This window comes from Pseudophryne corroboree, chromosome 1, assembly GCF_028390025.1.
Source record: "Pseudophryne corroboree isolate aPseCor3 chromosome 1, aPseCor3.hap2, whole genome shotgun sequence".
Classification (NCBI taxonomy): Eukaryota; Metazoa; Chordata; class Amphibia; order Anura; family Myobatrachidae; genus Pseudophryne; species Pseudophryne corroboree.
Window position 1 is genome coordinate 1,156,732,873 of NC_086444.1, and position 144,179 is coordinate 1,156,877,051.

The 144,179-nt window shown below is 48.2% G+C and overlaps 2 protein-coding genes across 7 annotated transcripts; one reads left to right on the forward strand and one right to left on the reverse strand.

Moving 5' to 3' along the window:
* Positions 1 to 19,524: 19,524 nt before the first annotated feature.
* TACC3 (transforming acidic coiled-coil containing protein 3) lies at positions 19,525 to 94,986 on the reverse strand. Of its 5 annotated transcripts, none has more exons than XM_063924840.1 (16): positions 94,962 to 94,986; positions 91,736 to 91,895; positions 91,424 to 91,569; positions 80,569 to 81,900; positions 60,790 to 60,865; positions 46,182 to 46,365; positions 35,223 to 35,281; positions 34,913 to 35,037; positions 34,731 to 34,839; positions 34,285 to 34,431; positions 32,513 to 32,589; positions 31,725 to 31,768; positions 29,525 to 29,685; positions 20,885 to 20,991; positions 19,967 to 20,087; positions 19,525 to 19,704 (listed from the first exon to the last, which is right to left on the reverse strand). In XM_063924840.1, exons 2-16 carry the CDS (start codon positions 91,892 to 91,894, stop codon positions 19,639 to 19,641), a joined length of 2,913 nt encoding a protein of 970 aa, XP_063780910.1. In that variant the 5' UTR covers position 91,895; positions 94,962 to 94,986; the 3' UTR covers positions 19,525 to 19,638. The 5 variants fall into 5 exon arrangements, with proteins under 5 accessions (XP_063780910.1, XP_063780895.1, XP_063780906.1 ...); XM_063924825.1 differs by lacking the exon at positions 94,962 to 94,986 and adding an exon at positions 92,976 to 93,121; XM_063924836.1 differs by lacking the exon at positions 94,962 to 94,986 and adding an exon at positions 92,755 to 92,867.
* A 9,149-nt stretch (positions 94,987 to 104,135) lies between these two features.
* TMEM129 (transmembrane protein 129, E3 ubiquitin ligase) lies at positions 104,136 to 111,598 on the forward strand. Of its 2 annotated transcripts, none has more exons than XM_063924852.1 (4): positions 104,136 to 104,160; positions 107,631 to 108,105; positions 110,359 to 110,518; positions 111,236 to 111,598. In XM_063924852.1, exons 1-4 carry the CDS (start codon positions 104,151 to 104,153, stop codon positions 111,482 to 111,484), a joined length of 894 nt encoding a protein of 297 aa, XP_063780922.1. In that variant the 5' UTR covers positions 104,136 to 104,150; the 3' UTR covers positions 111,485 to 111,598. The 2 variants fall into 2 exon arrangements, with proteins under 2 accessions (XP_063780922.1, XP_063780918.1); XM_063924848.1 differs by lacking the exon at positions 104,136 to 104,160 and adding an exon at positions 105,003 to 105,309.
* Positions 111,599 to 144,179: the final 32,581 nt, after the last annotated feature.

A 144,179-nucleotide genomic window follows, 5' to 3' on the forward strand; every position in this document is an offset into this window, starting at 1 on the left:
AGCAAGCCTGCGCGGGGACTGGCTACAAATGCCACCGGGATTCCGGCAACAGGCTCCTGATCGCTGGTATTACATAAAAGGACCCCCATATACTGTAGTTTGAATACAAGTTTCAATTCCATGCAGAACAATTGATGCTATATTCCTTCTCCTAGAGAAACTTTAATGACCCCTTGTGGAGTGAAGCCAATAAAGAAACCAGTATGCGTTTTGTTTGTTTCTCCGACTACACAGTTACCCATCATTGATCTTCATCCTTGTTAGGAAAGACACAAGTGATCCACAAACTGGTCACCATCAGCATAAGCTACCTGGAGCTAGCATATTCTGATACTTCTTATATTTGGGCCATTGCTCCCTGTTCAGGGATCTGCATTGGCACAGCACCATAGGAAGCTCCAAAATTCTCCTCACACTGAACAGTGAAGGCGAGGGACTATACATTACAGACACAGGCATCTCCACAGGATTCTCACACTTGATGGGGCCACTGTTCCTACCATGTTCATAAAACCAGTGTCAAACTGCAGGTCAGCGTGAAATAAAGCAAATACGGCATAGACTAACGCAGATTATACTTAAAGAAAAAAGTAAAATGATTCTTTTTTTTTTTTTAGTGTAAGACGACTTAAACATAGCTTATTGCTCAATGTGACTTCTCTATACTCTGTACTTTGTCTTGTGTGGCCCTCTAGTGGTGAAAGACTATTTGACATTAAAAAGCAGTTTATTACGTGTGACCTTACAGATTTATTATGGCAACAGAGGAAATCGTAATGACAATGAAATACAAATCATCCCTGGAATATTGTCAGCACCTGTGCCATAGCATGTTCCAGAGCATCAATAACAGCTGGTTATAAATCTTACTGTATGTCCAATGAATGGAAGAAATAGGTTTGGTATGTTGTCAGTACACTTTATAATCCAAAACTGAATGGGAAGGTCTACCATTTATCACCTTTCACCAAAGCTCTAAATACACAGATAACATACATACACCTAAGCGTCTCACCCCCTAAACCTCTAACCGTAGAATGCCCATTGCACATGTTTGACATATACAGCAATGGCATATTGACAACCATAATAAATGAATCAAGTGACACAAACTGATGTATCAGAAAGAAGATTAGGCTACTGGTGCACAAGGTAACATCCAGTGCACTATGGATGAGGTAGCTGTGTGGCTAAGCGACCCAAGTAGCCGACGCAAACACCTGGCCCATCTAGGAGTGGCTAAGGCCAACAAAGTGACCGCCTTCCACGTGAGAAATTTGATTTCAGCCTCCTATAGAGGTTCAAACCAATTCGATTGCAGGAACTGTAACACCACATCAAGATCCCAGGATGCCGTTGGCGCAACAAAGGAAGGCTAGATGTACAGAACCACTTTAAAAAAGGTCTGAACCTCAGGGAGGACAGCCAATTGGTTTTGGAAAAAAATGGATACAGCCGAGATCTGGACCTTGATGGAGCCAAATCTCAGACCTGTATCCACACCTGCTTGCAGGAAAGGGAGAAAACGTCCAAGTTGAAACTCCACCGTAGGAAATTTCTTGGATTCACACTAGGACACATTTTTTCTAAATTCGATGGTAATGTTTAGATGTTACCCCCTTCCTAGCCTGTATCAGGGTAGGAATAAGCACTGCTCAGAAAACCCATCTGAGCCAAGATCTGGTGCTCAACCGCCATGCCATCAAACGTAGCCGTGGTAAGTCTTGATAAGCAAACTGTCCCTGCAGAAGAAGATACTCTCAAAGAGGCAGAGGCCTTGGATCTTCCAACAGAAGATCCAGCAGATCCGTGTACCAAGCCCTCCTTGGCCAGTCCAGTGCAATGAGGATTGCCAGAACCTGTGTTCTTTTTATAAGGTGTAGAACTTTTGGAATTAGAGGAAGTGGAGGGAACATACACTGACGTGAACACCCACGGTGTTACTAGTGCATCCACCACCACTACCTGTGGGTCTCTCGACCTGGAACAGTACCTCCGCAGCTTCTTGTTGAGGCGGGAGGCCATCATGTCTATGTGAGGAACCCCCCACTAACCAGTTACCTCCTCGAACACCTCCGGGTGGAGGCCCCACTCTCCTGGATGGAGATAGTGTCTGCTGAGGAAGTCCACTTTCCTGTTGTCTACTCCCGGAATGAAGATTGCCGACATCGCTACCGCGTGCCTTTTTTTCGGCCCAGAGGAGGAATCTTTTCACCTCCGACATTGCAGCTCTGCTCTTTGTTCCACCTTGTCGGTTTAATGTAGGCCACGTCAACCAACTGCACCTGAACAGCCCGATCCTGCAGAAGGTGTGCTGCTTGAAGAAGGCCGTTGTATAAGGCTCTTCGCTCTAGGATGTTTATCGGGAGAAGGGATTCTTGACTTGACCACCTTCCTTGGAATGTTTACTCCTGAGCGACTGCTCCCCAACCTCTTAGACTTGCATCCGTGGTTAGAAGGATCCAGTACTGAATTCCGAACCTTCGGCCCTCCAGAAGGTGTGGGGTAGTTGAAGCCACCAGAGGAGCGAAATACTGGCTTTCGGGGACAGACATATCCTCTGGTGCATATGTAGGTGAGATCCTGACCACTGGTCCAAAAGATCCAGCATGAAATCTTCCGAACTGTAGAGCCTCGTAGGAGGCAACCATCTTCCCCAGAAGGCAGATGCACTGATGAACAGATACCCAGGCAGGTTTCAAGACATCCCGGACCATTGTTTGAATCCCCAACGCTTTCTCCACCGGTAGAAACACACTCTGCACCTCCGTGTCGAGGATCATCCTCACACAAAGCCTCCTTGTCGGCTCCAGATGAGACTTCCCAGGACCAGAAGCCTGCTTCTGGTCCTGGGAACCAGCGGGAGCAGGCTTTTTGGAATTGGCATGACCACCCCTAAAGGTGTGAGAACGCTATTTCTTTCTAAGCCTCGCAGGTCGAAAGGACTGACGTGTTGGGGGTAAAAAGCTTCTTCGTAGCCGGTGCAGCTGAGGGGAGAAAAGGAGACTTACCTGCGGTAGCCGTGGCAAACCATGTATCCAGTACCTCCCCATACAGAGCCTGACCTGTATAGGGTAGGCTCTCTACACTTTTCCTGGATTCCGCGTCCGCAGACCATTGGCACAACCAGAGACCCCTGCGAGCCGAGACGGACATGGAAGAGATCCCCGCAGCCATGGAACCCAAGTTATTCATGGATTCTACCAGGAACAGTCATTCATGGATTCTACCAGGAACCCTGCAGAATCCTGTATGTTACGTAAAAATAAGAATTTACTCACCAGTAATTCTATTTCTCGTAGTCCGTAGTGGATGCTGGGAACTCCGTAAGGACCATGGGGAATAGACAGGCTCTGCAGGAGACAGGGCACTCTAAAGAAAAGATTAGGTACTATCTGGTGTGCACTGGCTCCTCCCTCTATGCCCCTCCTCCAGACCTCAGTTAGGGAAACTGTGCCCGGAAGAGCTGACATTACAAGGAAAGGATTTTTGGAATCCAGGGTAACACTCATACCAGCCACACTGTACAACTTGTGATAACCTTACCCAGTTAACAGTATGAACAACCACCGAGCCTCACTCAACGGATGGCTCATAACCATAACCCTTATTAAGCAATAACTATATACACGTATTGCTGAAAGTCCGCACTTGGAACGGGCGCCCAGCATCCACTACGGACTACGAGAAATAGAATTACCGGTGAATAAATTCTTATTTTCTCTGACGTCCTAGTGGATGCTGGGAACTCCGTAAAGACCATGGGGATTATACCAAAGCTCCCAAACGGGCGGGGGAGTGCGGATGACTCTGCAGCACCGAATGAGCAAACATAAGGTCCTCCTCAGCAAGGGTATCAAACTTGTAGAACTTTGCAAAGGTGTTTGAACCCGACCAAGTAGCCGCTCGGCAAAGCTGTAAAGCCGAGACCCCTCGGGCAGCCACCCAAGAAGAGCCCACCTTCCTTGTGGAATGGGCTTTTACTGATTTTGGATGCGGCAATCCAGCCGCAGAATGAACCAGCTGAATCGTGCTACAGATCCAGCGAGCAATAGTTTGCTTTGAAGCAGGAGCACCCAGCTTGTTGGGTGCATGCAGGATAAACAGCGAGTCAGTTTTCCCGAGTCTAGCCGTCCTGGCTACATAGATTTTCAAAGCACTGACTACATCAAGTAACTTGGAGTCCTCCAAGTCCCGAGTAGCCGCAGGCACCACAATAGGTTGGTTCAAATGAAACGATGATACCACCTTTGGTAGAAATTGGGGACGAGTCCTCAATTCTGCCCTGTCCATATGGAAGATCAGATATGGGCTTTTACATGACCAAGCCGCCAATTCTGACACGCGCCTAGCTGATGCTAAGGCCAACAGCATGACCACCTTCCACGCGAGATACTTTAGCTCCACGGTCTTAAGTGGCCCAAACCAGTGGGATTTCAGGAAATTCAACACAACGTTAAGATCCCAAGGTGCCACTGGTGGCACAAAAGGGGGCTAATATGCAGCACTCCCTTAAACATCTGGAACTCAGGCAGTGAAGCCAGTTCTTTTTGAAAGAAAATGGATAGGGCCGAAATCTGGACCTTTATGGACCCCAATTTTAGGCCCATAGTCACCACTGACTGTGGGAAGTGCAGAAATCGACCCAGCTGGAATTTCTCTGTAGGGGCCTTCCTGGCTTCACACCAAGCAACATATTTTCGCCATATACGGTGATAAGAGCTAGGAAGGATGTGACGTCAAAGCATTATCAGCGTAGTAACTACTTCATCCGGAATACCCTTTTCCGTTAGGATCCAGCGTTCAACCGCCATGCCGTCAAACGCAGCCGCGGTAAGTCTTGGAACAGACAGGGCCCCTGTTGCAACAGGTCCTGTCTGAGAGGCAGAGGCCATGGGTCCTCTGTGATCATCTCTTGTAGTTCTGGGTACCAAGTCCTTCTTGGCCAATCCGGAACGATGAGTATTGTTCTTACTCCTCTCTTTCTTACTATTCTCAGTACCTTGGGTACGAGAGGAAGAGGAGGAAAAACACATACCGACTGGTACACCCACGGTGTCACTAGGGTGTCCACAGCTATCACCTGAGGGTCCCTTGACCTGGCGCAAAATCTTTTTAGCTTTTTGTTGAGTCGGGCCGCCATCATGTCCACCTGTGGCCGTTCCTATCGCTTTGTAATCTGTGTGAAGACTTCTTGATGAAGTCCCCACTCCCCCGGGTGGAGGTAGTGTCTGCTGAGGAAGTCTGCTTCCCAGTTGTCCACTCCCGGAATGAACACTGCTGACAGTGCTTGCACGTGATTCTCCGTCCAACAAAGAATCTTTGTGGCTTCCGCCATTGCCATCCTGCTTCTTGTGCCGCCCTGGCGGTTTACATGGGCGACCACCGTGATGTTGTCTGACTGAATCAGCACTGGTTGGTTTCGAAGCAGGGGCTCTGCTCGACTCAGGGTGTTGTAAATGGCCCGCAGTTCCAGTATATTTATGTGCAGAGAAGTCTCCTGACTTGACCACAGCCCTTGGAAGTTTCTTCCCTGAGTGACTGCTCCCCATCCTCAGAGGCTTGCATCCGTGGTCACCAGGACCCAGTCCTGTATGCCGAACCTGCTGCCCTCGAGAAGGTGAGCACTCTGCAGCCACCACAGAAGAGACAGCCTGGCCCTCGGGGACAGGGTGATCAGCCGATGCATCTGAAGATGCGATCCGGACCACTTGTCCAACAGATCCCACTGAAAGATCCTCGCATGGAACCAGCCGAAGGGAATGGCTTCATACGAAGCCACCATCTTTCCCAGGACTCGCGTGCATTGATGCACCGATACCTGTTTTGGTTTCAGGAGGTCCCTGACCAGAGATGCCAATTCCTGGGCCTTCTCCATTGGGAGAAACACCTTCTGTTCTGTGTCCAGAATCATGCCCAGGAAGAGCAGACACGTTGTAGGAATCAGCTGCGACTTTGGAATATTCAGAATCCAGCCGTGCTGTTGCAACACTCCCTGAGAGAGTGCTACGCTGATCAACAACTGCTCTCTGGACCTCGCCTTTATGAGGAGATCATCCAAGTACGGGATAACTATAACCCCTTTCTTCCGAAGGAGTATCATCATTTCGGCCATTACCTTGGTAAAAATTCTCGGCGCCGTGGACAGGCCAAACGGCAACGTCTGGAATTGGTAATGACAGTCCTGTACCACAAACCTGAGGTACTCCTGGTGAGGTGGGTAAATAGGGACATGCAACTAAGCATCCTTGATGTCCAGAGACACCATAAAATCCCCCTCTTCCAGGCTTGCAATAACCGCTCTGAGCAATTCCATTTTGAACTTGAATTTCTTTATAAGTGTTCAAGGATTTTAAATTCAGAATGGGTCTCACCGAACCGTCCGGTTTCGGTACCACAAACATTGTGGAATAGTAACCCCTTCCCTGTTGAAGGAGGGGGACCCTGGTTATCACTTGCTGGAGGTACAGCTTGTGAATTGCTGCCAGTACTACCTCCCTTTCCATCGGGGAAGCTGGCAAGGCAGATTTGAGGTAACGGCAGGGGGGAGTCGCTTTTAATTCCAGCTTGTATCCCTGAGATACAATTTGTACAGCCCAAAGATCCACCTGTGAGCGAACCCACTGGTTGCTGAAGTTTCGGAGCCGTGCCCCCACCGCACCTGGCTCCGCCTGTGGAGCCCCGTCATGTGGTGGACTTCGTGGAAGCAGGGGAGGACTTTTGTTCCTGGGAACTGGCTGCATGGTGCAGCTTCTTTCTTGCCAGAGGCAGGGGTAGAGGAAAGGATGCGCCTCTGACCCTCTTGCCTTTGAGAACGAAAGGACTGCATTTGATAATACGGTGCTTTCTTAGGTTGTGGGGAAACCTGATGCAAGAAAGTCGACTTTCCAGCTGTCGCTGTGGACACGAGGTCTGAGAGACCGTCCCCAAAAAACTCCTCACCCTTATAAAGGCAAAACCTCCATGTGTTTTTTTAGAATCAGCATCTCCTGTCCATTGCCGAGTCCATAAGACCCTCCTGGCAGAAATGGACATTGCATTAATTCTAGAGCCCAGCAGGCAAATGTCCCTCTGGGCATCCCGCATATATAAGACGACATCTTTTATATGGCCCAGGGTTAGCAAAACAGTATCCCTGTCGAGGGAAACTATGTCGTCTGACAGAGTATCTGTCCATGCTGCTACAGCACTACACATCCAGCCTGAAGCAATAGCAGGTCTCAGTAGAGTACCAGAGTGTGTATACACAGACTTCAGGATAGCTTCCTGCTTTCTATCCGCAGGCTCCTTTAGGGCAGCCGTATCCCGAGACGGCAGGGCCACCTTTTTAGATAAGCGTGTCAGCGCATTGTCCACCCTAGGGGATGTTTCCAAACGTAACCTGTCCGTTGGCGGGAAAGGGTACGCCTTCAGTAACCTCTTAGAAATCACTACTTTCCTATCAGGGGAACTCCACGCTTCTTCACATAATTCATCAGATGGGGGAAAAGTCACTGGCTGCTTTTTCTCCCCAAACATATAAACCCTCTTTGTAGTAACAGGGTTAACCTCAGAAATGTGTAATACATCTCTCATTGCAATAATCATGTATCGGATTTTAGACTGTAAATGTGCCTCATCGTCAACACTGGAGTCGGACTCCGTGTCGACATCTGTGTCAACCATCTGAGATAGAGGGCGTTTATGAGCCCCTGACAGTTTGAGTCGCCTGGGCAGGCGCGGGGTGAGACCCCGGCTGTCCCAAGGCTGCAGCGTCAAACCTTTTATGTAAGGAGCTTACATTGTCGTTTAAGACCTTCCACATATCCACCCAATGGCGACACCACACATCTGCCCTTGCTCCGCCTCCACGTAACCCTCATCAAAAATGTCGACAGCCGTACCGACACACCGCACACACACAGGGAATGCTCAGACTGAGGACAGGACCCCACAAAGTCCTTTGGGGGGACAGAGTATGCCAGCACACACCACAGTGCTATATAAACAGGTATTTTCACTTTTAATAAGTGATTACCCAATAGCTGCCTTATATGTCTTATTTGTGCCCCCCCCTCTTTTTTACCCTTCTTGTACCTGGATAATGCAGGGGAGAGCCTGGGGAGCCGCTTCCAGCGGAGCTGTGAAGAGAAAACGGCGCTGGTGTGCTTAGGAAGAAGGCCCCGCCCCCTCAGTGGCTGGCTTCTGTCCCGCTTTCTGTGTAAAAAAAATGGCGTGTTTTTTTTTACATATATACAGTGCCAGACTGTATATAATAAGATTTTACTTACCGATAAATCTATTTCTCGTAGTCCGTAGTGGATGCTGGGGACTCCGTCAGGACCATGGGGATTAGCGGCTCCGCAGGAGACAGGGCACAAAAATAAAGCTTTAGGATCAGGTGGTGTGCACTGGCTCCTCCCCCTATGACCCTCCTCCAAGCCTCAGTTAGGATACTGTGCCCGGACGAGCGTACACAATAAGGAAGGATTTTGAATCCCGGGTAAGACTCATACCAGCCACACCAATCACACCGTACAACTTGTGATCTGAACCCAGTTAACAGTATGACAACGTAGGAGCCTCTGAACAGACGGCTCACAACAATAACAACCCGATTTCTTTGTAACAATAACTATGTACAAGTATTGCAGACAATCCGCACTTGGGATGGGCGCCCAGCATCCACTACGGACTACGAGAAATAGATTTATCGGTAAGTAAAATCTTATTTTCTCTAACGTCCTAGTGGATGCTGGGGACTCCGTCAGGACCATGGGGATTATACCAAAGCTCCCAAACGGGCGGGAGAGTGCGGATGACTCTGCAGCACCGAATGAGAGAACTCCAGGTCCTCTTTAGCCAGGGTATCAAATTTGTAGAATTTTACAAACGTGTTCTCCCCCGACCACGTAGCTGCTCGGCAGAGTTGTAATGCCGAGACCCCTCGGGCAGCCGCCCAGGATGAGCCCACCTTCCTTGTGGAATGGGCCTTGACAGATTTAGGCTGTGGCAGGCCTGCCACAGAATGTGCAAGTTGAATTGTGCTACAAATCCAACGAGCAATCGTCTGCTTAGAAGCAGGAGCACCCAGCTTGTTGGGTGCACACAGTATAAACAGCGAGTCAGATTTTCTGACTCCAGCCGTCCTTGAAATATATATTTTCAATGCCCTGACAACGTCCAGCAACTTGGAATCCTCCAAATCGCCAGCAGCCGCAGGCACCACAATAGGCTGGTTCAGGTGAAACGCTGACACCACCTTAGGCAGAAAATGAGGACGCGTCCGCAGTTCTGCCCTGTCCGAATGGAAAATCAGATATGGGCTTTTATACGATAAAGCCGCCAATTCTGACACTCTCCTGGCTGAAGCCAGAGCCAGTAGCATGGTTACTTTCCATGTAAGATATTTCAAATCCGCCGATTTGAGTGGCTCAAACCAATGGGATTTGAGAAAATCCAAAACTACATTAAGGTCCCACGGAGCCACTGGGGGCACAACCGGGGGCTGTATATGTAGTACTCCTTTTACAAAAGTCTGGACTTCAGGAACTGAAGCCAATTCTTTCTGGAAGAAAATCGACAGGGCCGAAATTTGAACCTTAATGGACCCCAACTTGAGGCCCATAGACAATCCTGTTTGTAGGAAATGTAGGAATCGACCCAATTGAAATTCCTCCGTGGGGGCCTTCCTGGCCTCACACCACGCAACATATTTTCTCCAAATGCGGTGATAATGTTGTGCAGTCACCTCCTTCCTGGCTTTTACCAGCTTTAGGAATGACCTCTTCCGGAATGCCTTTTTCCCTTAGAATTCGGCGTTCAACCGCCATGCCGTCAAACGCAGCCGCGGTAAGTCTTGGAATAGACACGGTCCCTGCTGAAGCAGGTCCCGTCTTAGAGGTAGAGGCCACGGATCTTCCGTGAGCATCTCCTGAAGTTCCGGGTACCAAGTTCTTCTTGGCCAATCCGGAGCCACGAGTATCGTTCTTACTCCCCTTTGCCGTATAATTCTCAGTACTTTTGGTATGAGAGGCAGAGGAGGAAACACATACACTGACTGGAACACCCACGGCGTTACCAGAGCGTCCACAGCTATTGCCTGAGGGTCTCTTGACCTGGTGCAATACCTGTCCAGTTTTTTGTTGAGGCGAGACGCCATCATGTCCACCTTTGGTTTTTCCCAACGGTTCACAATCATGTGGAAGACTTCTGGATGAAGTCCCCACTCTCCCGGGTGTAGATCGTGTCTGCTGAGGAAGTCTGCTTCCCAGTTGTCCACTCCCGGAATGAACACTGCTGACAGTGCTATCACATGACCTTCCGCCCAGCGAAGAATCCTTGCAGCTTCTGCCATTGCTCTCCTGCTTCTTGTGCCGCCCTGTCTGTTTACGTGGGCGACTGCCGTGATGTTGTCCGACTGGATTAACACCGGCTGACCCTGAAGCAGGGGTTTTGCCAGGCTTAGAGCATTGTAAATCGCTCTTAGCTCCAGTATATTTATGTGAAGAGACAACTCCAGGTTTGACCATACTCCCTGGAAGTTTCTTCCCTGTGTGACCGCTCCCCAGCCTCTCAGACTGGCATCCGTGGTCACCAGGACCCAGTCCTGTATGCCGAATCTGCGGCCCTTTAACAGATGAACACTCTGCAACCACCACAGAAGAGACACCCTTGTCCGTGGCGACAAGGTTATCCGCTGATGCATCTGCAGATGCGATCCGGACCATTTGTCCAGCAGATCCCACTGAAAAGTTCGTGCGTGGAATCTGCCGAATGGAATCGCTTCGTAAGAAGCCACCATTTTTCCCAGGACCCTTGTGCATTGATGCACTGACACTTGGCCTGGTTTTAGGAGGTTCCTGACTAGCTCGGATAACTCCCTGGCATTCTCCTCTGGGAGAAACACTTTTTTCTGGACTGTGTCCAGAATCATCCCTAGGAACAGCAGACGTGTCGTCGGACTCAGCTGCGATTTTGGAATATTTAGAATCCACCCGTGCTGTCGTAGTACTACTTGAGATAGTGCTACTCCGACCTCTAACTATTCTCTGGACCTTGCCCTTATCAGGAGATCGTCCAAGTAAGGGATAATTAAGACGCCTTTTCTTCGAAGAAGAATCATCATTTCGGCCATTACCTTGGTAAAGACCCGGGGTGCCGTGGACAATCCAAACGGCAGCGTTTGAAACTGATAGTGACAGTTCTGTACCACGAACCTGAGGTACCCTTGGTGAGAAGGGCAAATTGGGACATGGAGGTAAGCATCCTTGATGTCCAGAGACACCATATAGTCCCCTTCTTCCAGGTTCGCTATCACTGCTCTGAGTGACTCCATCTTGAATTTGAACCTTTGTATGTAAGTGTTCAAGGACTTTAGATTTAGAATAGCTCTCACCGAGCCGTCCGGCTTCGGTACCACAAACAGTGTGGAATAATACCCCTTTCCCTGTTGTAGGAGGGGTACTTTGATTATCACCTGCTGGGAATACAGCTTGTGAATGGCTTCCAATACCGCCTCCCTGTCGGAGGGAGACGTTGGTAAAGCAGACTTCAGGAACCGGCGAGGGGGAGATGTCTCGAATTCCAATCTGTACCCCTGAGATACTACCTGCAGGATCCAGGGGTCCACTTGCGAGTGAGCCCACTGCGCGCTGAAACTCTTGAGACAACCCCCCACCGTACCCGAGTCCGCTTGTAAGGCCCCAGCGTCATGCTGAGGACTTGGCAGAAGCGGGGGAGGGCTTCTGTTCCTGGGAAGAGGCTGCCTGCTGCAGTCTTTTCCCCCTTCCTCTACCCCGGGGCAGATATGAGTGGCCTTTTGCCCGCTTGCCCTTATGGGGACGAAAGGACTGAGGTTGAAAAGACGGTGTCTTTTTCTGCTGAGGTGACCTGGGGTAAAAAGGTGGATTTCCCAACTGTTGCCGTGGCCACCAGGTCCGATAGACCGACCCCAAATAACTCCTCTCCTTTATACGGCAATACTTCCATGTGCCGTTTGGAATCCGCATCACCTGACCACTGTCGTGTCCATAAACTTCTTCTGGCAGAAATGGACAGCGCACTTACTCTTGATGCCAGAGTGCAAATATCCCTCTGTGCATCTCGCATATATAGAAATGCATCATTTAAATGCTCTATAGTCAATATATTGTCCCTGTCCAGGGTATCAATATTTTCAGTCAGGGACTCCGACCAAGCTACCCCCGCACTGCACATCCAGGCTGAGGCGATTGCTGGTCGCAGTATAACACCAGTATGTGTGTATATACTTTTCAGGATATTTTCCAGCTTCCTATCAGCTGGTTCCTTGAGGGCGGCCGTATCAGGAGACGGTAACGCCACTTGTTTTGATAAGCGTGTGAGCGCTTTATCTACCCTAGGGGGTGTTTCCCAGCGCGCCCTAACCTCTGGCGGGAAAGGGTATAATGCCAATAATTTTTTAGAAATTATCAGTTTTTTATCGGGGGAAACCCACGCGTCACACACCTCATTTAATTCATCTGATTCAGGAAAAACTACAGGTAGTTTTTTCACACCCCACATAATACCCCTTTTTGTGGTACTTGTAGTATCAGAAAATAAGAATTTACTTACCGATAATTCTATTTCTCGGAGTCCGTAGTGGATGCTGGGGTTCCTGAAAGGACCATGGGGAATAGCGGCTCCGCAGGAGACAGGGCACAAAAAGTAAAGCTTTCCGATCAGGTGGTGTGCACTGGCTCCTCCCCCTATGACCCTCCTCCAGACTCCAGTTAGGTACTGTGCCCGGACGAGCGTACACAATAAGGGAGGAATTTTGAATCCCGGGTAAGACTCATACCAGCCACACCAATCACACTGTACAACCTGTGATCTGAACCCAGTTAACAGTATGATAACAGCGGAGCCTCTGAAAAGATGGCTCACAACAACAATAACCCGATTTAGTTAGCAATAACTATGTACAAGTATTGCAGATAATCCGCACTTGGGATGGGCGCCCAGCATCCACTACGGACTCCGAGAAATAGAATTATCGGTAAGTAAATTCTTATTTTCTCTATCGTCCTTGTGGATGCTGGGGTTCCTGAAAGGACCATGGGGATTATACCAAAGCTCCCAAACGGGCGGGAGAGTGCGGATGACTCTGCAGCACCGAATGAGAGAACTCCAGGTCCTCCTCAGCCAGGGTATCAAATTTGTAGAATTTTACAAACGTGTTCTCCCCCGACCACGTAGCTGCTCGGCAAAGTTGTAATGCCGAGACCCCTCGGGCAGCCGCCCAAGATGAGCCCACCTTCCTTGTGGAATGGGCCTTAACAGATTTAGACTGTGGCAGGCCTGCCACAGAATGTGCAAGTTGAATTGTGCTACCAATCCCACGAGCAATCGACTGCTTAGAAGCAGAAGCACCCAGCATTGTTGGGTGCATACAGGATAAACAGCAAGTCAGATTTCCTGACTCCAGCCAACCAGGAAACTATATTTTCAGGGCCCTGATAACATCCAGCAACTTGGAGTCCTCCAAGTCCCTAGTAGCCGCAGGTACCACAATAAGCTGGTTCAGGTGAAACGCTGACACCACCTTAAGGAGAAACTGGGGACGAGTCCGCAGCTTTGCTCTGTCCGAATGGACAATCAGATATGGCTTTGTGAGATAAAGCCGCCAATTCTGACACTCGCCTGGCCGAGGCCAGGACCAACAGCATGGTCATTTTCCATGTGAGATATATCAAATCCACAGATTTGAGTTGTTTAAACCAATGTGATTTTTTAGGAATCCCAAAACTACGTTGAGATCGCCCAGTGCCACTGGAGACATCAAAGGGGCTGTATATGCAGTACTCCCTTAACTTCTGGACTTCAGGAACTGAAGCCAATTTCTTTCTGGAAGAAAATCAACAGGCCGAAATTTGAACCTTAATGGACCCAATTTGAGACCCATAGACACTCCTGTTTGCAGGAAATGTAGAAATTAACCTAGTTGAAATTCTTCCGTGGAGCCTTCCTGGACTCACACCCTGGCACATATTTTCACCTAAGTGGTGATAATGTTGTGCGGTCACCTCCTTCCTGGCTCTGACCAGGGTAGGGATGACCTCTTCCGGAATGCCTCTTTCCCTTAGGATCCGGCGTTCACCCGCCTTGGCGTCAACGCAGCTGCGGTAAGTCCCGGAACAGACACGGTTCTTGCCGAATCAAGACCCTTCTTAGTATCTCTTGAAGTTCCGGGAACCAAGTCCTTCTTGGCCAAACCGGAGCCACGAGTATAGTTCTTACTCCTCTCCTTCCTATCATTTTCAATACATTGGGTATGAAAAGCAGAGGATGGAACACATACACCGACTGGTACACCGACGGTGTTACCAGAGCGTCCCAGCTATTGCCTGAGTGTCTCTTGACCTGGCGCTTCAGGTGGGACGCCATCATAACCACCTTTGGTCTTTCCCAACGGTTTACAATCATGTGGAAACTTCCAGATTAAGTTTCCACTTTTCCGGGTGGAATTCATTTATGCTGAGGAAATCTTCCCAGTTGCCCACTCCCGGAATGAACACTGCTGACAGTGTTATCACATGATTTTCCGCCCAGCGAAGAATCCTTGCTGTCATTGCCCTCCTGCTTCTTGTGTCGCCCCGTCTGATAACGTGGGCGACCGCCATGATGATGTCCTACTGGATCAGCACCGGTTGACTTTGAAGCAGGAGTCTTCCTAGGCTCAGAGCATTGTAAATTTCCCTTAGCTCCAGTATATTCATGTGGAGAGAAGTCTCCAGACTTGACCACACTTCCTTGGAAATTTTTTCCCTGTGTGACTACTCCCCAGCCTCTCAGGCTGGTATCCGTGGTCCCCAGAACACAGTCCTGAATGCTGAGTGTGCTGCCCTCTAAAAGATGAGCACTCTGCAGCCCCCACAGAAGAGACACCCTTGTCCTTGGAGACAGGATTATCCGCTGATGCATCTGAAAATGCGATCCGGACCATTCGTCCAGCAAATCCCCTGAGATCTGCCGAATGGAATCGCTTCGTAAGAAGCCACCATTTTTCCCAGGACTCCTGTGCATTGATGCACTGATACTTGGCCTGGTTTTAGGAGGTTTCTGACTAGGTCGAATAACTCCTTGGCTTTTTCCTCCCGGAGGAACACCTTTTTCTGGACTATGCCCAGAATCATTCCTAGGAACAGCAGACGTATCGTCGGAAAACAGCTGCGATTCTTGGAATATTTAGAATCCAGTCGTGCTGTCGTAGAACTACTTTAGATAGTGCTCTTCCGACCTCCAACTGTTCTCTGGAACTTGCCCTTTTCAGGATATCGTCCAAGTAAGGGATAATTTAGATGCCTTTTTTCTTTGAAGAAACATCTTTTCGGCCATTACCTTGGTAAAAGGCCCGGGGTGCCGTGGATAATTCAAACGGCATCGTCTGAAACTGATATTGACAGTTCTGTACCACGAACCAGAGGTACCCTTGTTGAGAAGGGCAAATTTGGACATGGAGGTAATCCTTGATGTCCAGGGACACCATATAGTCCCCTTTTTTCCGGTTCGCTATCACTGCTCTGAGTGACTCCATCTCGATTTGAACCTTTTATGTAAGTGTTCAAAGATTTCAGTTTAGACTATGTCTCACCAAGCCGTCTGGCGTCAGTACCACAATATAGTGTGGAAAAATAATACCCTTTTCCTTGTTGTAGGAGGGGTATTTTGATTTATCACCTGCTGGATATACAGCTTGTGAATTGTTTCCAATGCTGCCTCCCTGTCGGAGGGAGCCATTGGTAAAGCAGACTTCAGAAACCTGCGAGGAGAAGATGTCTCGACTCTCCAATCTGTACCCCTGGGATAATACTTGTACTATCTAGGGGTCAACCTGCGAGTGATCCCACTGCGCGCTGAGACTCTTGAGACTACCCCCCCACCTTGAGTCCGCTTGCATGGCCCCAGCGTCATGCTGAGGACTTGGCAGACGCGGTGGAGGGCTTCTTTTCCTGGGAAGGGGCTGCCTGCTGCAGTCTACTTCCCTTACCTCTATGTCTGGGCAGATATGACTGGCCTTTTGCCTGCATGCCCTCATGGGAAAGGAAGGATTGAGGCTGAAAAGACGGTGTCTTTTTCAGCTGAGATGTAACTTGGGGTAAAAAGGTTGGATTTCCCAGCTGTTGCCGTGGTCCCCAGGTCCGATGGACCGACCCCAACTAACTCCTTCCCTTTATACGGCAATACTTCCATGTGCCGTATGGGATCTGTATCACCTGACCACTGTCGTGTCCATGACATCTTCTGGGTGATATGGACAACGTACTTATCTTGATGCCAGAGAGCAAATATCACTCTGTGCATCTCACGTACATATATATAGAATGCATCCTATTAAATGCTCTATATGAATAAAATATTTTCAGTCAGGGAATCCGACCAAGCCAACCCAGCACTGCATCTCCAGGCTGATGGCGATCGCTGGTCGCAGTATAACCACCGTATGTGTGTATATACTTTTTAGGATATCTTTCCAGCTTCCTATCAGCTGGCTCCTTGAGGGCGGCCGTATCTGGAGACGGTAACGCCACTTGATAAGCGTGTGAGCGCCTTATCACCCTAAGGGGTGTTTCCCAACGCGCCCTAATTTCTGGCGGGAAAGGGTATAACGCCAATATTTGCTATCGGGGTAACCCCACGCATCATCACACACTTCATTTTATTTTATCTGATTCAGGAAAAACTACAGGTAGTTTTTTCACTCCCACATAATACCCTTTTTTGTGGTACTTGTAGTATCAGAAATATGCAACACCTCCTTCATTGCCCTTAACGTGTGGCCCTAATGAGAAATACGTTTGTTTATTCACCGTCGACACTGGATTCAGTGTCCGTGTCTGTGTCGACCGACTGAGGTAAATGGGCGTTTTTAACGCCCCTGACGGTGTTTCTGAGACGCCTGGACCGGTACTAATAGTTTGTCGGCCGTCTCACGTCGTCAACCGACCTTGCAGCGTGTTGACATTCTCACGTAATTCCCTAAATAAGCCATCCATTCCGGTGTCGACTCCCTAGAGAGTGACATCACCATTACAGGCAATTTCTCCGCCTCCTCACCAACATCGTCCTCATACATGTCGACACACACGTACCGACACACAGCACACACACCGGGAATGCTCTGACAGAGGACAGGACCCACACTAGCCCTTTGGGGAGACAGAGGGAGAGTTTGCCAGCACACACCAAAACGCTATAATTATATAGGGACAACCTTATATAAGTGTTTTCCCTTATAGCATCTTTATATATATCTCAATATCGCCAAAATCAGTGCCCCCCCTCTCTGTTTTAACCCTGTTTCTGTAGTGCAGTGCAGGGGAGAGCCTGGGAGCCTTCTCTCCAGGCTTTCTGTGAGAGAAAATGGCGCTGTGTGCTGAGGAGATAGGCCCCGCCCCTTTTTCGGCGGGCTCGTCTCCCGCTATTTAGTGAATCTTGGCAGGGGTTAAATATCTCCATATAGCCTCTGGGGGCTATATGTGAGGTATTTTTCGCCAAAAAAGGTTTTCATTTGCCTCCCAGGGCGCCCCCCTCCCAGCGCCCTGCACCCTCAGTGACTGCCGTGTGAAGTGTGCTGAGAGGAAAATGGCGCACAGCTGCAGTGCTGTGCGCTACCTTTAGAAGACTGCAGGAGTCTTCAGCCGCCGATTCTGGACCTCTTCTTACTTCAGCATCTGCAAGGGGGCCGGCGGCGCGGCTCCGGTGACCATCCAGGCTGTACCTGTGATCGTCCCTCTGGAGCTGATGTCCAGTAGCCAAGAAGCCAATCCATCCTGCACGCAGGTGAGTTCACTCCTTCTCCCCTAAGTCCCTCGTTGCAGTGATCCTGTTGCCAGCAGGACTCACTGTAAAATAAAAAACCTAAGCTAAACTTTCTCTAAGCAGCTCTTTAGGAGAGCCACCTAGATTGCACCCTTCTCGGCCGGGCACAAAAATCTAACTGGAGTCTGGAGGAGGGTCATAGGGGGAGGAGCCAGTGCACACCACCTGATCGGAAAGCTTTACTTTTTGTGCCCTGTCTCCTGCGGAGCCGCTATTCCCCATGGTCCTTTCAGGAACCCCAGCATCCACAAGGACGATAGAGAAATATGCAAAACCTCCTTCATTGCCGTGATCATGTAACGTGTGGCCCTACTGGAAAATACGTTTGTTTCTTCACCGTCGACACTGGAGTCAGTGTCCGTGTCTGTGTCGACCGACTGAGGTAAAGGGCGCTTTAGAGCCCCTGACGGTGTTTGAGACGCCTGAACAGGCACTAATTGATTTGCCGGCTGTCTCATGTCGTCAACAGTCTTTTGCAAAGTGCTGACGCTATCACGTAATTCCTTAAATAAGACCATCCAGTCAGGTGTTGACTACCTAAGGGGTGACATCACTATTACCGGCAATTGCTCCGCCTCCACACCATTTTCCTCCTCATACATGTCGACACACACGTACCGACACAGCACACACACAGGGAATGCTCTGATAGAGGACAGGACCCCACTAGCCCTTTGGGGAGACAGAGGGAGAGTTTGCCAGCACACACCAGAGCGCTATAATATGTATAGGGACAACCTTATATAAGTGTTTCTCCCTTATAGCTGCTATGTAGTTTATATATGCCAAATTAGTGCCCCCCCTCTCTTTTTTACCCTGTTTCTGTAGTGCAGGACTGCAGGGGAGAGTCAGAGAGACGTCCTTCCAGCGGAGCTGTGAGGGAAAATGGCGCTTGTGTGCGGAGATAGGCTCCGCCCCCTTCTCGGCGGCCTTTTCTCCCGCTTTTTACAGAAAAACTGGCAGGAGTTAAATACATCCATATAGCCCAGGAGCTATATGTGATGTATATTTTGCCAAAAAAAGTGTTTATATTGCGTCTCAGGGCGCCCCCCCCCCCCCCCAGCACCCTCAGTGACCGGAGTGTGAAGTGTGCTGAGAGCAATGGCGCACAGCTGCAGTGCTGTGCGCTACCTTTACTGAAGACAGGACGTCTTCTGCCGCCGATTTCTGGACCTCTTCTGTCTTCTGGCTCTGTAAGGGGGCCGGCGGCGCGGCTCCGGGACCCATCCATGGCTGGGCCTGTGATCGATCCCTCTGGAGCTAATGTCCAGTAGCCCAAGAAGCCCAATCCACTCTGCACGCAGGTGAGTTCGCTTCTTCTCCCCTTAGTCCCTCGATGCAGTGAGCCTGTTGCCAGCAGGACTCACTGAAAATAAAAAAACCTAAGTCTAAACTTTTACTCTAAGCAGCTCAGGAGAGCCACCTAGATTGCACCCTTCTCGGCCGGGCACAAAAATCTAACTGAGGCTTGGAGGAGGGTCATAGGGGGAGGAGCCAGTGCACACCAGCTAGTCCTAAAGCTTTTACTTTTTGTGCCCTGTCTCCTGCGGAGCCGCTAATCCCCATGGTCCTTACGGAGTCCCAGCATCCACTTAGGACGTCAGAGAAACAGTACATTATCTTTGTCTGGTAGGGGAGTGATTACATCATTAATAGTTATAGGAACATCTCAGCAATGGATATTGAAAAGAACATCAGCAATAAATTAAAAAGGTTCTATTTATTAGTTCTTAACATATAAAAAACACAGACAAGACTTGGCAACATAAAGGAAGAGGAGACAACATGGATAAAGTGCTGTGCACAGAAGGGAGCTCAAATTTTCTCCATCTTTAAGATCAAGTCATCGCATATTTTTGTCAGTTCATCATTTTCTTTTGTCTGAAATGTAAAACAAGAAATATTCATATACCTGGCTGCGTGGTTTCCACTTATTACACCCTGTAACTAGAGCCGCCCAGCATGAAGGCCGCTGTATGGGTGACGGCTGCACATTTAGATGCCCATACATATGGTAGCTTACATTGTGCACTTTTTGGAACGTCAATGATTACTTGTCCCGCCCACTATAGAATATGCTTACAACTTAGAAACCCCATTTAGAGCAGTGGCTGTACATTATTTTACAATAGGGAGGACTTGCCTTTTGTTCTAGGGAGCGTTCTAGTGACTGAGTCTTCATCTGCTCCTTACGGAGGGAGGCCTGTAGCGCCATCACTTCTCCCTTGGCTTTGCCCCTTACTTGGGCAATTTCTTCATTTGCTCTGAGAAAAGATAGAAGTCAGATGTCACCGCAGAGAACAAACAGTAAAATTCCACTTATTTGTAGAGACTATCCACATTCCCACTAGCAGGCCTGCACCATACAGGAAGTAAGAGGGGCCAATTCAATTAGCCGTGAGTTCTGTCCGCAGAAACCTTGAGATACATTACAGCGTATTTTTATTAAGCGTGCTCCAGCTGGGTGCACAATCCAGTGTCAAAAGTCTTAGAGGCAAGTATGGCAATGTCACACAGTAATTCTACAGTCAATGGGGTCGATTCAATTCTCCGACAGTTGAATCGCGCTGGGAATTAGCTCCCGGTGCTATTCAATACAGCTCCAAGTGACACTCAACTGTCAGGAATTCTTCTCTCACCCACAGGGGATGCGAAGGGAAATCTGACAAAAAAAGTGCTGCTGCGCGGCTGACGCAAGGCCGATTCTGTCAGGAATAAGCATCGCGCCGGGAAGTTAAGTCGGAGAATGCCCGCTCTCCCGACAAATGAACCTGTTAAGTCTGGGAGAACGGGCATTCGCAGACTTAACATGAGCTGAATTGAAAAGAGACAGGAGCCAATTCACGGCACTATTCAACTGCCGGAGAATTGAATCAACCCAATGACCTGGGAGGGGGGAGGCTGCATGAAAGTGGGCAAAACATGGATAGAGATATATATAATCTTCCTACATTTCACCTATTCTGAACCTGCGACCTAAAATTTTTCTGATTTTTGGATACTTGTGCTAATGGGACCCACGGTTAATTTGATTGGGCCACAATCTTATCCCATGTGTTACCGATTGAGCTTCTCTTCCGCATGAGCTTTCAGTGCTTGATAGCGTTGTTCCTCCTTTTTAATCCGTGCAAGATAATCTTCCACGCACATCTTCAGGGCCTCTTCATTCTGAGAAGGTCACAATGACATTGAGCACTTGGAAGATTACTCTCCTATTGGTATGATCACTGATAAGTGAATTTACAATACATGGTGATAGTTATAATAAGAATTTACTCACCGGTAATTCTATTTCTCGTAGTCCGTAGTGGATGCTGGGGACTCCGTAAGGACCATGGGGAATAGACGGCTCCACAGGAGACTGGGCACATCTAAAGAAAGATTTAGGACTATCTGGTGTGCACTGGCTCCTCCCCTTATGACCCTCCTCCAAGCCTCAGTTAGGAACTGTGCCCGGAAGAGCTAACACAATAAGGAAGGATTTTGAATCCCGGGTAAGACTCATACCAGCCACAACAATCACACCGTATAACTCGTGATAGGAACCCCGGTTAACAGTATGATAACAATGGAGCCTCTGAACAGATGGCTCGCAACAACAACCCGATTTGTGTAACAATAACTATTTACAAGTATTGCAGACAATACGCACTTGGGATGGGCGCCCAGCATCCACTACGGACTACGAGAAATAGATATACCGGTGAGTAAAATCTTATTTTCTCCGACGTCCCAGTGGATGCTGGGGACTCCGTAAGGACCATGGGGATTATACCAAAGCTCCCAAACGGGCGGGAGAGTGCGGATGACTCTGCAGCACCGAATGAGAGAACTCCAGGTCCTCCTCAGCCAGGGTATCAAATTTGTAGAATTTTGCAAACGTGTTTGCCCCTGACCAAGTAGCAGCTCGGCAAAGTTGTAAAGCAGAGACCCCTCGGGCAGCCGCCCAAGATGAGCCCACCTTCCTTGTGGAATGGGCTTTTACAGATTTAGGCTGCAGTAATCCCACCGCAGAATGCGCCAGCTGAATAGTGCTACAAATCCAGCGTGCGATAGTCTTAGAAGCAGGAGCACCCAGCTTGTTGGGTGCATACAGGATAAACAGTGAGTCAGTTTTCCTGACTCCAGCCGTCCTGGAAACATAAAATTCTCAGGGCCCTGACTACGTCCAGTAACTTGGAATCCTCCAAGTCCCTAGTAGCCGCAGGCACCACAATAGGTTGGTTCAAGTGAAAAGCGGAGACCATCTTCGGGAGAAACGGAGGACGAGTCCTCAACTCTGCCCTATCCATATGGAAAATCAGATAAGGGCTTTTACAAGACAAAGCCGCCAATTCTGATACACGCCTGGCCGAAGCCAGGGCCAACAGCATGACCACTTTCCACGCGAGATATTTCAAATACACAGTCTTAAGTGGCTCAAACCAATGTGATTTCAGGAATTCCAAAACCACATTGAGATCCCAAGGTGCCACTGGGGGCACAAAAGGAGGCTGAATATGCAGAACTCCTTTGACAAAAGTCTGAACTTCAGGCAGTGCAGCCAGTTCTTGCTGGAAGAAAATAGACAGAGCCGAAATCTGGACCTTAATGGACCCCAATTTGAGGCCCAACGTCACCCCTGCTTGCAGGAAATGCAGGAATCGACCCAGTTGAAATTCCTCCGTGGGGGCCTTCCTAGCCTCACACCAAGCAACATATTTCTGCCAAATGCGGTGATAACGTTTTGCAGTGACATCCTTCCTGGCTTTGATCAGGGTAGGGATGACTTCCTCCGGAATGCCTTTTTCCTTCAGGATCCGGTGTTCAACCGCCATGCCGTCAAACGCAGCCGCGGTAAGTCTTGGAACAGGCAGGGCCCCTGCTGCAGCAGGTCCCGCCTTAGCGGTAGAGGCCATGGGTCCTCTGACAGCATCTCTTGAAGTTCCGGGTACCAAGCTCTACTTGGCCAATCCGGAACCACGAGAATAGTTTTCACTCCTCGCTTTCGTATTATTCTCAGTACCTTGGGAATGAGAGGCAGAGGAGGAAACACATAAACCGACTGGTACACCCACGGTGTTACTAGAGCGTCCACAGCGATCGCCTGAGGGTCCCTTTACCTGGCGCAATATCTTTTTAGCTTTTTGTTGAGGCGGGATGCCATCATGTCCACCTGTGGTCTTTCCCAACGGTTTACCAGCATTTGGAAGACTTCTGGATGAAGTCCCCACTCTCCCGGGTGGAGGTCGTGCCTGCTGAGGAAGTCTGCTTCCCAGTTGTCCACTCCTGGAATGAACACTGCCGACAGTGCTAATACGTGATTTTTCCACCCATCGGAGAATCCTTGTGGCTTCCGCCATTGCCCTCCTGCTTCTTGTGCCGCCCTGTGTTTACATGGGCAACCGCCGTGATGTTGTCTGATTGGATTAGTACCGGCTGGTTCTGAAGCAGGGGTCTTGCTTGGCTTAGGGCATTGTAAATGGCCCTTAGCTCCAGAATATTTATGTGAAGTGAAATCTCCTGAGTTGACCACAGTCCTTGGAAATTTCTTCCCTGTAACTGCACCCCAGCCTCAAAGGCTGGCATCCGTGGTCACCAGGACCCAGTCCTGTATTCCGAATCTGCGGCCCTCTAGTAGATGAGCCCTCTGCAGCCACCACAGCAGCGACACCCTGGTCCTTGCCGACAGGGTTATCCGCTGCTGCATCTGGAGATGGGACCCGGACCATTTGTCCAACAGGTCCCACTGGAAAATCCTTGCGTGGAACCTTCCGAATGGAATTGCTTCTTACGAAGCTACCATTTTCCCCAGGACTCGTGTGCATTGATGTACCGACACCTGTCCGGGTTTTAGGAGGTTTCTGACTAGAGATGACAACTCCTCGGCTTTTTCCACTGGAAGAAACTTTTCTGGTCTGTGTCCAGAATCATTCCCAGGAACAGAAGACGTGTTGTCGGGAACAGCTGTGACTTTGGAATATTGAGAATCCAGCCGTGCTGTTGCAGCACTTCCCGAGAAAGTGCTACCCCCACCACCAACTGTTCCTTGGACCTCGCCTTTATCAGGAGATCGTCCAAGTACGGGATAATTAAAACTCCCTTCTTGCGAAGGAGTATCATTTCGGCCATTACCTTGGTAAAGACCCTTGGTGCCGTGGATAGCCCAAACGGCAGTGTCTGGAACGGATAGTGACAGTCCTGTACCACAAATCTGAGGTACTCCTGGTGCGGAGGGTAAATGGGGACATGCAGGTACGCATCCTTGATGTCCAGGGAGACCATGTAATCCCCCTCGTCCAGGCTCGCAATAACCGCCCTGAGCGATTCCCTCTTGAACTTGAATCTTTTGATATAAGTGTTCAAGGCTTTTAAATTTAAGATGGGCCTCACCGAACCGTCCGGTTTCGGTACCACAAACATTGTGGAATAGTAACCCTTTCCTTGTTGAAGGAGGGGTACCTTGACAATCACTTGCTGTGAATATAGTTTTTGAATAGCCACCAACACTGCCTCCCTGGCAGAGGGAGTTGCCGATAAGGCAGATTTTAGGAAACGGCGGGGGACGGAGACGTCTCGAATTCCAGCCTGTACCCCTGAGATACTACTTGAAGGACCCAGGGATCCACCTGTGAGAGCCCACTGTGCGCTGAAATTCCTGAAACGGGCCCCCACCGTACCCGGGTCCGCCTGAGCAGCCCCAGCGTCATGCTGTGGACTTACTGGACGCAGGGGAGGACTTCTGCTCTTAGGAACTAGCTGTGTGCTGCAGCTTTTTCCCCCTACCTCTGCCCCTCGGCAGAAAGGATGAGCCTCTAGCCCTCTTACTTTTCTGGGGCCGAAAGGACTGCACCTGATAATACGGTGCTTTCTTTTGCTGTGGGGTAGCCTGTGGCAAAAAAAGTTGATTTCCCAGCAGTAGCTGTGGAAACGAGGTCTCCAAAAAGTTCCACCCCTTTATAGGGCAAAACTTCCATGTGCCGCTTCGAGTCGGCATCGCCTGACCATTGCCGAGTCCATAACCCCCTTCTGGCGGCAATGGACATAGCGCTTATTTTTGATGTCAATCGGCAAATATCCCTCTGTGCATCACGCATGTATAAGACTGCGTCTTTTATATGCTCTATCGTCAGCAAAATATTGTCCCTATCCATGGTATCAATGTTATCCGACAGGGAATCTGACCACACAGCTGCAGCACTGCACATCCAAGCCGATGCAATAGCGGGTCTCAATATAATGCCGGTGTGTGTGTAAATAGAAAGCAGGAACATACCCTTAAAGCTATCAGCAGGTTCCTTTAGGGCGGCCGTATCCGGAGACGGTAGTGCCACCTTTTTTGATAAGCGTGTCAGCGCTTTATCTACCCTAGGGGGTGTTTCCCAACGTGACCTATCCTCTGGCGGGAAAGGGTACGCTGCCAATAACAGTTTAGAAATTATTAATTTCTTATCTGGGGAAGTCCACGCTTCCTCACACACCTCATTTAATTCCTCAGATGCAGGAAAAACTACTGGTAGTTTCTCACCAAACATAATACCCTTTTTTGTGGTACCTGGGGTATTATCAGAAATGTGTAAAACATTTTTCATTGCCTCAATCATGTAACGGGTGGACCTATTGGAGGGTACACTAGTCTCATCACCGTCGACACTGGAGTCGGTATCCGTGTCGACGTCTGTATCTGTCACCTGAGGTAGCGGGCGTTTTAAAGCCCCTGATGACATTTGAGACGCTGGAACAGGCACAAGCTGTGTAGCCGGCTGTCCTATGTCGTCAAACCTTTTGTGTAAGGAGTTGACACTTTCACGCAATTCCTTCCATAAGTCCAGCCACACCGGTGTCGACCCCTCAGGGGGTGACAACACATTCACAGGCATTTGCTCCGCCTCCACATCATTATCCTCATCATACATGTCGACACAGCAGTACCGACACAGCACACACACAGGGAATGCTCTGACAGAGGACAGGACCCCACAAAGCCCTTTGGGGAGACAGAGGGAGAGTATGCCAGCACACACCAGAGCGCTATATATCACAAGGATATCACCTTATAAAAGTGTTTTCCCTTATAGCTGCATATGTATCTATACTGCGCCTAAATTGTGCCCCCCCCCCCCCCCCCTCTCTTTTTTACCCTTTCTGTAGTGCAGGACTGCAGGGGAGAGCCAGGGAGCGATCCTTCCAGCGGAGCTGTGAGGGAAAATGGCACCAGTGTGCTGAGGGAGATGGCTCCGCCCCTTTTTCGGCGGGCTTTCTCCCGCTATTTTAAAACGTCTGGCAGGGGTTAATTTACACCTATATAGCCCCTGGGGCTATATATGTGACAATGTCTATAATATTTGTCCTATTAAAAACACGTTAAAGGTTAAAGAACACAGTACGCAATTGGCACAAAAAGTACCGCAAGGGTACTCCCTTAACTATACCTTAAGGAATGTACTTATACTGTAAACATTTGTGCAGTGATAATGTGTAGATGTAATGCAGTGTAACCTTGTTAGCTTAAAAGCTGTATGAGCGACTATGACGCTCTGAGAACCTTTATGCATTTATAATAATCAATATAATACCGGTCTAAGGTTCTAACGCCTTTAGTGAGAGAATGAACGTTCAAAAATACAATACAAGCTATACACTACCAAAATAACATAGAATATCTAACCAAGTAACCAACATATAATACAATAAAGACACAAGTACGTTTAAGGGGGAGGGGAGAGAGAGGGGGAGAGAGAGGGCTAACAATAACAATAAGACAATATGGTTATATGGCTGCAGAGAATCTTACACATGTGAGGAACAATCGCTGCGCAGTTAGTCAATGCTGAGAATCTTTGTGGAGAAAATACTTGAGCTTACCCAGGCCCTATATACATATATATACAGCTTGCCTGTCCCTATATACACAACACCCAGCAACACAATTGTCCCTACAATGCCGCATGGGGCAGAAGCTAGACTCCATTTTGGGAAAAACCTCCCATGATTCCAAAGACTGCAACACATGGTTGAAAGGGGGAGGGGAAAACACCCAGCAGCAGCCATTTCTTACAAACCAACTAATCTTATTCCACATTCCAATCCAACATCCTAGAACCATCTTATTCAATTTCACATTCCAAACAAACTCAGTATCTCAATAACCAGAGCATATGGTATGATGGCTATGCTATATGAATTATCACAAGACCAGATCACAATGTAACCACACATATCAGCCTGCCATTGCTACAAAACCCATATTCACAAGTAACTGCATGGCGGTATTCATGATTGACAAGATATATTATAACAAACCAGCACAATTTTAAATCACCATAGGCAAACAAATACCACAAATGCTATGCTACAGGTTGTCTAATGTCCCAGCTACCATCACAGATTCCCAGATCTATCACACAAACAAGTTACAATATCCTATTTAAACCAGCACCATTGACCTTAAAGCCATCTGTCTATATTCCCTTATCTAGCCATGTGAATTCTATACTTAGCCTTCCGCTTGGAGGTCAGTCCTGGGGATGAAGCAGCCATGCTGCTGGGTGCCAGGTAGCTGTGTGAGTGAGTGAGCCATGTGATTTCCAGTGGATAATATCATACCTGCATTCCAGCTGTGGGGGTGTGTCAACCACAGGAAGTGTGTCTTTCACAGTATGTGGGCTGTCTTGTATCAGTGGCCTTGGTTATGCAAACCGATGGGTGATGACTAACACATTCCTGTCTTGTGGGAAGCTATTGTTTGGCGAATACAAAACAAAACCCTGTCTCTGGGTTTTGTTCGATATTCATGATGTCCACTTTCAGTTGAGACAATGACATCTCAGCAATCATTCTTCTGGAGACAAATCCAGCCCCATTTCGTAAACACAGGTGTTGGCCCTCCTCATTGAGTCTCAAAGCTCAGTGTAATTAAAGGCTATTGTACTCCGTCTGCAGGAAAGATACTGATTTGGAATACAATTAATCTTCAATTACTATTCCTGTGCTTAACTATGCATATGAACATGTGAAGCCCTCCCAACATGCAAGCTATTGTTTGGGGAATCTCTAAGGTCAAAGAGCCATCTTTAATATACCATACTTTGCTGAACTCAGGGGAATATTAACTTATAAAATACATTATTTTGATTTAAATATGCCGCGTGCACACACACATGAAGTGCATATATGGCAACGTGCAGCGTGATATTTTTCTGACTTTGACATATGGTGTCAGTTTGCCAGCCAAGGTGTTTATTATTATTGCTCCTCGGGGCGGCGCCCTCCCCCCCAGCGCCCTGCACCCATCAGTGATCGCAGTGTGTGGTGTGCATGAGGAGCAATGGCGCACAGCTGCAGTGCTGTGCGCTACCTTGGAGAAGAGAGAAGTCTTCAGCCACAGATTTTCCGGACCTTCTTGTTTCTGGCTCTGTAAGGGGGACGGCGGCACGGCTCCGGGAACGGACGACGAGGTCGGGTCCTGTGTTCGATCCCTCTGGAGCTAATGGTGTCCAGTAGCCTAAGAAGCCCAAGCTACCACCAGTTAGGTAGGTTCGCTTCTTCTCCCCTTAGTCCCTCGCTGCAGTGAGCCTGTTGCCAGCAGGTCTCACTGTAAAATAAAAAAACCTAAACTATACTTTCTTTCTAGGAGCTCAGGAGAGCCCCTAGTGTGCATCCAGCTCAGCCGGGCACAGAAATCTAACTGAGGCTTGGAGGAGGGTCATAGGGGGAGGAGCCAGTGCACACCAGATAGTGCAAAATCTTTTTTTAGATGTGCCCAGTCTCCTGCGGAGCCGTCTATTCCCCATGGTACTTACGGAGTCTTCAGCATCCACTAGGACGTCAGAGAAATATAACAAAATAGGAATGTGTTCATTCCTTTCAAAAACAGACATGTTCGCATGAGCCATATGCCTGCAGTGACCTGTGTGGCCCATGGCTGTTAATCTGACCCCAACACTGTCCTATGGCACCCTAACTCAGAGCCGACAATAGGTGGAACACACATTGCCAAGTGTCTGCAGTCTGCTGCACACTAAGGGGTCCAAAGCTGTGTGGGTGGACTTTGTTTTTAGATTCTGAAAAAGGTCTCAATCATAAAAGCTTATATCGATGGTTAAGGAATAGATGGGATCAGTATGATTTACCTACAACCAAAATCCCGACAATTGACAGATAGGCAATGTCTGTCTGTATTTTGACAAAGTACCGACCTTTTAAAATGTCAACACATTCACAATACAGACATTTAAAATGTCAACATTAGTTATCCATTATTTTTTTGTTGTGTATGTAAACATACTTCGACATGGACACCGTCTAAGTGTACAGTCTCCCCTCGCTGCGCTCGGCACACTATTATATGCCCCCTCCACTGGGATGGTAAAATATGAACAAGTCTGATTCAATGGGAAGAAAAAAAGAAATATATTTTTTTTAACCGTGTCGACATTTTTAATGTCGGTATTTTGACCGTCAGGATCTTGATTGTAGGTAAATAAAACTGTATCCTGAATAGATAAAATCAAAAAGCAAATAAAAAAATTTAAATTTTTTCTAACAACCCCATATTGTATAAATATATACGAGTGCTATGTTCAGGTAGAGCATGACACCTGTCCATTGAAAAAAAAAAAAAAAAAAGACGACAATTGTTCATGTCACTATTAGTTTATATTCTTTGGTTTATGCCACATCATATACACCATATAGGGGGATAAATAAAATGGCACTTTACCTTGCGGTACCCCTCCAGCACATCTCTCTGCTTCTCAAACCTTTTGAACAGGTCGGAGAAGGAGTTCTCCATGGAGTTTAGTTCCACCTGCACCTGCTGCTTCTCCTGTAGGACTTTCTGTATCTCTTGTTTGGCCGTTTCTTTGTGTTTTTGTGAATCCTCTTAAGAAAAAGAAAGAAAATCCAGGTGCGTATAATAAGCCACAGGACTCCTTACCACCACTATGGAAACTGGATCATGCTCATCACTGGGGTGTAAATGACTGGACAAATCAAGGAAGACAAATCCTGATTTAGGACCAGGCGATACAGTTAATGTTTCAGTATACGCACCATGCTTTCTTTTCAGCTCAGTACACAAGTGTCTGCTTCTGGCGGCTTCCCCCCAACCCCCTGCTTTATAAACCAGCCGAGACCCAAGATAAATCTCCCCCTATCGGCTGTCACTGCAGTCTATCCAACCAGCTAGGACCACAACCTCAAACTAAAGGGTATGTTCAATTGAACAAACATTCATATATTCAATTGAAGTCTAATCTATTCAGACATTCATTTGTCGGAATGGATCCGACCTGGGCTATTCAATGGACATCTCAATTCGACTTTTAAAAAAGTCGAATTGAGATGTGGGGAGGGGAGACGGTGGGAGAGCAGCGTTACAACAGCGGCTATATAGCCGCTGCTGTAGCGCTACTCTCTCCAGTCTGCCCACGGCTCTCCCCTGACCCCCCCTTCCCCCAGTCCCTCCCCTCAAAGCCGCCACTGCCTGTCCCCCCTCAGTCAGTTTTGGCCCCGTTTTTGACAAACACGTGGATAGGTAGCTATTCTGCCGATCCACGTGCTATGGACAAGTCAAATTCATCGGCTTGTCGAAAAATTTGGGGTTATATTGAATAGGTCGACTCACGATTTGACCCTAAAAAGTCAAAAACTGACGTCTTTTTGACAGACGGCAGCTTTCGACTTCATTTGAATATACCCCTAAGTGTTTACATGCTAATGCCAGACAATGCCCCCCATAGTAATAATGATGAGCCAACAGCTCCATGCTATAATCCAGTTAAACTGGGTACACACTATACAATCAGGCCCTTCATCCAGTAATTGGCTCAATAAGTGGACAATGTACGCAGGAGCACTGGAAGCCGATCAACTCCTGCAACCAGTCAGATCATTTAGGACAACATAGTGTGGGCCAAGTACAAGCAATTGCTCAGTGTGCACACCAATCAGATAATTTATCAGATCAGCTGCATTTATCTGGTAGCGTGTACCAAGCTTTAGGTTTTTGTAGATTTAATCAGATGATAAAATCTGTCGGCATGTGTTTTAGGAAGTCCTAGAACCCTATAAACTATTGGATCAAACCACAAAGGGTCTGAGTTAGCGTGACATTAACATGCCAGTAACTGCACCGCAATTAGCCTGAATACACACATTTTTGCTCGCAGACCAATGAGCTGTTTTGAGCCGGTTCAGGCCTCCATAAAGCACAGCTGTTGCCGCACTAACTCAGTCATAACATTGCCGTTAATTGGATTCACCCTATAAACATGTTTTTTTTCCCCCTTCAACTCTCACCTTGCAGATTTGGAGCGTATATATGTTTGGGGAACTTAGGTTGGAATGTGGCGTAATAGCACAAATCCATATCTGGAGAAAATTTCTCAAATTTTCTGGTCCAGTATCTGCACTTCGTAACCTGTAGAAGACCATGTGCCAGACTTCTGCACAAACTGAAACTTAATGGCATGCAGTATACCATCTGAGGGTAGCCTTAAACGCATTTGGAAGGCTAGACTTTTACATCCGTATTGTTAATCACTTTAATGAGGCAGACAATATAGGACTACAAGCAGCTCTCTATTTGTGAGATCTTGCACAAGGTGTTGGTGCACCAAAACGCTACGGTACCTGGGTCCCACAAATAAGACTTTTACCTTCGATATTTGGCAGTACTGTCAGACATGCCAATTTTCTTCAACAATCTGACCTGTGTGTTTCACTAGGGCCCAGATTTTACTTTAGTGGTAATTGTGCATGGATTATTCAGCCACATAAGAGAAACATACATAGAAACCGCATTCATAGCATGTAGAGACACACTATAGACTACTACCTTCCAATGAAAATGTCCTATAGCTCAGCCAAACATTATCTTGTCATACATTATAGGGAAAAACCTACAAATAAATATTTACCCAGAAGTTGTGTGATAGTGCTTTCAAATTCCACAACAATCTTCCTACATAAGAAAAAGACAGTTAGCCAACATGTCACAGAACAAACCCCATGATCAGAATTAAAGCTATAGGAAAATAATCTTTGAAACCGCCATCAAAGGCCAGAGTGTGAGCCGGTGTAACATAACCACCACCACAACTGCTGTGGGAGATCTTCTCTGGTCCTTACAAGACCCACAGCTGTGTGCCTGACGTACAAGTCTTTATTTCAGACTACCCGAGCATCGGACACCGCAGGCTCCAATTTTGGTCTTTCCCTCAGAAAATTACCCAACCTCCTCTATTACTCCTTTCAGACCGCAGAAATAACCCGGTATCGAGCCGGTATACTGCCAGGTCGACACGGGTCCCTGTGCGGTGTGATAGGGTCACCCCAGAAATCCCGGGTCGCCTGACCCAGTAATTCAACCCGGGAAGAGAGAAGGGTTATTCCTGGGTCAGGTGCAGTGTGAACGGGTTACCTGGTTCGATGCGACCCAGTATCCAGTCACAACATAGGGAGAGGCGGAGCGGATATAATCTCATCTCCGCCTCCGATGCCGCAGCGGTGCCCGCCCCCGATGGTAACCCGACCTGGCATACTGCCAGGTCAGGAAGCCAGTTCTCAGGGTCCAATGACGGGTCGCACCCGGGAAGGACCCATTTCCAATTCCCGGGTGTGACCCTGGCATTTGTGATCTGAAAGCGGATTATGTAAAGTCAGGTTCCTCCCTGCTCAAACATATATATACGTGTTTATAACTCACCCCATTTCAACATATTCTAAATAAAGCTTTTCGTGCTTTTTCCTCCATTCCAAAACCTCAAATTGTTTTTCTTGAACCTAAAAAAGAAAAAAAAAAAAACCAAACATTTTAAAACTCCATGCTCTGGACAAAAAAAAAAAAAAAAAAAAAAAAACAGCGTTCGAGAATGTCACATGATCATCTGAGGCTGGGACATGTAAGTAAGTGGGTTTGTTTACTCCCAGCAACAATCCATAAATGTTGACTTTTTTGCTATGGGTACACCTCCGCTTTCTGCAGAGATGATACATACTCAGGAGACCGCGCACATTATTATAAAGACACCAAATAGTTCAAGGTGTGCAAACACTGCTTCCAGCGTTAAGACAGTAGATTGTAGCTGGAGCTGTGTGTAAACAGACTTGTGCACAATCTACACAGGTCTTCCTGTCAATACCCTTGCGAACAGATCCACCGCACAAACCCATCGCCTGCGCATTGCGATGCATACGCCGTTTGTGTCTGATTGCCCGCTGTGCGAAAAACGCACAGCAGCGATCAGGTCTGAATCGGGCCCAATATCTGCATCAAACTGATGACCCAAAATGCTGTATGCAGGGGCCAGGCATTCCAGAGTGTCAAATTTAGACTGCCTCAGAGGGCAACAAAACACAGAACAGCTCCTCTCTGATCAAATACCAATCAGATCCTAACAGTCATGTCACAGGCGACTGCAAAAACAAAACAAAAAAAACACACAAGACCTAATTGGTTGTTACTTTAGCTCTCTCCAAGGCTTGATACATCCCACCCTTAGTGTATTGTGTGTAATTACCAGTACATACAGCAATTTGCTGTAACACTTGCAGACTACCCAATTTATCTATCAAGAAGTAAGCTTCAATAATGATTAATTAGTAGAAGATAGAGCAGTCAGAGGCCTGAGCCGGAGATGGACACGATACACAGCAGCTGTGTGCGGCGATGCGAATGATGACGTTGTGACCCACTGCTGCATCTGAGTAACCCTGAGAGTTTGCAGACACCGGTCAAGACATGCCTACAAAACGGGGGAGACACTGCAACAATAAGGTGATACATGGTACTGTATTCTCAGAGAAGCAGGACTGTGAATCCTAATGCTCTACCATTCATACCTGTGAGACTATTATCCCTTTATGCTTCCCTTGCACCCATTTCCATTAGTGTACATGGACTACATGGGGTAACTGGTAAGGGATGGGGGAAAGTTCTATCAATCTCCCAGACACTACCTGCACAATGTACAAGACCGACATCAGCCCCTGGCTACTGCGGATCTCATTGTTCACATTAGGGTGTGCGACATTCATCAGTGTAATACAACCCATTGGGACAGGAATATCAGGGTGTGCAATATATAACTTGGCTGCTACAGGAGATCTTTCGGTCATAGACCATGCTCATTAGTGGGACATAATGTGGAGAAATCCCCTATAAAAGACTTTCTATATTTTCTTTTAGACAACATTTTTATTTGTCACTACCTGTCCTCCGAGAACTCTGTATTTACGCTGTGCTCTGTACAGCTGGGGATAGTACATCCCTAGAGTAGTACAACACAAAAGCCACGATGCCAGTGATTTAACCAGCATATGACAGATTAAAGGAAGCATCCAGTCCTATATAAAAGGCACATAACCATGGAAGTCTCAAATAAAAAACATTGCGTATACGCCACTAGAGCAGAACACAGATCCCACAATAAGCACCACACTGTAGTACCATAGACAGAACAGACCACTGTCACTTACCTCTAACCTGACATTCTCTATAGCCGCATCCATATCTTTCTGGCTGTACTTAAGGACTTCAACAATTGCTCCCACATCAGATGGCAGGAGGAACGGATCGGCGGCCGGGACACTGGTTGTGATGTCTGGGATTAAGGGAGCAGTGTCCTATGGAATAAGGAAGTGGATACTTAGACAGGTCTGGTGTGTTAGTAACTGAACACCAGTGTCGAGAACCTGCTGCCTAAACACAAAGCTGCTATGGTAACAAAGAGTTAAAGGAAAGTCACTAGAGCCGGGAGGAAAATGACAGCCGCTACCTGGAGGGAGATCAGGTCACGAGTTTTAAAGGTTCGTCAAAGTGTTAACAAATCAACTGGGTAAACAAGGTGATTGTTAAGACAGTAGCAACATCATGACAATAGACGCTGGCACACCTGAGGGATATGCGAGAGTCACATACTTACAGAAACTGTGAAAGTTCCCAGGAGGTCGAGACCTTCCGGTTTCTCTTCATTTTCGAGACACGGACGTCTAGGGCAAGTCACTTCGGTTAAGGTTCCAAAGAGATCTGAACTGAAATGATAGAAGTCATTTAATTAAGCGTCTTGTATTGCTGGTCAACATGAGCACATGGCGTGACACCTACCAGCTCCGCAGCGGCACATGTTCCAACAGCACACTGCCGGCAGGAGCAGACTTCTTTGGAGACTCTCGCAGCAAAGGATCAAATTTCAGATACAGAGACTGCTTCCTGAGGGCCGACTCTTTGAACTGAGACAAAAAGGAGCTAGGTAAATTCCAAGGGCCATATGTCACAGCAGCCAGGCAAATATATGGGGCAGGATTGAAATTATGGAAAAAATAAAAAAATTAAAAAAAAACACACACCACCAACCACACAACCTTATTATGGACATTGAGAACCAAAGGCAAAAAATAAGATATATACTACTTACTAAAGATGTACCAAAATTCTCAAGATAGTCTATTTCTATCGGCTGGCCAAACCCTTCAACTGTAAAATAAAAGTTACATGGAAGCAGGATTAGTATTGTGTGCTGCACAACAAATTAAAATCCTATTTATTTAATTTTTTTAATTACCTACCAGTAAATCCTTTTATTATAGTCCGTCGAGGATACTGGGGTCCACATTAGTACCATGGGGGTATAGACAGGTCCACTAGGAACCATGGGCACTTTAAGAAATTTATCGTGTGGGCTGACTCCTCGCTCTATGCCCCTCCTAACAGACTCAGTCTAGGAAACTGTGCCCAAGGAGACGGACATACTTTGAGAGAAGGATATAAAATAGGATAGTGGTGAGATTCCAAACCAGCACACACAAACTAGAGGAAAGCCAAGCAAACCAAACTTTAAACCAGGAACAACAACCGCTGAACCAACAATATTTAACCAAGTAACAGTGCAGGAAGAAACTAAGCACTGGGCGGGCGGGCGCCCATTATCCTCTACGGACTACGAGTAAAAGGATTTACCGGTAGGTGATTAAAATCCTATTTTCTCTTACGTCCTAGACGATACTGGGGGTCCACATTAGTACCACGGGGATATACCAAAGCTCCCAAACCAGGTGGGAGAGTGCCGGGATTCCTGCAGAACTGTTTGACCAAACTGAAAGTCCTCAGAGGCCAAAGTATCGAACTTCGTAAACTTATTCGAACCTGACCAAGTAGCTGCTCGGCAGAGATGTAAAAGCAGACACACCCCGGGCAGCCGCCCAAGAAGAACCCACCGATCTAGTAGAGTGGGCCTGTACAGATTTTGGAAACGGCAAACCTGCCGTGGAATAAGCATGCTGGATAGTAAGCATGATCCAGAGTGCAATTGTCTGCTTTGAAGGAGGACACCCAATTTTATTGGGATCATAAAGAACAAACAGCAAGTCAGATTTTCTGTGACGAGCTGTCCGCTTCACATAGATCTTCAAAGCCCTCACAACATCCAAGGACTTTGACGTAGCAGAGGTGTCGGTAACCACAATAGGCTGGTTGATATGAAACGCAATCACCACCTTTGGAAAAACTTGCAGAGTTCAGCCCTATCTTCATGGAAAATCAAATAGGGGCTTTTGTGAGACAACGCCCCAAGCTCCAACACACGCCTCGCAGAAGCCAAGGCGAACAGCGTGACGGCCTTCCACGTAAGAAACTTGATGTCAACGTCCCGTAAAGGCTCAAACCATTCCGATTGCAGGAACTGCAACACCACGCTGAGATCCCAAGGTGCCGCAGGAGGCACAAAGGGCGGTTGGATGTGCAGAACCACTTCAAAAAAAGTGCCTGAACCTCAGGGAGAGAAGCCAATTGTTTCTGGAAGAAAATGGATAAGGCCGAAATCTGGACTTTTGTAAAGCGTAAACATAGGCCCACATCCACACCTGACTACAGAAAAAGAGATAACGTCCCAGTTGAAATTCCACCACAGAAAATTTCCTGTTCTAGCACCAAGAGACGTATTTTCCCCCCAAATATGGTGGTAATGTTTAGACGTTACCCGCTTTCTGGCTTGGATCAGGGTTGGAATAACCCTATCCGGGATCCCTTTCCAGGCTAGAATTTGACGCTCAACCTCCATGCCGTCAAATGTAGCCATGGTAAGTCTTGTTAGAGGAATAGCCCCTGTTGGAGAAGGTCCTCGAAGAGGTAGAGGCCACGGGTCCTCTAGGAGCATCTCCAGTAGATCCGCATACCAGGTCCTTCTTGGCCAGTCCGGAGCAATGAGAACTGCTTGAACCTTTTCCCTTTTTATTCTTGAGAATCTTTGGGATCAGTGGGAGTGGTAGAAACACGTACAGCGTCTGGTAGACCCATGGAGTCACCAGAGCGTCCACTGCTTGCGGGTCCCTTGACCTGGAACAATACCACTTGAGCTTCTTATTGAGATGAGAGGCCATCACGTCGATTTGTGGCGTTCCCCACCGATGTGTCAAGCACCCGAACACCTCTGGGTGAAGACCTCACTCTCCTGGGTGCAGGTCGTGTCTGTTGAGGAAGTCTCTACTCCCGGAATGAAGATTGCAGACAACGCCACAGCGTCTTTCTGCCCAGAGGAGAATCCTTGTTCCCTTTGACATTGCTGCCCTGCTCTTCGTTCCACCTTGTCAGTTTATGTACATTACTGCCGTCACATTGTCCGACTGAACCTGAATGGCTTGATCTTGAAGTAGATGCGATGCCTGTAGAAGGACGTTGTATATGGCCCTTAGTTCCAGAATGTTGATTGGAAGAATGGCTTCCTGACTTGACCATTTTCCTTGGAACTGTTCCCCCTGGGTGACTGCTCCCGAACCTCAGAGGCTTGCGTCTGGTTAGCAGAATACAATTTTTAATCCCGAACCTTCGGCCCTCGGTCAGGTGAGAAGTCTAAAAGCCACCACAAAAGAGAAATCCTGGCTTTTGGCAAGAGACGGATCCTCTGGTGCATGTGAAGATGCGATCCGGGCCATTTGTCCAACAGATACAGCTGTAAGGGCCTTGTGTGAAACCTTCCGTACTGCAGCGCCTCGTAAGCGGCTACCATCTTTCCCAGAAGGCGAATGCATAGATTAACAGATATCTGGGTTTGACTCAGAACATCCCACACCATTGACTGGATCACCAATGCCTTTTCCAACGGAAGGAATACCTTTTGTGCCTCCGTATCCAGTATCATCCCCAGGAACGGAAGCCCCCGTGTCAGTTCCAGATGAGATTTTGGTAGGTTCAGAATCCACCCGTGATCCTGGAGTAGTCGGGTTGAGAGAGCAAGGTTGACTAACGACCTTTCCCTGGATGGAGCTTTTATCAGCAGATCGTCCAGGTACGGTATTATGTTCACTCCCTGTTTGCGGAGGAGAAACATACATTTCTGCAATTACCTTGGTGAACACCCTCTGTGCCATAGAGGAGGCCAAATGGCAGGGCCTGGAACTGGTAATGACAGTCCTGTAGGCCAAACCTTAGATAAGCCTGATGAGGCGGCCAAATCGGAACATGAAAAGGTACACATCCTTGATATCCAGACACCAAGAATTCCCCCTCTTCCAGACCTGAGATCACCGCTCTCAGAGACTCCATCTTGAACCCGTACTTGCGGGTGTTCATGTACAACGACATGAGATTTAAAATGGGCCTTACTGAACCGTTCGGTTTCGGAACTACAAACAGGTTGGAATAACCCTGGTTTTGCAGGTGAAGTGGAAATGGAACAATGACCTGAGTCTGTACCAGTTTTTGAATTGCTTTCTGTAAAGTCATAATTACTTCTTGAGAAGCTGTTAAGCCTGATTTGAAGAATCTGTGAGGTGGGAGTTCCTGAAACTCCAGTCTGTAGCCCTGGGCTATAAGATCTTTGACCCAGGATCCTGGCATGACGTTGCCCATATGTGACTGAAGAATCTCAAACGGGCTCCCACCTGCCTGTCTTCCAGGCAGTGCAGACCACAGTCATGCTGAAGGCTTAGAGGAAGCGGAACCGGGGTTCTGTTCCTGTGAACCTGCAGCTGCTGGTTTTCTGGGTTTACCTTTATTGCCTTTGAAGGCTGTAGAACCACCTTTGGTTTTGTTTTTAAACTTCCCTGTCCAAAAGGACTGCAGAGTTGGAGCAGTGTAGGATTTTCTAGCCGGGGGGTGCTGCGGAAGGAAGGCTTCACCTGTGAAAGGTAGGCTTTCCATGCCTTTCCTGGAGTCCACAGCCCACTGGCGTAGCTACAAGCCCCTGCGTGCCGACAGTGACATGGCAGTGGTGCGTGCATTGAGTAAACAGATTACATTTATGGCCTCCACCATAAAGTTAGCAGAATCCTGTATATGTTGTAGGAGTAAAATTTTCTCCCCCCCCTGGATAAGGAATCTAACCCATCAATTAGATTACTTTGCAATGGCCCTAGAGATCCATGCACAAGCTATAGTCTGTCTCTGGGCCACCCCCGCAGCTGTGTACAGAGATTTGAGAGTGGTCCCGATCTTGCGGTCTGCAGCAACCTTCAAGGTAGCTGCCCCAGGAACAGGTAAAACTATCTTACGAGATAGCCTAGAAACCGATGCATGAACTATCAGTGGGTTTTCCCATTTTTTCCTATCATCCTGAGGAAACGGGAAGGATGTGGGTAACAGTTTTGGGACCTGAAACTTCTTGTCAGGATTTACCCAAGTTGCTTCAAATAGGGAATTTAATTCCTTAGATGCAGGGAGAGTAGCCGAGGATTTCATTTTCACATTAAAATAAGATTCGTCCTCTGACACCATCAGGAATGTGCAAGACCTCTCTAATAGCTTCTATCAGGGCCTGTATTCCCTGTGACAAAGCTACATCCCTCCCTCCCGAGTCCACCTCACCCTCCTCTGGGTCTGATAAATCATCATCAGTATCAGCCTACGTGATTTGGGCCAGAGTATGCTTCTGTGGACAACTGGCAGGGGTCCGAGACGTTGGAATGACCACCGAATCTCTATTCATCAGGTCATCAACAGATTGCCTTAAGTATTGCGTCTTCTCAGTGCAGTGATCCCCCAGACTCAGACACACTGCTGTGCATGATACACATAGGAAATGTGAAAGAACACACACCGGAAATAGGTTTAAAAAAAAAAAAAAAAAAAAAACATTAAATTTGATTTTAAACCTACCGGTAAATTTTTCTCCTAGTCTGTAGAGGATGCTGGGGACTCTGTAAGGACCATGGGAATAGACTGCTCCGCAGGAGACATGGGCACTGTAAAGCTTTAGAATGGGTGTGCACTGGCTTCTCCCTATATGCCCCTCCTCCAGACCTCCGTTATGACTGTGCCCAGAGGAGACTGACAGTACGAGGAAAGTATTTTTGTTAATCCAAGGGCAAGATTCATACCAGCCACACCAATCACACCGTATAACTTGTGATATACTACCCAGTTAACAGTATGAAAACATATCAGTCCAAGACCGATGAAAACTATAACATAACCCTTATGTAAGCAATAACTATATACAAGTCTTGCAGAAGTAGTCCACACTTGGGATGGGCGCCCAGCATCCTCTACGGATTACGAGAAAGATTTACCGGTAGGTTTAAAATCTTATTTTCTTACGTCCTAGAGGATGCTGGGGACTCCGTAAGGACCATGGGGGATTATACCAAAGCTCCCAAACGGACGGGAGAGTGCAGATGACTCTGCAGCACCGATTGAGCAAACAGGAGGTCCTCCTCAGCCAGGGTATCAAACTTATAGAACTTTGTAAAGGTGTTTGAACCCGACCAAGTAGCAGCTCGGCACAGCTGTAGTGCAGAGACCCCTCGGGCAGCCGCCCAAGAAGATCCCACCTTCCTAGTGGAATGGGCATTGACAGATTTAGGTAATGGCAATCCCGCCGTAGAATGCGCCTGCTGAACCATGTTACAGATCCAGCGAGCAATAGTTTGCTTTGAAGCAGGGGTGCCAATCTTATTGGCTGCATACAGGACAAACAGTGCCTCTGTTTTTCTGACTCTAGCCGTTCTGGCCACGTAAATTTTTAAAGCCCTGACCACATCAAGGGACTCGGAATCCTTGAAGTCACGTGTAGCCACAGGCACCACAATAGGTTGGTTCATATGAAAGGATAAGACCACTTTTGGCAGGAATTGAGGACCGGTCTGCAATTCCGCTCTATCCATATGGAAAACCAGATACGGGCTTTTATATGATAAAGCCGCTAATTCCGACACTAGCCTAGCCGAAGCCAAGGCTAATATCATGACCACCTTCCAAGTGAGATATCAACTCCACCGTTTTAAGTGGTTCAAACCAGTGTGACTTAAGGAAACTTACCACGTTAAAGGTCCCAAAGCGCCACCACAGCTACAAAAGGAGGCTGAATATGCAGTACTCCCTTCACAAAAGTTTGTACTTCAGGGAGAGAGAGAGAGGCCAATTCCTTTTGAAAGAAAATGGATAAGGCCGAAATCTGAACCTTAATAGAGCCTAATTTCAGGCCCAAATTCACTCCAGTTTGTAGGAAGTGAAGGAAGCGGCCCAGATGGAATTCTTCCGTAGGAGCATTCCTGACCTCACACAAAAAAACATTTTCGCCATATACGGTGATAATGTTTAGACGTCACGTCCTTCCTAGCCTTTATCAGTGTAGGAATGACCTCATCCTGAATACCTTTTTCCGCTAGGATCCGGCATTCAACCGCCATGCCGTCAAACGCAGCAAGTCTTGGAACAGACAGGGCCCCTGTTGCAACAGGTCCTGTCTTAGAGGAAGAGGCCACGGATCTTCTGTGAGCATTTCCTGCAGAGTCGGATACCAGGTCCTTCGTGGCCAATCTGGAACAATGAGGATTGTTCTCACTCCTCTTTTTCTTACTATTCACAACACCTTGGGTATGAGAGGAAGAGGAGGAAATACATAGACCGGCCGGAACACCCACGGTATCACTAGGGCGTCTACAGCTACTGCCTGAGGGTCTCTTGACGTGGCGCAATACCTCTGTAGCTTTTTGTTGAGGCGGGACGCCATCATGTCTATCTGGGGCAATCCCCACCGACTTGCAATCTGTGCGAAGACTTCCTGATGAAGTCCCCACTCTCCTGGATGCAGGTCGTGTCTGCTGAGGAAGTCTGCTTCCCAGTTGTCCACTCCCGGAATGAACACTGCTGACAGCGCGCTTACATGATTCTCCGCCCAGCGGCGAATTCTGGTGGCTTCCGCCATTGCCACTCTGCTCCTTGTGCCGCCTTGGCAGTTTACATGAGCTACTGCAGTGACGTTGTCTGGCTGGATCAGAACTGGTTGGTCGCGAAGTAAGGTCTCCGCTTGCCGTAGGGCGTTGTATATGGCCCTTAGTTCCAGGATGTTGATGTGAAGACAAGTCTCCTGACTTGACCAAAGACCTTGGAAATTTCTTCCCTGTGAGACTGCTCCCCAACCTCGGAGGCTCGCATCCGTGGTCACCAGGATCCAGTCCTGAATGCCGAACCGGCGGCCCTATAGAAGGTGAGCACTCTGCAGCCACCACAGGAGAGACACCCTGGCCCTGGGGGACAGGGTGATCAACTGATGAATCTGTAGATGTGACCCGGACCACTTGTCCAGTAGGTCCCACTGGAAGATCCTCGCATGGAACCTGCTGAAGGGAATGGCCTCGTATAATACCATCATCTTTCCCAGGACTCGAGTGCAGTGATGCACTGACACCTGTTTTGGTTTCAATAGGTTCCCGACCAGAGTCATGAGTTCCTGGGCCTTTTCTATCGGAAGATAAACCCTTTTCTGGTCCGTATCCAGAATCATGCCCAAGAAAGTCAGACGAGTCGTAGGAACCAACTGCGACTTGGGGATATTGAGAATCCAGCCGTGTTGCTGTAACACCTTCAGTGAAAGTGATACGCTGTTCAGCAACTGCTCTCTTCATCTCGCTTTTATGAGATCGGCCAAGTACGGGATAATTGTGACACCTTGCTTTTGCAGGAGCACCATCATTTCCGCCATTACCTTGGTGAAAATTCTCGGGGCCGTGGAGAGACCAAACGGCAACGTCTGAAATTGGTAAGGACAATCCTGTACCGCAAATCTTAGGTACGCCTGATGAGGTGGATAAATGGGAACATGAAGGTATGCATCTTTTATGTCCAGAGATAACATAAAATCCCCCCCTTCCAGGCTGGCGATGACCGCTCTTAGCGATTCCATCTTGAACTTTTTCTCTCTCCTTTTTTTTTTTTTTTTTTTTAAGTATAGGTTCAGGGATTTTAAATTTAATATGGGTCTGACCGAACCGTCCGGTTTCGGGACTACAAACAGGGTCGAGTAATATCCCCTTGTTGAAGCAGGGGAACCTTGACCACCACCTGTTGAAGATACAGTTTGTGAATTGCATTTAACACCATCTTCCTTTCCTGGGGAGAAGATGGTAGGGCCGATTTGAAAAACCGGCGAGGAGGCACCTCTTCGAATTCCAGCTTGTAACCCTGAGAAACAATTTCTATTGCCCAGGGATCCACCTGCGAGTGAACCCAGATGTGGCTGAAAACTCGAAGACTGGTTCTCTCCCCTCAGTCCCTCGATGCAGGGAGTCTGTTGCCAGCAGGCTCCCTGAAAATAAAAAAACCTAACAAATATACTTTGTCAGAAAGCTCAGGAGAGCTCCCTGAAAAGCACCCAGTCTCCTCGGGGCACAGTAGTAAACGGAGGTCTGGAGGAGGGGCATAGAGGGAGGGGCCAGTGCACACCCAGATCTAAGGTCTTTCTTGGAGTGCCCATGTCTCCTGCGGAGCCCATCTATCCCCATGGTCCTTACGGAGTCCCCAGCATCCTCTAGGACGCAAGAGAAAATAAAGAACCCTTTTACTGCAGCGTCCTATGTCCTACTGCCAGTCCGCCTGCCCCCTCCACCATCAACAAACCCCCTCCCTAGCCGCAGGTGGAACAAAAGCTGCTGTGCCACCGGCATAGACTTGCATGAAAGCAGCGCAGCGGAAAGCTTCCATAACCCTCCCTGCGCCGCATACGCTGAGCCCCCTCTGCGCGTGATGTCAGAGACGTGCCTAACCGCCACAGCTGCACCCAAAGCCCCCAACTCCACAACACAGCACCTGGGCTGCCGGCCTGGAAGTCCAGAGATGGCCAATGTAACGGATAGAGTGGGTAATATCGGAGGGTAATGACTGGACGCTGAATCAATGTAAAAGGTGACAGTGCTGTGCAGTGTCACTGACATTGCACAGCACTCACCTTTTACATTGATTCAGCGAGTCAGTCAGTTCTACCAGCCAGTCACTATTGTTCGCACTGGTGTCCCAATGCGCCAAGCTACAGGGAAGTAGACACTAAAACTACAGCTCCCAGCAGCCCTTCACGCCGAAGCATTCCAGCCCTTACGGCTGCTGGGAGCTGTAGTTTATAGAGTGCATCTTCTTCCCTGCAATGCGGCACCAGCGCCAACAATAGTGACTGGCTGCTTGGCGAGTCTCTGGGAGAGCCACTGCCAAAGAGAGGACAGCAGCTTAGCTGCCTCCAGGAGGAGAAGAAGCATTACCCGCCCCTGACCCACTCACAGTACCTCCGGGCCCCATCCGCGGCACCCCCACACTCCCCCATCCAGCACCCGCGGTGGCGCCAGACCCCCACTGCACCCTCCCCCACCCGCATCTCCCCCACACCTGCCACTCCCCCAACTACATCTCCTACTAGGTGATTCATCAAGTCCTGCAATATTTAACCACTCACACAATGATTGGAGGTAGTACTCCATATAGGGTGTGCAATTAAGGGGGCCTAGCCCCTTACGACGGTGTGAAGAGCGCCCGTAGGGTGCAATGCATCATCTAGTATATGAGACCCTGACGCACCTAGTTATCAAGGGAACAGAATATAGTGATAGCAAACGTGTGATACACGAGTGTGGAATCCACAGCAGCTACAGGCACACTCACAGGTACAATTCAGGAATTCCACATAACAAAACTGCACTGGACTAGTATTACATATAGGTATGTAAACAGATATACTTGTCCATATACATATATATATATCATATATATATCTAGATATCTACACACATACATATATACACACACACAAGAATATATACTTAAGATATACGTATACAAGAATACTTGTACTAAATATTAAATTGTTCTTAACTAACATTGTCTAAAATGACATGTAGAATACTTAAGTGCAGTAAATGAACAGGGGAGAGGGCGGGAGCACAGGTCAGCACCTTATGCCCTCTGCTGGACCTCACCACTGGGTACTGTGGAGCCTTTTGTAACTGGATTTTAAGAAATCAGACCTGTGCTCCTTGCCCTTGGTGGATATAGTGGGGTCCCTGTGCGACAGTGTCCACGGTGGTCCGTCTCCTGGGACCGTGACTGGATCGCGATTTGCCTTACCTCCACCCTTCAAGTTCAGTCACGCGATCCTGGAGATTAACAACTGTGGTGTGCCTGAAGAAAACCGGTGTCTCCCCGCTGCAAGTACCCGGGAACCAGGCTGTGGGAGTATGCAGCGTCGCTGAAGGAAATGATGGAGCGCAGCAGAGCATGTCATAAAGACATAGAAAGTGCTGTGGCCCTTGAAGTCTTCTAAAAAAAGCTCTTTTCAGGGCTGCCTAGTGCAGCCCCACCTGTTAGTGACCTGCACTGCAGGCACCAACTTACAAACTGAGCTCCAGTGCCTGGAGGCGGGGCTATAGAGGAGGCGTGCAGTGCATCCTGGGAACAGTCAAAGCTTTAGCCTGTTGGTGCCTCGGATCACGATCCAACTCTATACCCCAATGTTATTCCCTGTGGAATACCAGTGTACCCCGCTGCAGAAACCAGAGTGGTTTTTATTAATAATAAAAAACATTTGTTTTAAACCATAGAGAACTGCCAATCAGTGCTAACTACTTAAGTGGCTGCACCAAGTACCAAGCTGCTATATGTCAGCGTAAAATGTCCCCGGAGGGGGTGATGGAGAAAACGGAAAACATCTAAGACTCGCCTGAATATTTCTATTTGAAGAGTATATATTTTTTTCTTCCTAAAACTATGTCCATGGCTCTAAGCGCCAAAGAAACCTGACATTTCCAAAAACATTTACCACTAAATAAGTCCCACGATTGCCACTTTGAAACTAAGTATCTATTATTTAAAGTTTCCCTATACAGCACCACTCACCTATACAAGCTGCTATTGTGTATCCTAGACCAATATTAAAACGCAAGCCCAGATCTTACATTTGGTGAAAACATTCTACAGTACCTTGAAACATCAGGTTCTGCCTTAGTGGCACTTCCTCTACCACAGGCAAGCAGACATAAGCCAGTACCAATACATTTACTAGAGTTTCTGTATCATAGTAGCAAACCAAAAAGAGTATATCAATTAGAAGGCTTACATTAGAAAAATAAAAAATAAAAACACAATGTAAAAACCATGTCCTTTATTGGATAGATGTTCTTACAGTCAGAGGCAGGCTTGAAGTCAAACTCCTCTGCCGGTTTGAAGTCATCAAATTCCGGTACTCCAAAGTTATTACTGGACACTGCTTTAGGCGTTGGAAATTCTAAGTAGTTTTCAGGGGATTTGCAATTGGCATTTAAAGATGGCTTTTCCTCCGTGGCCAAGATCACAGTAGCATCTACAACCTGGCAACAGAATGGGCACGACATTAAGGGGCATGCATGAACATACATCAGCGCTACACCATACATAGTCAGATAGAGCAGGTGGGGCCTGAGAGAATGGGCCGTTCTCACTATGAGGGTAGACCCCAGCTCTCCTTCAATCAAGCTGGGACCAGTGTGAAAGTATTAGGGATCTGATTATGAATAATTTTGAAGCCACAAATCCAACAAAATTAGAAGTTTCCCAGGATTATATAAAAAATAAGATTTTACTTACCGATAAATCTATTTCTCGTAGTCCGTAGTGGATGCTGGGGACTCCGTCAGGACCATGGGGATTAGCGGCTCCGCTGGAGACAGGGCACAAAAATAAAGCTTTAGGATCAGGTGGTGTGCACTGGCTCCTCCCCCTATGACCCTCCTTTAAGCCTCAGTTAGGATACTGTGCCCGGACGAGCGTACACAATAAGGAAGGATTTTGAATCCCGGGTAAGACTCATACCAGCCACACCAATCACACCGTACAACTTGTGATCTGAACCCAGTTAACAGCATGATAACAGAGGAGCCTCTGAAAAGATGGCTCACAACAATAATAACCCGATTTTTGTAACAATAACTATGTACAAGTATTGCAGACAATCCGCACTTGGGATGGGCGCCCAGCATCCACTACGGACTACGAGAAATAGATTTATCGGTAAGTAAAATCTTATTTTCTCTAACGTCCTAGTGGATGCTGGGGACTCCGTCAGGACCATGGGGATTATACCAAAGCTCCCAAACGGGCGGGAGAGTGCGGATGACTCTGCAGCACCGAATGAGAGAACTCCAGGTCCTCTTTCAAATTTGTAGAATTTTACAAACGTGTTCTCCCCCGACCACGTAGCTGCTCGGCAGAGTTGTAATGCCGAGACCCCTCGGGCAGCCGCCCAGGATGAGCCCACCTTCCTTGTGGAATGGGCCTTGACAGATTTAGGCTGTGGCAGGCCTGCCACAGAATGTGCAAGTTGAATTGTGCAACAAATCCAACGAGCAATCGTCTGCTTAGAAGCAGGAGCACCCAGCTTGTTGGGTGCATACAGTATAAACAGCGAGTCAGATTTTCTGACTCCAGCCGTCCTTGAAATATATATTTTCAATGCCCTGACAACGTCCAGCAACTTGGAATCCTCCAAATCGCTAGTAGCCGCAGGCACCACAATAGGCTGGTTCAGGTGAAACGCTGACACCACCTTAGGCAGAAAATGAGGACGCGTCCGCAGTTCTGCCCTGTCCGAATGGAAAATCAGATATGGGCTTTTATACGATAAAGCCGCCAATTCTGACACTCTCCTGGCTGAAGCCAGGGCCAGTAGCATGGTTACTTTCCATGTAAGATATTTCAAATCCGCCGATTTGAGTGGCTCAAACCAATGGAATTTGAGAAAATCCAAAACTACATTAAGGTCCCACGGAGCCACTGGGGGGGGTGGTCTTCTGTTTGCCGGCGGTCGGGCTCCCGGCGCTCAGTATACCGGCGCCGGGAGCCCGACAGCCGGAATACCGACAATTATTTTCCCTCGTGGGGGTCCACGACCCCCATAGAGGGAGAATAAAATAGTGTGGCGCGCGTAGCGCGCCACCGTGCCCGTAGCGTGGCGAGCGCAGCGAGCCCGCAAGGGGTTCATTTGCGCTCGCCAAGCTGTCGGTAAGCCGGCGGTCGGGCTCCCGGCGCCGGGATGCTGGTCGCCGGGAGCCCGACCGCCGGCCAGCCGTAGTGAACCCACTGGGGGCACAACCGGGGGCTGTATATGTAGTACTCCTTTTACAAAAGTCTGGACTTCAGGAACTGAAGCCAATTCTTTCTGGAAGAAAATCGACAGGGCCGAAATTTGAACCTTAATGGACCCCAACTTGAGGCCCATAGACAGACAATCCTGTTTGCAGGAAATGTAGGAATCGACCCAATTGAAATTCCTCCGTGGGGGCCTTCCTGGCCTCACACCACGCAACATATTTTCTCCAAATGCGGTGATAATGTTGTGCAGTCACCTCCTTCCTGGCTTTTACCAGTGTAGGAATGACCTCTTCCGGAATGCCTTTTTCCCTTAGAATTCGGCGTTCAACCGCCATGCCGTCAAACGCAGCCGCGGTAAGTCTTGGAATAGACACGGTCCCTGTTGAAGCAGGTCCCGTCTTAGAGGTAGAGGCCACGGATCTTCCGTGAGCATCTCCTGAAGTTCCGGGTACCAAGTTCGTCTTGGCCAATCCGGAGCCACGAGTATCGTTCTTACTCCCCTTTGCCGTATAATTCTCAGTACTTTTGGTATGAGAGGCAGAGGAGGAAACACATACACTGACTGGAACACCCACGGCGTTACCAGAGCGTCCACAGCTATTGCCTGAGGGTCTCTTGACCTGGCGCAATACCTGTCCAGTTTTTTGTTGAGGCGAGACGCCATCATGTCCACCTTTGGTTTTTCCCAACGGTTCACAATCATGTGGAAGACTTCTGGATGAAGTCCCCACTCTCCCGGGTGTAGATCGTGTCTGCTGAGGAAGTCTGCTTCCCAGTTGTCCACTCCCGGAATGAACACTGCTGACAGTGCTATCACATGATCTTCCGCCCAGCGAAGAATCCTTGCAGCTTCTGCCATTGCTCTCCTGCTTCTTGTGCCGCCCTGTCTGTTTACGTGGGCGACTGCCGTGATGTTGTCCGACTGGATCAACACCGGCTGACCCTGAAGCAGGGGTTTTGCCAGGCTTAGAGCATTGTAAATCGCTCTTAGCTCCAGTATATTTATGTGAAGAGACATCTCCAGGTTTGACCATACTCCCTGGAAGTTTCTTCCCTGTGTGACCGCTCCCCAGCCTCTCAGACTGGCATCCGTGGTCACCAGGACCCAGTCCTGTATGCCGAATCTGCGGCCCTCTAACAGATGAGCACTCTGCAACCACCACAGCAGAGACACCCTTGTCCGTGGCGATAAGGTTATCCGCTGATGCATCTGCAGATGTGATCCGGACCATTTGTCCAGCAGATCCCACTGAAAAGTTCGTGCGTGGAATCTGCCGAATGGAATCGCTTCGTAAGAAGCCACCATCTTTCCCAGGACTCTTGTGCATTGATGCACAGACCCTTTCCCTGGTTTTAGGAGGTTCCTGACAAGTTCGGATAACTCCTTGGCTTTCTCCTCCGGAAGAAACACCTTTTTCTGAACCGTGTCCAGAATCATTCCCAGGAACAGCAGACGTGTCGTCGGGGTCAATTGAGATTTTGGAAAATTCAGAATCCACCCGTGCTGTTTCAGCACTATTTGGGTTAGTGCTACTACGTCCCCCAGCTGTTCCCTGGACCTTGCACTTATCAGGAGATCGTCCAAGTAAGGGATAATTAATACGCCTCTTCTTCGCAGAAGAATCATCATTTCGGCCATTACCTTGGTAAAGACCCGAGGTGCCGTGGACAATCCAAACGGCAGCGTCTGAAACTGATAATGACAGTTTTGCACCACGAACCTGAGGTACCCTTGATGTGAAGGGCAAATTGGGACATGCAGGTAAGCATCCTTGATGTCCAGGGACACCATAAAGTCCCCTTCTTCCAGATTCGCTATCACTGCTCTGAGTGACTCCATGTTGAACTTGAATTTTTGTATGTACAGGTTCAAAGATTTCAGATTTAGAATAGGTCTTACCGAGCCGTCCGGCTTCGGTACCACAAATAGTGTGGAATAATACCCCTTTCCCTGTTGTAGGAGGGGTACCTTGACTATCACCTGCTGAGAATACAGCTTGTGAATGGCTTCCAATACCGTCGCCCTGTCTGAGGGAGACGTTGGCAGAGCAGACTTTAGGAACCGGCGAGGGGGAGACTTCTCGAATTCCAACCTGTAACCCTGAGATATTATCTGCAGGATCCAGGGGTCCACCTGTGAGTGAGCCCACTGTGCGCTGAAATTCTTGAGTCGACCCCCCACCGCCCCTGAGTCCGCTTGTAATGCCCCAACGTCATGCTGAGGGCTTTGCAGAAGCCGGGGGGGGGGCTTCTGCTCCTGGGAAGAAGCTGCTTGGTGCACTCTTACCCTTTCCTTTGCCTCGGGGCAAATATGACTGTCCTTTCGCCCGCTTGTTCCTATAGGAACGAAAGGACTGCGGCTGAAAAGACGGTGTCTTTTTCTGTTGGGAGGGGACCCGAGGTAAAAAGGTGGATTTCCCGGCTGTTGCCGTGGCCACCAAATCCGATAGACCGACCCCAAATAATTCCTCCCCCTTATACGGCAATACTTCCATATGCCGTTTGGAATCCGCATCACCTGACCATTGTCGCGTCCATAAACTTCTTCTGGCAGATATGGACATCGCACTTACTCTCGATGCCAGAGTGCAAATATCCCTCTGTGCATCTCGCATATATAGAAATGCATCCTTTAAATGCTCTATAGTCAGTAAAATACTGTCCCTATCCAAGGTATCAATATTTTCAGTCAGGGAATCCAACCAAACCACCCCAGCACTGCACATCCATGCAGAGGCGATGGCTGGTCGCAGTATAACACCAGTATGAGTGTATATACTTTTCAGGGTAGTTTCCAGCCTCCTATCTGCTGGATCCTTGAGGGCGGCCGTTTCAGGAGACGGTAACGCCACTAGTTTTGATAAGCGTGTGAGCGCCTTATCCACCCTAGGGGGTGTTTCCCAGCGCGCCCTAACCTCTGGCGGGAAAGGATATAATGCCAATAACTTCTTTGAAATTAGCAGTTTTCTATCGGGGTTAACCCACGCTTCATCACACACTTCATTCAATTCGTCTGATTCAGGAAAAACTACAGGTAGTTTTTTCAGACCCCACATAATACCACTTTTTGTGGTACATGCAGTATCAGAGATATGTAAAGCCTCCTTCATTGCCGTGATCATATAACGTGTGGCCCTACTGGAAAATACGTTTGTTTCTTCACCGTCGACACTAGATTCGGTGTCCGTGTCCGGGTCTGGGTCTGTGTCGACCGATTGAGGTAAAGGGCGTTTTACAGCCCCTGACGGTGTCTGAGACGCCTGTACAGGTACTAACTAGTTTCCCGGCCGTCTCATGTCGTCAACTGATTTTTGTAATGTGCTGACATTATCACGTAATTCCATAAATAAAGCCATCCATTCCGGTGTCGACTCCCTAGGGGGTGACATCACCATTACTGGCAATTGCTCCGCCTCCACACCAACATCGTCCTCATACATGTCGACACACACGTACCGACACAGCAGACACACAGGGAATGCTCTTATCGAAGACAGGACCCCACTAGCCCTTTGGGGAGACAGAGGGAGAGTTTGCCAGCACACACCCAAGCGCTATAAATATATAGGAACAACCCTATAGAAGTGTTGTCTCCCTTATAGCAGCTTAATATATATCAAAAACGCCAAAAAAAGTGCCCCCCCCCCCCTCTCTTTTTTACCCTGTTTCTGTAGTGCAGTGCAGGGGAGAGTCCTGGGAGCCTTCCTCGCAGCGGAGCTGAGCAGGAAAATGGCGCTGTGTGCTGAGGAGATAGGCCCCGCCCCCTATTTCGGCGGGCTCTTCTCCGGAGTTTGTGAGACCTGGCAGGGGTTAAATACATCCATATAGCCCCAAGGGCTATATGTGATGTATTTTTTAGCCAGAACAAGGTATTCTCATTGCTGCCCAGGGCGCCCCCTGCAGCGCCCTGCACCCTCCGTGACCGCTGGTGTGAAGTGCGTGACAACAATGGCGCACAGCTGCAGTGCTGTGCGCTACCTCATGAAGACTGAAAAGTCTTCTGCCGCCGGTTTCTGGACCTCTTCGCTTTTCGGCATCTGCAAGGGGGTCGGCGGCGCGGCTCCGGGACCGGACTCCATGGCTGGGCCTGTGTTCGATCCCTCTGGAGCTAATGGTGTCCAGTAGCCTAAGAAGCCAATCCATCCTGCACGCAGGTGAGTTCACTTCTTCTCCCCTAAGTCCCTCGTTGCAGTGAGCCTGTTGCCAGCAGGACTCACTGAAAATAAAAAACCTAAAAATTTTTTCTAAGCAGCTCTTTAGGAGAGCCACCTAGATTGCACCCTGCTCGGACGGGCACAAAAACCTAACTGAGGCTTGGAGGAGGGTCATAGGGGGAGGAGCCAGTGCACACCACCTGATCCTAAAGCTTTATTTTTGTGCCCTGTCTCCTGCAGAGCCGCTAATCCCCATGGTCCTGACGGAGTCCCCAGCATCCACTAGGACGTTAGAGAAATTTGTAACTGGCCTATAGCATTAATAAATCTATGGATATAATAATCTCAGTTTAGCGCCCCTAACTTCCGGCCACTTTAGACAGGTCACTTGTACCTGTATGGAACTCTATGGAGTAGCTGGGAGTGAGTACCCTTGTACACATTACTTCAGGTAGAGCCCATTACACACATTACCCCAGGTAAAGCCCATTATACATATTATGCCAGGAAACCCCTTTTACACATCAGGCCAAGTAGAGCTCATTATACACATTATGCCAGGTAACCCCTTAAAGAGAGATAATGAGGGTAATTCAGACCTGATCGCTCGCTAGCGTTTTTTGCAGAGCTGCGATCAGGTCAGAACTGCGCATGCACCGCAATGCGCAGGTGCATCGCACGGATACAAAGCGGATCATTGATGTGCGATGGGTTTTACGAAGGATCCATTCGCACAGCTGATCGCAAAGATTGACAGGAAGAAGGCGTTTGTGGGTGGCAATTGACCATTTTCAGGGAGTGGTTGGAAAAATGCAGGTGTCCAAGCGTTTGCAGGGAGGGTGTCCGACGCCAACTCCAGCCCCGGACAGGCTGAAGCGATCGCAGCGGCTAAGTTCTGGGCAACTCAGAAACTCCACAAAGTTTCTTTGTACTGCTCGGGTGCACATGCGATATGCACACTTGCACAGTTAAAATACACTCCTTAGGCGGTGGCGACTATGCGAACGCAGTACTGCAAAAACGCACCTGCCTGCAAACTATAAATTTACGCCCTCTCTCCAATACTTAAAGGACAGCACACACCGAAGGAGTGTGCCACAAAAAGGTGTGGTCTCACAAGGAAGGGGTGTGTCCACACAACTGTACCCCCAATTCACATTACGCCACACAGTAGCACAATCTTATTTACATTAAACCACACGCAGTGCTCCCGATTCATATTACACCACCTAGTAGTGTCCCTTAGTCACTTAACACACAGTAGTGCCCCTTATTCAGGGCTTACTGTGGTCCTGGAGAGGTGGTGGAACTCATTTCACCCACCACCTAAACACCTCCCATTAGGCGAAGCCAGGGCCGATAGGGTGTTAGACACTCCCCTGCAAACTACAGATTTGTGCCCTAACCCCAATACTGTCCAAAGTAACTGCGTGCAAAAGGCGTGCACTGCAAAAAGGGGTGTGGTATCACAAGGAAGAGACATGGCCACGCAATAGTACCCCCAATTAAATTACACCATAGAGTACTGCCCAATATTCACATTATGCTAGTCGTGCCCCTTACACACAAAGCCCATAGTAGCAGTGCCACTCACACACACAGATGCCCACAGTAGCAGTGCCGCTTATACACATAATGGCTACAGTATCAGTGCCACTTATACACATAATGCCCACAGTAGCAGTGCTGCCTGCAGCAAGGTGTGACATTTGCTTGCATCCAGCCATAAGACTTGTATGTAATGTCTACGTATATATTGTAATGGAGTCTGACACAACATGGCTGCCAGCCTGTCCTCTAATACCCCTTTCACACAGCCCAAAATTTCCCGGGTTAAAACACATGAACGCGCATCAACCCGGGAAATTTCTCGGGTGTTAAAGGGTACAGAGACAAAAAATAAGAATTTACTTACCGATAATTCTATTTCTCGTAGTCCGTAGTGGATGCTGGGGACTCCGTCAGGACCATGGGAATAGCGGCTCCGCAGGAGACAGGGCACAAAAATAAAGCTTTAGGATCAGGTGGTGTGTACTGGCTCCTCCCCCTATGACCCTCCTCCAAGCCTCAGTTAGGATACTGTGCCCGGACGAGCGTACACAATAAGGAAGGATATTGAACCCCGGGTAAGACTCATACCAGCCACACCAATCACACCGTATAACTTGTGATCTGAACCCAGTTAACAGTATGACAAACGTAGGAGCCTCTGAACAGACGGCTCACAACAAATAACAACCCGATTTTTTTGTAACAATAACTATGTACAAGTATTGCAGACAATCCGCACTTGGGATGGGCGCCCAGCATCCACTACGGACTACGAGAAATAGAATTATCGGTAAGTAAATTCTTATTTTCTCTAACGTCCTAAGTGGATGCTGGGGACTCCGTCAGGACCATGGGGATTATACCAAAGCTCCCAAACGGGCGGGAGAGTGCGGATGACTCTGCAGCACCGAGTGAGAGAACTCCAGGTCCTCCTCAGCCAGGGTGTGCCCCTGACCAAGTAGCAGCTCGGCAAAGTTGTAAAGCCGAGACCCCTCGGGCAGTCGCCCAAGATGAGCCCACCTTCCTTGTGGAATGGGCATTTACAGATTTTTGGCTGTGGTAGGCCTGCCACAGAATGTGCAAGCTGAATTGTACTACACATTCAACTAGCAATCGTCTGCTTAGAAGCAAGAGCACCCAGTTTTTTGGGTGCATACAGGATAACAGCAAGTCAGTTTTCCTGACTCCAGCCGTCCTGGAAATCTATATTTTCAGGGCCCTGACAACATCTAGCAACTTGGAGTCCCCCAAGTCTCTAGTAGCCGCAGGTACCACAATAAGCTGGTTCAGATGAAACGCTGACACCACCTTAGGGAGAAACTGGGGACGAGTCCGCAGCTCTGCCCTGTCCGAATGGACAATCAGATATGGGCTTTTGTGAGACAAAGCCGCCAATTCTGACACTCGCCTGGCCGAGGCCAGGGCCAACATCATGGTCACTTTCCATGTGAGATATTTCAAATCCACAGATTTGAGCGGTTTAAACCAACGTGATTTGAGGAACCCCAGGACTACGTTGAGATCCCACAGTGCCACTGGAGGCACAAAAGGGGGTTGTATATGCAGTACTCCCTTGTCAAATTTCTGGACTTCAGGAACTGAAGCCAATTCTTTCTGGAAGAAAATCGACAGGGCCGAAATTTGAACCTTAATGGACCCCAATTTGAGGCCCATAGACACTCCTGTTTGCAGGAAATGCAGGAATCGACCGAGTTGAAATTTCTTCGTGGGGCCTTCCTGGCCTCACACCACGCAACATATTTTCGCCACATGTGGTGATAATGTTGTGCGGTCACCTCCTTCCTGGCTTTGACCAGGGTAGGAATGACCTCTTCCTGAATGCCTTTTTTCCCTTAGGATCCGACGTTCAACCGCCATGCCGTCAAACGCACCCGCGGTAAGTCTTGGAACAGACATGGTACTTGCTGAAGCAAGTCCCTTCTTATCGGCAGAGGCCCTGAGTCCTCTGTGAGCATCTCATGAAGTTCCGGGTACCAAGTCCTTCTTGGCCCATCCGGAGCCACGAGTATAGTTCTTACTCCTCTACGTCTTATAATTCTCAGTACCTTTGGTATGAGAAGCAGAGGAGGGAACACATACACCGACTGGTACACCCATGGTGTTACCAGAACGTCCACAGCTATTTCCTGAGGGTCTCTTGACCTGGCGGAATACCTGTCCAGTTTTTTGTTCAGGCGGGACGCCATCATGTCCACCTTTGGTCTTTCCCAACGGTGCACAATCATGTGGAAACAACTTCTCGATGAAGTCCCCACTCTCCCGGGTGGAGGTCGTGCTGAGGAAGTCTGCTTCCCAGTTGTCCATTCCCGGAATGAAAACTGCTGACAGTGCTATCACATGATTTTCCGCCCAGCGAAGAATCCTTGCAGTTTCTGCCATTGTCCTCCTGCTTCTTGTGCCGCCCTGTCTGTTTACGTGGGCGACTGCCGTTATGTTGTCCCACTGGATCAATACCGGCTGACCTTGAAGCAGAGGTCTTGCTAAGCTTAGAGCATTGTAAATTGCTCTTAGCTCCAGTATATTTATGCGGAGAGAAGTCCCCAGACTTGATCACACTCCCTGGAAATTTTTTCCCTGTGCGACAGCTCCCCAGCCTTTCAAGCTGGAATCCGTGGTCACCAGGACCCAGTCCTGAATGCATAACTGTGGCACTTTAGTAGATGAGCACTCTGCAGCCACCACAGAAGAGACACCCTTGTCCTTGGAGACAGGGTTATCAGCTGATGCATCTGAAGATGCGATCCGGACCATTTGTCCAGCAGATCCCACTGAAAAGTTCTTGCGTGAAATCTGCCGAATGGAATCGCTTCGTAAGAAGCCACCATTTTTCCCAGGACCCTTGTGCAATGATGCACTGACACTTTTCCTGGTTTTTGGAGGTTCCTGACTAGCTCGGATAACTCCCTGGCTTTCTCCTCCGGGAGAAACACCTTTTTCTGGACTGTGTCCAGAATCATCCCTAGGGACAGCAGACATGTCGTCGGAGACAGCTGCGATTTTGGAATATTTAGATTCCACCCGTGCTGTCGTAGAACTACTTGAGATAGTGCTACTCCGACCTCCAACTGTTCTCTGGACCTTGCCCTTATCAGGAGATCGTCCAAGTAAGGGATAATTAAGACGCCTTTTCTTTGAAGAAGAATCATCATTTCGGCCATTACCTTGGTAAAGACCCGGGGTGCCGTGGACAATCCAAATGGCAGCGTCTGAAACTGATAGTGACAGTTTTGTACCACGAACCTGAGGTACCCTTTGTGAGAAGGGCAAATTTGGACATGGAGGTAAGCATCCTTGATGTCCAGGGACACCATATAGTCCCCTTCTTCCTGGTTCGCTATCACTGCTCTGAGTGACTCCATTTAGAATAGGTCTCACCGAGCCGTCTGGCTTCAGTACCACAATATAGTGTGGAATAATACCCCTTTACTTGTTGTAGGAGGGGTACTTTGATTATCACCTGCTGGGAATACAGCTTGTGAATTGTTTCCAATACTGCCTCCCTGTCGGAGGTAGACGTTGGTAAAGCAAACTTCAGGAACCTGCGAGGGGGAGACGTCTCGAATTTCCAATCTGTACCCCTGGGATACTACTTGTAGGATCCAGGGGTCCACTTGCGAGTGAGCCCACTGCGTGCTGAAACTCTTGAGACGACCCCCCACCGCACCTGTTTGTACGGCCCCAGCGTCATGCTGAGGACTTGGCAGAAGCGGTGGAAGGCTTCTGTTCCTGGGAATGGGCTGCCTGCTGCAGTCTTCTTCCCTTACCTCTATCCCTGGGCAGATATTATGGGGACGAAAGGACTGAGGCTGAAAAGACTGTCTTTTTCTGCTGAGATGTGACTTGGGGTAAAAAAGGTGGATTTTCTAGCTGTTGCCGTGGCCACCAGGTCCGATGGACCGACCCCAAATAACTCCTCCCCTTTATACGGCAATACTTCCATGTGCCGTTTGGAATCTGCATCACCTGACCACTGTCGTGTCCAGAAACATCGTCTGGCAGATATGGACATCGCACTTACTCTTGATGCCAGAGTTTCGCATATATAGAAATGCATCTTTTAAATGCTCTATAGTCAATAAAATACTGTCCCTGTCAAGGGTATCAATATTTCCAGTCAGGGAATCCGACCAAGCCACCCCAGCGCTGCCCATCCAGGCTGAGGCGATCGCTGGTCGCAGTATAACCAGTATGTGTGTGTATATACTTTTTAGGATATTTTCCAACCTCCTATCAGTTGGCTCCTTGAGGGCGTCCGTATCTGGAGACGGTAACGCCTTTTTATAAGCGTGTGAGCGCCTTATCCACCCTAAGGTGTGTTTCCCAACGCGCCATAACTTCTGGCGGGAAAAGGTATACCGCCAATAATTTTCTATCGGGGGAAACCCACGCATCATCACACACTTCATTTAATTTATCTGATTCAGGAAAAACCACATTAAGTTTTTTCACACTCCACATAATACCCTTTTTTGTGGTACTTGTAGTATCAGAAATATGTAACATCTCCTTCATTGCCCTTAACAAGTAACGTGTGGCCCTAAAGGAAAATACGTTTGTTTCTTCACCGTCGACACTGGAGTCAGTGTCCGTGTCTGTGTCGACCGACTGAGGTAAAAGGACGTTTTAACGCCCCTGACGGTGTTTTAGACGCCTGGACAGGTACTAATTGGTTTGCCGGCCGTCTCATGTCGTCAACCGACCTTGCAGCGTGTTGACATTATCACGTAATTCCTTAAATAAGCCATCCATTCCGGTGTCGACTCCCTAGAGAGTGACATCACCATTACCGGCAATTGCTCCGCCTCCTCACCAACATCGTCCTCATACATGTCGACACACAAGTACCGACACACAGCACACACACAGGGAATGCTCTGATAGAGGACAGGACCCCACTAGCCCTTTGGGGAGACAGAGGGAGAGTTTGCCAGCACACACCAAAAACGCTATATTATACAGGGACAACCTTTATATAAGTGTTTTTCCCTTATAGCATTTATATTATATATATATATATATATATATATATATATATATATATATATATATATATATATACACACATATAGCCAAATAAGTGCCCCCCCTCTCTGTTTTAACCCTGTTTCTGTAGTGCAGTGCAGGGGAGAGCCTGGGAGCCTTCCCACCAGCCTTTCTGTGAGGGAAAATGGCGCTGTGTGCTGAGGAGAATAGGCCCCGCCCCCTTTTCGGCGGGCTTCTTCTCCCGTTTTTCTGAGACCTGGCAGGGGTTAAATACATCCATATAGCCTCCAGGGGCTATATGTGATGTATTTTTAGCCAGAATAAGGTATTATACATTGCTGCCCAGGGCGCCCCCAGCAACGCCCTGCACCCTCCGTGACCGTTGGTGTGAAGTGTGTGACAACAATGGCGCACAGCTGCAGTGCTGTGCGCTACCTTCATGAAGACTGAAAAGCCTTCTGCCGCCGGTTTCTAGACCTTCAATCTTCAGCATCTGCAAGGGGGGTCGGCGGCGCGGCTCCGGGACGAACCCCAGGGTGAGACCTGTGTTCCGACTCCCTCTGGAGCTAATGGTGTCCAGTAGCCTAAGAAGCCAATCCATCCTGCACGCAGGTGAGTTGAACTTCTCTCCCCTAAGTCCCTCGATGCAGTGAGCCTGTTGCCAGCAGGACTCACTGAAAATAAGAAACCTAAAAACTTTTTCTAAGCAGCTCCTTAAGAGAGCCACCTAGATTGCACCCTGCTCGGACGGGCACAAAAACCTAACTGAGGCTTGGAGGAGGGTCATAGGGGGAGGAGCCAGTACACACCACCTGATCCTAAAGCTTTATTTTTGTGCCCTGTCTCCTGCGGAGCCGCTATTCCCATGGTCCTGACGGAGTCCCCAGTATCCACTTAGGACGTTAGAGAAACCTGGGATTTCTGTCCCTGCAATCGACCAGGGTTGGTCCCGGGATGATCCCTGGACCCTGGACAGTGTGAATGGTGCAGGGACATGTCCCACCTTCCCGGGTTGCCTATACTGATGCTGATTGGCTATTCAGGGCACTTCCTGGTCTTGTGTCTTTTCCGAGATGCCCATTTTCAGAAAATGCCGGGTTCAGTATGAAAGGTGCAGACCTGGGATGTCTCGGCTCCAAATGCTGGTATGAAAGGTGCCAACCCAGGAATGTCCCTGCATGAGCCCGTGGCAGAATTCCCGGGTTTTGCCCCTGCATTTCTGGTGTGAAAGGGGTATAAGTGAACTCTTAGCTACACAGATACAGGACACTGATTTATAGTAAGGAGTCAGGTTAGTTTATGGCCCTTACCTTATCTAAGAAGCTATAACCTATAGTTAGGAGGAACATCACAGGTCAAGAAATCTGACCTCTTGAAACTTAAGACAGACAACTGTTGAAAGTGGAAAAAGGAAATCTGGTTTCTCACTGCCCAGGTACACAGCATTGAGAGAGTTAAGGGAAAGGTGGGGGCCGTAGCTGTGAGGGGGTTATATCTGCCCCTCTCACCCTCACTAGTTGTTCATTTCTGAGACTTTTTAGCCCAAGAAACTGAAGCATCAGCAACAGGGTTAAGCTGGGTACAAACTGGAGAGACTGGAATTTGTTCCAACATAACTAATGACCATCAGCCCAGATTGTATGTACACACAGGAGAGACTTTAATGAAGAATGGAACTATCATATTCTGTCCTTCATTGGCATACTACAGGACGCTAGCGTATCGCTTGGTTTGTTCTGCAGCACATCAAACCAAGTGTGTCACGCTATATTGTGCCAACATCGTTCCAGTGTGTACCCAGCTTTACAGGAGGCTTTAGCTGCCAGCCAATCTATAGCACATTTGTTAGAATTCTAGTAAACACAAGTGACCCTGATAAGGAGACGTTTCTGGGCATCAACATCTAAATTACTCTACATTTATACAGAGGGTCAGTGAGAGACTGCGGTTCCTCACCTTGTGCTCCTGTGCGATATCCACATTACTCCGATCTGCTGGCTTTTCCTCCATGGCATCAGCTTGTGGTTCTTTCCTTTAGCAAAGCACAAGTAGTCATATGACGTTTAACACTCATGGAGCACAGAAGACACTAAACAATACACCGGCATCACTTCCCAATACAAGACCACTATGGTCAATATTAATTGGGAAAGGGGTGAAGAGGTACTGCACTGTACCTCACATCTGGCTGAGGGGTATTGTCAGATCACAGGACGAATTCCACATAAGATGAAACTGAGCAGCTTCTAAAAGGGATCAAAAAAAAAGTGCCCTCTTGCAGAACTAGCTGCCCCTAAAATAACAAATATAAAAATAAAATAAAAATATATCTGTAGCCCTCCATAGTGCCCAGCTCAGAGGGCACTTTATCTAAAACTGGCAGTTGGGAGGGGCATGGAGGGGAGGAGCCATACACACACGCGTAAAACATTTGAAGTGCACCGGCTCAATGGACCTATCTATACCACACAGTAAACTGCACCCCAGTGTCCCCCATGGATGATTGAGAAACTTGGTTAAAGCCCAAGGGCAGTTCAACATAACATAGAAATAAGAAGTCAACAGATGCTGGACTATGCAAGTGTAGGAAAGAGACAAAGTACACTTTGAAAAAAATAAATAAATAAGAATTTACTTACCGATAATTCTATTTCTCGTAGTCCGTAGTGGATGCTGGGGACTCCGTAAGGACCATGGGGAATAGCGGCTCCGCAGGAGACCGGGCACATCTAAAGAAAGCTTTAGGACTATCTGGTGTGCACTGGCTCCTCCCCCTATGACCCTCTTCCAAGCCTCAGTTAGGATACTGTGCCCGGACGAGCGTACACAATAAGGAAGGATTTTGAATCCCGGGTAAGACTCATACCAGCCACACCAATCACACTGTACAACTTGTGATCTGAACCCAGTTAACAGCATGATAACAGAGGAGCCTCTAGAAAAGATGGCTCACTACAGCAATAACCCGATTTTTTGGTAACCATAACTATGTACCAGTATTGCAGACAATCCGCACTTGGGATGGGCGCCCAGCATCCACTACGGACTACGAGAAATAGAATTATCGGTAAGTAAATTCTTATTTTCTCTAACGTCCTAAGTGGATGCTGGGGACTCCGTAAGGACCATGGGGATTGTACCAAAGCTCCCAAACGGGCGGGAGAGTGCGGATGACTCTGCAGCACCAAATGAGAGAACTCCAGGTCCTCCTCAGCCAGGGTATCAATTTTGTAGAATTTTACAAACGTATTTGCTCCTGACCAAGTAGCTGCTCGGCAAAGTTGTAAAGCAGAGACCCCTCGGGCAGCCGCCCAAGATGAGCCCACCTTCCTTGTGGAGTGGGCATTTACAGATTTTTGGCTGTGGCAGGCCTGCCACAGAATGTGCAAGCAGAATTGTACTACAAATCCAACGAGCAATAGTCTGCTTAGAAGCAGGAGCACCCAGCTTGTTGGGTGCATACAGGATAAACAGCGAGTCAGATTTCCTGACTCCAGCCGTCCTGGAAACATATTTTCAGGGCCCTGACAACGTCTAGCAACTTGGAGTCCTCCAAGTCCCTAGTAGCCGCAGGCACCACAATAGGTTGGTTCAGGTGAAACGCTGAAACCACCTTAGGGAGAAACTGAGGACGAGTCCTCAATTCCGCCCTGTCCGAATGGAAAAATCAGATAAGGGCTTTAACAGGATAAAGCCGCCAATTCTGACACGCGCCTGGCCCAGGCCAGGGCCAACAGCATGACCACTTTCCATGTGAGATATTTTAACTCCACAGATTTAAGTGGTTCAAACCAATGTGACTTTTGGAACCCAAAAACTACATTGAGATCCCAAAGTGCCACTGGAGGCACAAAAGGAGGCTGTATATGCAGTACCCCTTTTACAAACGTCTGAACTTCAGGGACTGAAGCTAGTTCTTTTTGGAAGAAAATTGACAGGGCCGAAATTTGAACCTTAATGGACCCCAATTTCAGGCCCATAGACACTCCTGTTTTCAGGAAATGTAGGAATCGACCCAGTTGAATTTCCTCCGTCGGGCCTTACTGGCCTCGCACCACGCAACATATTTTCGCCAAATGCGGTGATAATGTTTTGCGGTTACATCCTTCCTGGCTTTGATCAGGATAGGGATGACTTCATCCGGAATGCCTTTTTTCCTTCAGGATCCGGCGTTCAACCGCCATGCCGTCAAACGCAGCCGCGGTAAGTCTTGGAACAGACAGGGTCCTTGCTGGAGCAGGTCCCTTCTTAGAGGTAGAGGCCACGGATCCTCCGTGAGCATCTCTTGAAGTTCCGGTTACCAAGTCCTTCTTGGCCAATCCGGAGCCACGAATATAGTGCTTACTCCTCTCCATCTTATCAATCTCAGTACCTTGGGTATGAGAGGCAGAGGAGGGAACACATACACTGACTGGTACACCCACGGTGTTACCAGAGAGTCTACAGCTATTGCCTGAGGGTCCCTTGACCTGGCGCAATACCTGTCGAGTTTTTCCCAACGGTTTATAATCATGTGGAAGACTTCTGGGTGAAGTCCCCACTCTCCCGGGTGGAGGTCGTGCTGAGGAAGTCTGCTTCCCAGTTGTCCACTCCCGGAATGAATACTGCTGACAGTGCTATCACATGATTTTCCGCCCAGCGAAGAATCCTTGCAGCTTCTGCCATTGCCCTCCTGCTTCTTGTGCCACCCTGTCTGTTTACGTGGGTGACTGCCGTGATGTTGTCCGACTGGATCAACACCGGCTGACCTTGAAGCAGAGGTCTTGCTAAGCTTAGAGCATTGTAAATGGCCCTTAGCTTCAGGATATTTATGTGAAGTGATGTCTCCAGGCTTGACCATAAGCCCTGGATATTCCTTCCCTGTGTGACTGCTCCCCAGCCTCTCAGGCTGGCATCCGTGGTCACCAGGACCCAATCCTGAATGCCGAATCTGCGGCCCTCTAGGAGATGAGCACTCTGTAACCACCACAGGAGAGACACCCTTGTCCTTGGAGACAGGGTTATCCGCTGATGCATTTGAAGATGCGATCCGGACCATTTGTCCAGCAGATCCCACTGAAAAGTTCTTGCGTGGAATCTGCCGAATGGAATCGCTTCGTAAGAAGCCACCATCTTTCCCAGGACCCTTGTGCATTGATGTACTGACACTTGGCCTGGTCTTAGGAGGTTCCTGACTAGGTCGGATAACTCCCTGGCTTTCTCTTCCGGGAGAAACACCTTTTTCTGTACTGTGTCCAGAATCATTCCTAGGAACAGCAGACGTGTCGTCGGAATCAGCTGCGATTTTTGAATATTTAGAATCCATCCGTGCTGTCGTAGTACTACTTGAGATAGTGCTACTCCGACCTCTAACTGTTCTCTGGACCTTGCCCTTATCAGGAAATCGTCCAAGTAAGGGATAATTAAGACGCCTTTTCTTCGAAGAAGAATCATCATTTCGGCCATTACCTTGGTAAAGACCCGGGGTGCCGTGGACAATCCAAACGGCAGCGTCTGAAACCGATAGTGACAGTTCTGTACCACAAACCTGAGGTACCCTTGGTGAGAAGGGCAAATTGGGACATGGAGGTAAGCATCCTTGATGTCCAGAGACACCATATAGTCCCCTTCTTCCAGGTTCGCTATCACTGCTCTGAGTGACTCCATCTTGAACTTGAACCTTTTTATGTAAGTGTTCAAGGATTTCAGATTTAAAATGGGTCTCACCGAGCCGTCCGGCTTCGGTACCACAAACAGCGTGGAATAATACCCCTTTCCCTGTTGTAGGAGGGGTACCTTGATTATCACTTGCTGGGAATACAGCTTGTGAATGGCTTCAAATACCACCTCCCTGTCGGGGGGAGACGTTGGTAAAGCAGACTTCAGGAACCGGCGAGGGGGAGACGTCTCGAATTCCAATTTGTACCCCTGAGATACTACCTGCAGGATCCAGGGGTCCACTTGCGAGTGAGCCCACTGCGCGCTGAAATTCTTGAGACGGGCCCCCACCGTGCCTGAGTCCGCTTGTAAGGCCCCAGCGTCATGCTGAGGACTTGGCAGAAGCGGGGGAGGGCTTCTGTTTGTGGGAAGAGGCTGTCTGCTGCAGTCTTTTTCCCCTTCCTCTGCCCCAGGGCAGATATGAGTGGCCTTTTGCCCGCTTGCCCTTATGGGGACGAAAGGACTGAGCCTGAAAAGACGGTATCTTTTTCTGCTGCGAGGTGACTTGGGGTAAAAAGGTGGATTTCCCAGCCGTTGCCGTGGCCACCAGGTCCGATAGACCGACCCCAAAGAACTCCTCCCCTTTATACGGCAATACTTCCATATGCCGTTTGGAATCCGCATCCCCTGACCACTGTCGCGTCCATAATCCTCTTCTGGCAGAAATGGACATCGCACTTACTCTTGATGCCAGAGTGCAAATATCCCTCTGTGCATCTCGCATATATAGAAATGCATCCTTTAAATGCTCTATAGTCAATAATATATTGTCCCTGTCCAGGGTATCAATATTTTTAGTCAGGGAATCCGACCAAGCCACCCCAGCACTGCACATCCAGGCTGAGGCGATTGCTGGTCGCAGTATAATACCAGTATGTGTGTATATACTTTTTAGGATTTTTTCCAGCTTCCTATCAGCTGGTTCCTTGAGGGCGGCCGTATCAGGAGACGGTAACGCCACTTGTTTTGATAAGCGTGTGAGCGCCTTATCTACCCTAGGGGGTGTTTCCCAACGTGCCCTAACCTCTGGCGGGAAAGGGTATAATGCCAATAATTTTTTAGAAATTAGCAGTTTTTTATCGGGGGAAACCCACGCTTCATCACACACCTCATTTAATTCATCTGATTCGGGAAAAACTACGGGTAGTTTTTTCACACCCCACATAATACCCTTTTTTGTGGTACTTGTAGTATCAGAAATGTTCAAAACCTCCTTCGTTGCCGTGATCATGTAACGTGTGGCCCTACTGGAAAATACGTTTGTTTCCTCACCGTCGACACTGGAGTCAGTGTCCGTGTCTGTATCGACCTGAGGTAACGGGCGCTTTAGAGCCCCTGATGGTGTTTGAGACACCTGTACAGGTATTAACTGATTTGCCGGCTGTCTCATGTCGTCAACAGTCTTTTGTAAAGTGCTGATACTATCACGTAATTCTTTCCATAAGACCATCCAGTCAGGTGTCGACTCCCTAGGGGGTGACATCACCAACACAGGCAATTGCTCCGCCTCCACACCATTTTCCTCCTCATACATGTCGACACAACGTACCGACACAGCACACACACAGGGAATGCTCTGATAGAGGACAGGACCCCACTAGCCCTTTGGGGAGACAGAGGGAGAGTTTGCCAGCACACACCAGAGCGCTATATATACATACAGGGATAACCTTATATAAGTGTTTTTCCCCAATATAGCTGCTGTATATATTTATATGCCAATTTAGTGCCCCCCCTCTCTTGTTTTACCCTGTTTCTGTAGTACAGGACTGCAGGGGAGAGTCAGGGAGCCTTCCTCCAACGGAGAGGTGAGGAAAAAATGGCGCCAGTGTGCTTAGGAGATAGGCCGCCGAGAAGGGGGCGGAGCCTTTCTCCCGCTTTTTTATGGAAAAATTGGCAGGGGTTAAATGCATCCATATAGCCCAGGAGCTATATGTGATGTATTTTTTGCCAAAAAAGGTGTTTTATTGCATCTCAGGGCGCCCCCCCCAGCGCCCTGCACCCTCAGTGACCGGAGTGTGAAGTGTGCTGAGAGCAATGGCGCACAGCTGCGGTGCTGTGCGCTACCTTATTGAAGACAGGACGTCTTCTGCCGTCGATTTTCCGGACCTCTTCAGTCTTCTGGCTCTGTAAGGGGGCTGGCGGCGCAGCTCTGGGACCCATCCATGGCTGGGCCTGTGATCGTCCCTCTGGAGCTAATGTCCAGTAGCCTAAGAAGCCCAATCCACTCTGCACGCAGGTGAGTTCGCTTCTTCTCCCCTTAGTCCCTCGGTGCAGTGAGCCTGTTGCCAGCAGGTCTCACTGAAAATAAAAAACCTACTTTAAACTTTTACACTAAGCAGCTCAGGAGAGCCCCTTAGCCTGCACCCGTCTCGTTCGGGCACAAAAATCTAACTGAGGCTTGGAGGAGGGTCATAGGGGGAGGAGCCAGTGCACACCAGGTAGTCCTAAAGCTTTTTACTTTTGTGCCCAGTCTCCTGCGGAGCCGCTATTCCCCATGGTCCTTTCGGAGTCCCCAGCATCCACTAGGACGTTAGAGAAAGTGGGAACCCGCGGCGACCGCAGGTCGCCAACAAGCCCCCAAGGAGCTTGCTGCACTCGCCCCTCCCCGCCTGGATCCCAGCGTCTGTATGCTGGTCAGCCATACCACACCCTATTGGAGCTGCCAACCAACAGTCTGATATATGTTCCCTACTGGACCAGATCTGCCACAGCAGTACAGCTGAGAGTTACCGGTAAGCAGCCTGCACAGGTTCATACAAGCACCAGTAACAAGTTGAGCTACTGGTAAGCAGCATCACCCATTACGTTCTATTGGTACTCCATGGGTGTCGTGGACACCCAGGAGTGGGAATAGCTGTGGCGGCGCTGCCAGGATCCCAGCGTCAGTATATGGACAGTCGGGATTCCAACTACATCCCTACTGTGTATACTGATTTTATGATTACTAGTTCATGACCACAAAGCTCTCCCAAAAAAATAAACACACACACACACACACACACACACACACACACACACACACACACTCTAAACCTTCCAGCTAGAGGGAAATGGATGTAAAAAGAAAATAAGTATATTTCATAAACTGGTGCCAAGTACAGAAGAGAGGAGCGATTGGGACAATGGCTGAGCCTTACTGCACAAGCCCACTACTGTGATACACACCCATCACCTGACACCGGCGGCGTTACATAGATTGTGATGGTTTACAACAGGGGTGGGGAACCTTTTTTTTTACCAAGGGCCATTTGGATATTTATAAAATCCTTCGGGGGCCATACAAAAATGATCAACTTAAAAATTAGCCTGCCCCCATTAGATATGCCCCCATTAGAAATGACCCCTAGTAACGCCGCTCACACACACACACATATATATATTAAAAGAAACAATAAGAATTTACTTACCGATAATTCTATTTCTCGTAGTCCGTAGTGGATGCTGGGAACTCCGTAAGGACCATGGGGAATAGCGGCTCCGCAGGAGACTGGGCACATCTAAAGAAAGCTTTAGGATCACCTGGTGTGCACTGGCTCCTCCCCCTATGACCCTCCTCCTCCAAGCCTCAGTTAGGATACTGTGCCCGGACGAGCGTACACAATAAGGAAGGATTTTGAATCCCGGGTAAGACTCATACCAGCCACACCAATCACACTGTACAACTTGTGATCTGAACCCAGTTAACAGCATGATAATAGAGGAGCCTCTAGAAAAGATGGCTCACTACAACAATAACCCGAATTTTTTTGGTAACAATAATTATGTACCAGTATTGCAGACAATCCGCACTTGGGATGGGCGCCCAGCATCCACTACGGACTACGAGAAATAGAATTATCGGTAAGTAAATTCTTATTTTCTCTGACGTCCTAGTGGATGCTGGGAACTCCGTAAGGACCATGGGGATTATACCAAAGCTCCCAAACGGGCGGGAGAGTGCGGATGACTCTGCAGCACCGAATGAGAGAACTCCAGGTCCTCCTCAGCCAAGATATCAAATTTGTAGAATTTTACAAACGTATTTGCTCCTGACCAAGTAACTGCTCGGCAAAGTTGTAAAGCCGAGAGCCCTCGGGCAGCTGCCCAAGATGAGCCCACCTTCCTTGTGGAGTGGGCATTTTAAGATTTTTGGCTGTGGCAGGCCTGCCACAGAATGTGCAAGCTGAATTGTACTACAAATCCAACGAGCAATCGTCTGCTTAGAAGCAGGAGCACCCAGTTTGTTGGGTGCATACAGGATAAACAGCGAGTCAGATTTTCTGACTCCAGCCGTCCTGGAAACATGTATTTTCAAGGTCCTGACCACGTCAAGCAACTTGGAATCCTCCAAGTCCTTAGTAGCCGCAGGTACCACAATAGGTTGGTTCATGTGAAATGCAGAAACCACCTTAGGTAGAAAATTTGAGGACGAGTCCTCAATTCTGCCCTTTCAGAATGAAATATTAAGTAAGGGCTTTTATATGATAAAGCCGCCAATTCTGACACCCGCCTGGCTGAAACCAGGGCTAACTCGTCACTTCCATGTGAGATATTTTAAGTCCACAGTGGTGAGTGGTTCAAACCAATGTGACTTTAGGAAACTCAACACAACATTGAGATCCCCAAGGTGCCACTGGAGGCACAAAAGGAGACTGTATATGCAGTACCCCTTTTACAAATGTCTGAACTTCAGGCACTGAAGCCAGTTCTTTTTGGAAGAAAATCGACAGGGCCGAAATTTGAACCTTAATGGACCCTAATTTTAGGCCCATAGACAGTCCTGTTTGCAGGAAATGGAGGAAACGACCCAGTTGAAATTCCTCTGTAGGGGCCTTCTTGGCCTCACCCCACGCAACATATTTTCGCCAAATGCGGTGATAATGTTTTGCGGTTACGTCTTTCCTGGCCTTGACCAGGGTAGGGATCTTCAGGATCCGGCGTTCAACCGCCATGCCGTCAAACGCAGCCGCGGTAAGTCTTGGAACAGACAAGGCCCTTGCTGGAGCAGGTCCTTTCTTAGAGGTAGAGGCCACGGTTCGTCCGTGAGCATCTCTTGAAGTTCCGGATACCAAGTCCTTCTTGGCCAATCCGGAACCACGAGTATAGTTCTTACTCCTCTCCTTCTTATGATTCTCAGTACTTTTGGTATGAGGGGCAGATGAGGGAACACATACACTGACTGGTACACCCACGGTGTTACCAGAGCGTCCACCGCTATTGCCTGAGGGTCCCTTGACCTGGCGCAATATCTGTCTAGTTTTTTGTTTAGACGGGACGCCATTATGTCCACCTTTTGTTTTTCCCAACGGTTTACAATCAGGTGGAAGACTTCTGGGTGAAGTCCCCACTCTCCCGGGTGAAGGTCGTGTCTGCTGAGGAAGTCTGCTTCCCAGTTGTCCACTCCCGGAATGAACACTGCTGACAGTGCTATCACATGATTTTCCGCCCAGCGAAAATCCTTGCAGCTTCTGCCATTGCCCTCCTGCTTCTCGTGCCGCCCTGTCTGTTTACGTGGGCGACTGACGTGATGTTGTCCGATTGGATCAATACCGCCTGACCCTGAAGCAGGGGTTTCGCTTGACTTAGGGCATTGTAAATGGCCCTTAGTTCCAGAATGTTTATATGAAGAGATGTCTCCAGGCTTGACCATAAGCCCTGGAAATTCCTTCCCTGTGTGACTGCTCCCCAGCCTCGCAGGCTGGCATCCGTGGCCACCAGGACCCAGTCCCGAATGCCGAATCTGCGGCCCTCTAGAAGATGAGCACTCTGCAACCACCACAGGAGGGATACCCTTGTCCCTGGTGACAGGGTTATCCGCTGAAGCACCTGAAGATGCGACCCGGACCATTTGTCCAGAAGGTTCCACTGTACGTGGAATCTGCCGAATGGGATTGCTTCGTAGGAAGCCACCATTTTTACCCAGAACCCTTGTGCATTGATGCACTGAGACTTGGTTCGGTTTTAGGAGGTTCCTGACTAGCTCGGATAACTCCCTGGCTTTCTCCTCCGGGAGAAGCACCTTCTTTCTGGACTATGTCCAGAATCATCCCTAGGAACAGAAGACAAGTCGTCGGAACCAGCTGCGATTTTGGAATATTGAAAATCCAATCGTGCTGCCGCAACACTACCTGATATAGTGCTACACCGATCTCCAACTGTTCCCTGGATCTTACCCTTATCAGGGAATCGTCCAAGTAAAGGATAACTAAAATTCCCTTCCTTCGAAGGAATATCATTTCGGTCATTACTTCAGTAAAGACCCGGGGTGCCGTGGACCATCCCTACGGCAGCGTCCGAACTGATACAGTTCTGTACCATAACCTGAAATACCCTTGGTGAGAAGGGTAAATTTTGACATGAAGGTAAGCCTCCTTGATGTCCCGAGACATCATGTAGTCCCCTTCTTCCAGGTTTGCAATCACTGCTCTGAGTGACTCAATTTTGAATTTGAACCACTGTATGCAAGTGTTCAAAGATTTTAGATTTTAAAATCGGTCTCACCGAGCCGTCTGGCTTCGGTACCACAATAGTGTGGAATAATACCCCGTTCCCTGTTGCAGGAGGGGTACCTTGATTATCACCTGCTGGGAATACAGCTTGTGAATGGCTTCCAAAACTGCCTCCCTGTCAGCGGGAGACGTCGGTAAAACAGACTTTTGGAAACGGCGAGGGGAATACGTCTCCAATTCCAATTTGTACCCCTGAAATATTATCTGAAGGATCCAGGGGTCTACTTGCGAGTGAGCCCACTGCGCACTGAAATTCATTGAGAACGGGACCCCACCGTGCCTGAATTTGTAAAGCCCTAGCGTCATACTGAGGGCTTGGCAGCGGCGGAAAAGGGTTTCTGTTCCTTGGAACTGGCTGATCTCTGCAGCCATTTTCCTCTCCCTCTGTCACGAGCAGAAAAGAGGAACCCTTTTGTCCGCTTGCCAACCAGGACTGCGCCTGATAATACGGCGTCTTATTTTGAGAGGCGACCTGGGGTACATCCCCTCTTTTAAGGCAATACTTCCAAATGCCGTTTGGAATCCGCATCACCTGACCACTTTACTGGAATAATTGGACAACGCACTTATACTTGATGCCAGTCGGCAAATATTCCGCTGTGCATCCTGCATATATAGAAAATAAGAATTTACTTACCGATAATTCTATTTCTCGGAGTCCGTAGTGGATGCTGGGGTTCCTGAAAGGACCATGGGGAATAGCGGCTCCGCAGGAGACAGGGCACAAAAAGTAAAGCTTTAGGATCAGGTGGTGTGCACTGGCTCCTCCCCCTATGACCCTCCTCCAAGCCTCAGTTAGGATACTGTGCCCGGACGAGCGTACACAATAAGGAAGGATTTTGAATCCCGGGTAAGACTCATACCAGCCACACCAATCACACTGTACAACCTGTGATCTGAACCCAGTTAACAGTATGATAACAGCGGAGCCTCTGAAAAGATGGCTCACAACAATAATAACCCGATTTTTGTAACTATGTACAAGTATTGCAGATAATCCGCACTTGGGATGGGCGCCCAGCATCCACTACGGACTCCGAGAAATAGAATTATCGGTAAGTAAATTCTTATTTTCTCTATCGTCCTAGTGGATGCTGGGGTTCCTGAAAGGACCATGGGGATTATACCAAAGCTCCCAAATGGGCGGGAGAGTGCGGATGACTCTGCAGCACCGAATGAGAGAACTCCAGGTCCTCCTCAGCCAGGGTATCAAATTTGTAGAATTTAGCAAACGTGTTTGCCCCTGACCAAGTAGCTGCTCGGCAAAGTTGTAAAGCCGAGACCCCTCGGGCAGCCGCCCAAGATGAGCCCACTTTCCTTGTGGAATGGGCTTTTACTGATTTTGGCTGTGGCAATCCTGCCACAGAATGTGCAAGCTGAATTGTACTACAAATCCAACGAGCAATCGTCTGCTTAGAAGCAGGAGCACCCAGCTTGTTGGGTGCATACAGGATAAACAGCGAGTCAGATTTTCTGACTCCAGCCGTCCTGGAAACATATTTTCAAGGCCCTGACAACGTCAAGCAACTTAGAGTCCTCTAAGTCCCTGGTAGCCGCAGGTACCACAATAGGTTGGTTCATGTGAAATGCAGAAACCACCTTAGGTAGAAATTGAGGACGAGTCCTCAATTCCGCCCTGTCAGAATGAAAAATTAAGTAAGGGCTTTTATATGATAAAGCCGCCAATTCTGACACACGCCTGGCTGAAGCCAAGGCTAACAGCATCGACACCTTCCATGTGAGATATTTTAAGTCCACAGTGGAAAGTGGTTCAAACCAATGTGACTTTAGAAAACTCAACACCACATTGAGATCCCAAGGTGCCACTGGAGGCACAAAAGGAGGCTGTATGTGCAGGACCCCTTTTACAAATGTCTGAACTTCAGGTACTGAAGCCAGTTCTTTCTGGAAGAAAATCGACAGGGCCGAAATTTGAACCTTAATGGACCCTAATTTTAGGCCCATAGACAGTCCTGTTTGCAGGAAATGAAGGAAACGACCCAGTTGAAATTCCTCTGTAGGGGCCTTCTTGGCCTCACACCACGCAACATATTTACGCCAAATGCGGTGATAATGTTTTGCGGTTACGTCCTTCCTGGCTTTGACCAGAGTAGGGATGACTTCTTCTGGAATGCCTTTTTCCCTCAGGATCCGGCGTTCAACCGCCATGCCGTCAAACGCAGCCGCGGTAAGTCTTGGAACAGACAAGGCTCCTGCAGTAGCAGGTCCTTTCTTAGAGGTAGAGGCCACGGTTCGTCCGTGAGCATCTCTTGAAGTTCCGGGTACCAAGTCCGTCTTGGTCAATCCGGAACCACGAGTATAGTTCTTACTCCTCTCCTTATGATTCTCAGTACTTTTGGTATGAGAGGCAGAGGAGGGAACACATACACTGACTGGTACACCCACGGCGTTACCAGAGCGTCCACTGCTATTGCCTGAGGGTCCCTTGACCTGGCGCAATATCTGTCCAGTTTTTTGTTGAGGCGGGACGCCATCATGTCCACCTTTGGTTTTTCCCAACGGTTTACAATCAGGTGGAAGACTTCTGGGTGAAGTCCCCACTCTCCCGGGTGAAGGTCGTGTCTGCTGAGGAAGTCTGCTTCCCAGTTGTCCACTCCCGGAATGAATACTGCTGACAGTGCTATCACATGATTTTCCACCCAGCGAAGAATCCTTGCAGCTTCTGCCATTGCCCTCCTGCTTCTCGTGCCGCCCTGTCTGTTTACGTGGGCGACTGACGTGATGTTGTCCGATTGGATCAACACCGCCTGACCCTGAAGCAGAGGTTTTGCTTGACTTAGGGCATTGTAAATGGCCCTTAGTTCCAGAATGTTTATATGAAGAGACGTTTCCAGGCTTGACCACAGGCCCTGGAAATTCCTTCCCTGTGTGACTGCTCCCCAGCCTCTCAGGCTGGCATCCGTGGTTACCAGGATCCAATCCTGAATGCCAAATCTGCGGCCCTCTAGTAGATGAGCACTCTGCAGCCACCACAGGAGAGACACCCTTGTCCTTGGCGACAGGGTTATCCGCCGATGCATCTGCAGATGCGATCCGGACCATTTGTCCAGTAGATCCCACTGAAATGTTCTTGCATGGAATCTTCCGAATGGAATCGCTTCGTAAGAAGCCACCATTTTCCCCAGGACCCTCGTGCACTGATGCACTGAGACCTGTCCTGGTTTTAGGAGGTTCCTGACTAGCTCGGATAACTCCCTGGCCTTCTCCTCCGGGAGAAACACCTTCTTCTGGACTGTGTCCAGAATCATTCCTAGGAACAGTAGACGTGTCGTTGAAATCAGCTGCGATTTTGGAATATTTAGAATCCACCCGTGCTGACGTAACACTACCTGAGATAGTGCTACTCCGACTTCTAACTGTTCCCTGGATCTTGCCCTTATCAGGAGATCGTCCAAGTAAGGGATAATTAAAATGTCTTTTCTTCTTAGAAGAATCATCATTTCGGCCATTACCTTGGTAAAGACCCGAGGTGCCGTGGACAATCCAAACGGCAGCGTCTGAAACTGATAGTGACAGTTTTGTACTACAAACCTGAGGTACCCTTGGTGAGAAGGGTATATCGGGACGTGGAGATAAGCATCCTTGATGTCCAGAGACACCATATAGTCCCCTTCTTCCAGGTTTGCCATCACTGCTCTGAGTGACTCCATCTTGAATTTGAACCTTTTTATGTAAGTGTTCAAGGATTTCAGATTTAAAATTGGTCTCACCGAGCCGTCCGGCTTCGGTACCACAAACAGCGTGGAATAATACCCCTTTCCTTGTTGCAGGAGGGGTACCTTGATTATCACCTGCTGGGAATACAGCTTGTGAATGGCTGCCAAAACTGCCTCCCTGTCGGAGGGAGACTTTGGTAAAGCAGACTTCAGGAAACGACGAGGGGGAAACGCCTCGAATTCCAGTTTGTACCCCTGCGATACTACCTGTAGAATCCAGGGATCCACTTGCGAGTGAGCCCACTGCGCGTTGAAATTCTTGAGACGGGCCCCCACCATATCTGAGTCTGCTTGTAAAGCCCCAGCGTCATGCTGAAGACTTGGCAGAAGCAGGGGAGGGCTTCTGCTCCTGTGAAGCGGCTGCATGGTGCAGTCTTTTTCCTCTTCCTCTGCCCCGGGGCAGAAAAGAGTGGCCTTTTGCTCGCTTGTACTTATGGGAACGAAAGGACTGAGTTTGAAAAGACGGTGTCTTTTTCTGCTGATGTGGAGTGACCTGGGGTAAAAAGGTGGATTTTCCAGCCGTTGCCGTGGCCACCAGGTCCGATAGACCAGCCCCAAATAACTCCTCCCCTTTATACGGCAATACTTCCATGTGCCGTTTGGAATCCGCATCCCCTGACCACTGTCGCGTCCATAACGCTCTTCTGGCAGAGATGGACATAGCACTTATTCTTGATGCCAGGGTGCAAATATCCCTCTGTGCATCACGCATATATAGTAGTGCATCCTTTAAATGTTCTATAGTTAACAAAATATTGTCCCTATCCAGGGTATCAATATTCTCGGTCAGGGAATCCGACCATGCAACTCCAGCACTGCACATCCAGGCTGAGGCGATTGCTGGTCGCAGTATAACACCAGTATGTGTGTATATACTTTTTAGGATATTTTCCAGCCTTCTATCAGCTGGTTCTTTGAGGGTAGCCGTATCAGGAGACGGTAACGCTACTTGTTTTGATAAACGTGTGAGCGCCTTATCTACCCTAGGGGGTGTTTCCCAACGCGCCCTAACCTCTGGCGGGAAAGGATATAATGCTAATAATTTTTTAGAAATTAGCTGTTTTTTATCGGGGGAAACCCACGCTTTTTCACACACCTCATTTATTTCCTCTGACTCAGGAAAAAATATTGGTAGTTTTTTCTCTCCCCACATAATACCCTTCTTTGTGGTACTTGTAGTGTCAGAAAGGTTCAATGCCTCTTTCATTGCCGTGATCATGTAACGTGTGGCCCTACTGGACATTACGTTTGTCTCGTCACCGTCGACACTAGACTCAGTATCTGTGTCAGGGTCTGTGTCGACCCACTGAGGTAACGGGCGTTTTAGCGCCCCTGACGGTGTCTGAGACGCCTGGACAGGCACTAATTGATTTGCCGGCTGTCTCATGTCGTCAGTTTTCTGCAAATTGCTGACATTATCACTTAATTGTTTAAATACAATCATCCAGTCAGGTGTCGACTCCCTAGGGGGTGACATCACCAACACAGGCAACTGCTCCGCCTCCACATCATTTTCCTCCTCATACATGTCGACACACGCGTACCGACACACAGCGCACACACACCGGGAATGCTCTGATAGAGGACAGGACCCCACTTAGCCCTTTGGAGAGACAGAGGGAGAGTCTGCCAGCACACACCCAGCGCTAGCTATATATATATATATATATATATATATATATATATATATATATATATATATATATATATATATATAGGGATAACCTTATATAAGTGTTATTCCCTTATAGCTGCTGTTATTATCGTTATTTGCTGCCAAAAATGCCCCCCCTTCTCTTTTTTACCCTGATTCTGAAGCAGGACTGCAGGGGAGAGTCAGGGAGCCGTCCTTCCAGCGGAGCCGTGAGGGAAAATGGCGCTTGTGTGCTGAGGAGATAAGCTCCGCCCCTTCACGACGTCCTTATCTCCCGCTTTTCTGTGTAAAATGGCAGGGGATTAAAATACATCCATATAGCCCAGGAGCTATATGTGATGTATTCTGTTTTGCCACCTAAGGTATTCCGTTATATTGCGTCTCAGGGCGCTCCCCCCCCAGCGCCCTGCACCCTCAGTGACCGGAGTGTGAAGTGTGCTGAGAGCAATGGCGCACAGCTGCGGTGCTGTGCGCTACCTTAGTCTGAAGACAGGATGTCTTCTGCCGCCGATTTCACCGACCTCTTCGTCTCTTCTGGCTCTGTAAGGGGGACGGCGGCGCGGCTCCGGTGACCCATCCAGGCTGAACCTGTGATCGTCCCTCTGGAGCTAGTGTCCAGTAGCCTAAGAAACCCGATCCACTCTGCACTCAGGTGAGTCCGTTTCTTCTCCCCTTAGTCCCACGATGCAGTGAGCCTGTTGCCAGCAGGACTCACTGAAAATAAAAAAACCTAACGAAACTTTTATTCTAAGCAGCTCAGGAGAGCCACCTAGATTGCACCCTTCTCGGCCAGGCACAAAAATCTAACTGAGGCTTGGAGGAGGGTCATAGGGGGAGGAGCCAGTGCACACCACCTGATCCTAAAGCTTTACTTTTTGTGCCCTGTCTCCTACGGAGCCGCTATTCCCCATGGTCCTTTCAGGAACCCCAGCATCCACTAGGACGATAGAGAAATGCATTTTTTAATTGCTCTATAGGCAATAATATACTGTCCTTATCTAGGATATCATATTTCCAGTCAGGGAATCCGACCACGCCAACCCAGCACTGCACATCCAGGCTGAGGCGATTGCTGGTCGCAGTATAACACCAGTATGTGTGTAAATACATTTTAGGATACGCTCCTGCTTTCTATCAGCAGGATCCTTAAGGGCGGCCATCTCAGGAGAGGGTAGAGCCCTTGTTTTTACAAGCGTGTGAGCGCTTTATCCACCCTAGGGGGTGTTTCCCAACGCACCCTAACCTCTGGCGGGAAAAGGTATACTGCCAATAACTTTTTAGAAAATATCAATTGTTATCGGGGGGAAACCCACGCATCATCACACACCTCATTTTATTTCTCAGATTCAGGAAAACTACAGGAAGTTTTTCCTCACCAAACATAATACCCCTTTTTTTGGTGGTATTCATATTATCAGAAAAGTGTAAACTTTTTCCATTGCCTCAATCATGCAATGTGTGGCCCTATTGGAAATCACGGTTGTCTCTTCACCGTCGACACAGGAGTCAGTACCCCTGTCGGCGTCTGTATCTGAGGTAACGGGCGCTTTAGGGCCCCTGTATGAGACGTCTGGACATGCACAAGCTGAGTAGCCGGCTGTCTCATGTCAACCACTGTCTTTTATACAAAGCTGACACTGTCACGCAATTTCAACAGTACATCCACTCAGGTGTCGACCCCCTAGGGGGTGACAACACAATTTCAGACACTCTACTCCGTCTCCTCATACATGTCGACACCAACGTACCGACACAGCACACACACAGGGAATGCTCTGATAGAGGACAGGACCCCACTAACCCTTTGGGGAGACAGAGGGAGAGTTTGCCAGCACACACCAGAGCGCTATATATATATATATATATATATATATATATATATATATATATATATATATATATATATATATATACACACAGGGATAATCTTATATAAGTGTTTTTCCCTTTATAGCTGCTGTATTGTTATATACTGCGCCTAATTTGTGCCCCCCTCTTTTTTAACCCCTTTCTGTAGTGTAGTGACTGCAGGGGAGAGCCAGGGAGCTTCCCTCCAACTGAGCTGTGAGGGAAAATGGCGCCAGTGTGCTGAGGAGATAAGGACGCCGAGAAAGGGGCGGAGCCTATCATCCTTTTTCTGTATGTTTTGGCAGGGGTTAAATGCATCCATATAGCCCAGGAGTTATATGTGATGCATTTATTTTAGCCATATAAGGTTTTTTTTATCGATTTATTGCGTCTCAGGGCGCTGCCCCCCCCAGCGCCCTGCACCCTCAGTGACCGGAGTGTGAAGTGTGCTGAGAGCAATGGCGCACAGCTGCGGTGCTGTGCGCTACCTTATCTGAAGACAGGATAGTCTTCTGCCGCCGATTTTTCCGGACCTCTTCGCTCTTCTGGCTCTGTAAGGGGGACGGCGGCGCGGCTCCGGTGACCCATCCAGGCTGAACCTGTGATCGTCCCTCTGGAGCTAATGTCCAGTAGCCTAAGAAGCCCAATCCACTCTGCACGCAGGTGAGTTCGCTTCTTCTCCCCTTAGTCCCTCGATGCAGTGAGCCTGTTGCCAGCAGGTCTCACTGAAAATAATAAACCTAAACTAAAACTTTCACAAAGAGCTCAGGAGAGCCCCTAGTGTGCACCCTTCTCGTTGGGCACAGAAATCTAACTGAGGCTTGGAGGAGGGTCATAGGGGGAGGAGCCAGTGCACACCAGGTGATCCTAAAGCTTTCTTTAGATGTGCCCAGTCTCCTGCGGAGCCGCTATTCCCCATGGTCCTTACGGAGTTCCCAGCATCCACTAGGACGTCAGAGAAAATAAACAATACTCACCAGCCCCGCTCCTGCTTCTGTACCCTTGCCCTCTGCCTGGCTGCCCACTCCTCAGAACTATGGGAGAAACGTCATGACATCTCTCCCATAGCACTGCATAGGCACATACGCAACACTACCAGAGCCGGAAGCCAGAGCTCAGGAGTGAGCTCCTGCCTCCGGCTGCTGCTGAGAGGAAGAAGCCGGCCGCCCACTAGTAACAAAATCGCAGTGGGCGCCCGGCATCTCCCTAGGTTAGGTGAGCCTGCGAGGGCCGGATCAAGTGGCTTTGCGGGCCTTATACGGCTTGCGGGCCTGAGGTTCCCCACCCCTGGTTTACAATGAGTCACATAAGCAGGAATGTCAGTCACAGGTCACTAATACAGCACTCAACTCTGACCCATTGACACTTCAAATGTTTGAAAAGTCTGTTGGGTGTCTGTTTTTTCCTATTAGGTAGGGGGGGGGGGGGGGGGGAATAGACACCCAGCAGACTTTTCAAATAATTGAATATACCCCTTAAAGAATTGGTCCTCATCCAGGTTTGTTCTCAAACCAAAAAAAGCTATCAATTGGGCAAAACCATGTGCATTGATGGGGGGGCAGATATAACATGTGCAGAGTTATATTTGGGTGGGGGGTGTTCAATCTGAAATTTAAATTGCAGTGTAGAAATTAAGCAGCCAGTATTTACCCTGCACAGAAACAAAATAACCAACCCAAATCTAACTCTGCACATTACATCTGCCCCACCTGCAGTGCACATGGTTTTGTCCAACTGCTAACTTTAGTTTGCCAACAGAGCTGAAATTAACCCCTTTATGCGTTATCCTTTTAAGGGCTTTCATTATTGCGGTATCCAACTAGAGACAGTTTTGACTGACCGAAAATGGACCCGCAATCGCACAAAAACACATAGATCCTCCAGTCACCCCTTATCACGAATCATCTTTCGTGTGCCTAAGGCACCCAAAACATAATCCCCAATAAATGCCAGTATCAACAGAAAACTATTTCAGCTAATAGGATCGCCCCTCGCGATCCTATTAGCAGCGAGAAAGTACGGCTGCTAATAGGATCCCACCCTTTGGGAGATGTTCTAGTCTCTAAATGTCTCTATACAAGTTGCCCATAATAACCAATAAGCTTTTAGCAGGCATCAAGTACATTCTATAAAATAATAAATAGAAGATTGGAAGCTACGGCAACTAGCCCACTTCTGTTTACTGCTCGATATATCTCCCCATTTGTTTGCTCCCACAGTATGTTATCTGAAGCGCAGCTTCAGCATGAACTACAAATCCCATCACCTGAACAAGCCTTAAAGTTATACAAGCAGGGTTAATACTCACTTTTCATGAAGCTCTGACTGAACCGATTTTTCACCATCCAGCTTTTCCCCTGACAAGTCTGTGGAAGTGGCATCTGGTTTAAGTGGATTGTCCTCTTTCTCCATACTTGGTACCTCACAGACAGGCTCAGAGACCGGAGCGCCACCAAGTTTCGATGCACCGCTACCAAAGGGATTGAAACTGGGATCATCAAATTTATCCCAGTCAAAGTTGTAGGACGCTTTGGGGACAATGATCTCATCTTCTGGGGCTTTTGGTGTATCTTGCTCCTTCGGTTTTCCTGCAGCAGGCTCCTGGGCCACAGGCTTCTTTTTTGGTGCTAGTTTGACACCAAGTTTCTTCCCCAGATTTCTAGGTGGCGGCTTTCGCACGGGAGCATCGCCACCAAAACCAAATTCCAGTTTCACTGGTTCAGCTTTAGCCACATTTTCCTCTTCTGAAATCAGTTTTACTGGAGAGTTTTGCAGCTTTGACCCACCAGTAGTAAATGGATTTATGGTATCACTTTGGCCAGAATCTGAGCCAAATTTTACTGGTTCAGCTTTAACCACATTTTCGACTTCTGAAACTGGTTTTATTGGAGAGTTTTGCAGCTTTGACCCACCAGTAGTAAATGGATCAATCGTATCAATCTGGCCTGGTTCAAATTCAAGAGTCTCTGGTTCAGGTCTAACCACCTCGGCAACTTCTGCACCAAGATTTTTTGGGGAGTTCTGAATCTTCGCACCTCCAGTATTAAATGGATCAATCATGTCAAATTGATCAGGATCAAATTTGTAAGATCCTATTTGAATTGGAGGAGAAAGCGGAACTTGGGAGTGTAAGACTTCATCCTCGCCATTGGTGGAATCCACGATCACATCTGTGGCTTTGCCATCTACGGCACAGACCTCCTTTTCAGCTGGAACAAGCTTCTCTTCTAGATTTGCTGGCAGATTTGATGCACTCTCTAGGACAGCACTGGATTCCACGGCCAAAGGAATGGTGTCATCTAAAGCAGATTTATTAGAAATATTGGAAGTATCACTTCCTGTGTAAAACTGTACGGTAACTGGAGAGTCTACAGTGGATGGGTTATCCTTCAGCAGAGCCACATCCTCACATACAGGTACCTTCTCCTCCAAGTCGGCCAGTGGCTCGGGGAAGTTTGTTGGGAGAGACTCCAGTTTTGCAGGAGAATTCTGCATTTTAGTAGTGCTTTTAAATGGATTGATCTCGTTCATTTTGTCAAAGTCTAACGTATATGCGCCCACGCTCTGCACTTTAGTTTCATCATCAGGGAGTGCTGTGGGTTCACCTATGACACAGTCTGTAATCTTTTCCGGATTTAGACTGATCAATAAAAGGAAAGGGGGAGCAGACAAAAGTTTTTTTAGTATGTCTTGAACAGGTTATATAATAAAGATACACCCACATGTTATTTATTATTCTACCATCATCAGTTTCAGACAGGGCTGACTACAGTCCGTTCATTAAATAAAAATTAAAATAAGATTTTACTCACCGGTAAATCTATTTCTCGTAGTCCGTAGTGGATGCTGGGAACTCCGTAAGGACCATGGGGAATAGCGGCTCCGCAGGAGACTGGGCACAATTAAGAAAGCTTTAGGACTACCTGGTGTGCACTGGCTCCTCCCACCATGACCCTCCTCCAGACCCCAGTTAGGATACTGTGCCCGGAAGAGCTGACACAATAAGGAAGGATTTTGAATCCCGGGTAAGACTCATACCAGCCACACCAATCACACCGTATAACTTGTGATACTATACCCAGTTAACAGTATGAACTATGACTGAGCCTCTGAACAGATGGCTCATAACAATAACCCGTTAGTGTAACAATAACTATATACAAGTATTGCAGACAATCCGCACTTGGGATGGGCGCCCAGCATCCACTACGAGAAATAGATTTACCGGTGAGTAAAATCTTATTTTCTGACGTCCTAGTGGATGCTGGGAACTCCGTAAGGACCATGGGGATTATACCAAAGCTCCCAAACGGGCAGAAGAGTGCGGATGACTCTGCAGCACCGAATGAGAGAACTCAAGGTCCTCCTCAGCCAGGGTATCAAATTTGTAGAATTTAGCAAACGTGTTTGCCCCCGACCAAGTAGCAGCTCTGCAAAGTTGTAAAGCAGAGACCACTCGGGCAGCCGCCCAAGAAGAGCCCACCTTCCTTGTGGAATGGGCTTTTACAGATTTAGGATGCGGCAGTCCAGCCGCAGAATGCGCCAGCTGAATTGTGCTACAAATCCAGCGAGCAATAGTCTGCTTAGAAGCAGGAGCACCCAGCTTGTTGGGTGCATACAGGATAAATAGCAAATCCGTTTTCCTGACTCTAGCCGTCCTGGAAACATAAATTTTCAGGGCCCTGACTACGTCCAGCAACTTGGAATCCTCCAAGTCCCTAGTAGCCGCAGGCACCACAATAGGTTGGTTCAAATGAAAAGCCGATACCACCTTAGGGAGAAACTGGGGACGAGTCTTCAATTCTGCCCTATTCATATGGAAAATCAGATAAGGGCTTCTACACGACAAAGCCGCCAATTCGGACACGCCTGGCCGAAGCCAAGGCCAATAGCATGACCACCTTCCACGTGAGATGTTAAATCCACGGTTTTAAGTGGTTCAAACCAATGTGATTTTAGAAAATCCAACACCACATTGAGATCCCAAGGTGCCACTGGAGGCACAAAAGGTGGCTGAATATGTAGCACTCCTGTTACAAAAGTATAAACTTCAGGTAGTGAAGCCAGTTCTTCTGGAAGAAAATAGACATCGCCGAAATCTGGACCTTTATAGAACCCAATTTTAGGCCCATAGTCACTCCTGACTGTAGGAAGTGCAGAAATCGACCCAGCTGAAATTCTTCCGTTGGGGCCTTCCTGGCCTCACACCACGCAACATATTTTCGCCATATGCGGTGATAATGGTTTGCGGTTACTTCTTTCCTAGCTTTAATCAGCGTAGGAATGACTTCCTCCGGAATGCCCTTTTCCTTTAGGATCCGGTGTTCAACCGCCATGCCGTCAAACGCAGCCGCGGTAAGTCTTGGAACAGACAGGGCCCTTGTTGTAGCAGATCCTGTCTGAGCGGCAGAGGCCAAGAGTCCTCTGATAGCATTTCTTGAAGTTCTGGGTACCAAGCTCTTCTTGGCCAATCCGGAACAATGAGTATAGTTCTTACTCTTCTTATTATCCTCAGTACCTTGGGTATGAGAGGAAGAGGAGGGAACACAAACCGACTGGTACACCCACGGTGTCACTAGAGCGTCCACAGCTATTGCCTGAGGGTCTCTCGACCTGGCGCAATATCTTTCTAGCTTTTTGTTTAGGCGGGACGCCATCATGTCCACCTGTGGCCGTTCCCAACGGTTTACAATCAGCTGGAAGACTTCTGGATGAAGTCCCCACTCTCCCGGGTGGAGGTCGTGCCTGCTGAGGAAGTCTGCTTCCCAGTTGTCCACTCCCGGAATGAACACTGCTGCCAGTGCTAACACGTGATTTTCCGCCCATCGGAGAATCCTTGTGGCTTCTGCCATCGCCATCCTGCTTCTTGTGCCGCCCTGTCGGTTTACATGGGCGACCACTGTGATGTTGTCTGACTGAATCAGTACCGGCTGGTTTTGAAGCAGGGGTCTTGCTTGACTTAGGGCATTGTAAATGGCCCTTAGTTCCAGAATATTTATGTGTAGTGAAATCTCCTGGTTTGACCATAGTCCCTGGAAATTTCTTCCCTGTGTGACTGCCCCCCAGCCTCGAAGGCTGGCATCCGTGGTCACCAGGATCCAGTCCTGTATGCCGAATCTGCGGCCCTCTTGAAGATGAGCACTCAGCAGCCACCACAGCAGACACACCCTGGTCCTTGGAGACAGGGTTATCCGCCGATGCATCTGAAGATGCGATCCGGACCACTTGTCCAACAGGTCCCACTGAAAGATCCTTGCATGGAACCTGCCGAATGGAATTGCTTCGTAGGAAGCTAACATCTTTCCCAGGACTCGCGTGCAGTGATGCACCGATACCTGCCTCGGTTTCAGGAGGCCTCTGACTAGAGAGGACAGCTCCTTGGCTTTCTCCTCTGGGAGAAACACTTTTTTTCTGGTCTGTGTCCAGAATCATCCCCAGGAACAGTAGACGTGTCGTAGGGACCAGCTGTGACTTTGGAATATTTAGAATCCAACCGTGCTGTTGTAGCACCTCCTGAGATAGTGCTACCCCGACCAACAACTGCTCTTTGGACCTCGCCTTTATCAGGAGATCGTCCAAGTACGGGTTAATTAAAACTCCCTTTCTTCGAAGGAGTATCATCATTTCGGCCATTACCTTGGTAAATACCCTCGGCGCCGTGGACAGACCGAACGGCAGCGTCTGGAATTGGTAATGACAATCCTGTACCACAAATCTGAGGTACTCCTGGTGAGGATGGTAAATGGGGACATGCAGGTAAGCATCCTTGATGTCCAGTGATACCATGTAATCCCCCTCTTCCAGGCTTGCAATAACCGCCCTGAGCGATTCCATCTTGAACTTGAATTTTTTTATGTATGTGTTCAAGGATTTCAAATTTAAAATAAGAATTTACTCACCGGTAATTCTATTTCTCGTAGTCCGTAGTGGATACTGGGGACTCCGTAAGGACCATGGGGAATAGACTGCTCCGCAGGAGACTGGGCACATCTAAAGAAAGATTTAGGACTATCTGGTGTGCACTGGCTCCTCCCCCTATGATCCTCCTCCAAGCCTCAGTTAGGACACTGTGCCTGGAAGAGCTGACACAATAAGGAAGGATTTTGAATTCCGGGTAAGACTCATACCAGCCACACCGTACAACTCGTGATAGGAACCCCGGTTAACAGTATGATAACAACGGAGCCTCTGTACAGATGGCTCGCAATAACCCGATTTGTGTAACAATAACTATGTACAAGTATTGCAGACAATCCGCACTTGGGATGGGCGCCCAGCATCCACTACGGACTACGAGAAAAAGAATTATCGGTGAGTAAATTCTTATTTTCTCTGACGTCCTAGTGGATGCTGGGGACTCCGTTAGGACCATGGGGATTATACCAAAGCTCCCAAACGGGCGGGAGAGTGCGGATGACTCTGCAGCACCGAATGAGAGAACTCCAGGTCCTCCTCAGCCAGGGTATCAAATTTGTAGAATTTTGCAAACGTGTTTGCCCCTGACCAAGTAGCAGCTCGGCAAAGTTGTAAAGCAGAGACCCCTCGGGCAGCCGCCCAAGATGAGCCCACCTTCCTTGTGGAATGGGCTTTTACAGATTTAGGCTGCAGTAGTCCCACCGCAGAATGTGCAAGCTGAATAGTGCTACAAATCCAGCGCGCGATAGTCTGCTTAGAAGCAGGAGCACTCAGCTTGTTGGGTGCATACAGGACAAACAGCGAGTCAGTTTTCCTGACTCCAGCCGTCCTGGAAACATAAATTTTCAGGGCCCTGACTACGTCCAGTAACTTGGAATCCTCCAAGTCCCTAGTAGCCGCAGGCACCACAATAGGTTGGTTCAAGTGAAAAGCTGACACCACCTTCGGGAGAAACTGAGGACGAGTCCTCAACTCTGCCCTATCCATATGGATAATCAGATAAGGGCTTTTACAGGACAAAGCCGCCAATTCTGACACGCCTGGCCGAAGCCAGGGCCAACAGCATGACCACTTTCCACGTGAGATATTTCAAATCCACAGTCTTAAGCGGCTCAAACCAATGTGATTTCAGGAACTCCAAAACCACATTGAGATCCCAAGGTGCCACTGGGGGCACAAAAGGAGGCTTAATATGCAGAACTCCTTTGACAAAGGTCTGAACTTCAGGCAGTGAAGCCAGTTCTTTCTGGAAGAAAAATCGACAGAGCCGAAATCTGGACCTTAACGGACCCCAATTTGAGGCCCAACGTCACCCCTGCTTGCAGGAAATGCAGGAATCGACCCAGTTGAAATTCCTCCGTTGGGGCCTTCCTGGCCTCACACCAAGCAACATATTTCCGCCAAATGCGGTGATAATGTTTTGCAGTGACATCCTTCCTGGCATTGCTCAGGGTAGGGATGACTTCCTCCGGAATGCTTTTTTCCTTCAGGATCCGGTGTTCAACCGCCATGCCGTCAAACGCAGCCGCGGTAAGTCTTGGAACAGGCAGGGCCCCTGCTGCAGCAGGTCCTGCCTGAGCGGTAGAGGCCATGGGTCCTCTGAAAGAATCTCTTGAAGTTCCGGGTACCAAGCTCTTCTTGGCCAATCCGGAACCACGAGTATAGTTTTCACTCCTCGCCTTCGTATTATTCTCAGTACCTTGGGAATGAGAGGCAGAGGAGGAAACACATAAACCGACTGGTACACCCACGGTGTTACTAGAGCGTCCACAGCAATCGCCTGAGGGTCCCTTGACCTGGCGCAATATCTTTTTAGCTTTTTGTTGAGGCGGGACGCCATCATGTCCACCTGTGGTCTTTCCCAACGGTTTACCAGCATTTGGAAGACTTCTGGATGAAGTCCCCATTCTCCCGGGTGGAGGTCGTGCCTGCTGAGGAAGTCTGCATCCCAGTAGTCCACTCCCGGAATGAACACTGCTGTCAGTGCTAACACGTGATTTTCCGCCCATCGGAGAATCCTTGTGGCTTCTGCCATTACCCTCCTGCTTCTTGTGCCGCCCTGTCTGTTTACATGGGCGACCGCCGTGATGTTGTCTGATTGGATCAGTACTGGCTGGTTCTGAAGCAGGGGCCTTGCTTGGCTTAGGGAATTGTAAATGGCCCTTAGCTCCAGAATATTTATGTGAAGTGAAATCTCCTGATTTGACCACAGTCCTTGGAAATTTCTAACCTGTGTGACTGCACCCCAGCCCCGAAGGCTGGCATACGTGGTCACCAGGACCCAGTCCTGTATTCTGAATCTGCGGCCCTCTAGTAGATGAGCCCTCTGCAGCCACCACAGCAGAGACACCCTGGTCCTTGCCGACAGGGTTATCTGCTACTGCATCTGGAGATGGGACCCGGACCATTTGTCCAACAGGTCCCACTGGAAAATCCTTGCGTGGAACCTTCCGAATGGGATTGCTTCGTACGAAGCTACCATTTTTCCCAGGACTCGTGTGCATTAATGTACCGACACCTGTCCTGTTTTTAGGAGGTTTCTGACTAGAGATGACAACTCCCCGGCTTTTTCCACTGAAAGAAACACTTTTTTCTGGTCTGTGTCCAGAATCATTCCCAGGAACAGAAGAAGACGTGTCGTCGGGACCAGCTGAGACTTTGGAATATTGAGAATCCAGCCGTGCTGTTGCAGCACTTCCCGAGAAAGTGCTACCCCCCCTTACCAACTGTTCCTTGGACCTCGCCTTTATCAGGAGATCGTCCAAGTACGGGATAATTAAAACTCCCTTCTTGCGAAGGAGTATCATAATTTCGGCCATTACCTTGGTAAAGACCCTCGGTGCCGTGGATAACCCAAACGGCAGCGTCTGGAACGGATAGTGACAGTCCTGTACCACAAATCTGAGGTACTCCTGGTGAGGAGGGTAAATGGGGACATGCAGGTAAGCATCCTTGATGTCCAGGGAGACCATGTAATCCCCCTCGTCCAGGCTCGCAATAACCGCCCTGAGCGATTCCATCTTTAACTTGAATCTTTTGATATATGTGTTAAAGGATTTAAATTTAAGATGGGTCTCAACGAACCGTCCGGTTTCGGTACCACAAACATTGTGGAATAGTAACCCTTTCCTTGTTGAAGGAGGGGTACCTTGACAATCACTTGCTGTGAATACAGTTTTTGAATAGCCACCAACACTGCCTCCCTGGCAGAGGGAGTTGCCGGTAAGGCAGATTTTAGGAAACGGCGGGGGGGAGACGTCTCGAATTCCAGCCTGTACCCCTGAGATACGACTTGAAGGACCCAGGGATCCACCTGTGAGAGCCCACTGTGCGCTGAAATTTCTGAGACGGGCCCCCACCGTACCCGGGTCCGCCTGAGCAGCCCCAGCGTCATGCTGTGGACTTACCGGACGCAGGGGAGGACTTCTGCTCTTGGGAACTAGCTGTGTGCTGCAGCTTTTTCCCTCTACCTTTGCCTCTCGGCAGAAAGGATGAGCCTCTAGCCCTCTTGCTTTTCTGGGGCCGAAAGGACTGTACCTGATAATACGGTGCTTTCTTTTGTTGTGGGGTAGCCTGTGGCAAAAAAGTCGATTTCCCAGCAGTAGCTGTGGAAACGAGGTCTGAAAGACCATCCCCAAACAGTTCCACCCCCTTATAGGGCAGAACTTCCATGTGCCGTTTCGAATCGGCATCGCCTGACCATTGCAGAGTCCATAACCCCCGCCTGGCGCCAATGGACATAGCGCTTATTTTTTATGCCAGCCGGCAAATATCCCTCTGTGCATCACGCATGTATAAGACAGCATCTTTTATATGCTCTATTGTCAGCAAAATATTGTCCCTATCCATAGTATCAATATTATCCGACAGGGAATCTGACCACGCAGCTGCAGCACTGCACATCCATGCCGATGCAATAGCTGGTCTCAATATAGTGTAGATATAGATATAGATATATATAGATATATATAGATATAGCTTTTAGGGTAGTTTCCTGCTTTCTATCAGCAGGTTCCTTTAGGGCGGCCGGAGACGGTAGTGCCACCTTTTTTGATAAACGTGTCAGCGCTTTATCTACCCTAGGGGGTGTTTCCCAACGCGACCTATCCTCTGGCGGGAAAGGGTACGCTGCCAATAACCGTTTAGAAATTATTAATTTCTTATCGGGGGAAGTCCACGCTTCCTCACACACCTCATTTAATTCCTCAGATGCAGGAAAAACTACTGGTAGTTTTTTCTCACCAAACATAATACCCTTTTTTGTGGTATCTGGGGTATTATCAGAAATGTGTAATACATTTTTCATTGCCTCAATCATGTAACGGGTGGCCCTATTGGAAGGTACACTAGTCGCATCGTCGTCGACACTGGAGGCGGTATCCGTGTCAACATCTGTGTCTGCCATCTGAGGTAGCGGGCGTTTCAAAGCCTCTGATGACATTTGAGACGCTTGGACAGGCACAAGCTGAGTAGCCGGCTGTCCTATGTCGTCAAACCTTTTATGTAAGGAGCTGACACTGTCACGTAATTCCTTCCATAAGTCCATCCACACAGGTGTCGACATCACATTCACAGGCATTTGCTCTGCCTCCACATCATTATCCTCATCATACATGTCGACACAGCAGTACCGACACAGCACACACACAGGGAATGCTCTGACAGAGGACAGGACCCCACAAAGCCCTTTGGGGAGACAGAGGGAGAGTATGCCAGCACACACCAGAGCGCTATATACCACAGGGATATCACCTATAAAGAGTGTTTTCCCCTATAGCTGCTTATAATCATATACTGCGCCTGAATTTATTGCCCCCCCTCTTTTTACCCTTTCTGTAGTGCAGGACTGCAGGGGAGAGCCAGGGAGCGATCCTTCCAGCGGAGCTGTGAGGGAAAATGGCGCCAGTGTGCTGAGGGAGATGGCTCCGCCCCTTTTTCGGCGGGCTTTCTCCCGCTGTTTGTGTAATTCTGGCAGGGGTAATGTCCACCTATATAGCCCCTGGGGCTATATATGGTGTCAGTTTTGCCAGCCAAGGTGTAAATATTGCTGCTCAGGGCACCCCCCCCCCAGCGCCCTGCACCCATCAGTGACCGGAGTGTGTGGTGTGCATGAGGAGCAATGGCGCACAGCTGCAGTGCTGTGCGCTACCTTGGAGATGACAGAAGTCTTCAGCCGCCGATTTTCCGGACCTTCTTGCTTCTGGCTCTATAAGGGGGACGGCGGCGCGGCTCCGGGACCGGACGACGAGGTTGGGTCCTGTGTGCGATCCCTCTGGAGCTAATGGTGTCCGGTAGCCTAAGAAGCCCAAGCTACCACCAGTTAGGTAGGTTCGCTTCTTCTCCCCTTAGTCCCTCGTTGCAGTGAGCCTGTTGCCAGCAGGTCTCACTGTAAAATAAAAAACCTAAACTATACTTTCTTTCTAGGAGCTCAGGAGAGCCCCTAGTGTGCATCCAGCTCGGCCGGGCACAGAAATCTAACTGAGGTCTGAAGGAGGGTCATAGGGGGAGGAGCCAGTGCACACCAGATAGTCCTAAATCTTTCTTTAATTGTGCCCAGTCTCCTGCGGAGCCGTCTATTCCCCATGGTCCTTACGGAGTCCCCAGCATCCACTAGGACGTCAGAGAAAACCTAATTCTAACTTTCTTTCTAGCAGGCTCAGGAGAGCCTCCTAGTGTGCATCCAGCTCGGCCGGGCACAAAATTCTAACTGAGGTCTGGAGGAGGGTCATAGGGGGGAGGAGCCAGTGGACACCAGGTAGTCCTAAAGCTTTCTTTAGTTGTGCCCAGTCTCCTGCGGAGCCACTATTCCCCATGGTCCTTACGGAGTCCCAGCATCCACTAAGGATGTCAGAGAAAATTACTTAAGTATGCTACGTTAGCCAATTTGCATTATAGGTTGTGTAAATACCTACAAATAGATCTGTAACGATTAACCTATTTTTCTGCCCCCAAATAGAGGCTATACCAAACATAGGGGCAGATGTATTAACCTGGAGAAGGCATGATGAAGTGATAAACCAGTGATCAGTGCAATCAGCTGCAATATGTAAATTAACAGTTAGGAACTGATTGGCTGGTGCGTTTATCACCTTGTACTGATCACTGGTTTATCACTTCCTTATGCCTTCTCCAGGTTAATACAACTGCCTCATAATATGATGTATTAAAAAAACCATGAGGGGAACACAGTAACAAACACCCTAGTGCGCAGTAGATGTAATGTACCATTCATTAAAGCAGCTACTTACCAAGAAGTGTCAGACATCGAGAGGTGAAGCTGCTCCAGCGCCTGTGCACAGTCATCCAGGGTAAAAGCGCTCTCTGGTTTGCCAGCTACGCTAGGAGTTACAATCTTGCGAGTCTGAGGATCCCTCATTGGTGTCTGGAAACTTACCTAGAAAGCAGAGTTAGATTTTCACTGCCGGAAACACATGCAGAGTTTCCTGTGAGACTGGAAGTGCTCCACAGCTCACACCCTTATCACAGACACTATTTCTACTACACGCCAACAGTAATAACCTGGGTGACATTATAGAACCCCGGCAGGACATAGATTGTACCTTGGTGCTCTTCACAACACTTTTGGGTGGCAGATTGTCTTTCTGAGACGGACGTAGTATTGAGGGTCTGCCGGTGGGCTGTGGAGTAAACAGGAAGTCACACGACTCAGCTGTTATGTCATTTCGGAGATTCTCATCAATGAAGACTTGCACACTCATTCTAAAAAGCAGAGGACAAGGGCTGTGAGGCATTATACATCAGCAAGCAGGAAATGCATGGAAAGTGTTTGTTGATAAACATTCATCCACCATCTCACACAGATTTTAGTAAATATAGCCTTCAGCTTATTAATATGGAAGCTATTTAGGTAACACATTAAAAATTCCATATATGTGTGTTAGTATTTCTCCTTGCGCCATAAAAAGAGCTCATGTCAGCTGCTCACAGCTTACAATGACAAATGCCACATACGGATCACAGATAGTACCCATCTCTTTCCATCATGCCAACAAAGTTTATTGAAAGAAATAAAAAATAAATAAATATAACATTTTAAACCCTTCACGGCTGGGATTATTTTAGCACCTCTTGGGCTGGTCACATTCCAGCGTCAATATCAGTAATTAAACAGATTCAATGCAAGTTGCAGCTCTTTTTCAGAGGTCTTACAATATCCAGGAAAAAAAACAGGCTTAGCTTACTTATTTCTAAGTGCATCACAAAGACAAACTAGGCATAGTCGCCAAAACATCTGATAACTAAACAAACAGGTCATATTTATTCTAACCACCACAACAGAATAGTTTTGGGTCCACGCTCAGGAAGACACAATGTAAGCATATATGCAGGAACACATCAACAGGTACTTGCCAAGATGCCCCTGACGCCTCATTGTAAGGAGGAGGGTATACTCACAGGCAGCTCTTGTGGAGGGGAGCACAGGCACTACAGAGAGGGGGGGGGGGGGGGGAGCACGACCATGGGCACACAGAAGGGGGGTGGGTGACAACCAGGTGCTCCACAAAGGTGGGCACAAGAGGGATTTCACTGGAGGGGACGGCGCCACAAGGGACACTACCTGGGGCTCCACAGGTGGGTGTTCTCAGCTCAAGAGCTATAGACACAAGTGGAGCATATATAGGCCAGGTATGGGGTATTCTATGAACTGTGGGACTACAGATCCCAGCGCAACCTTTAGAGTACCGGCTGCTAGGACGTGCAGCCTGTGTCCGCCCCCGGTGCTCCCTGCCTGGAGATACTGATGTATATTCATACACAGAGCGCCGTCACCGGCCTTACCTGGCTGGCGAGCTCAGGCTCTCCGCACGCCGCTATATATATATACAGATAACCAGTCCGCACACCTCCGCCGGCTCAGACTGCTGCGATGACTCCGCTAATTCTTCGGTTTGAATCCCGACAGTTCGCGGTAGCCAACCAATCACAGGCCAGAGCGACTAGCAACGTCACCACGCTGATACGAACCGACCAATCGCAAAGCGGGACAGAGCGAGGACGAGCAAATGTTGGCATACTGACTCGGGGACGCTCCCGGGAGAGACTCATCTTGCGCATGCGCAGTGGGAGTCTCGTTCACTATCTGCCATTACTCCTCACCTCCTCTCTTTTTCATGACCCGTAGACGTTGTAACATGTAGTGACGCTGAATAACACTATGTGAATGTACATGTTGTTGTTTTTAGTTGAATAAAAGAATTGTAGACGTGGCCGGCCCTGTTTCCCTGACTTAGAGGCCCTATTCCATATTTTTCCCTGGGACTTTTATGTCCCTATATCATTAAATATGAAACAATTTACTATATTATACCTCATTCAGACTGCCTGAGGCGGGTTCCCTTTGGGAGCCTGACACTGGTGAGACTCGCCTCAGGCACCCTTCTTGCCGCTGTCCCCAACTCGGAGGGGGCGGCTCTTGGAGATCACATGATCTCCAAGCGCCACCCATCCACACAGAGTTAACGGGTCGCATCGACCCGGCTCCCGTTCACACAGCACAGCGAGCCGGGTTGAATACATGTTCAACCCTACTCGCTACCCAAGCTGGAGTACCAGGTCACTTGACCCGGATTATTCCAAATGGGCCCTTTCAGCCCGCACAGCGACACGGGTTCTTAAGCTGGGTACACACTAGGCTACAGATATGTCGTCCCATACACATCCCACACATGCACTACACATCCCAGCATGCTCTGCCTCAGTTTTGGAATGCCTTAATAGCAAAACTGTGGCAGGGCATGCTGGTATGTGAAGTTCCACAGCAGCTGGAGGGCCGCAGGTTCTCAAACTCGGTCCTTAGGACCCCACACAGTGCATGCTTTGCAGGAAACCCAGCAGGTGCACAGGTGTATTAATTACTCACTGACACATTTTAAAAGGTCCACAGGTGGAGCTAATTATTTCACTTGTGATTCTGTGAGGAGACCTGCAAAACATGCACCGTGTGGGGTAATGAAGACAGAGTTTGAGAACCTATGGTCTAGTGCAGGCATTCCCAACCACGGTCCTCAAGGCACACTAATGGGCCCTACTCACTGGCCGAGCTGCCCGACGGCGGATACGGCCGACGAGCGACCCGGCGGCGGGGGGGCAGTGACGGGGTGAGTAAAGTTTCTTCACTCCCCCCGTCACGCGGCTGCATTGAAGTGCAGGCAAATATGGACGAGATCGTCCATATTGGCCTGCATGCACAGCCGACGGGAGACCAGCGATGAACGAGCGCGGGGACGCGCATCGTTCATCGCTGGAGTCTCCACACTGAAAGATATGAACGAGTTCTCGTTCATTTATGAACGAGATCGTTCATATCTTTCAGAAAATCGGCCAGTGTGTAGGGCCTATAACAGTGCAGGTTTTAGTGATATCCAGGCTTCAGCACAGGTGACTTAATTAGAAGCTCAGTTATTTTGATTTAACCATCTGTGCTGCAGCCTGGATATCACTAAAATCTGCACTGTCGGTGTGCCTTGAGGACCTTGGTTGGGAATGCCTGGTCTAGTGTGTACCAGCAATCACTCAGGTCTTTTGCCGGCCATGCTGCACCCCCGACGGGCGATCCTGGCAACAACCAGATGCAGGGGAAAGTGGCCTTGAACAATATATTGCGCAATATATCATGCATTGTGTACAGGCTTGGCCTATAGATCGTCATATCGGTGATGCCAGTGGCCGGGTAACATTTAGTGTGTACCCGGCTCTATAGACAGGGGCTCAGAAAGGAGCCGGTCTAGGTGGTCAGGAAGAGGTGAAGTGATCTCATATGCATACCTCCCAACATGACCCTCTCCAGGAGGGACAGAATGTTCTGCTCCTGCACGTCCCTCTTACTCTATGATTTCCATCACCAGTGCTGAAACACCTTTCTTATCCATTACCTGTTCTACACAGGTCCTGGCAATCATACATTAAGAGGGAAGTCCAGAAGCAGAGCATTGTGTCCCTCCTGGAGAGGGTCATGTTGGGAGGTATGCATATGCAATGGCTCTAGTTCCTGCTTCGGCCCCTGCTGAGCTTCTGCTCGTACCCTGTTGTGCGTTGTCTGCCTATGTTCAAGCGGACGTCAGTGTACAGTAAGTGGCCCAAAGGCTACAGTGGATGTTGCAATGCAGGTGGGTGAGGTAATTAAAATAAGTACTTCGACTGCTGTGAATTGTGCGTAGTAAGTACTGTGCACACGATTCATAGTTTGATGAATTGCGTGGTCGCATCGTCCCATCTTATGTGCTGCAGGCACAAAACAGCATGTCATCAAATCACATGATATACCCGTTGTGTGATTTGATGACATGCTGTTTTCTTTTATGTATTCTGTAAATTTAATCTGTGGTATTAAACCTGTGCGTGTTTTTAAATACTACTACACTATGGTCTGCAATTTTTAGTACCTCCCACTATTTCCATTCATATTGGGAAAAGAAGGAACTTATCTTTCAGGTGCCATTAAGGATTAATCAGTCCCACCTGTGTTCTACATGCGAAGGAAAGATCTTTCAGAGAACCAATTCTTCCATTCTGCCTTCTCAAATATTGAGGACTATCATCCATTATAGGGTGAATGTATTTGTTTCATACCACTAGGTTTTTTGGTTTGCACATGTGGTGTCATGGTATTTGGTGAGCGCTATAGTTGTGTGTACATTATCTCTCCTTTTAGGTACAGGTCCTGGACTGAGGGAAGGTCGGGCCCAATTATCTTCTCTGTGATTCTGACGACCTATTGGAGCCTGCATCTGTCCCTCGTGCTGGCGGAGCCGTACCATACCAGTATCGAGGAGCACAGTACCGACTCCACAATCGCGGAGTAGAAGAGGAGCAGAAGCTTCTGTGGGATGTTGAACTTCCTTAGTTGCCTGAGGAAGAACAACCTCTGCTGTACTTTCACGCGTCATCGCTGGACCCCCCATTTAAAGGTCCCAGGAGATTATGGTCCCTAGGAATTTGAAGGAGTCCACTAGTTATACCACACTGTGTGTGAACATATAAGTTAATTATGATTTTGGTGTATTAAATGTTGTTTTATTGTAAACACTGGACGTCTGTATCTTGTAGGCACTACCTATATTTATTGGATGTGCTGTTTTCCATACCATTACAGCATTTAACAAATCATTACAGACACCAGATACTCTAATTAAACAAATGTATTTAACTACAGAAAGATTACTAACAATGCTCAGCAGCAGCAGCAGCATGCTATGAATGAGTGCACACCAGCACAGATAAGAAGACCCTGTAACCCACAGTTCATGTGCTGCTGTCTCTCTCTCCAGGGTTCCCGCAAAGAGGGATCATGAGAGTCGTCAGCAGTGACTCCTGAGCAGCTACAGCAAATCATTGTTTCTGCAAAGAAACTCCTTAGTGTCACCCCTGGCAGAATCTGAAGAATCCGGGAGATTTCACCTACAAAGCAGAGCAGCAGGAGATTTATGACTGAAATGGAAGCTCCCCACACGATGCGGGAGGCTAGGCATCTATGTCATGTGGTCATGCGACAGATAAAGCAGTCTGTATAAAGGATATGCTATATCGATTGCTAAGTAGCTAATGGGTTTACCCAGCTTTAGATTTCAGAGGGATGTATCCAAACTCGAATATAAATTGCAGTGTAAAATTAAAGCTCTCCAGTATTTGTGGGCTACATGCTAAAGCAGCCAGTATGTGCCCTGCATGCAAAAATACTGTATTTGCTCACGCAGCACTGTAGCATGGTTAGATTGGGTGAATAGTTACTTGCCCTTTTTCACTTTACTTCCAACTCAGAATCAGGCACTACGAAGTAGATGTGCTAAGGTTTGGAGAGTGATAGAATAGAGAAAAATAAACTACCAATCCGTTCTTATTACATAAATTAAAAATAAGATTTTAAACCTACCGGTAAATCTTTTTCGCCTAGTCCGTAGAGGATGCTGGGGACTCCGTAAGGACCATGGGGTATAGACGGGCTCCGCAGGAAACATGGGCACCTATAAAGAACTTTTAGTATGGGTGTGCACTGGCTCCTCCCTCTATGCCCCTCCTCTAGACCTCAGCTAGAGAACTGTGCCCAGAGGAGATGGACAATATGAGGAAAGGATTTTGTTAACCGAAGGGCAAGATTCATACCAGCCCACACCAATCATACCATATAACCTGGAGTACACATAACCAGTTAACAGTATGAACAAAAAACAGTATCAGTCATAGACCGATTCCAACTGTAACATAACCCTTATGTAAGCAATAACTCTATACAAGTCTTGCAGAGGTAGTCCGCACTGGGATGGGCGCCCAGCATCCTCTACGGACTAGGAGAAACAGATTTACCGGTAGGTTTAAAATCTTATTTTCTCTTACGCCCTAGAGGATGCTGGGGACTCCATAAGGACCATGGGGTTTATACCAAAGCTCCAGACCGGGCGGGAGAGTGCGGATGACTCTGCAGCACCGACTGAGCAAATGCGAGGTCCTCGTCAGCCAGGGTATCAAACTTGTAGAATTTAGTAAAAGTGTTTGAACCCGACCAAGTAGCTGCTCGGCAAAGCTGTAATGCCGAGACGCCTCGGGCAGCCGCCCAAGAAGAGCCCACCTTCCTAGTGGAATGGGCCTTGACCGAATTTGGTAACGGCAATCCAGCTGTAGAATGAGCCTGCTGAATCGTGTTACAGATCCAGCGAGCAATAGTCTGCTTAGAAGCAGGTGCGCCAACCTTGTTGGCCGCATACAGGACAAACAGGGCTTCTGTTTTCCTCACTCTAGCCGTCCTAGCTACAGTCCTCCAAGTCACTCGTAGCCACAGGCACCACAATAGGTTGGTTCATATGAAACTAAGACACCACCTTCGGCAGAAATTGAGGACGAGTCCTCAATTCTGCTCTATCCACATGAAAAATCAAGTAGGGGCTCTTGTGAGACAAGGCCGCCAATTCTGACACACGCCTTGCAGATGTCAAGGCCAATAACATGACCACCTTCCAAGTGAGAAATTTAAATTCAACCGTTTGAAGGGGCTCAAACCAGTGAGATTTAAAGAACTGTAACATCACGTTAAGGTCCCAGGGTGCCACTGGGGGCACAAAAGGAGGCTGGATGTGCAGCACTCCCTTCACAAAAGTCTGGACTACTGGTAAAGAAGCCAATTCCTTCTGAAAGAATATAGATAGGCCCGAAATCTGTACTTTAATAGAGCCTAACTTCAGGCCCATATCCACTCCTGTCTGTGGGAAGTGGAGAAAACGGCCCAGATGGAAATCTTCCGTAGGAGCATTCTTGGTTTCACACCAAGAGACATACTTCCGCCAGATACAGTGATAATGTTTCGCCGTCACCTCCTTCCTAGCCTTTATCAGAGTAGGTATGACCTCCTCCGGAATACCTTTCCCAGCTAGGATTCAGCGTTCAACCGCCATGCCGTCAAACGTAACCGCAGTAAGTCTTGGAACATGCAGGGCCCCTGCTGCAACAGGTCCTCCCTGAGAGGAAGGGGCCAAGGATCTTCTGTGATCATTTCCTGAAGATCTGAGTACCAGGCCCTTCGAGGCCAGTCTGGAACAATGAGTATTATCTGTACTCTTTTTTTTGTCTTATGATCCTCAAAACATAGACCGACTGAAACACCAGGGCGTCTACCGCTACTGCCTGAGGGTCCCTGGACCTGGCACAGTACCTCCGAAGCTTTTTGTTGAGGCGTGACGCCATCATGTCTATTTGAGGAATTCCCCAGAGACCTGTTATCTCTGCAAAGACTTCTTGATGAAGTCCCCACTCTCCTGGATGGAGATCGTGTCTGCTGAGGAAATCTGCTTCCCAGTTGTCCACTCCCGGAATAAAGACCGCTGACAGAGCGCTTACGTGATTTTCCGCCCAGCGAAGAATCCTGGTGGCCTCCGCCATTGCGACTCTGCTCCTTGTCCCGCCTTGGCGGTTCACATGAGCCACCGCTGTGACATTGTCTGACTGAATCAGAACTGGTAGGTTGCGAAGGAGAGCCTCCGCTTGTCGTAGGCCGTTGTATACGGCTCTTAATTCCAGGATGTTAATGTGCAGACAAGCCTCCTGGCTTGACCACAGTCCCTGAAAGTTTCTTCCTTGTGTGACTGCTCCCCACCCTCGGAGGCTCGCGTCCGTGGTCACCAGAACCCAGTCCTGAATGCCGAACCTGCGACCCTCTAGAAGGTGAGCACTGTGCAGCCACCACAGGAGAGATACTCTGGCCCTGGGGGACAGTGTTATCGTCTGATGTATTTGTAGATGGGACCCGGACCACTTGTCCAGAAGGTCCCACTGAAAAGTCCTTGCATGAAACCTGCCGAAGGGGATGGCCTCGTAGGCTGCCACCATTTTTCCCGGAACTCGAGTGCATTGATGAACTGACACTCTTTTTAGCTTTAGCAGGTCTCTGACCATGGTCTGGAGGTCCTGGGCTTTTTCCGACGGGAGAAAAACCTTCTTTCGTTCCGTGTCCAGAATCATGCCTAGGAACAACAGTCGAGTAATTGGAACCAATTGAGACTTTGGCAGATTTAGAATCCAACCGTGCTGTTGGAGCACTCTCAGGGAGAGCGCCACGTTCTTCAGAAACTGATCTCTTGATCTTGCCTTTATCAGGAGATCGTCCAAGTATGGGATAATTGTGACTCCTTGTTTGCGCAGGAGCACCATCATTTCCGCCATCACCTTGGTGAAAATCCTCAGGGCCGTGGAAAGCCCAAACGGCAACGTCTGAAACTGGTAATGACAGTCCTGTACAGCGAATCTCAGGTACTCCTGATGAGAGGGATGTATGGGGACATGAAGGTAAGCATCCTTTATGTCCAGCGATACCATAAAATCCCCCCCTTCAAGGCTGGATATTACAGCTCGAAGCGATTCCATCTTGAATTTGAATTTTTTCATGTACATGTTCAGGGATTTTAGATTTAAAATGGGTCTGACCGAACCATCCGGCTTCGGAACCACAAACAGGGTCGAATAATACCCTTTTTCCTGTTGGGCCAGGGGGATCTTGACAATCACTTGCTGTTTGTACAGCGTTTGAATTGCAGCTAACACTACTTCCCTCCCTTGGGGAGAAGCTGGTAGGGCCGACTTGAAAAATCGGCGAGGGGCACCTCTTCGAAATCCAGCTTGTAGCCTTGGGAAACAATTTCCATCACCTAAGGATCCACGTCTGACCGAACCCAGAACCGAGCCCCAGCGTCATGCGGTGGATTTTGCAGAAGCCGGGGAGGACTTGAGCATCTCTCATATATAAGACTGCGTCCTTAATATGGGCTAAAGTTAATAAAATGGTATCCCTGTCTAGGGTATCAAGGTCAGCTGACAAGGTATCTGTCCAAGCTGCAACTGCGATACATACCCATGCCGACGCAATGGCCGGCCTGAACAAAGCACCAGTATGTGTATACATAGACTTTAAAGTAGTCTCCTGCCTGCGGTACGCAGGATCTTTGAGGGCTGCCGTGTCTGGAGACGGCAGCGCCACCTTTTTGGACAGGCGTGTTAAAGCTTTGTCCACTGTGGGAGAGGATTCCCAACGTACCCTGTCCTGCGTAGGGAAAGGGTACGCCATAAGAATCCTTTTGGGAATCTGCAGTTTCTTATCTGGAGTTTCCCAAGCTTTTTCAAATAACTCGTTAAGTTCATGAGATGGGGGAAAGGTTACTACTTACTTTTTCCCCTTAAACATGTGTACCCTCGTGTCGGGAACAGAGGGTTCATCAGTGATATGTAAAACATCTTTTATTGCAATAATCATACAATGAATACTTTTTGTCACCCTAGGGTGCAATCTAGCTTCATTGTAGTCGACACTGGAGTCAGACTCCGTGTCGGTATCTGTGTCTACTATTTGTGACAAGGGACGTTTCTGAGACCCTGAAGGGCCCTGTGAGTCGGTCCAATCCGTGGATTGACCCCCTGTTGTCTCCCTGGACTCTGCTTTGTCCAGTCTCTTATGTAGTGATGCCACACTTGCATTTAACATATGCCACATATCCATCCACTCTTGAGTCGGCACCACCGACGGGGACTTACCACTCATCTGCTCCACCTCCTCCTTGGAAGAGCCTTCCGCTTCAAACATGCCGACACGCACGTACCGACACCCCACACACACAGGGATATAGCTATAAGGGGACAATTCCCTAATAAGGCCCTTTGGAGAGACAGAGAGAGAGTATGCCAGCACACACCCAGCGCTCACTGACACTGTAGAAATACCAGACAGCACTTTTTGATATAATATAACTCACTGCGCCAAGAATTGTGCCCCCCTTCCTCTTTTTAAGCCCTCTGTCCTGAATTCAGCAGGGGAGAGTTCGGGGAGCCAGCGTCTCTGCAGCTTCTGTGGAGAAAATGGCGCTGGTTAGTGCTGAGGAACAAGCTCCGCCCCCTTCAGCGGCGGGCTTCGGTCCCACTAGAAATTACAAAAAATGGCGAGGGTTCACATATTTACTGCCTCTGCAGCCTAATATCTCCCAATATGCCAGTTCTGAGATTTATTGCTGCCCAGGGCGCCCCCCCTGCGCCCTGCACCCATCTGTGCCTGCTGTGTGTGTGTGTCCCGGGAGCAATGGCGCGCAGCGTTACCGCTGCTCGCTTACCTCTGTGAAGATCTGAAGTCTTCTGCTGCCTTTGAAGTCTTCTTTCTTCTCATACTCACCTGGCTTCTATCTTCTGGCTCTGCGAGGAGGACGGCGGCGCGGCTCTGGGACGAACGGCAGGGTGAGACCTGCGTTCCGACTCCCTCTGAAGCTAATGGTGTTCAGTAGCCTAAGAAGCAGAGCCTATCAGTTAAGTAGGTCTGCTTCTCTCTCCTCAGTCCCACGATGCAGGGAGCCTGTTGCCAGCAGTGCTCCCTGAAAATAAAAAATCCTAACAAAATTCTTTAAACAGAGAAACTCAGGAGAGCTCCCCTGTAATGCACCCTATCTCCTCTGGGCACAGGTTCTAACTGAGGTCTGGAGGAGGGGAACAGAGGGAGGAGCCAGTGCACACCCATACTAAAAGTTCTTTATAGGTGCCCATGTCTCCTGCGGAGCCCGTCTATACCCCATGGTCCTTACGGAGTCCCCAGCATCCTCTAGGACGTAAGAGAAAGCATATTTATGTGTTAGCACTCACTGTCCCCTGCTACTGCTCACAAATGTCAGAAACGTACGTAAACCATCGATATCTCTGAATTGGGGCCCACTGTTTGGTTTGCCATCAATGGTTTGGTGTTTGATGAAAGTTTGTCATTTTCCCACCTGTGATGGTATTGTGCCAATGTTAGGGGTCTATGACCCTCATTCCGAGTTGTTCGCTCGTTGCCGAGTTTCGCTATATTGCGATTAGTCGCTTACTGCGCATGCGCAAAGGTCGCAGTGCGCATGCGGTTAGTTATTTTACTCAAAAGTTAGGTATTTTACTCACGGCATAACGAGGATTTTTCTTCGTTCTGGTGATCGGAGTGTGATTGACAGGAAGTGGGTGTTTCTGGGCGGAAACTGGCCATTTTATGTGTGTGTGTGAAAAAACGCTGCCGTTTCTGGGAAAAACGCGGGAGTGGCTGGAGAAACGGGGGAGTGTCTGGCCGAACGCTGGGTGTGTTTGTGACGTCAAACCAGGAACGAAACTGACTGAACTGATCGCAGTGGCAGAGTAAGTCTCGAGCTACTCAGAAACTGCTAAGAAATTTCTTTTTGCAATTCTGCAAATCTTTCGTTCGCAATTCTGCTAAGCTAAGATACACTCCCAGAGGGTGGCGGCCTAGCGTGTGCAAAGCTGCTAAAAGCAGCTAGCGAGCGAACAACTCGGAATGAGGGCCTATGTACTAAGCCTTGGATAAAGTACCAGCCAACCAGCTCCTGTCATTTTTCAAACACAGCCTGTGATATGGCAGTTAGGAGCTGATTGGCTGCTACTTTATCTCTCTCCACTTTACCTCCATCCAAGGCTTAGTAAATAGACCCCTCACTTTGTGCAATTTCCTGCTGTGCTGATTGCTGCCGACCTTAAAGTAAAGGTAAAGCTGGGTACACACTTAACGATGAGTACCCAGCACAACATTGCGGGCAAAGTAGGGGCATCGGCATCGGCAAGTGCGTACACTTGCTGATGCCGGCAGAGACGGAGCAACAGTCAAGCTGCATTTGGCAGCATGGCCCTCGCTAGAGATGTAATCCATCGGCTCTGCATGTAGGGCCGACGGAGGATGTAGCTGATGACGTGCGCATTGGCAGCGACATAGTGGGTATACACTAGATCAGTGGTTCTCAAACTCGGTCCTCAGGACCCCACACAGTGCATGTTTTGCAGGTAACCCAGCAGGTGCACAGGTGTAGTAATTACTCACTGACACATTTTGAAAGGTCCACAGGTGGAGCTAATTATTTCACTTGCAATTCTGTGAGGAGAACTGCAAAACATGCACTGTGTGGGGTCCTGAGGACCGAGTTTGAGAACCTGTGCACTAGATGATGTGCCCGATATGTCAGTCCGATCCACCGGATTAGACAACATACCATCTTATGCTTCACACTTTCACAGTACTTGTCTAACCCTACAGAGTTGGCAATGTGTGGGGGAGAGATGTACTTAGCTTTGTAGAGAGATAAAGTGGATGGAGATAAAGCCAATCAGCTCCTGCCATGTTGGAAAAATTACAGCAGCTGATTGGTTAATGCTTTATGTCTGTCCACTGAGACCATACCTCCCAACACGACCCTCTCCAGGAGGGACAGAATGCTCTGCTTCTGGACTTTTCTTTTTATTTATGATTGCTATCACCTTGGTGAGGCACCTTTCTTATACACTAACCTGTTCAACAAAGGTGCCGGCAATCATACATACTGGGGGAGATTTAAATGTTTGAAAAGTCAGTTGGGAGTCTGTTTTTTCCTAACAGGAAAAAACCAGACCCCCAACCGACTTTTTAAACATTTGAATCTTCCCCTAAGAGGGAAGTCAAGGAGTATTCTGTCCCTCCTGTAGAGTGTCATGTTAGGAGGTATGACTGAGACTATATTGCTCTCCAAGCTTTGATAAATATCCCCCCTCCACCAAAATGTCCCTGTCTATATGAATCTCGTGTTAGTGGTGGGGAGCGCTCATGCCACGGTTGGTTCTAAATCGGAGTGGGAGAAGGGACCTTCTGACGTCACCAGGGGAGGAGCTACGGCCGAACAGGGTACACGAAAGGTTGGTTCTAAATCGGAGTGGGAGTAGGGACCTTCTGACATCACTAGGGGAGGAGACACGTCACCAGGGGGAGGAGCTACGACCCAACAGGGTACCCGAAAAGTTGCGGGTTCGCTTCGCTCGCCGCGCTTCGGGCTCGCCACCTGATTACTAGTAATAGTTGGTGGCATGGATAGTAGAGGAACTATCCCGCTGGCCTAGCTTCTCCCCCTTGTGTCATTGCTCCGCCCCCTGACGTAAAAGGTCCCTTAGGTCACTTGAATCCAGCATCAACCCTCATGTCACGGTAGATGCTAGAATCAAGTGGGCTAAGGGACCTTTTCCGTAAGGGGGAGGAGTTACGACGCAAGGGGGAGGAGCTAGGCCAGCGGGATAGTTCCTCTACTATCCACGCCACCAACTATTACCTTTAGTAATTAGGTGGTGAGGGAAGCGGAGCGGAGCGAGCCACCGTGCCCGAAGCGTGGCGAGCGTACTTTTCGGGTACCCTGTTCGCCCGTAGCTCCTCCCTCTGGTGACGTAGCTCCTCCCCTCAATACGTCACAAGGTCCCTTCAGCCCCTCCGATATAGAACCAACCCTCATGTCACTGCTACCTAGCACCCTGCCAGCCACCACCACCAGATTGACCTCACGTGACTGACAGGTGATTGTATCATCACATGATTCTTCTACTACGCGGCGCGGACTACAGCTCCCGGCATCCCCAGCGGCCGGGCCGGGCGGAAGTGCCCAGTGCCTGCCCACATCTGTCATGGAGAGCCCTGCTGCTACCTTCACCTTAGCCTACGTGGTGTTCGCGGTGTGTTTTGTCTTCACCCCCAATGAGTTCCACTCGGCCGGCATCACGGTACAGAACCTGCTGTCTGGCTGGCTGGGGAGCGAGGACGTGTCCTTCATCCATCACCACATCAGGAGGACCACGGCCACGGTGCTGCTGCACTCCCTGCTGCCCCTGGGTGAGCTGTGCCCGGTACCTGCCCTGCTGCTCTTTCCCTGGTCACCATTGCTATGCAAAATGCTGCCCTTTCCCTGGTCAGCCGTGCTGTGCCAAATGCTGCCCTTTCCCTGGTCACCCGTGCTTTGCCTGGTAGCTGCCCTCTCCCTGTTTACCTGTGCTGTAGCATCTGCTGCCCTACCCCCAGATCACCCGCCCATGTTGTGCCATAGGTTGCCGTATCCCTAGTCAACAGTGCTGTGCCATCTGCTATCCTTTCCCTGGTTACTGATGATGTACCATCTGCTGTTGGGTCACCAGTGCTGTGCCATCTGCTGCCCTTCCCCAAGTCACCCGTAATGTGGTGCCATCTGCTGCCCTTCCCCAAGTCACCCGTAATGTGGTGCCATCTGCTGCCCTTCCCCAAGTCACCCGTAATGTGCCATCAGCTGCCGTTTCCCCAGTCACCCGTGCGGTGCCCTTTCCCCTGTCACCCGTGCTGTGCCATCAGCTGTCCTTTCCCCTGTCACCCGTGCTGTGCCATCAGCTGTCCTTTCCCTGGTTACTGATGATGTGCCATCTGCTGTTGGGTCACCAGTGCTGTGCCATCTGCTGCCCTTCCCCAAGTCACCCGTAATGTGGTGCCATCTGCTGCCCTTCCCCAAGTCACCCGTAATGTGGTGCCATCTGCTGCCCTTCCCCAAGTCACCCGTAATGTGCCATCTGCTGCCCTTCCCCAAGTCACCCGTGCTGTGCCATCTGCTGCCGTTTCCCCAGTCACCCGTGCGGTGCCCTTTCCCCTGTCACCCGTGCTGTGCCATCAGCTGTCCTTTCCCCTGTCACCCGTGCTGTGCCATCAGCTGTCCTTTCCCCTGTCACCCGTGCTGTGCCATCAGCTGTCCTTTCCCCTGTCACCCGTGCTGTGCCATCAGCTGCCCTTTCCCCAGTCACCCGTGCTGTGCCATCAGCTGCCCTTTCCCCAGTCACCCGTGCTGTGCCATCTGTTGCCCTTTCCCCGGTCACCCGTGCTGTGCCATCTGCTACCCTTTCCCCGGTCACCCGTGCTGTGCCATCTGCTGCCCTTTCCCCAGTAACCTGTGCTGTGCCATCAGCTGCCGTTTCCCCAAGTCACCCGTGCTGTGCCATCAGCTGCCGATTCCCCAAGTCACCCGTGCTGTGCCATCAGCTGCCGATTCCCCAAGTCACCCGTGCTGTGCCATCAGCTGCCGTTTCCCCAAGTCACCCGTGCTGTGCCATCAGCTGCCGTTTCCCCAGTCACCCGTGCGATGCCATCAGCTGTCTTTTCCCTGGTCATAACTGCCATTTCTCTGGTCACCCGTGCGGTGCCATCAGCTGCCGTTTCCCCAGTTACCCGTGCGGTGCCCTTTCCCCAGTAACCCATGCTTTCCCCAGTCACCCATGTGGTGCCATCTGCTGCCCTGTCCCAAGTCACCCATGCTGTGCCATCTGTTGCCCTTTCCCCAGTCACCCGTGCTGTGCCATCTGTTGCCCTTTCCCCGGTCACCCGTGCTGTGCCATCTGCTACCCTTTCCCCGGTCACCCGTGCTGCGCCATCTGCTGCCTTTTCCCCAGTAACCTGTGCTGTGCCATCAGCTGCCGTTTCCCCAGTCACCCGTGGTGTGCCATCTGCTGCCCTTTCCCCAGTCACCCGTGGTGTGCCATCTGCTGCCCTTTCCCCAGTAACCTGTGCTGTGCCATCAGCTGCCCTTCCCCCAGTCACCTGTGCTGTGCCATCTGCTGCCCTTTCCCCGGTAACCTGTGCTGTGCCATCAGCTGCCCTTTCCCCAGTAACCTGTGCTGTGCCATCAGCTGCCCTTTCCCCGGTAACCTGTGCTGTGCCATCAGCTGCCCTTTCCTCAGTCACCTGTGCTGTGCCATCAGCTGCCCTTTCCCCAGTCACCCGTGCTGTGCCATCAGCTGCCGTTTCCCCAGTCACCCATGCTGTGCCATCTGCTGCCCTGGCTGGATGTGTCACAAGAAACGGAGCTGATATGGGATATGCTATGAGTATGGCAGAACATGATAAATAGCTGGAAGTTGCCTTGTTGTTGTCTGTATGTATTCAGTATTTTTTCTTCACTGTGTTTATGTTATTATGGTAATGTTACACACATAGGTGTTGTCAGGTGTCACAATGTACATGATAAAAAGATGGTGCTAGTAAATCCTACGGTTCCCAAGCGGAGTTGCCATTTTATCAGCCATTTATCCAATTACACTAAATATTCTTAATATCCTATTGTTCCACTATTTGAGGGGGGCACTTTTGAAATAAAAATGTCTTTTATAAAAGCAGTGATCTGACTTTCCTCTTGCCTGCAGGATATTACATTGGAATGTGTTTTGCAGCCCCTGAGAAAAAGCTCTATTACTTCTACACAGCTAGCGATGGCTGGAAATTGTACACCTTGATTGCAGTCATTCTGCCGACGATTACAAGCCTCCTCGCCCTCTATTGGTCACAGAAGAGGTGGAGTAATCACCCTCTGGCGCGATTGCTGTCCTATAATGCCCTCCCGCATTCTGGCTGGTGGGTGGTGGCCTCTTCTATCAACACAGAGTTCCGGAGAATCGACAAGTTTGCAACCGGGGTTACCGGAGCCAGAGTCATTGTCACTGACACATGGGTGATGAAAGTGACCACTTATAGGGTTTATGTGGCCAAGCAAGAAGACATTCACCTTACAGTCACTGAATCCCGGCAGCATGAACTGTCCCCTGAAGCCAACACACCTGTCCAGTTTATTACAATCAGGGTGGCCAGCATTAATCCCAAAGTCAGGCCTTTCGATATCAGGTAATTAAGGTTTTGCTGTAAGTGCTCTTTATGCATTGGTAATTGTAGGTTTAGCCATACCTGTAAAGATGGGTAAATGCTAAAATGTAAATGATCCTACTAGTTCTACAAGGGAAAAAAAATAAAAGGGACAAGAGTTAAAAACCTTAAAAAAAAAAAAAAAGAGAAAACAAATAGGGACCCATGTTGAGTACTACTCATGCGCACCAAAAATATTTACTCGTCAGTCGCTATAGCAACTAATCATGCACGGGTTGAAGGGGGGGCGTGCAAGCGCGGGCAAAGTACAGGTAGGGCGTGTTTGTGCAGTTGTCTCTTATGCTGACCACAAGAAAGGCTTTGTTGCTCCTGTTAGTAGGTGGCAGTTGCCCTCTGGTGCAAATTATGCACTAATGATGACAACTGGAGGCCACTTCTGATTGGCTGAGAGCGCCTTTTCCCTCCCACTAATACTATTGATAGTTTGGCTGCTGTGACCGCTATATCACTTTTTGCCATAGTCTCTTCTGTGACTTTATGCTAGTGCTAGCATCAGCCCTTCCCCTGGTATAAAAGCTGCTGCGTCTGACTGTGCAAGGACTCTGACGCACACTTTGCGCGTCTATAGAAGCTGTAATATCACTGGTGCATTGGTCGCACCATTGAAACTTGCACCTGCCCTATGGCACATGCAGATTTCCCGTGCCGAGTATGGCCTCCATTGTGCGTACACAACCAGTTCAGTAACCCTCCCATAATGTGATACCTCTCAGTGCATCTGAATAGCCACCTCCAAGTCACTGCCCACGAATGGCCAGCACATTTCCAATACATTCTGATACCGCGCGTCTCATTAACATCTCCAGAGTTTTTAGGGATATTTGCAGACATTGCTGAACTCCTTGAATATTGGCATTGTGTGCAGGCCAGAATCCAGCCCACTATTGCAATAACACTTGCAATAGTCCACAGCAAGAAAGCAGATTCCAATTCCATCCTTTGAAAGGGGGTTTATATTCAATCAAACCTAAGCAGTATTTTAATTTTGGGTTTGCATCTGGTTTTAATTGCAATTTGCATGGCCTATGTGCCGTTATTGTTTCTGCACTGTATAGACATAGGACTATACGTGGTACTTTCAGTTTAGCATTTTCTGCTACTGCTACAAAGCCACATCTGGACTAAGCTGCATACAGTATACTACTGGTGTCTCCTGGCATAAAACCAGTGCATATACACAGTACAGTTTCAGAGCTACATGCTTTATGTCAGGGGTTGGGAACCTCCGGCCCGCGGGCCTTATCCGGCCCGGGGCCCTGCCAAGTTAGTTGCAGACTCAAAGTGTAGAGTCGTCCTCCGCGCATGGCATCATGGGAGATGTACTTTTCTCACACTGTGCACTGTATACAGTGTAAGAAAAAAACTACATCTCCCATGATTCAGTACATAAGAGACGTCTCCAGGCGGTGATGTGGGACAGCATTGAAGAGAGATCCCAACGGAGGTCTGCTCTGCTAGCAGGAGGAATGGCGCTGCTGTGCTGCGGTGCGGAGTGGATGTAGGACCTGGACCAGTGGTGTGAAGGAGTCTGGAGTCTGTACTGCAGTGGTGGTGAATGCCCTGCTGGCACTATACTGGGGCATTATGTGTAACTGGCACTGTACTGGGGCATTATGTGTAACTGGCATTAATGTGGGCAGTATGTGTGAGCAGCTATTGCTGTGGCCATTATGTGTAAGGAGCACTAATGTGGGCATTATGTGCAAGGCCTTGCCTACTTTCCTAGGAGAGTACACGCTTCAAAAATGGCCCGCGAAGGATGTTGAAAAAATCTAAATGGCCCTTGGTTCCCCACCCGTGCTTTATGTGATATGACCAGCCCTGCAGCTCAGCAAATTCATTCGGCTTTACATGAGTCCCATATTAGGACTTGTCGGAACCCCCTGCAGACATCATTAATAACATGCTGTATTTCTGTCTCCATATAAAGGTAATCACCTAGATTAGATATAGAGTATTCATCAGAGCGAGAAAGTGGAGAAGTTGCCATAGAGACTTCTTGGCTTCTAGCTATCCTTAATCTAACAGTCTATAAAATGACAGAAGCTGTTGGTTGCTACAGCAAACTTCTTCACTTTATCTCTCTCCAAGGTTTGACACATCAAACCCCCCCCCTCTCGATAAAAGATCTGTGCAGGTACCTTGTTTTGGAAAAGAAGTCGTTTGTTTTCCCCCTGTGCTTTTATACTTTACTAAGCATTGATACATTTATAGGTTGAATTCCACAGAATATGGGGAGCTGAGGGAGAAGCTTCACGCCCCTATCCGAAACGCAACCAATGTGGTCATCCATCAGACCTTGAGTGACATCTTCCTGGAAACCTTCCGATCTGTTGTGGAATCCAATCGGTTCTACGAGCTGCCTAGCAACCAGGTGAGATGTATATCCTCTCCCAAGTCATGTAAAGGCTTCTTGGTAGCCAGGTGTCAGAATGTGTACCCACCATATTCAATGATTCTCCGATCGCCGTGTAAATTGCTGTATAAGAGAGTGTATGGAAAAGTAGTGTATTGTTGGCCATATGTAGAGCTGTACGCATCTCTAGATCATCGGCAGCATATGCACAAGTTTCACTAAGTGTCATCATCATCATTGGTGGCGATGATGTGTCTCCTAGCAGGTGCACTCGTCATTTGACTACATTTAAATGCCCTTTCCCACTGCTGTTCCCCTTTATCTGGGGCAGGCCGACGTTTTGGGCTCATGCAGGTGAGCCGTTGTGCATATGCGTGTGTCCGCAGATGTCTGGCAAATGGTTTATTGAAACCTCAAACGTGTAATCAGTACAATGTATATTTGCAATCCATTGAAAATATATTTCTTCTCTTCCATAGAAGTGGAATATGTTATGTGTCTTGTATCTTTGGTCATAGAACTGCTGTACCTACCAAAACTTTGCAGGAGGGATAGAGGGAACGTTTCTTGTGATTGACTGCAGCAATTGTAGGAGACTAGTGCACTATATAGCATGGAGAGCTTATGAGAAAGGCCCCTTTCAAGCTTATTTGATCTTTTATTTGTCCTTCTACCATTATTCTGTGTTCTAGTATTCTGATACGTGTAACAGGCCTTCAATACATGTTTTCACAGGAACTGGAGACCTGCATTGGCTGCATGCAGACTAACGCCAACATCAAGCTTGTGAAATATTGCCAGGAATCCAACGAAGGAGAATGCCAACAGTGCTACTGCAGACCCATGTGGTGCCTTACCTGTATGGGGAAGTGGTTTGCAAGCCGCCAGGACCAGCAACACCCAGAGACCTGGCTGTCGAGCCAAGTGCCTTGCCCCACTTGCCGGGCCAAATTCTGCATTGTAGACGTCTGCATAATACGGTGACTCTCAACCCTCGCCGCCTGGGAGTCTTTCTGTTCCGGACTTGTTCTGTAAGCCAAAGTGTTCCGATATGTTCCCAGACGTAGAACATGAGCCCTGATGGGCTACTCACATGCAGTATATATGGATTCTGGTTTATCTCAGGCCACCTATGTAAAGATTTTAGCTGGGTGTAGATTGGAGCTGGCTTTCTGGTGTAAGGGATGTCTCCACGTCTCCAGATTCAGGTTTTTATATAACTTCATCTACAGTATGAGGGGGATTTCTTGTTCTCCAAGAGTAATAGCCCTTTTCGAGCCAGAGTCTGGCCCAGATTATCCTTGCAGCAGAATGCCATAGGAATAATGTATTTATATGTGATGGGACATATCCATTCTCTCTCTGTATACAGAGGGCCCTGCACTTACACACATCTGTTCAGTATACTAATCAGTCACAATATGAGTTTAGGTACAGGTAGCTTATACTACTGTCTCTATAGTATAAATATGAAACTTTCTCATCTGATTTTTGCTGCTCAGAGCTGTAATTGAGGGATACAGAGCAGATGCTGACAGCGATCAATCTGTATCCATAGGTTAGACAGCGGGAGCATATGAATTATTTTGTTTGGCAGTTATGATTTGCGTTTATAATGCAAAATGTATTCCTCAGTATTCTCAGGGGGAGATGTACTAAAATCTTTTGAAAAATGATTAATTGCACCGTGATAAATTACCAACCGATCAGCTCCTAACTGCCATGTTACAGACTGTGCTTGAAAAGTGACAGTTAGGAGCTAATTGGTTGGCACTTTATCACTTTTCAAGGCCCTCAGTATGTTGTGTTTTTTTTTTTTTTTTGTCAAAATACACGATGAACGGAACACGTGCATACTTGTAACATCCCAATGGTGTGGGATATACGCTCTGATTAATGAGTGTACTACTCTGCGTAGTTCAGCTGAACTGAGGGGGTCATTCCGAGTTGATCGTAGCTGTGCTAAATTTAGCACAGCCACGATCATAAACTCAGACATGCGGGAGGACGCCCAGCACAGGGCTAGTCCGCCCCGCATGTCCGTGCCCCCCCCCCCGCACAAATACAAAAGCATCGCACAGAGGCGATCCCTTTGTATTTGAGGAGTAACTCCTGTCTCAGAGGCAATTGGTAGGTAACGACGGCTGCCATGCGCCGGCGCACTGCGGTGTCGGCGCATGCGCAGTTCCGACCCAATCGTTGAACTGCGACAAACTGCAGCGAGCGATCAGGTCGGAATGACCCCCTGAGTGCCCACTTACCATGATGGTGTCGTCTTTTGCATCCATGCTGGATAGAGTACTTTACGCAGCCGTAGATTGGGCAACAGGGTCCAGCCTAGTGTCCACTTATGACGCAGCTGTGATACCTGTTCCTGCGACGTCTCTCCCTTACAAAGGATCTTAGAAACTGTTCCAGAAGAGGTCCCCACTATTAAAGTGACCTTGTTGGTTTGGGGGATGGGGCTTTGTAAGGAAGGGGGGGGGGGGGGTACAACAGCAATCTGTTTTTAATTGATTCAGACTTAAGTAAAATGTATTACTCCATTTAATGTATTAAACAAAATAAATATTTTAATATTTTTTTTCCTCTTCATAAGCCGTGTGTGTGACCTAATGATGCTACACTACAAAACAACTGGCTCAGGCTTGCCTTTAGGAACATGTCCCAACCATCCAAAGGGTCATGAGGAGGACTGGACGCAAATGGTGGCTGAGCCTGAGGATAGAATAACATTTGAGACTGTACAAAGAATGGCAGCTGTATCATGTTAGAAGACTGACAGCATAACAATCCCTCTAGTCTAGGGGTGGGCAAAATACGGCCCGCGGGCCGGATGCGGCCCGCAAACCGATCCTGCCCGGCCCACTGCCTCCCACCAGCGAGCAATGACAAGCGGCCCGACCGGCTGAGCTGCTTGTCATTGCTCTGCACTGCAGTACCTCCAAGCTGCCAGCGGCGCCTCTCTCCCCTGCTGCTCCTGCTGCTGCGTTGTAGCAGCCTCCTCCAGAGTCCCTAGTGACAACGGCTGTGTTCAGCCGAGAAGGGGGCGGGGCTACATGGGACCTCAGGGGGCGGAGCTACACGGGACAAGAGCCAGACTGCTACAGATCCATCCTTCCTGCCACTGCCAGCCAGATCAGTAAGTTAATGGGAAAAGTGAAAGTGTGTGTGTGTGTGATAGTGTGCATATATTTGTGTGTGCGGGCAGTAGCGTCAGACTGTTCTTAGGTTGGGGGAGAGATCTTTAGCTCTCGCTGTACCAACCCCTCCCGTGTTCTGTCACCATGTCACCCCCATGTTCTGTCACTGTCACCCCCCCCCACCCCGTGTTCTGTCACTGTGTCACCCCCCCCCCCCCCCGTGTTCTGTCACAGTCACCCCCCCGTGTTCTGTCACCATGTCACCCCCATGTTCTGTCACTGTCACCCCCCCCCACCCCGTGTTCTGTCACTGTGTCACCCCCCCCCCCCCCCCGTGTTCTGTCACAGTCACCCCCCCGTGTTCTGTCACCATGTCACCCCCATGTTCTGTCACTGTCGCCCCCCCACCCCGTGTTCTGTCACTGTCACCCCCCCCCCCCCCCGTGTTCTGTCACTGTGTCACCCCCCCCCGTGTTCTGTCACTGTCACCCCCCCCCCCCGTGTTCTGTCACTGTCACCCCCCCCGTGTTCTGTCACTGTCACCCCCCCCGTGTTCTGTCACTGTCACCCCCCCCCCGTGTTCTGTCACTGTCACCCCCCCCCCCGTGTTCTGTCACTGTCACCCCCCCCCCGTGTTCTGTCACTGTCACCCCCCCGTGTCCTGTCACTATGTCACACCCCCCGTGTCCTGTCACTATGTCACACCCCCCGTGTCCTGTCACTATGTCACACCCCCCGTGTCCTGTCACTATGTCACCCCCCCCCGTGTTCTGTCACTGTGTCACCCCCCCGTGTTCTGTCACTGTGTCACCCCCCCGTGTTCTGTCACTGTGTCACCCCCCCGTGTTCTGTCACTGTGTCACCCCCCCGTGTTCTGTCACTGTGTCACCCCCCCGTGTTCTGTCACTGTGTCACCCCCCCCGTGTTCTGTCACTGTGTCACCCCCCCGTGTTCTGTCACTGTCACCCCCCCGTGTTCTATCACTGTGTCACACCCCCCGTGTACTGTCACTGTGTCACACCCCTGTGTTCTGTCACTGTCACACCCTGTGTTCTGTCACTATGTCACACCCCCCGTGTTCTGTCACTATGTCACACCCCCCGTGTTCTGTCACTATGTCACACCCCCCGTGTTCTGTCACTGTGTCACACCCCCGTGTTCTGTCACTATGTCACACCCCCTGTGTTCTGTCACTATGTCACACCCCCCGTGTTCTGTCACTATGTCACACCCCCCGTGTTCTGTCACTGTGTCACACCCCCCGTGTTCTGTCACTGTGTCACACCCCCCGTGTTCTGTCACTGTGTCACACCCCCCGTGTTCTGTCACTGTGTCACACCCCCCGTGTTCTGTCACTGTGTCACACCCCCCGTGTTCTGTCACAGTCACCTCCCCGTGTTCTGTCTCTGTGTCACCTCCCCGTGTTCGGTCACTGTCACCCCCCCCCCCCCCCTCCCCCGTGTTCTGTCACTGTGTCACACACCCGTGTTCTGTCACTGTCACCCCCACCGTGTTCTGTCACCGTGTCACACACCCGTGTTCTGTCACTGTCACCCCCCCTCCCCGTGTTCTGTCACCGTGTCACACCCCCCGTGTTCTGTCACTATGTCACACCCCCCGTGTTCTGTCACTGTGTCACACCCCCCGTGTTCTGTCACCCCCACCGTGTTCTGTCACCGTGTCACCCCCACCGTGTTCTGTCACCGTGTCACACCTTCCCCCAGGGGCCATAACACACTGGATAATTTGCTTGCTGCACAATAATTATCCTAAATAAAATGTTAATGTGTAAAAAGGCTCTCTACCTGCCGTAATGTGTGTAAAAGGGGCTCTACCTGGTGTAATGTGTGTAAGTGGCGCTGTGTGGCGCAATTTGAATAATGGAGACTATTGTGCAGCCTAATATGAATCTGTATTATTTTTTGCCCACACCCCTTCCACATGAAGCCACGTCCCTATATTTTTGGCAAGTGGGGCGAGCTGCTATTTTGTATGTGGCCCTCGGATACTGACAGGAAATGTCAAGTGGCCCCTCAGCTGAAATAATTGCCCACCCCTGGCCTAACCCCTCCCAGTGCCTTTCCCTACTCTCTCAGAGCCTAACCCTAACCCTCCTCATAGTGCCTTGCCATGACCCCCCACATCCACAGCCTAACACTAACCCTCCCCTTCCAAAGCCTAACCCCTCCCAGTGCCTTTCCCTACTCTCCCAGAGCCTAACCCTAACCCTCCTCATAGTGCCTAAGCCTAACCATCCCTGGCATACTTACGTTCGGGATGCTGACTGTTGGGATTACGGCGTCAGGATTCTGAGAAGTGTCAGGATTCTGGAACTGGTATTCTGACCGCAAACATCGCCAGGATTCAAACTGCATCCCTAGAAATCGGGTGAGGACACTAGGCAGCAACACTTAATAAGTATATGGAAACTGTTCACTATTTACAGTGAATCAATCAAACCCTAACCTTCTCTTATTAGTTAACGTAGAGGGAGTTTGGGGGTCATTCTGACCCAATCGCACGCTGCAGTTTATCACAGCGGTACAATCGGGTCAGAACTGCGCATGCGCCAGCGCTGATTGACAGGCAGAGGCGGTCACTGGGCGGAACGGCCAGCGCGCTAAAGCTGCACTGTCCGGGATCTACTCCTAAAGTGCAAAAGCATCGCTGCTGTGTGATGCTTTTGCACTTCTGCGTGGTGGGGGGGGGGGGGCACTAACATGCAGGGCGGGATAGCCCTGTGCTGGGCGTCCCCCCACATGTCTATGGTCATGATCGTAGCCCTGCAAAATGTATGATCCCGTCCCTATGATGTGCTGTAAGGACTGCTGGGGCTTCTGTGCGTGACCCTTAGCCTGATATTGCAGCATGACCCCCACTAACCCCCACCCGCCATCGCACTTGCCTATGCCTGCCCGGCTGCCTTGTCCTGCCCCGCTGATGACATCACTGGGTAGACACGTCGTCTAGTGTGTACCCAGCTTATCTTGCTCTTTAAATATATCATGGTGGGGGAGGGGGTTGGAGCCCCAAGATTGATCTTGCCTCCAGGCAAAGGCAACTGGGATGGATTTACGCAACTGTGTGGAAGAGGTGCAAGCAAAATGAATTACCCACAAATCTGCTGGAAATAACATGCAGTGCTACGTCCCGGGCCTTATCGCTAATTGAATTGGCCCCAAAGCCCTTACTGAGTCTAAAAACAATTTAAAGTAGAGGGGTGCAGCCTGAATCTGTGGGTGTGGCAAAGTTGGGTGCATCCCGTCTTACTAAATTGTATATTTATAATTGTAGTTAGCACTAATATGTGCATGTGCCTGCCAACCACGCTAATGTCAGGACACTGTCATCTAGGTGCTCAAGGTATGTTCCACCTATGTATGTGACCAAGCTGGGAGAGTATGTACAGAGCTCAGGCTTAGGAGTAGTGATGAGCGGGTTCGGTTTCTCGGAAACCGAACCCCCCCCCGAACTTCACCCATTTTACACGGGTCCGAGGCAGGTTCGAACCTTCCCGCCTTGCTCGGCTAACCCGAGCGCGCCCGAACGTCATCATCCCGCTGTCGGATTCTCGCGAGATTCGGATTCTATATAAGCAGCCGCGCGTCGCCGTCATTTTCACTCGTGCATTGGAGATGATAGGGAGAGGACGTGGCTGGCGTCCTCTCCGTTTATTGTTGAACTTGATTGCTTTATTGCTTAATTGTGGGGAGGACTGGGAGCAGCTGTTAGGAGGAGTACAGTGCAGAGTTTTGCTGATCAGTGACCACCAGTTTTATCCGTTCTCTGCCTGAAAATAACGCTCCATATCTGTGCTCAGTGTGCTGCATAATATATCTGTGCTCACACTGCTTAATTGTGGGGACTGGGGAGCAGCTGTATTATATAGCAGGAGTACAGTGCAGAGTTTTGCTGACAGTGACCACCAGTATACGTTGTCTGCCTGAAAAACACTCCATATCTGTGCTCAGTGTGCTGCTTTATTGTGGGGACTGGGGACCACCAGTATAATTAATATTATATAGGAGGAGTACAGTGCAGAGTTTTGCTGACCAGTGACCACCAGTATACTATATATAGCAGTACGATACGGAAGGCCACTGCTGTGCCTACCTCTGTGTCGTCATTAAGTATACTATCCATCTACATTCTATACCTGTGGTGCATTTTAGTTTTGCAGTTTGCTGACACAGTGACCACCTATACTATATATAGCAGTACGGTACGGAAGGCCACTGCTGTGCCTACCTCTGTGTCGTCATTAAGTATACTATCCATCTACATTCTATACCTGTGGTGCGCCTCTTTTTTTCTGTGCATCATGTGCTGTTTGGGGACAATTTTTTTGAAGTGCCATCCTGTCTTGACACTGCAGTGCCACTCCTAGATGGGCCAGGTGTTTGTGTCGGCCACTTGTGTCGCTTAGCTTAGTCACACAGCGACCTTGGTGCGCCTCTTTTTTTCTTTGCATCATGTGCTGTTTGGGGACAATTTTTTTGAAGTGCCATCCTGTCTTGACACTGCAGTGCCACTCCTAGATGGGCCAGGTGTTTGTGTCGGCCACTTGTGTCGCTTAGCTTAGCCATCCAGGGACCTTGGTGCGCCTCTTTTTTTCTTTGCATCATGTGCTGTTTGGGGACAATTTTTTTGAAGTGCCATCCTGCCTGACACTGCAGTGCCACTCCTAGATGGGCCAGGTGTTTGTGTCAGCCACTTGTGTCGCTTAGCTTAGTCACACAGCGACCTTGGTGCGCCTCTTTTTTTCTTTGCATCATGTGCTGTTTGGGGACAATTTTTTTGAAGTGCCATCCTGCCTGACACTGCAGTGCCACTCCTAGATGGGCCAGGTGTTTGTGTCGGCCACTTATGTCGCTTAGCTTAGCCATCCAGCGACCTCGGTGCAAATTGTAGGACTAAAAATAATATTGTGAGGTGTGAGGTGTTCAGAATAGACTGGAAATGAGTGGAAATTATGGTAATTGAGGTGAATAAATACTATGGGATCAAAATGACCCCCAAATTCTATGATTTAAGCTGTTTTTTAGGGTTTTTTGAAAAAAACACCCGAATCCGACAAAAAAATTTCGGTGAGGTTTTGCCAAAACGCGTCCGAATCCAGAACACGGCCGCGGAACCGAATCCAAAACCAAAACACAAAACCCGAAAAATGTCCGGTGCACATCACTACTTAGGAGTGATAGGAGTGTCCAGGTTAAAGCCCCACTACCACATAGCCAGTAACAGGAGTGCCTATCTTGAGTCCGCAGAAGGGAAGGAATTCATTTTAAATAAAAAAGCAGACTATGGCGGGTATTCAATTAGTGCAGAATTTTCCGACAGTTGGATATAGCGGGCATTTTTCGGCAAGTTTTTGCTGTTTAGCCATGCCTTTTCATTTTTTTTTTTTTTTTTTTTTTGTTGAAGCGGCATGAGCAAAAACGGACCAAAAAACTGTAGAAAATGCCCAAGAATTAGATAAAACATGTGGATTGGCGGCAAATTTGCCGATCCACATGGTTTTCGCCCGGTGCAGATTTTTAGACAAGTCAAAAAATCGGATCGGGCTTTGCATAGGTCAAATGGGCGGAAAGTGCAGTTTTTCCAACTGGTCGAAAAAACTGCACTCATTGAATACCCCCTCTTGTTATACTTTTTTAGATCTCATAATGCTTTAAAGTTACATTTGACTTCAAAGATTACCCAACTACAATAACCAGATACACATATTTATAGTAGTTTATAGTATACTCGGTCGAGTCACATTATTATGACCACCAGGTAATAGTTAGAGTAACCGCCGTGTGCAGCACGGACAGCAGCTAGACAGGCTGTCCTGTCGTTTGGTAGCTTGTAGGTTAATTTTGATGGTGAGCTGCTCCACTGTAGTGCGTCGGTCAGCCCTCAGGCTGACCGACGTTCACCTCTGACATCAGTGGCACGTGGTGCTCCACAGTTTCCACGTCGGTTATTCGCAATGGTGACATTTGTCCACGATACACCTTAACCACAGCAGCACGCGGACAGGTCACAAACTGCGCTGTGTCAGTAATACTGCCATCCTGGGCCCGAAAGCCGATAATCATCCCTTTTTGCAATTCTGATAAATCGGCCCTCTTACCCATGACAGCAACGAGTGATATGTGTGCAGACGGCCTATCACACATTTTATATACCCACCAAGCCAGCGCACAACACGTGACGTACTTCATGGGCTGCGCGCTGCCAACGTCAAATGTAGGAGGTGGTCATAATAACGTGACTCAACCGTGTATAAAGCATAGCAAGGGCTAATCTGCACAAATTATATGGACGTTGTAGAGAAAAAATAAAAGCTACTGTGTGCTTTGTCCTCCATTCCTACTATCTGTTGTATACCTAACCTATGGAGCCAGTGTAACACATGATGTAAATCCAGGCACCAACTAACACTCTGCAGCCCTGTTTGCATGTCTTTATTGCTTTGTTATTCACATTACTGTCTTTGACATTCGCAAAAGGTAAGTTCTAATGGTTGTCTTGCGCACAGTTGGGGGCTGATTAGTGAGCGTGTTCTTGGAGGGTGGGAGGAAACTGAAGCACCTGGGGGAAACACACAAACATGGGGAGAACTTATGGGGCCTGTCATAAGGGGCCTGCGTTTCAAGATATGTTTCCACTCCCTACGACATGAGAGCCAGGCCGGGGGATATACGGGGCATGTAGAAGCAGTAAGGGTGTATCAATGCGAGCAGATGATGATGATGGGCAAACGCGTTTAAGTTACACCCAATTACACAAATGTAGTATAATGGCTGCGATCTCATAGCAGGGCTACTGTGTACAGGCCCATCACTTATAAACTATATATATATATATATATATATATATATACACACATACAGGTTGAGTATCCCTTATCCAAATATTCCGAAATACGGAGTATTTCGAAATACGGACTTTTTTGAGTGAGAGTGAGATAGTGAAACCTTTGTTTTCTGATGGCTCAATTTACACAAACTTTGTTTAATACACAAAGTTATTAAAAATATTGTATTAAATTACCTTCAGGCTGTGTGTATAAGGTGTATATGAAACATAAATGAATTGTGTGAATGTAGACACACTTTGTTTAATGCACAAAGTTATTAAAAATATTGGCTAATATGACCTTCAGGCTCTGTGTATAAGGTGTATATGTAACATAAATGCATTCTGTGCTTAGACTTAGATCCCATCACCATGATATCTCATTATGGTATGCAAGTATTCCAAAATACGGAAAAATCCGATATCCAAAATACCTCTGGTCCCAAGCATTATGGATAAGGGATACTCAACCTGTATGTATATATATATATATATATATATATATATATATATATATATATATATATATATTTATTTGTCCAGATCTGTGACTCTATGACTCATTTGCTAACGCTGGGTATGGTGCTGGGCGTGGCTAGGAGCTCTGAGTCATAGAGTCACAGATCTGGATATGAGAGACCAGGCCTGCAAGTGTGGCGGTACGCTCGGGTATGTATCGTCGGGTATGTATACACGCCGCGGCATGTATCGTCTCAACTGAGCACCGTTTCGTTAGCCAATCAGAGCTCGCGGACACGAACAGATCCCCAAAACACAATACAGCCATCCCCACATCATCATATACACAAAACATAGTACAGCCCTCCCCCACGTCACCTAATCCCTAATATAAACACAGTGTGCCCTTCTTCCCTTCCCCCACAAGAGATGATTACCCCACTGCCCCACAAAGATTTCACAGCTTGATGCACTGACAGTAGAACAATAGCTTCTTATCTGCATATCCTGCACTTTGCAGCATGCTGTGAGAGACACACCGCCTCAGACCTGATGCTAATTCCAAGCATGGGCTTGGGTGAGCTGGAACTTGCGTCGCGCATAAGCAATTTGGTCAGGGATAAAAGGTATAGGGTAGTGCTAACCTCATACACATGATACCAATTGCATGGAAAGTCGGTGTTATGCAGCCTATGGGTGTCCAGATACAAAGTTACTGCTTATTGTTTTTTGTCCAAGACTAGTAGATGTACCAGAAGTAAACCCTATGGCCCTCATTCCGAGTTGATCGGTCGCAAGGCGAATTTAGCAGAGTTACACACGCTAAGCCGCCGCCTACTGGGAGTGTATCTTAGCATCTTAAAATTGCGACCGATGTATTCGCAATATTGCGATCACAAACTACTTAGCAGTTTTAGAGTAGCTCCACACTTACTCTGCCTGTGCGATCAGTTCAGTGCTTGTCGTTCCTGGTTTGACGTCACAAACACACCCAGCGTTCGCCCAACCACTCCCCCGTTTCTCCGGCCACTCCTGCGTTTTTTCCGGAAACGGTAGCGTTTTCAGCCACACGCCCATAAAACGCCGTGTTTCCGCCCAGTAACACCCATTTCCTGTCAATCACATTACGATCGCCGGAGCGATGAAAAAGCCGTGAGTAAAAATACTATCTTCATAGCAAAGATACTTGGCGCAGTCGCAGTGCGAATATTGCGCATGCGCAATAAGCGGAATTTCACTGCGATGCGATGAAAAATACCGAGCGAACGACTCGGAATGAGGGCCTATATCCATACATTGCACAGTGTTTTGTTCTTTTTAAAGGAAATGTGCCATACATCCAGGCACAATCTAACTGCTTCCTTGTTCCTCAGTGTGGGATTAGCTATTAGCAGGGTTCACATCCGGAAAAAAAACTATAGCTACCAATTGGGCCTTTAGTTGTATTGTCTAAATAGATCCGTAAAAGTTAATTGATGGGTAGGAATATGTTGTCATGTATTAACACAGTGATAGTAAATAACCCCTAGTAACACCACATATCCTGTATGCTAATACCTTGGGAGATGGGTGGAGATGACCAAATGGTGGTTTGTAAACGCTCTTTGTGAATGGGACCAGTTGAAAACCAGTTGTGTGTCCATCAAAACAACAGGTTTGTAATTGGACACCATCGTGACCATGAAAGATCAGAGGCTGATAAACGTGTGGAAAACACAGTCTTCCTTTTTTGTTATACTGCAGTGTCCCTTAAATTATGTATTTGTTAACAGTTATTAATATAGCGCACACATATTCTGCAGCGCTTTACAGAGTATATTCAGTCATTCACATCAGTCCCTGCTCCAGTGGAGCTTACAGTCTATATTATAAAATATACACACAGATAATATGGTAATATTTGGTCAAAATCCAGTTATTCTACCAGTATGTTTTGGGATTGTGGGAGGAAACCCATAAAAACACAAAGGAGAAAATACAAACTCCACACATATAGAGCTTAAGGCTGGGTACACACCTGACAGATATGTCGGTGGACCCACCGTCGCGCTGACCGAGTGGCCAATCAGGGTAAGCATACACACTTACTGATCGTCCACAAGATATGTCGGCCCTGTCATAAAGCTGGGCTGGCATTTGAATTTGTCCGCCCAGCTGTGACGTCAGCCCCTATAGTAAGTATACGTACACTCAGCATATATATATATCTGCCATTGGCTGTAATGCAAGGCCGACGCAATATGTCTAAGAACGACGTCAATTGAACGACCGATCTATCGGACAGTCTGTATCCAGCATTAGTGGGAGGCAGTAATGCTAATTACTATGTCAACAGGAAAGCTTTATCATAATCCCCTAGCCTGTGGTGGGAAAACTCGGTCCCTAAGGACCCCTAACAATACATGTTTTCCAGGCTACCTATGGCTATTATAGAATGTTTCAGATATTTATAAATACATTGCCGCAATCGAATTGACTCCTAGTGATCTATATACTGGCAATACCACCTCTTTCTGGGGGAGATGTATCAAACCTTGGAGAGTGATAAAGTGGAGATGTTGCCCAAAGCAACCAATTGGCTTATAAAGCTGGGTACACTAGGAGCGATATATCGGCTGTCAAAGCAAACGGCCAATAGATATCGTGAGCCGGTTGGCTTGTGTGTATACCCAATATGTCTGTGATCGACATTATTCACAGACATATTGCATCGCCTGTGTAGCACAGCGGATATATGTAAAGATTTATCTGCGCACCTGACTGTGTGTATGGGCGGTCTGCCTACCGGTCATACACTCGCTGCGGGGGCTAACATCACAGCTGGGTGTCCTGGAGGGAGGCAATCACGAGACCGCCTGTCGGAATTCCCGGCGGTCACAATACCAACGCCGGAATCCCGACAGACGGTGAAATGCCACCGCCGGAATACCGGCACCACAGGCTTTTCTCCCTCTGTGGGTGTCCACGAGAAAATATAACCCGCAAGGGGCTTTTTAGCGGTCGCCCCGCTGCCGGCACACTGGTGGCCGGGATCCCACCATCGGGATCCTGACCGCTGGTAAAAAGTATGTATTCCGTCCTCACAGACACGTCGAGCGGCTTATACACACTTACCTGAATAAGCTGCTCGGTCTGCGCGAGGGCGGGTCCACCGACATGTCTGTCTGGTGTGTTCCCAGCCTCTCATTTATCTAGCATAGTCTATGAAATGACAGTTGCTGATTGGTTCTTTGAGCAACTTCTCCACTTTATCTCTCTCCAAGACTTGATACAGCTCCCCCTCTATATGTTTGCTATGTAATCTAGCATCCGATTGACCTTACCCATTTATTAATATAGCACAACACTTCCACAAAGTCACGAGTTAGAAAATAACTTGTAAGACATAGCAAAGAGAGAAACTGTAATCATTGTCTCCGATTAATAGCCATCAGTGCCGTAACTAGGCATTTTAGTGCTGTGTGCAAGAAACGACAGTGGTGCCCCCCCCCCCCCCCCCATGTAAGATAGGGGCAGTGCGCGCCGTAGGCGCGTAAAAAATGTATAGGGGCGTGGCTTCACGGGGAAGGGGCGTGGCCACAAAATAATAGCAATTCATACTACGGTGCACAGTAGTCTACATTATTCAAATTACGCTGCACAGTAGCGCCACTACACCAGGTAAAGCCCCTTTTATACATTACAGCAGACAGCGTCCCCCTTTTTACACATTACGGCAGCCAGTCCCCCTTTTTACACATTGCGGCAGCCAGGACCCCTTTTTACACATTGCGGCAGCCAGGCCCCCTCTTTACACATTGCGGCAGCCAGGCCCCCTTTTTACACATTGCGGCAGCCAGGACCCCATTTTACACATTGCGGCAGCCAGGCCCCCTTTTTACACATTGCGGCAGCCAGGACCCCATTTTACACATTGCAGCAGCCAGGCCCCCTTTTTACACATTACGGCAGCCAGTCCCCCTTTTTACACATTGCGGCAGCCAGGCCCCCTTTTTACACATTGCGGCAGCCAGGACCCCATTTTACACATTGCGGCAGCCAGGACCCCCCCCTTTTACACATTGCGGCAGCCAGACCCCCTTTTTATAAATTGCGGCAGCCAGGACCCCTTTTTACACATTGCGGCAGACGGTGTCCCCCTGAGAGAGAGAGAGAGAGAAAGAGAGGGATATACTTACCTTCTCCCCGCTGACAGGCTCCTCGTGCTGGCATCTCCCTCTCGGTGCAGGCAGTGAGATGAGAAGGAGGAGGAGGGAGGGGGACTGGAGCCGCAGCAGCGCTATTTCATTGGTAGTAAGCGCCGCTGCAGCATCCCCCTCTCCTTCCGTATTGGCTGCCCGGCGCTGCTATGGATGCTGGGATGAAGGAACCGCATCCCAGCATCCATAGCAGCGCCGGGCAGCCAATACAGAAGGAGAGGGGGATGCTGCAGCGGCGCTTACTACCAATCAAATAGCGCTGCTGCGGCTCCCTGCTCCCCCTCCCTCCTCCTCCTTGAACCCGGCGCTGGTCTCCTCTCCCTCCAGCCGCGCACGGCGCACACAGAGGCGGCATGTAATGAGTCAATTTGACTCATTACATGCCGCTGGCCGTTGCGCCCTCAGGGCAACTGCGCTGTGTGCCAAGCCCCCTTGGCACACACGTAGTTACGGTGCTGATAGCCATGATGCATAAAAGAACCCTCTACTTCTTAATCAGATGACCACGGGTATAAAAATAAGAATTTACTTACCGATAATTCTATTTCTCGTAGTCCGTAGTGGATGCTGGGGACTCCGTCAGGACCATGGGGAATAGCGGCTCCGCAGGAGACAGGGCACAAAAATAAAGCTTTAGGATTAGGTGGTGTGTACTGGCTCCTCCCCCTATGACCCTCCTCCAAGCCTCAGTTAGGATACTGTGCCCGGACGAGCGTACACAATAAGGAAGGATATTGAATCCCGGGTAAGACTCATACCAGCCACACCAATCACACCGTATAACTTGTGATCTGAACCCAGTTAACAGTATGACAAACGTAGGAGCCTCTGAACAGACGGCTCACAACAATAACAACCCGAATTTGTTTGTAACAATAACTATGTACAAGTATTGCAGACAATCCGCACTTGGGATGGGCGCCCAGCATCCACTACGGACTACGAGAAATAGAATTATCGGTAAGTAAATTCTTATTTTCTCTAACGTCCTAAGTGGATGCTGGGGACTCCGTCAGGACCATGGGGATTATACCAAAGCTCCCAAACGGGCGGGAGAGTGCGGATGACTCTGCAGCACCGAATGAGAGAACTCAAGGTCCTCCTCAGCCAGGGTATCAAATTTGTAGAATTTTGCAAACGTGTTTGCCCCTGACCAAGTAGCAGCTCGGCAGAGTTGTAATGCCGAGACCCCCCGGGCAGCCGCCCAGGATGAGCCCACTTTCCTTGTGGAATGGGCCTTGACAGATTTAGGTTGTGGCAAGCCTGCCACAGAATGTGCAAGTTGAATTGTGCTACAAATCCAACGAGCAATCGTCTGCTTAGAAGCAGGAGCACCCATCTTGTTGGGTGCATACAATATAAACAGTGAGTCAGACTTTCTGACTCCCGCCGTTCTTGAAATATATATTTTCAATGCCCGGACCACGTCCAACAACTTGGAATCCTCCAAATCGTTAGTAGCCGCAGGCACCACAATAGGCTGGTTCAGGTGAAACGCTGACACCACCTTAGGCAGAAAATGAGGACGCGTCCGCAGTTCTGCCCTGTCCGTATGGAAAATCAGATATGGGCTCTTATATGATAAAGCCGCCAATTCTGATACTCTCCTGGCTGAAGCCAGGGCCAGTAGCATGGTTACTTTCCATGTAAGATACTTCAACTCCACCGATTTGAGCGGCTCAAACCAATGGGATTTGAGAAAATCCAAGACTACATTAAGATCCCACGGTGCCACTGGGGGCACAACCGGGGGCTGTATATGTCGTACTCCTTTTACAAAAGTCTGGACTTCAGGAACTGAAGCCAATTCTTTCTGGAAGAAAATCAACAGGGCCGAAATTTGAACCTTAATGGACCCCAATTTGAGGCCCATAGACAATCCTGTTTGCAGGAAATGTAGGAATCGACCCAGTTGAAATTCCTCCGTGGGGGCCTTCCTGGCCTCACACCACGCAACATATTTTCTCCAAATGCGGTGATAATGTTGTGCAGTCACCTCCTTCCTGGCTTTTACCAGTGTAGGAATGACCTCTTCCGGAATGCCTTTTTCCCTTAGAATTCGGCGTTCAACCGCCATGCCGTCAAACGCAGCCGCGGTAAGTCTTGGAATAGACACGGTCCCTGCTGAAGCAGGTCCCGTCTTAGAGGTAGAGGCCACGGATCCTCCGTGAGCATCTCTTGAAGTTCCGGGTACCAAGTTCTTCTTGGCCAATCTGGAGCCACTAGTATCGTTCTTACTCCCTTTTGCCGTATAATTCTCAGTACTTTTGGTATGAGAGGCAGAGGAGGGAACACATACACTGACTGGAACACCCACGGTGTTACCAGAGCGTCCACAGCTATTGCCTGAGGGTCTCTTGACCTGGCGCAATACCTGTCCAGTTTTTTGTTGAGGCGGGACGCCATCATATCCACCATTGGTTTTTCCCAACGGTTCACAATCATGTGGAAGACTTCTGGATGAAGTCCCCACTCTCCCGGGTGTAGATCGTGTCTGCTGAGGAAGTCTGCTTCCCAGTTGTCCACTCCCGGAATGAATACTGCTGACAGTGCTATCACATGATCTTCCGCCCAGCGAAGAATCCTTGCAGCTTCTGCCATTGCTGTCCTGCTTCTTGTGCCGCCCTGTCTGTTTACGTGGGCGACTGCCGTGATGTTGTCCGACTGGATCAACACCGGCTGACCCTGAAGCAGGGGTTTTGCCAGACTTAGAGCATTGTAAATCGCTCTTAGCTCCAGTATATTTATGTGAAGAGACATCTCCAGGCTTGACCATACTCCCTGGAAGTTTCTTCCCTGTGTGACCGCTCCCCAGCCTCTCAGACTGGCATCCGTGGTCACCAGGACCCAGTCCTGTATGCCGAATCTGCGGCCCTCTAACAGATGAGCACTCTGCAACCACCACAGAAGAGACACCCTTGTCCGTGGCGATAAGGTTATCCGCTGATGCATCTGCAGATGTGATCCTGACCATTTGTCCAGCAGATCCCACTGAAAAGTTCGTGCATGGAATCTGCCGAATGGAATCGCTTCGTAAGAAGCCACCATCTTTCCCAGGACTCTTGTGCATTGATGCACAGACACTTTCCCTGGTTTTAGGAGGTTCCTGACAAGTTCGGATAACTCCCTGGCTTTCTCCTCCGGAAGAAACACCTTTTTCTGAACCGTGTCCAGAATCATTCCCAGGAACAGCAGACGTGTCGTCGGGGTCAACTGAGATTTTGGAAAATTCAGAATCCACCCGTGTTGTTGCAGCACTAGTCGGGTTAGTGCTACTCCGTCCTCCAGCTGTTCTCTGGACCTTGCCCTTATCAGGAGATCGTCCAAGTAAGGGATAATTAATACGCCTCTTCTTCGCAGAAGAATCATCATTTCGGCCATTACCTTGGTAAAGACCCGAGGTGCCGTGGACAATCCAAACGGCAGCGTCTGAAACTGATAATGACAGTTTTGCACCACGAACCTGAGGTACCCTTGATGTGAAGGGCAAATTGGGACATGCAGGTAAGCATCCTTTATGTCCAGGGACACCATAAAGTCCCCTTCTTCCAGATTCGCTATCACTGCTCTGAGTGACTCCATCTTGAACTTGAATTTTTGTATGTACAGGTTCAAAGATTTCAGATTTAGAATAGGTCTTACCGAGCCGTCCGGCTTCGGTACCACAAATAGCGTGGAGTAATACCCCTTTCCCTGTTGTAGGAGGGGTACCTTGACTATCACCTGCTGAGAAAACAGCTTGTGAATGGCTTCCAATACCGTCGCCCTGTCTGAGGGAGACGTTGGCAAAGCAGACTTTAGGAACCTGCGAGGGGGAGACTTCTCGAATTCCAACCTGTAACCCTGAGATACTACCTGCAGGATCCAGGGGTCCACCTGTGAGCAAGCCCACTGTGCGCTGAAATTCTTGAGTCGACCCCCCACCGCTCCTGAGTCCGCTTGTAAGGCCCCAGCGTCATGCTGAGGGCTTTGCAGAACCCTGAGAGGGCTTCTGTTCCTGGGCAGGGGCTGCTTGCTGCCCTCTCTTACCCCTTCCTCTGCCCCGAGGCAGATATGACTGTCCTTTTGTCCGCTTGTTCTTATAGGACCGAAAGGACTGCGGCTGAAAAGACGGTGTCTTTTTCTGTTGGGAGGGGGTCTGAGGTAAAAAGGTGGATTTTCCGGCCGTTGCCGTGGCCACCAGATCCGATAGACCGACGCCAAATAATTCCTCCCCTTTATACGGCAATACTTCCATATGTCGTTTGGAATCCGCATCACCTGACCACTGTCGCGTCCATAAACTCCTTCTGGCAGATATGGACATCGCATTTACTCTCGATGCCAGAGTGCAAATATCTCTCTGAGCATCTCGCATATAAAGGAAAGCATCCTTTAATTGCTCTATAGTCAATAAAATACTGTCCCTATCCAGGGTATCAATATTTTCAGTCAGGGAATCCAACCAGACGACCCCAGCACTGCACATCCAGGCTGAGGCGATGGCTGGTCGCAGTATAACACCAGTATGTGTGTATATACTTTTTAGGGTAGTTTCCAGTCTCCTATCAGCTGGATCCCTGAGGGCGGCCGTACCAGGAGACGGTAACGCCACTTGTTTTGATAAGCGTGTGAGCGCCTTATCCACCCTAGGGGGTGTTTCCCAGCGCGCCCTAACCTCTGGCGGGAAAGGGTATAATGCTAATAACTTTTTTGAAATTAGCACTTTTCTATCTGGGTTAACCCACGCTTCATCACATACATCATTTAATTCCTCTGATTCAGGAAAAACTACAGGTAGTTTTTTCACCCCCCACATAATACCCCTTTTTGTGGTACTTGCAGTATCAGAGATATGCAAAGCCTCCTTCATTGCCGTGATCATATAACGTGTGGCCCTACTTGAAAATACGTTTGTTTCATCACCGTCGACACTAGATTCAGTGTCTGTGTCTGGGTCTGTGTCGACCGACTGAGGTAAAGGGCGCTTTACAGCCCCTGACGGTGTCTGAGACGCCTGGGCAGGTACTAACTGGTTTGCCGGCCGTCTCATGTCGTCAACTGATTTTTGTAATGTGCTGACATTATCACGTAATTCCATAAACAAAGCCATCCATTCCGGTGTCGACTCCCTGGGGGGTGACATCACCATTATCGGCAATTGCTCTGCCTCCACACCAACATCGTCCTCATACATGTCGACACACACGTACCGACACACAGCAGACACACAGGGAATGCTCTTATCGAAGACAGGACCCCACTAGCCCTTTGGGGAGACAGAGGGAGAGTTTGCCAGCACACACCCAAGCGCTATAATATATGTCAAAGTCAAAAATATTACATAGAGAGACCATATAAACTGCACACATATAAGCCGCTATACTTGCAAATATGCGCAGCGAGCACAGCAAACACCAGACATCATGGAGATTTAGAATTGGCTGATGAATTGATGTCATGAATACGTATCATTTGAACAGAACCAGGTGTGCCCATCATGTTTGGTATTGAAGCAAGCAGAATGATGTGTGGGTTAGTTTGATGCTGGTTGTGAAGTTGTGGGACATTGCAGCAGATAGATATGATTATATGTATAAAAGCTAAGATCATATTGTTAGAACAATGGATGCTCAAGACAACCTTTTACTAAGTTTTCAGGGCTGAACCTGATTAGCATATACAAAGAGAATAGTGACTCAATACAAAGGAGAAAGAAAGACCCCTCCCCCAGGTACTGGTCAAACAGGAAGGTAGTGGTCAGGTGTGGCCTCAGAGAACAGATGTAATGTAGCTACACTCACACACACACACACACAGCTACCTGGCACCCAGCAGCATGGCGGCTAAATCCCCAGGACATCCTCCAAACTAAAGGCTAAGTATTGAATTTCACATGGCTAGATAAGGAAACAGACAGATTGCTTTCTGGTTTAAATAGGATATTGTAACTTGGTTGTGTGATTGTTGGGTGTTTGTGGATACTCTGTGAAGTCTGTGATGAATTGGAACAGTATACAATCTGTAGCATAGTATTTGTGGTATTTGTTTGCCTATGGAGATTTAAAATAGATTGTGCTGGTTAGTTATACTATATATCCTGTTAATCATAAATACCACCATGCAGTTACGTTTGTGTTAATTACATTGTGATCTGGTCTTGTGATGAATATGCTCTGGTTATTGAGATACTGAAGTTGTTTGGGATGTGAAATTATGAGATGGTTCTAGGAAGTTGGATTACATTGTGAAAGGTGATTTAGATGGTTTGGAATTGTAAAATCAGAACATATGCATTGTTTTGAGGCTTGGACATTTTGGAATAAAATGGAGTCTTGTGTTTTCTGCTATGTGATTGTGGTGTAGTAGAGAGTGCCATGTGTTTGGACCTGCAAATCTAAAATGGCTGCTGCTGGATGTCTTCCCCTCCCCCTTTCAGGCATGTGGTGCAGTCTTTGGAATTATGGGAGTTTTCTCAAAATGGAGTCTAGCTTCCATCCCATGCTGTATTCAGCATTGACTAACTGCGCAGCGATTGTCTCTCACATGTGTAGTTTTATCTGCAACCATGTTGTCTCTTATTTAATGTTATCATGAGCCATTTCTCTCTATCTCTCTCTTCTTCTCTTCCCCTTCCATTTTCCCATAAATAGTAATTGTATTGTATTGTATTTCTTGTGTAGTTATCTGGTTAGGTAGTCTCTGTTATATTGTAGTGTATCATTTGTACTGTGATTCTCTTTTACAAGTATATTAGATATAATACAGTTAATAGGCTTTGGACCCTAAACCAGTATCTGTGTATTTTCTATAGTTTTAAGTGTTCACTTGAGCGTCGGTAACGCTCAAGCAGCTTTGTAGCTAGTCAGGTTACACAAGGTTGCACTTACACCCTGTATTCACATTAATGTATTCTGTGTATTTCATTGATAAGGTTTAGACATAAAGGTATAGCGTTGTGAGCGCCTGCGCCGCTGGTGATCTCCTCGTGGTCTCGAGCGTCCGCTACGCCATAGCGAATCATTACTCTAGTCATAGCCAATAACGTGCTGTCCTGTGATCTCTGGGCCGTGAGCGAATGTGACGCTTGAGCGTCTCGCCTACGGCTGAGCGATCGTTACGCAACTAGTGTACCCATACGGTACTTCTTAAGTAAACAGCGTACAGTGTTCTTAGACTTCATAAAGGGTTGTTTATACGACAAAAGAATTTAGCATTGTCAATTGGGGGACTCGTCCTGTCCTTCACATATCTCTGCTAGGTAATATCAGCAGACATTATCCATCAGCAAAGGGCGGGATCATATTCCTTGCAGTGCTGATTGGATAAGCGTCTGTTTCGCTTAGTAAAGGGTGCTGAGGGAATCCGGGACCGGAGGTAAGAACAGTACGCTATTGTCTTTGAAAATCTGGTTTTTATTTCAATTTGGTGCCAACTACACACTCAGGCCTAGAATAACTTTAGGAGTTTTGAATGATGACTTTCTTTGTGACAAGAGGCCGCATGGTCTGTCCACCATTTTGTGTGACCCTCATGGAGGTGGAAGGGGGAGGAGCAGCGGCCATTTTGGGAAGGTCAAAAAATTTTTTTTTCTGAGCGGCTGGTTTTCAGTTGACTCAGGAAACAATCAGCCATCCACTGTCAAAAAGAAATCATCATTTAATGAGTTTTTTTTTTAATGCATTTATTTAATCTATATCATAGTCAATCATAGGTAATAGTGATTGGTACTTATATGTAATATCTATATGCGTGTGCTTACATCAATGTATGTTATTAGATTAAATTTAGAATTGCATTTTCATCTGTGTAAGTTTCACATCTCACCTTCCTGTTTGCCATTTGCATTGATAACGTGCTAAGAAAGATTTGTTGCTACTCGGTAGTTAAAGTGTAAAAGTAATACATTTAAGGGGTAATTTGTAAAGCACGCACACAGTCTCGCCTAAGAATACAAGGGAGATTTGGGTGGTGTATAGTGAATGATTACACTTAAAGATCATTCACATTGATAAACGTGTAGTGTGTTACTGTGAACGTACTTGGTCTGTGTACAAGTGTGCTTACAAGGACAGAGCGTACGCAATCCAAAGGCAGACGCACGCAGCGTACATTATGCAACGGAGCGTCCGGTTACGCCCACGTAGCTCAAGTCACGATAAGTTGAAATAACGCAAAGGCGATAAGTAACGCACAGCGGTAGATAACGCGACGCGGTAAATAACGCAAATCTATTTTTGGAAAATCTGAAATTTAGTTTAATAGATCCTGCTCCTAATTGGTAACACAGCTGGGCTAAAGAAAAAATTTCTGCGCAGAAATAGATATAGAAACGAAAGTGTACATGTGTTGAGTGAGTGTGTTTTTGTATACAAGTTTATACAACTTAGAGGTTGAACCAAAAGAAATCGGGTAGGACATACGTGTAAGTGACATATACGGTGGCTAAGGAGGCATCCTTGGTTAAATAATATTTGAGCATTAGAGTATAGCGGATCACAAGGTAACAAGACCAGGAGGTCACAAGGTAACAAGACCAGGAGGTCATAAGGTACAAGAAGGTCCGCTATAAAAGTACAAGAGGCACAACCCCGGGGGTTGGTGCAGAACCCATATAGGCCATAAGCTCTTGCTGAAGGAATCGCGGCCGGAAACATATGCTTATGTACTGAACGATTGTACCGCACGTAATTGTGTGCAGTAGTTAGTAATCTGACCTAATACCATTAGAGTAAAGTGGTCACAAACGCTATTTGTACATTCTGACGTGATTTGTGTAATTTTTTATTTTTAAAGGGAAGTTCGCTGGTCACTCAGGAACTATCTAACAACCCCACCTTTACTGGAAAGAGTAAGTGTCCTTCGGGTAACCCTCATATGTTCCAGTAAACAGAAGGTTCTTTTCTGGTAGGGCCCTGTATCGAGTACGCCAGCACCATATCGGTGTGATCAGGTCGTATTGGTCGAGGTGGGCGAGTGAGTGGGGTACTCGGTAAACCGCCACCGCCGGCCTATTTTGAATAATTTGGTTTGCTGTAAGGGTTCGCTGAAGACCGTGATATAAAGATCAAAGGAGTAGTAAGCAACACCTGCAGATTATGGGGGCCAATTGTTCAGGTAGGGGGCGATCAACCTCGGTTCGGGTTGATTCAGAGAACCGACCAGTTGGGTCGGCAAGATACATCATGTGTGAAAAATACGGAAGTCACACAGAGGTTTTATGTGATGAATGGGAGAAAATGACTGTACAAGACAGGGACAAATTCCCAAGAATAGGTAGCTTCAGCCCAGAAGTGTTACAAAATTTAAGGAGGAGGATATGTCTCATAAAACCAACAAAGAGACGAAGTAAACATTATGATTATTTGCAGTTAGGGCAACAGGAAGGTGAATTACAAAGAGATTCAATTGACTTTTCTGACTCTTATCTTGAGAAGAGAGACATGGCATCAGGGAGGATTGTGGTTGCGGAGAAAAGCACAGGGTTGAACAATAAAAACGCTCTTAGCAACTGTAGTATAGATTATAAGAATAAGTGTAATAAATGTAACAATGATTATTGTAATACTGTTGAATGTACAACTATTAACCTATGCAAGTTGCACCCCATGTCGAACTTCCCCCAGGAATACACTCATGAAAGTGAGGCCAGAACAATGTCGGCACCCCTTCCGGAAGCCATCCTACAAGACATCCAGGTGGACGCGACCAAATTGGTAAAGGCAATAATCAAACCCCCTAACGGAGGGTCAGGTGAGGTCGTGTCCACAGGTACGTACAATGTTTTATATCACGCACAAACAAATGTACCCCATATTATAAGACCAAAACAAGGTGATGTAATTGAGTTTAGTCCTGTCAGGGTGATCACAGTCCCCAATGGGAAGACTGACGATCAGGGAACCATTCCCGTCAAGGACAGTGCAATGCGCCATCCCTGGTCCCGGACAGAATTGAGATCAATCATGTCTGATTACCCAGATCCTAGGAAAGATCTAAGTGTATGATCAAAGATTCACAGAAGGTATATGAACCCCCTAGACAACGACATAATCATGGTATACAAGGAATCAGGTAGGTACAGGGAAAGCGGTTGAGGGTGATGAGCATCCAAACGTTTGAGGAGGCATCAAATCAGCCAAGACCCCATTTCACTGACACTTGGAGGAAGCCCAGGGTTTGTTATCATTGTAGAAGAGAAGGGCATTATGCCAGTAACTGTAATAACCCACATAAAATCAGACCCCCTAGACATGAAAATGAGCAAAAGTTATGACACACCAAATTATAATCAGGGATCATATAGGAAGAATTTTGGGCCACACCCATAATATATAGTCAGGAAAGGTGATCATTAGGACTGATGGTAAGCCAGAGGTAACGGTTAATAAATTGGGAGGTCATTCACTGAAAGACACAGGAATGACCAGGTGAAACGTTGTAAATGTATCAGTGAAATGTTTTTTTTTCTCTCTCTCTCTCTATCCCCATCTCTGACGAGTATTGGTAAGAATTCACACATTGCATACCCACTTGGTCCTTGCAGAAGTCTACCAAACCCCAGCATGACCTCCGCCACAATGTATTTCTGGCCAGATACAGACAGTGGAGTAATGCAGGTGCTGGTGGGGAGGGACTGCTCAAGGAGACCAGTAGACACATAGATATGACAGCCTAATAAGTCTGACAATGTTTTTCTAATGCTAACAATGTTTTCTTAATGTTGACAATGTTTAAAAATGTTTTGTTTCTCTTTTCTCATTGGTGGTTATTGTCGAGTTATGTAATGTATATATGCACATGAATTGTTCTCTATCTCTTTTGTTTTTTTTGTTGTCTCTCTCTTCCCACTCATGTTTCCATGGTTTAAAGATGGTATGTCACCCCTCAGTTGGACCAATGGTAATGCCAGATTTTTTTTCTCCTTATAGAAAGATCGCCGGTTAGGAAGGAATATTGCATCACCAGAATGTTCGTTTGGAAGACTGAGAGACAGCACCTTTGAGAGGACAGCAGAACAAGAAGAACAACAAGACGAGAGAACTTATTATCGTAACAAGTTCTCTCCCCCTCAAACTGTTTTCTTATACCCCCTTTACAAATTTCTTCTTTTCTCCTCCTGTAAGATGGACTTGCCCCAAGAGACTGTGATATGGATTTTCCCGTTAACCATGATGTTGACCAGAGCAGTCTGTTTCGGTGAGAGTACCAGTGAGGTCGAGAAAGGATCCAGAAAGGTCCTGATGACTGAGACGGAGGTGTAAATTTCCAATAGCAACCCAATCACCAAGCAAAGGCGAGTACCGGGCACGATCTAACAACCATGTTATCTGTAAACATTTTCTTTGAAGGATTGTTAGTTCAAAAAGAAAAACTGTATCTGTAGGCTCTGTGACAATGGTTGAAGATGGATGCATAGAGAAATGCCAATCCAGTCTTGATATCCATATGGACCAGCATCCATTGAGTGACCATCACTCCTTAGTGGGTAACGTGTTAGATAAAACAGATTGTTGGGTATGCTCTCAAGTACCTCAGGGTCATAGCAAGTCAGGGCTAGTACCATTTCCTTTGACGTTAGGGGAGGTACTTGAGCTAAGGGGTGGGAGACCGGTGGACCGGAGGTTTAACATCTCCAGCCCTCCTGGTTTGAAGCTCCACCAATACCATGTGGATAGGTCCCTCTTGTGTTTTGGTATCTCCAATCCCCGTAGGCCGGGAAATTGGGAAGTGTCATGGAGCAACCTTACTATGACCTTTTCACACAGAGCAGATAGAATGCCTACAGATACAGAGCTTGTACGCCACATAGCCAGTAGAGGAAAATCTTTCCGGTATCGATATACCTTAGGAAATAGGATTACTAGAGTTGGAGAAGTATCACCAGGATACTGTGCACATATCGTACAAACTGATACGTGCCTTAAGCAGATGGAAGAATTAGGGTCAGGAGATTTCACCTGGAAGGTTTGTAACATGGTCATGTCCTTCTCCGTCCCATATGTTCTCCCCGATGACGCATATTTCATATGCGGGAGAAAGGCGTACAAGTGGCTTGCCCCAAACTCTGAAGGATTGTGTTATATTGGAAAAGTATTGCCTGAAGTGATGACTGTTACACATGACAAAGTGAAGGACATATACCGTGGTGCCCAAGCTCCTTATACTCACACTCATTACGAGCACCGAGTTAAAAGACAACTGTCAGAAAGGTTAGAGCATCCGGCCTCTGATCTTATCCATGAATCCACCGGGATTCAGGTTCTGGTAGCGTTAGATTTCACTCGCACCGCTCGAGGAGTGATGAATTATAGATACATTTCCGCACTCGCCAATTTGTTAGATAATATCACCGAAATGTATGATGACACGTTTAGATACACTGGAAGAGAACTTCAAGCTTACAAAACAGAACTAGTTCAGCATAGGATGGTTCTTAATTATCTTACAGCAGTAACAGGCGGATACTGTGTTACATTGGCAACACAGTACGGCATAAAGTGTTGCACGTATATCACAAATAGCACCGAGGATCCGGTAGAGGTCATAGACCAAAAGATGGACGATATTCTCCAATTGAAGTGGGAATTTCGTCGAAAACACAATCTCACCCTTGCTGCTGTAGGTAATGAGCTGACTGGTTGGGTGTCATGGTTGAACCCGCGAAATTGGTTCTCCGGTTTAGGAGACTGGGCTCAAGGAGTCATAATGGATGTTGGAAAGTTTCTACTATGTATCTTGGGTGTCGTTATATCGATTGGATTGATATTTAGATGCAGGCAGGCTTTAATGAGGTGCAAACAAAGTACAAAAGTGATGAGCTTGAGGAGTGAGGAAACCGTAATTAACCTGGATTTGATTTATGACCCAATGATAGAAACCAGGATGTGATGAAAATGCGATTATACGGTCCGTTTCTTTCACCTGTTTTTCTGCTTTTCTCCAAGATACAAAGACCCCCTTGGACGAGGAAGTTGACGAGACGCTATACAGACAACAGACAAGCACCAAAGATGAAGTTTTGACAACCTATGATATGGACACTTGATGAACTTTGCCATGGATCCCCAGTTTCCCTAGTATTTTTAAACTCACGCTAGCCCAACATTTTTGTAAATCTGATGGCACTGACAAAGCTATTTGCTCATGCCCAAGGAGCAATACAGCGCAAAGAAGACGACTCTCAACAGATACCGAACAAAACTTCAACAACAGATGTACATTTCCCTGACATAGAATATCATTGCATTTTCCATAAGTGTTCTTTATCTTCATCTCTACAACCCTCAGGTAATGACACACATAGGCGATAGGGAATACAGGCACAGATATCAGCAACCACATACCTCCCCCATTCATGTATCATCAACTAAAATGTGCTCCCCCATTTTGTTACAACCACAGCCGAAATGAGCTCGGTAAAGTTTGACAGCCCATCCACAGACCCTTAGTACGGGATAAGAAGGAATTCAAATGTATACTTCGCAATACCTCGAAGCTTGATGTACAACACGTACGGCACGATGATACATGACCCCCCAAACATGGATTCATACACACATGCTTCTGCTATCTCACTAGGTCATACCCTCTTCACACCTTCTCCTCTCTCCTCCCTTACCCAACCATGGAAATGTATTAACCCCTGACATATATTTTTCTCTTTTTGAAATGTTTTAGGAAGTGGCAGTTATTGGTGACTGCCAAAGGGTGGACTGTCAAAGTCAAAAATATTACATAGAGAGACCATATAAACTGCACACATATAAGCCGCTATACTTGCAAATATGCGCAGCGAGCACAGCAAACACCAGACATCATGGAGATTTAGAATTGGCTGATGAATTGATGTCATGAATACGTATCATTTGAACAGAACCAGGTGTGCCCATCATGTTTGGTATTGAAGCAAGCAGAATGATGTGTGGGTTAGTTTGATGCTGGTTGTGAAGTTGTGGGACATTGCAGCAGATAGATATGATTATATGTATAAAAGCTAAGATCATATTGTTAGAACAATGGATGCTCAAGACAACCTTTTACTAAGTTTTCAGGGCTGAACCTGATTAGCATATACAAAGAGAATAGTGACTCAATACAAAGGAGAAAGAAAGACCCCTCCCCCAGGTACTGGTCAAACAGGAAGGTAGTGGTCAGGTGTGGCCTCAGAGAACAGATGTAATGTAGCTACACTCACACACACACACACAGCTACCTGGCACCCAGCAGCATGGCGGCTAAATCCCCAGGACATCCTCCAAACTAAAGGCTAAGTATTGAATTTCACATGGCTAGATAAGGAAACAGACAGATTGCTTTCTGGTTTAAATAGGATATTGTAACTTGGTTGTGTGATTGTTGGGTGTTTGTGGATACTCTGTGAAGTCTGTGATGAATTGGAACAGTATACAATCTGTAGCATAGTATTTGTGGTATTTGTTTGCCTATGGAGATTTAAAATAGATTGTGCTGGTTAGTTATACTATATATCCTGTTAATCATAAATACCACCATGCAGTTACGTTTGTGTTAATTACATTGTGATCTGGTCTTGTGATGAATATGCTCTGGTTATTGAGATACTGAAGTTGTTTGGGATGTGAAATTATGAGATGGTTCTAGGAAGTTGGATTACATTGTGAAAGGTGATTTAGATGGTTTGGAATTGTAAAATCAGAACATATGCATTGTTTTGAGGCTTGGACATTTTGGAATAAAATGGAGTCTTGTGTTTTCTGCTATGTGATTGTGGTGTAGTAGAGAGTGCCATGTGTTTGGACCTGCAAATCTAAAATGGCTGCTGCTGGATGTCTTCCCCTCCCCCTTTCAGGCATGTGGTGCAGTCTTTGGAATTATGGGAGTTTTCTCAAAATGGAGTCTAGCTTCCATCCCATGCTGTATTCAGCATTGACTAACTGCGCAGCGATTGTCTCTCACATGTGTAGTTTTATCTGCAACCATGTTGTCTCTTATTTAATGTTATCATGAGCCATTTCTCTCTATCTCTCTCTTCTTCTCTTCCCCTTCCATTTTCCCATAAATAGTAATTGTATTGTATTGTATTTCTTGTGTAGTTATCTGGTTAGGTAGTCTCTGTTATATTGTAGTGTATCATTTGTACTGTGATTCTCTTTTACAAGTATATTAGATATAATACAGTTAATAGGCTTTGGACCCTAAACCAGTATCTGTGTATTTTCTATAGTTTTAAGTGTTCACTTGAGCGTCGGTAACGCTCAAGCAGCTTTGTAGCTAGTCAGGTTACACAAGGTTGCACTTACACCCTGTATTCACATTAATGTATTCTGTGTATTTCATTGATAAGGTTTAGACATAAAGGTATAGCGTTGTGAGCGCCTGCGCCGCTGGTGATCTCCTCGTGGTCTCGAGCGTCCGCTACGCCATAGCGAATCATTACTCTAGTCATAGCCAATAACGTGCTGTCCTGTGATCTCTGGGCCGTGAGCGAATGTGACGCTTGAGCGTCTCGCCTACGGCTGAGCGATCGTTACGCAACTAGTGTACCCATACGGTACTTCTTAAGTAAACAGCGTACAGTGTTCTTAGACTTCATAAAGGGTTGTTTATACGACAAAAGAATTTAGCATTGTCATATATATGGGAACAACCTTATATAAGTGTTGTTCCTTATAGCAGCTTAAATATATCAAAATATCGCCAAAAAATGCCCCCCCTCTCTGTTTTACCCTGTTTCTGTAGTGCAGTGCAGGGGAGAGTCCTGGGAGCCTTCCTCACAGCGGAGCTGAGCAGGAAAATGGCGCTGTGTGCTGAGGAGAATAAGCCCCGCCCCCTATTTCGGCGGGCTTTTCTCCCGGAGTTTTAGATATCTGGCATGGGTTAAATACATACATATAGCCTCAATAGCTATATGTGATGTATTCTTTTGCCATAAAGGTATTAAATATTGCTGCCCAGGGCGCCCCCAGCAGCGCCCTGCACCCTCCGCGACCGCTTGGTGTGAAGTGTGTGACAACAATGGCGCACAGCTGCAGTGCTGTGCGCTACCTTCATGAAGACTGAAGAGCCTTCTGCCGCCTGTTTCCGGACCTTCAATCTTCAGCATCTGTAAGGGGGGTCGGCGGCGCGGCTCCGGGACGAACCCCAGGGTGAGACCTGTGTTCCGACTCCCTCTGGAGCTAATGGTGTCCAGTAGCCTAAGAATCCAATCCATCCTGCACGCAAGTGAGTTGAAATTCTCTCCCCTAAGTCCCTCGATGCAGTGAGCCTGTTGCCAGCAGGACTCACTGAAAATAAAAAACCTAAAAACTTTTTCTAAGCAGCTCTTTAGGAGAGCCACCTAGATTGCACCCTGCTCGGACGGGCACAAAAACCTAACTGAGGCTTGGAGGAGGGTCATAGGGGGAGGAGCCAGTACACACCACCTAATCCTAAAGCTTTATTTTTGTGCCCTGTCTCCTGCGGAGCCGCTATTCCCCATGGTCCTGACGGAGTCCCCAGCATCCACTTAGGACGTTAGAGAAATACAGTTATAAATATAGTAGGATATACTGTAAATTATTTTACATAAACTAAAAAACACTAATCAATAATTCATAGGAATTTTCATTAATAGTTAAAAAACAAACAAACAATGATTGAGTCCAAGCATAAAAATGATAACGCAGATGATGTCCAAAAAATATATAATCCTTACAATGCAACAAGCAGACAGTTTTGATAGCAATTGGGCAAAACCATGTGCACTGCAGGGGAGGCAGATATAACATGTGCAGAAAGAGTTATATTTGGGTGGGTTATTTTATTTATGTGCAGGGTAAATACTGGCTGCTTTATTTTTACACTGCAAATTAGATTGCAGATTGAACACACCCCACCCAAATCTAAATCTCTGTGCATGTTATATCTGCCTCCTCTGCAGTGCACATGGTTTTGCCCAACTGCTAACACAAATCCTGCTGCGATCAACTTGGAATTACCCCCAATATGCCGTCCGTTCTCACTGATTGTAATTGTAGCTGCCCTTTTTTACAATTGCCTTTTAAATACCGGTATGCAGTGAAAGAACTTATGGGTCTATGTACTAAGCCTTGGAGAGAGATAAAGTGGACGGAGATAAAACACCACCCAACCAGCTCCTGTCATTTTTCAAACAGTCTGTAACATAACAGCCAGGAACTGACTGGTACTTTATCTCTCTCCGAAGCTCAGTACATAGACCCCACAGTCTGCGCTGGAATGCATGTGGACCACATTGAGCTTTGTACGAATACTATGTAATTGCAAACAAATACCTATGCGTTTCGTCTTCTTCCAGGGAGTATTATTCAGTCCGTAATTTATGAACTTCTAAGTTACATTGTCTGCCTACCTTTAGTTCTCCTGAAATAGTGACTAATAGATTTAATACCTTCTCAATAGCCAACATATTACTGCCATTAATACGATATTCAGCCTTTGGACTTTCGAAACCTAAGTGCAAGAGTTATCAGATGTAATACATTCATAAGCGGCAAAGGTCACCAGTGGAGTACCGTGAGATTCAATGTCTTAATTGGTGCCAATTCTAATTATATTGCATGGTAAAGCCTATACCACACAATGCACACACCAGGAAGGACAGTGTAAACAAAGTGATTGATGAGCTATGTAAACTAGAGGAATGGTCAAGGGAGTGGCAGTTACATTTTAATGTGAAACTTTAGCATTTTTCTCAAAGTGCTTTACATTGGCAGCACAATATGCAAAATAAGCTTTACAGAACAGAGAACTAAGCATTTGGGTTGCATTTGTTTTTAGGGACATTAGTGAAATGCTTCAGTAAACAGGTAGGTATTGAGTCTATTGGGTGTATTTACTAAGCCTTGGATGGAGATAAAGTACCAGCCAATAAGCTCCAAACTGCTATGTTACGGACTGTGGGGCAGATGTATTAAGCCTGGTGAAGTGATAAAGTGAACGGTGATAATGCTCCAGCCAGTCAGCTCCTAACTGTCATTTTTCAAACCCAGCCTGTGACATGGAAGTTAGGAGCTGATTGGCTGGTGCTTTATCACCTTCCACATTATCACTTCACCAGGCTTAATACATCTGCCCCTGTGTTTGAAAAATGACAGTTAGGAGCTGGTTGGCTGTTACTTTATCACCGTCCACTTATCTCCATCCAAGGCGCAGTAAATAGACCCCTATGTTTGACAGTTCCAGAGGCCTCCTGAACTGTGAGAGTCAGTGGCGTAACTACTGAGGGTGCAGGGGATGCAGCTGCTATGGGGCCCAGACTGCCTCCAGGGCCCTCATGCCCTGCACCCAGGCACAATGCACGTCCCCCTATAAAACGGCCTTGCTCCGGGGCCATGCAGGGACAGGTCTGATGAGCTGAAGGAGCCCAGCACCCTCCTACTAATTATCCGAAGCGCCACCCACATGGGATGGAACCCTCTATCCGGGGAGAGAGAGAAGGTGACACCTCCCACAAATTTAGCCATTACTGCGTGCACGCGGCACATATCTGCCCCGTACCCGGCCGTTACTGCGCGCCCTTCACCCCTTTCCTATACCCGGCCGTAACCGCACGCACCCTGACCTAAAGTATATAGAGTATTTACCGTGCCCCCGGTGCCGGTTTTAGGTACTTTGGGCCCTGTTCATGTAGGGCTTTGAAAGTCAGTGAGACAATATTGAAAGAGTTTTGCCATCTTACCAGCAGCCAGTTTAAGGAGTAGAGCACAGGTTCTCAAACTCAGTCCTCAGGACAGGGCCGTTTCTAGACAATTTGGCTCCCAGTGCGAGATTTCAAAATGCGCCCCCCCCCCCCATTGCTATAAAAAAAATGTGCATGACCCCCCCATATAGCCATAAAAAGAAAAAGCATGCACGCGCTCCCGACAAGGGTGTGTGGCCTGATTAAAATGGGCGTGGTCTCATTAAAGTGGGCGTGACCTCGCCTGATATCATCACACCCACCACAGGGGGAAAAAAATAAAAATAAAAATAGTCCCCTTTTTACACATTACAGCAGGCAAGTGTCCCCATTTCTCTATCGTCCTAAGTGGATGCTGGGGTTCCTGAAAGGAC

Bases quoted from the DNA above. Each gene is read 5' to 3' on its own strand.
- TACC3 (XM_063924840.1), bottom strand. From the start codon at position 91,894: ATGAGTGTGCAAGTCTTCATTGATGAGAATCTCCGAAATGACATAACA. The intron at 91,570-91,735 runs GTACAATCTATG...TCTGCTTTCTAG, and splicing joins GTGTTGTGAAGAGCACCAAG to GTAAGTTTCCAGACACCAAT. The intron at 34,432-34,730 runs GTAAGTATGTGA...CTTATTCCATAG, and splicing joins TGGGAACTTTCACAGTTTCT to GACACTGCTCCCTTAATCCC.
- TMEM129 (XM_063924848.1), top strand. From the start codon at position 105,105: ATGGAGAGCCCTGCTGCTACCTTCACCTTAGCCTACGTGGTGTTCGCG. The intron at 105,310-107,630 runs GTGAGCTGTGCC...TCTTGCCTGCAG, and splicing joins GCACTCCCTGCTGCCCCTGG to GATATTACATTGGAATGTGT. The intron at 108,106-110,358 runs GTAATTAAGGTT...ATACATTTATAG, and splicing joins GTCAGGCCTTTCGATATCAG to GTTGAATTCCACAGAATATG.